We start from the raw sequence: 121,896 nt of genomic DNA on the forward strand, positions 1-121,896 counted from the left end.
AAGTATTAGATAAATGAAAATCAAGTGCATTTCTATAACCATCTAATAGAAATTGTACTTTTAGAAGAGATATTATTTATAATAAAATAAATAATATGATATTCCTAGGAATAAATCTAACAAAAGATGGGCCACACCTCTACGGAGGAATATTATAAAACTTTATTAAGAGATATTAAAGAATACTAAAATAAATACAGGGCTATACTATGTTCAGAGACTGCAAGACTCTCATGAATAAAATATCACCTCCTCAAATTGATCTATAAATCCAATGCAATCCCACTCAACAGATTAATTATTAAGTCTTTAAAAGGGGAGGTGCCTAGGTGGCTCAGTCGGTTAAGCATCCCACTCTTGATTTCGGCTTAGGTCATGATCTCATGGTTGTGAGATGGAGCCCCGCTTGAGTTCTGCGCTGAGTGTGGAGCCTGTTTAAGATTCCCTCTCTCGGGGCGCCTGGGTGGCGCAGTCGGTTAAGCGTCCGACTTCAGCCAGGTCACGATCTCGCGGTCCGTGAGTTCGAGCCCCGCGTCAGGCTCTGGGCCGATGGCTCGGAGCCTGGAGCCTGTTTCCGATTCTGTGTCTCCCTCTCTCTCTGCCCCTCCCCCGTTCATGCTCTGTCTCTCTCTGTCCCAAAAATAAATAAAAAATGTTAAAAAAAAAAAAAAAGATTCCCTCTCTCTCTCTCACTCTCTCTCTGCCCTCCCTCGCTCACACGCACTCTCTATCTCTCTCATACATACGTACATACATAAATACATGGAAAGAAGTTCTGACACATACATGGATGAACCTTGAAGACTTTCGAGATGAAAATGAAGACGAAACTTGAATGCTAAATTAAGTCAGTCGGTCACAAAAGGACAAATACCGTATGATTCCACTTACATGGGGAACCTACAGTAGTCAAATTCCTAGAGAAAGAATGATGGTTCCCAGGAGCTGAGGGGAGAGGGGACTGGGGAATGGATTTGTGTTTAATGGGTACAGAGTTTCACCGGGAAGATGGAAAAGTTCCACAGATGGATGATGGTCAGTGATGGCTGCACAACAGTGTGAATGTACCTAATGCAACTGAAGTGTACACTTACAAATGGCCAAAATGGTAAGTGTTCTGTAGATTTTACCCCAATGAAACATGGTTAACACAAAATTCCAGAGAATACTCATCTCTGGGATGAAAATAGGAGATGCAATTGGAGAGGTACACACATGAGTCTTCTGGGACGTGATAATGTGCTTCCTCACCCTGGTAATAGATTCACAAGTGTTGATTTTATTGTTGTTGTTGTCTTTAATTTTTTTTTTTTAATGTTTATTTCTGAGAGAGAGAGAGGGAGTGCAAGTGGGGGCGGGAACAGAAAGAGAGAGAGACACAGAATCCGAAGCAGGCTCCGGGCTCCGAGCTGTTAGCACAGAGCTCAACATGGGACTCAAACTCACGAACAGTGAGATTATGACCTGAGCCGAAGTTAGACACTCAACCGACTGAACCACCCAGGTGCCCCTTATTTTTGGTTTTTTTAAGTAAACATAGATTTTCATGCATGATTTTGTATGCATGCCATATTTCTCTTAAAATTTTAAACACATATTGGGGCGCCTGAGTGGCTCAGTCGGTTAAGCATCTGACTTCGCCTCAGGTCATGATCTCGTGATGCGTGAGTTCGAGCCCCGTGTCGGGCTCTGGGCTGACAGCTCAGAGCCTGGAGCTGCTTCAGATTCTGTGTCTCCCTCTCTCTGCCCCTCCGCTGCTTGCACTCTGTCTCTCGCATTGTCTCAAAAGTAAATAAACATTTTTAAAAAACCTTAAACACCTATAAACACAGATAGCAAAACAATAATGAAAAGCAAGGGAAGTTATAGACACAAATGCAGGATAATGGTTACCTCTGGGGGGAGAGGGAAGGAAGGCGATCTGGAAGGGGACCCCAGGGAACTTCAGAGGTCATGCTGATTTTTGTTTTTTACAACTGGGTAGTGGGATACACGTGGGTGTCCCTCACATCATGATTATTTACTCCTTACATATATTTTGCAAATATTCATTTTTATTTATTCAAATAGTTAATAAGTGTAATTTGTAAAGAAAACCCTAATATATGTGTATATTTTTTTAACTTGTGGCTTTATTGTAAATCTGGCTTGTGTCAAACACTGAGGCCAGCTACTTGATCGAACTACTTGTCCCGGTTACTTCTTTCCTAATACCTTAGTGGTGCCCTGGGATGACCACAGTGGTCTGAAAAAGTGCTTGTGATGTAATAAACAGACAACCTCAGTACATAACAAACTATCACTCTCCTGTATGCTGGTGGTTAAAAGGAGAGCGTGCCCTCCTTTGGGGCATATTAAAGGCTTACTGAAGATCCTCCAGTCCCTTACAGGGTAGAAATTGGGCCACCATGTCCCTTGGCTGCATTCAGCCCATTAGCTCTCTCTGCCTTTTTCCCCAACATCAACAACAACAAAAAAACAACACATAAAATACAACCACGTAAAAGATCTTGTCACAGTTGACAAAGGAAACATTTTTCTAGGATGAAGTACCAACAATCTCTATTATATCAGAAAGTGAGTAGGGTTGGGGTGCCTGGCTGGCTCAGTCAGTTGGGTGTCCGACTTCGGCTCAGGTCATGATCTCAAGGTTCGTGAGTTCGAGCCCCATGTCGGGCTCTGTGCTGACAGCTCAGAGCCTGGAGCCTGCTTCAGATTCTGTGTCTCCTCTCTCTGCCCCTCCCCTGCTCATGCTCTTTCTCTCTCTCTCTCTCTCTCTCTCTCTCTCTCTCAAAAATAAATATCAAAAATAAATAAGCATTAAAAATTTTTAAAAAAAAAAGTGAGTAGGGCTTATGGTGGGGGGGGGGGGCGGGGCAGAGGGCCATCTTGGGCCCTCACAGTCACAAAAGACCTCAAACTTAGATCTTTGACCTCATCTATAATGAGATCGCAATACAATCACAAAGACACACACACACACACACAAACTGAGGGTTGATGGAGTAAGGTGGGTGGGAGATGGGTTAGATGGGTGATGGGAATCAAGGAGGGCACTTGTGATGAGTACTGGGTGTTGTACGTAAGCGATGAGCCACTAAATTCTGCTCCTGAAACCAATATTGCTCTGTATGTCAACTAACTAGAATTTAAATTAAAAAATTTTTAAAAGACACACAAAAAAGATGAAAACATTTGTTATGCAGTTTTAAGTATATGTCTCAATAGCAGACCACACTTCCCTAAGAGTGAATGGTTGTTGTAAGTCCTATTGTTATCTTGTGACTGCATGGGAGTTTGGGTTTGTTTGGTTTTTTTAAATTTTTTTTAACATTTATTCCTTTTCTGAGACACAGAGAGAGACTGTGTGAGCGGGGGAAAGACAGAGAGAGAGAGGGAGACACAGAATCCAAAGCAGGCTCCAGGTTCTGAGCTGTCAGCACAGAGCACAACACAGAGCTTGAACTCACAAACTGTGAGATCATGACCTGAACCAAAGTCGGACGCTTAACCGACTGAGCCACCCAGGTGTCCCCTGCACTGTAGTTTTTGTTTGGAATTCTAATTTATTAAATGTAAATATTTAAAAATTTTAGCATAACTTTTATAACACTGCTTTGGCATTTCTTCATTTTGTAATAAACTAGCAGCCTTTAAAACTTAGGGTCGCCAAACTAAAAGGCAATCAACGGAATGGGAGAAGATATTTGCAAACGACATATCAGATAAAAGGTTAGTATCCAACATCTATAAAGAACTTATCAAACTCAACACCCAAAAAACAATCCAGTGAAGAAATGGGCAAAATACATAAATAGACATTTCTCTAAAGAAGACATCCAGATGTCCAACCAATACATGAAAAAATGCTCAACACCACTCATCATCAGGGAAATACAAATCAAAACCACAATGAGATATCACCTCACACCTGTCAAAATGGCTAACATTAACAACTCAGGCAACAACAGATATTGGCAAGGACGTGGAGAAAGAGGATCCCTTTTGCACTGCTGGTGGGAATGCAAACTGGTGCAACCACTCTGAAAAACAGTATGGAGGTTTCTCAAAAAATTAAAAATAGAACTACCCTACGACCCAGCAATTGCACTACTAGGTATTTATCCAAGGGATACAGGTATGATGTTTTGAAGGGGCACGTGCACCCCAATGTTTATAGCAGCACTATTAACAATAGCCAGGGGCGCCTGGGTGGCTCAGTCGGTTAAGCGTCTGACTTCGGCTCAGGTCATGATCTCACAGTCCGTGGGTTCGAGCCCCGCGTCGGGCTCTGTGCTGACAGCTCAGAGCCTGGAGCATATTTCAGATTCTGTGTCTCCCTCATTCTCTGACCCTCCCCTGTTCATGTTCTCTCTCTCTCTGTCTCAAAAATAAATAAATGTTAAAAAATTAAAAAAAAAAAAAAAACAATAGCCAAAGTATGGAAAGAGTCCAAATGTCCATCGATGGATGAATGGATAAAGATGTGGTGTATATATACAATGGAGTATTACTCGGCAATCAAAAAAAATGAAATCTTGCCATTTGCAACTATGTGGATGGAACTAAAAGGTATTATGCTAAGTGAAATTAGTCAGAGAAAGGCAAAAATCATATGACTTCACTCATATGAGGACTTTAAGAGACAAAACAGATGAACATAAGGGAAGGGAAACAAAAATAATATAAAAACAGGGAGGGGGACAAAACAGAAGACACTCATAAATATGGAGAACAAAGAGAGGGTTACTGGAGGGGTTGTGGGAGGGGGATGGGCTAAATGGGTAAGGGGCACTAAGGAATCTACTCCTGAAATCATCGTCGCACTATATGCTAACTAACTTGGATGTAAATTTAAAAATAAATACATTATTAAAACAAATAAACAAAAGCCACCTTAGGGTTGCCAGATTTAGCAAGGAAAAATATAGAACACCCAGCTAAATTTTAACTTCAGATAAATAACAAGTAATTTTTTTGTATGTAGCATGCAAAATCAGGGACATATTTACACTAAAAGAGTGTTTATTATTTATCTGAAATTGAAATGTTACTGGGCGCCCTGTATTTTATCTGGCAGCTCTGGGAATGAAGTGCCCAGGCTTTCCATCTCTGTGTACCCTGGAGTGGATGGGAAAAGGAAGTAACATTCATTCATTGAGTGTCAGCTATGTATAAGCCAAGTGCATTATAAGTGTGATCTCATTTAAACCTTGCCACAGTCTATGGGGGTACATATTATTCCATTTTACAAGTAAACACAGAGCTTGAGTAATTTTTTCCAGGTGAGACAGCAGACATGAGATGGGTGAAGAATGAAATTCAGGTTTGCTTCTCCAGTCTGTACCTTTTCCCTCTCAGTGCACTTTCTACCAGAAAGCTTTTAGCTGTCTTGCTGGATCTGTCGGTTAAGCGTCCAACTCTTGATTTCCACTCAGGTCATGATCTCACAGTTGGTGAATTTCAGCCCCACATCAGGCTCTGTACTGACAGTGTGGAACCTGCTTGGGATTCTCTCTCTCTCTCTCTCTCTCTCTCTCTGTCTCAAAAATAAATAAATAAGCTTAAGAAAAGAGAGTTCTCTGGCCATTTGTAATGATACGGATGGAGCTAGACAGTATAAGGCTAAATAAAGTAAGTCAGACAGAGAAAGACAAATACCATATGCTTTCACTCATATGTGGAATTTAAGAAACAAAACAAACAAGCAAAGGAACGAAATGAGAGAGTCAAAGCAAGAAACAGACTTTTAGTTATAGAGAACAATCTAATGGTTACCAGAGGAGAAGTGGGTGATGGAAATTAAGCAGTGCACTTGTGATGAGCACAGGGTGATGTATGGAACTGTTGAATTACTATATTATACACCCAAAACTAAAATAACACTGTAGGTTAGCTGACTGCGATTAAAATAAAAACTAAAATAAAAACTAAAACACACACACACGAAAGAGAGAGAGAGAGAGAGAGTTCTGGAAATACCCCCAAAGCTTTTTAAATTATAACTTAAATTTCATGTGAAATATAATATTTTGCCATATCTAATTAAATTTGTTTGCATGGGCTGGAGTATAATTATAAATGAAATCTGCACAGCCTGACATGTTTCAAGGAAGTATAATGCAGAGTTTTGCCTTCAGAAGGTCAGATAATCTCTCTGGAGCTCAGTTTCCTCGTCTGTGAGAAGAAGGTGTTTTGTGACTAAAGTGTTTTCCAGTTCTCTACCTTTGGGATTTCCAGGCCTCGTTCCAGAAAACATATTAAAATCTTATACAGCTCTCTGTTGCCACCTGCCGGAAAAAATTACAGCATCCATTTCGGCTTGAAATGAACTCTGTCTAGTATCCAGCCAGTACCCTTGATACTGGGGCTTGTTTACTTAGTAATTTCAGTCAATTAAAGAGAATTATGGTTTTCTGAGTTTTCCCAGTTTCAGTGTTTTTAATTTGTAAAACATTCCAAATGAGTCAAGCCTGAACTTTGACCATCTGGAAATTAATTTTTTAGCAGGTTTTCCCACAGGAACGTTTTTTTTTTAATACTTGTCCAGTGTTTTGCAATGAATGACTGCCCTGCCAAATCTACTCATGGAATTTTTTTCTAATAATTGCTGTTAGTTAAAAAAAAAAAAATAGTGCCATTAGTCTTGCACTCATGAGGTCTGATAACAAGTATTTAATAGAACAGAAAAACTATTTTTCTTAAAATATCTTTTAACGATTTTTGAAAGATTTAAGAAGACAAAGATACAGTGTTCATCTACTTTCCCATAAGCACACACAGCCTGGAATACTGTACATATTTTTAAAAATCTGACTGCTTAACATCTATAGTCTAGTTTTTCTTTTAATTTTTTTAATGGTTATTTATTTTTGAGAGAGAGAGAAAGAGAGACAGCACAAGTGGGTAAGGGGCAAAGAGAATCTGAAGCAGGCTCCAGGCTCCGAGCTGTCAGCACAGAGCCCGACATGGGGCTTGAACCCATGAACCATGAGATCATGACCTGAGCCGAAGTCAGATGTTTAACTGGCTGAGCCACCCAGGCGCCCCATATAGTCTAGTTTTTTTAACTAGAAAAAATTTTTCTAAATTAAAGGCTAAGTTGTATGTTAACTATCCTGGAATTAAAATTTTAAAACTTTAAAAAAAAATAAAGGTTCAGTGCCGTCCTTAAAATCTTTTTACATATAGACCTGATTTTTTTAGAGCCGTTTAGGGTTCCCAGCAAAATTGAGTGAAGTTACAGAAGTTTTCCATATGGCCGTGCACACCCCCGACAACACATACAGCCTCCCCCCACATCAACATCCTGTACCAGAGTGGTACATTTGTTAAAACTGATGAAGCTGTATAGATATATCATTGTCACCCAAAGTCCACAGTTTACCTGAGGGTTTACTCTTGTTGTACATTCCATAGGTTTTAACAAATGCATAATGATATGTATCTACCATTATGGTATCATACGTACAAAATATTTTCAGTACCCTAAAAATCCTCCACATTATGGCTATTCAGTCCTCCCTCCTCTCCAGCCCCTGGCAATCCCTGGTCTTTTTACTGACTCCATAGTTTTGCCTTTTCCACATGTCATGTATTTGGAATTATATGCTATGCTGCTTTTCCAGACCAGCTTCTTTTATTTAGTAATATGCATTTAAGGTTTCTCCGTGTCTTTTCATGGTTTGATAGCTCATTTCTTTTTAGCACTGAATAATATTCCATTGACTGGATGTACCACAGTTTGTTTTTCTGTTCACCTACTAAAAGACATCTGGATTGCTTGCAAGTTTTGGCAGCTATGAACAAAGCTGCTATAAACGTCCGTGTGCAGGTTTTTGTGTGACATAAGCTTTCAACTCCTTTGGGTAAATACCAAGGAGCATGATTCCTGGATCATATGGTAAGAATATGTTCAGTTTTGTAAGAAATCACCAAACTGCTTTCCAAAGTGGCTATACCATTTTGCATTCCCACCAGCAATAAATCACAGTTCCCATGGCTCCACGTACTCACCAGAGTTGGTGAGAATTTTGGTGTTGTCAGAATTTTGGATTTTGGCCATTCTAATAGGTGTGGACTGGGATTGTTGTTTAAATTTGCAATTCCTTGATGACAATATGATGATGTCGAGCATCTTTTCATATGCTTATTTGTGACTTGTCTATCTTCTTTGGTGAGATATCTGTTCGGGTCTTTTGCCCATTGTTTAATTGGGTTGCTAATTTTCTTTTTTTTTTTTTAATGTTTTTTTTTTTTAATTTTTTTTTTTAACGTTTATTTATTTTTGAGACAGAGAGAGACAGAGCATGAACGGGGGAGGGTCAGAGAGAGGGAGACACAGAATCTGAAACAGGCTCCAGGTTCTGAGCCGTCAGCGCAGAGCCCGACGCGGGGCTCGAACCCACGGACAGTGAGATCGTGACCTGAGCCGAAGTCGGACACTTAGCCGACTGAGCCACCCAGGCGCCCCAATGTTTATTTATTTTTGAGACAGAGAGAGACAGAGCGGGGGAGGGGCAGAGAAACAGACACAGAATCTGAAACAGGCTCCAGGCTCTGAGCTGTCAGCTCAGAGCCCGACGTGGGGCTCGAACTCACGGACCACGAGATCATGACCGACTGAGCCACCCAGGCGCCCCGGGTTGCTAATTTTCTTACAGTTGAGTTTTAAGACTTCTTTGTATATTTTGGATGATGGCCCTTTGTAAGCTATGTCTTTCACGCCCAGTCTGTGGCTCATCGGGCTTCATTTTTAAGACAGTTAAAATCACTTTCCAGAGTTCCCATCATAACGCTACAAGTGCAATCCAAATAATTCAATCATAAAATATAAAATATACGACTAAATTTATTGCCAGATGGGGTTGAGTCAGCTTCAGAGGGTGGGAGCCAACAGCCAGTCCCTTCATATCTGAATCCACATTATCACAGGATTTTGTTGTATAGCTGCCAGGAGCTTGATGTAATCTGAAGGGCAATAAAATCAGAGTCCCACTCCTTTCTAAAAACTAACCTTGGGGTAGGGCTTCTTTTGAAAGGAGAACAGGAAGAGATTTTGGGAAAAAGAGGTAATGCCCACTCACTTCTGCTTCCTGACAGAACTATCGACAGGCCTAGATATTTGAATACATTTATTTATCACCCATCTTTCACCTTGTGATGATACTCATTAAAACACATCCAAAATTACTTTCCAACCCACCTCCACCTCTTTTCATTTATGATACAGTAATATACAACAGTGTATCCTATTACCATTTTTTCTAATAATACAAATAATACAGGCTCGATACAGAAAGCTTGGAAAACCCAGAAATGCGCAAAAGAAACAGAAGTTACTTAAATCTTCCTTAATATTGCCACGCAAACATAACTACTGCCAACATGTTAATGGTGCCATTCCTTCCAATATTTTATATACGTATATATATATTTCCCTTCAAAACTACTATAACACTGTGTGTATTACTTCATAGTTGATTTGGTAACATACACTTTTCCAGGCAAAATGTGACATGGCCCAAATGTGATTACTCAAACTGGGTTCATGCCAGGATGCTGGAGTTGAAAACCTTGGGAAAGACGCTTACTTCCTTGGACCTTGGTGTCCTTGTCTGAAAAGTGAAGAATTTCTTGCCATTCGCCTGCCAAAGCCTATTTGGGGATGAAATTTTATCACTATGCTACATCCTGAGGACTCTATGTAACAGCCCCTACTTCCACAAACCCTTAGTTTATACAGAGTTTTATTTTTTGTTAGTGTATATTTTTAACTGCCTTATGCAAATCGTTTGAATCTGTCTTATTATTTCTGCTGGCAATTTTTGTGAGCCGGCTGACTAGTCTTTACAGATAAAGAGTAAAAATAAAATACCCATCTTTTTAATAAAAAAAGGAGAACAAAAGAGAAGCTAAAAAAAAATCCATCATTGGGCTTTACTCTTAGTATGTAAAGAAATAAATGCACAAAAGTACAGGATGAACATCACTGTATTTCAATTCGATGCAATTCAGACAATTATGACTTAGTAAGAAAAAAAAGTAAGAAACTTAGGAACCAAAATAAAGGAACATCAGTAGAATGCAACAACTATCTCAGAAGGATGGAATAGGGTTTTGGAAACTCTAAGGAAATCCAACTAGAAAGGAAATTACTTTGTCTAAAGAAGGGAAGTTAGAGGTGACTTTAATTACATTCAATTTCATAAAAGACATAAGCCAATTGTGTGTCTTCTTTATCAAGAACCAACAGGAAATTGGTTTAAGCTGTTGGTAGATTAATTAATACATTAAAAACTGTCGATAAAGGGCTGGAAAAGACGGTAAAATGTACCAAAAATGGAAAACGTGCTAACCTTTTGTACAGAGACTGCTGTTTACAGCCTGATATCTATCCTTCCCTTCTTATATATTTTATTTTTCAGTGGGGCACAAGGCCCTATGAAATATTTTCTAGTTAAGAGTGACCATGTTACTAACTTCTGGTCAAATCCATGTCAAGGAAAGTGTCTTTACAGGGCCAGAGAGAAGTCTCTTCTTCCTCCTCCTTTCTCCCGGCAGGCTGAAATGTGAATATGATGCTTTGAGTTCAAGCCACTATCTTGGGCCATGAGATGGAATCCACAGGGTGAGCATGTAAAGCAAGAAGATAGAAGGAGCCTGGATTCCAGATGATGGCGAAGCTGCCACATCGGCCCAGATTGCTTATCTCTAGACTTTATTTATGTGAGAAAAACAAATTCCTATCTTGTTTAAGCTGCAATGGTTGAGAGTTCTCTATCAGTTGCAGCCTCTCCTAATTTTAAGTGATAGACTTTTTTTTTTTTTTTAACTTTACTGTTAAGTAATCTGTAGTTGCACGCTCTACTGACAGAGCCAGCCAGGCACCCCTTAAATGATCTACTCTTAAAAGTAGAAGTTAACTTTAAAAAGTGTATCCTAAGATGAATATACAAAGTGCTCCCTGCAGCATTCAGTAGCAAAAAATTGAAAACAATGTAGTGACTCTAATTAAACAAATTTGTACGATATATATCTTTATAGTGAAATACTATGTAACTAGTAAGAAGAAGAATATAGATTTATATTTTTGACCAGGAAAGATACCATCAGGAAGGAAATGTACTGAAGTGTTATCAGTAGTAATCATCAAGTAGAAAGGTGAGGTTGATTTTGGAGTGGGGGATGGGGTGGGGGAAGAGGTGGAACTTGTGTACATTTTTACATTTTTTTGCAGTGATCATTGATTTCTTGTAGGAATTTTGAGTTATTATTTCGTTTTTTAATTTGAGAGAGAGAGAGAGAGAGAGGGAACGCAAGCAGGGTAGAGGGGCAGAGGGAGTGAGAATCTTTAGCATGGTCCACGCTCAGCATGGAGCTGGACACGGGGCTCGATCCCATGACCTTGGGATTGTGACCGGAGCCGAAATCAAGAGTTGGACACTAAACTGACTGAGCCACCCAGGCGCCCTGAATTCATATTTTTAAGAAGAAAACCTGTGTATTGCTTCAGCTTAAAATATCTGTGGAATTTCCTTCCCTAAAGTTTTTACAGAATGTTACAGATAACCAGCTTTTTTGGAATAATTTAGGCCAGCTCTCTCTCCTCTTACTCTGAAAGTCAGGAATGAAGATAGAATTTTATCACACGGCATCCCATAAAGGGAATGGGAGTGCCTGGGTGGCTCACTCTGTTGAGCGTCCGGCTTCGGCTCAGGTCATGATCTCAAGGTTGGTGGACTGGAGCCTCACATCAGGCTGTGTGCTAGCAACACAGACCCTGCTTCAGATCCTCTGTCCCCTTTTGTCTCTGCCCATCCTCCGCTCATGCTCTCTCTTAAAAATGAAAGAAAAAAAAAACATTCAAAACTGTAAAGGGAATGATATTCAAGACTTTCATGACATACAATAACGGTTAGGTGCTCATTTTCTTAAATAAAAATAATTGCAATAGATCTCCCTGCCCACACGTGGCATATCTGGGAGTCAATGTATATTTGGATCCTTGCAAAATTCTGAGTATCGAGTAAAACGACACCAGCATCACCTAGGTTTGGGTGGGTGTATGTGTATGTATGGGGATGTAGCAGGAGCACAGAGAGAAATACCACGGGAAGTAACTCATCTCTAAGTTGAGACCATTGTTAATGCTTTCAAAGAGCTCAAAGAATAACAGGATAACTTAGACCAATACATAATTAACTACGATTCAAGGCAGAATGAAGTGCCTATAGAACAGTACCAGAATGAAGAAGGTTCAAAAGAGGAAAAACATTTCTCATTATAGGGATTTTTAAAGGTTTAAGACTCTTAGAGGAAATAGCCTGTGAAATGGGCTAAGTCAGTATATGTTGAACTTGACTATGGATTTTGTTAAAATGCCGATTCTGATTCAGTAGGCTGGATGCAGGGTCTGAGATTCTGCATTTCTAACAAACTCCCAGGTCATGCATACTGTTGGTCCTGGGACTCCTCTTCCAGAAGCAATGGTCTAAAGTCTATCTTAGGATGTCCAAAGATAGAGCTGGAAGAGAGAGATTTCCAAGCAGAGAAATCAGCATGAATGACACTACCAGGGTGACAGCAATGGGGTCGGTGGTGGGGAGTTTGGGAAGTTTTCTGGAGACATAAAATTCAGCCACATTGAGGCAGGTCTTGAAGGCTAGCTTGAGAAGCTTGGACTTAATTAGAGGCAACAAGGATCCATTGAAGGCTTTGGGGCAAGGGAATGATATAATCAGTAATTAAAATACTCATATATATCCCAGTGAATAAAACAAGCTTAATAAATCTATAAATATTTGAAGTTAGTTAATTTGGAGTCCATGAGCAAACACACATTCATGTTCCCCTGCTCTTTATGAATACAAAATTAAGTGCAGGACCTTGGAAGGAGTCTATGCAAGTAGGAAGTCCTGAAGTTTAAATTTCACTTGGCTCATGGTGGATCCATTTCTATATCTGTTGTTCTTCCATATGTGAAGGAAGAGGTATAAGGCATCTCAAAGAGTTTACAGTGTCATTTAGGAGGGAAAGCATACCTATTGAAGAAACAAGCTTCATGCAAGGAGGAAGATTTTTTTTAAAGTTTGTTTCTTTATAAATAATTTCTACACCCAACATGGGGCTGAAACTCACAACACCTGAGATCAAAAGTTGCATGCTACCGACTGAGCCAGCGAGACACCCAGGGAAATCATTTTTGATGGACGTTTCAACACAAAAAATCTGCTAAAGGAGACACTTCCCCCATCCATTCTTCCCTCCCCCCTCATCCCCACAGGAGTAGCAGGTTTGTCTTCTTGGGAAGGAACAGAATACATGCTGGTCCAGGTCAGGTGCTTGTGACCTTGAGCCATGGAAGGCAGAAACTATACTTCCCTTGCAGTTAACATGGGGCTTGGCAGAAAAGTAGGCATGGATCAAATGTAACAAATGAACGAACAAGTTGAGGGAAATAGATTATAGAGGACACTGAAGAAATGGCAGAGATTTGAGTTTGATGTGGCTGGCAAGGCAAAGTCACTGTACATTCTTGAGATGGGAAATGACAAACGGACCCAAAGTTCTTCGACCTCAACTGGATTGCCAATCCAATGGACACTGGTAGTACTCATCTAACAGACACCCTGCAGCACTCAGCACTACTGACCGCTCCTCACTCTTGAAGCACTCTATTTCAAGCCTCCAGGACTCCATTCTCTCTCCTGGTTTTCTTCAGCTAACTCTACTGGATGCTCCTTCTCAAATTCCTCTAAGAACTTGTCCTACTTTCCCCAATCTCTGAATGTCCATCAACGTGTATCTCCAGCCCAGAGTTTTTCTTCCAACCTCCAGATTTGCAAATTCAACTACTTTCTTGATATCTCGATTTGGATGTCTCCTAGACACATCAAATTTACCATCTGCAAAATTAAACTCTTAATTTTCTGCTTGGAACGCTCCTCCTCACTTGCAGATCTCAGCAACTGGGATTAACATCCACCCACTCATTAAACACCAGAAGCCTGGGAATCATTCTGTATTGTCTTCCTTTCTCTCCCACCAATTTCTTTTTTTTTTTTTTTTTAATTTATTTTTGGGACAGAGAGAGACAGAGCATGAACGGGGGAGGGGCAGAGAGAGAGGGAGACACAGAATCGGAAACAGGCTCCAGGCTCCGAGCCATCAGCCCAGAGCCTGACGCGGGGCTCGAACTCACGGACCGCGAGATCGTGACCTGGCTGAAGTCGGACGCTTAACCGACTGCGCCACCCAGGCGCCCCCTTTTTTTTTTTTTTTTTTTTTTTTTTTTATTTATTTTTGGGACAGAGAGAGACAGAGCATGAACGGGGGAGGGGCAGAGAGAGAGAGACACAGAATCGGAAACATCCCACCAATTTCTAATCCGTCAGCAAATTCAGTTACTTCTACCCCCAAAATATATCTCTAACCTATCTCTCCAGGCCACCCCTCTAGTCAGGCATCAACATCCCAACAGATCTCCTCTCTTCTGCTTCTACCGGCCTCATTCATTTTCCACAGAAAAGCCAGAGCAATTTTTCAATGATGTAAAGCAGATTATATCACTTTCTGCTTAAAACTCCTCCGTGACTTCCCATGACACTTTGAATAAAAGGTAAACTGCTATCACTCAGGATCTATCCTGAGTAGTGTCTATCCATTAGACACTACTGGCCAACTGCCTAAGGGCTGAGATCTTCATGGACCTATAAAAACTGTTCGGGGGGTTAGGGGGGCGGTGGTTAGTGGGGAAGAACTAACTCCAAAAAACTACAGTCAAAATTAATAAATGTTCGTGACTTCATAATATAACAATATGCAAGGGGCGCCTGGGTGGCGCAGTCGGTTAAGCGTCCGACTTCAGCCAGGTCACGATCTCGCGGTCCGTGAGTTCGAGCCCCGCGTCAGGCTCTGGGCTGATGGCTCGGAGCCTGGAGCCTGTTTCCGATTCTGTGTCTCCCTCTCTCTCTGCCCCTCCCCCGTTCATGCTCTGTCTCTCTCTGTCCCAAAAATAAATTAAAAATGTTGAAAAAAAAAAAATATAACAATATGCCAACTAATGTTAAATATAAAGTCAATCTTTATGTAGTCATTTATGTATTTTATTTCAGTGAAGGATGTGGGCTATAAGAGGAGTAGGTCCCCTACAGGGCTTCTAAAATAAGCTTCTTTTAAGGCCTTTATGTAAGGTTCTACACACCCCCATCTGTGCTTACCTCTCCATGGTCTCCATGATGCTACTCTCCTATTTGCTCACTAAACTCAGCCAGGCAGCGTGACAAATTCCTGCAATGTACCAAAATCTTTCTTGCTTTTCCCTTTGCCCCCCATCCCTTTGCCTGACTGGCTCCTTCTCCTCCACTAGTTCTCAAAGTATAACCTCCTCAAAGGGACCTTCCTGACCAATCCATCTAAAGTAGGCAGCCCCCCCCCCCCATACCACCTTGCCTTATTTCCTCCATAACACTGTTTATGTGATCTTTCCCATTAAACTAGTAAGTTCCAGTAAGGCAGGAAAACGTATGTGTCTTGTTCTCTGTTGTATCCCTACGGCCTACTCCAGTAACTGGCCCAGAGTAGGCTTTAATAAATAGCTATTGAATGAATGAATAAATGAATGTAAACTTCATTTTCAAAGGAAGAGGGGCAAGCTAGTAAGATCTGTCTTGGACTCCATCTTGGGAGGCTGGAGGCACAAATCCTCCTTTGATTCTAGGCACCCAGATAGATTTAAAAAGGAATGTTTGGAGGTTTCTTCCAACAGAAGTTTTGATCAAAGCTCTTGTAACTTACCCTACTGGGGTGGGGGCAATGGGAACAAAAATGGGCTCAGAACTAGGCTGAAGGGAAAGGAAGTGGTTTGGAGGAGATGCGTGGCGGGCCAGGTTGGGGCTCTTCGTTTGCACCCTCCCCTCCCCCAGATTCTAACGGCTCCACCCCTTCCTGTCTTCAGCTTGGAGCAAAGGGTGGCTTTGGCCTCCTTTCGGGCTCCGTGGACTACATCCTCGTAAATTATTCATGAAGTGGGAGGGCACTATGCCTGCCGGAGCTTTTACTATTCATGAGGAGGCGGAGTCTCCTTCCCGCGGGGGCTCCTGAGAGGGTTCTAAAATATTCATGAGGGAGGAGGGGCTTCTTGCTATTCGTGAGGGGGCGGGGCTTCCTTCCCGCTGGGGCTCCTGGGAGGATTCTAAAATATTCTTGAGGCGACAGGGGCGCCTGGGAGGCGGGAACGCAACTCCGGAGCCGACCGGAGCTGAACCCGTCGTCTACCCGGCGGGAAAACCTTGAGGAGATACTTTTTTTTTTAAACATTAAGAAATTTGAGGATGGTGGGGCAGACCAACTAAATCCCATTTGCCTGTGATTCCTTAGCCGGAAAACTGTCAAAATCTGTGGTAAAAAGAGATTTTTTCCCCCCAGTACTTACTTGGGATGGTTTCATCTTCTCGTGGACTGAAGGGGGTAAAAAATGCATCGCCATGTGGTTTGACTCTTCTGTCGGCCAGTTTCTCCTTTATGGCCTCCCTGGTTTACCTCTCTGAGGTGTTTGGAGCCAATGCCCCTGCAGATGTGGCGGGTCTCTTCTAGGGTTTGTTAGGTTAAAACAAAACAGAAATCGCGGCGAATTGCTGTGGGACGGTTTTCTCCGAAAGCGGGGGCGGGGGGGAAATTCAGCCAAGAAGGCGCTCAAAGCCTCTCGCAGTCCAAAACGAGCGGGCTGGAACAGAGGCGTCGAAACATTTTATTACTATTATTTCGGGCAGTGATTCTCATTCTCTTGAGGGATACGGGGGGTGGGGTTGGGGGGGGGAACCGGAAGTAGTTTGGATTACACCTTTAGGATTTTCTGGAAAGCCCGCTTCCCCGCCCTCCCCCTGCCCCAGAAGCCTCCAGGTCTGAGTGAGGAGAAGCAAGGAATTGTAAGGGGAGACTTCGGTTTTGAAAGAATGGGCCCACTGCGTTTTAATCCTCAGAGGTTTAAGTACACACGCTCGGTGGTTGACTCAGAGTCAACCACTGGGTCTCAGGTGTTCGGCGAGGCCCTGAAGAGCCCGCAGGCCCCACCCAAGTCCCACTTGACACGTTCCTCAGGGGCAGGACAAGTCCTAGGCCAGGTTTAGAATTTTAGAAATCGCATACTGTGAGAAGTGAAAAACAACCTCGCGGATTAAATAAATGAAGATTCTTCCATTTGGTGGATTTGCATGCAGCCTTTAAAATATCTATACTTGTAGAAGTATCTGTTGGTATGGAAGGAAATTAGTTTCACTTACAATTGCAATTGAAAAAAAAACCCAGATTACAAAATAATATGAACGGTGATCCCTGTTTTGTTAGGAACATACATACATATATAATATATATGTGTATGTATATATATAATATATATGTGTGTATATATATATTATATGTGTATATGTAATATATATGTATATAATATATATATTATATATGTATATGTATTATATATGTGTGTATATTATATGTGTATATGTATTATATATGTATATATTATATATGTGTATATATAACACATATACATAATATATATAATGTATGTGTTATATGTTATACATATGTTATTAAATATATAATTCTGGGATGATATAAACAAAAGTGTTTATAAGTGAATTTAATGGTCTTTTTGTTTTGCTGTATTTTGTAAACTTTAGACAATACAGTATGTTACTTCTGTAATTTTAACGAGTATTTTGAAATCTCTTCTAATTTCAATGCTCGTGGAATGCTAAAGCAAGGTGCTATGGTATGTTTTTAAAGGAGGGCCTCAGTATGCTTTTCACTAAGAACTACACTTATTGGCCATGTTTTCAAATGTAACTGATTTTAAGTTGCTATAAGTAACCTCTTAGAGGAATACGTAACAATGTGATTTTGGCAATTTTGTGACAAAAGGAGGAAATGCATTTGGTCAGATGTATTTGTAACTCTGATGAAATGTCTCAGTCGTTACTTCAGAGACAGAGAGCCTTAGATTGGAGTTGTAGTTATGCATCTGTACATATACCTGTGTGTGTATATACAAAAGACTGTGTTTTCTGAGAGCAGTAGTGACACAAAGTCACTGCATGTTATGAATATTTTTTTTTTAAATAATGTTCTCGGTGTAAGTAAATTATAGAAGAAATGCTCATTTTTGAAATCAAGTTGTATAGGCCCTTCCTAAACCTTATAAGTAACTAACATTAACCAAAAGTGGAATTAAGAGGAAAATCATTGCTCATTTATTTTTTCTAGTCTTATTAATTTTACAAGACTTTAATTTTACTGCTTATTTGTGTTAAACACTACCTAATTGGTAATAGTAATGCAATCTTCTTAATCTGTTAGAGCTGGTAACTTTTAAAAGCTCTAAACTTAGACTTTCTTTTTTTTTTTTTTAAGTTTATTTATTTTCAGAGAGAGAGAGCGAGTGGGGGGAGAGGTAGGGAGGGGGGGAGAGAGACAGAATCCCCAGCAGGCCCCACACTGTTAGCGTAGAGCCCAATGCAGGGCTTGAACTCACGAAGTGAGAGATTATAACCTGAGCTGAAACCAAGACTTCATTGGACATTTAACCAACTAAGCCACCCAGGTGCCCCTAAAATTTCTATTTCTTCTCTCTTTATTTTTACTATTTCCAACAAAAGAAAATGTTAGTACTCAGTTTTAAAAACATTGAAAGACTTTACTACAAAATTTTAAAGCTACATTGATATTTTGATTTCTTTTTAGAATGTAAAGATTGAGGGGCGCCTGGGTGGCGCAGTCGGTTAAGCGTCCGACTTCAGCCAGGTCACGATCTTGCGGTCCGTGAGTTCGAGCCCCGCGTCAGGCTCTGGGCTGATGGCTCGGAGCCTGGAGCCTGTTTCCAATTCTGTGTCTCCCTCTCTCTCTGCCCCTCCCCCGTTCGTGCTCTGTCTCTCTCTGTCCCAAAAATAAATAAAAAATGTTGAAAAAAATTAAAAAAAAAAAAGAATGTAAAGATTGTGAAAGCAACATACTAACGGACAGATATTGAATTTTTTGAATTTGTTATATTGGTTTTTTGTGTCAGATCTTTTACTTTTTCAAATTTTTGCATATTTCTTTTCTTAGACTATATCTTACCCAAATACGTGTTTCTTATTCTACTAAAATTCTTTATCTAGAATATTTGGCTAAGGGGGAAAAGATTTTTAAACATTTCATATCGTGTGAAATGAATAAATAGACTCTACTGGGGGGAACTCCATAAATTGGATATTATATTAAAATGTTTGTAAATAGAGGGGCGCCTGGCTGACTCACTTGGTAGAGCATGTAACTCTTGATCTCGTGGTCATGAGTTCAAGCCCCACAATGGGAGTAGAGATCACTTAAGGAAAAAAAAAAGATTTGTAAATAGACAGCTATTGCCCATCAAAGTGTCAAATTCATTTTAAAAGAACAGCTCTTCATTGCTATAATCTCCTTTCTTCTTTGTCTCTTATATTTTATTTTTCTAACCAGGATCAATTCATGAGATAAGAAAGAGGATGGCATCTAGAATAAATACCAGTTTCACTTTGATTCCCAACCAGAAATACAGACGTAGTAATCGTCGACCCAACAGCTATTTTTCCGATACCCTTGGCTCAGAATCTCAGCCCTTATCAACACTTGGAAATTTTAAAGCCTTGCCATTGGAAATATTCCAAATAATCTTAAGATATTTGTCAGGTGAGGTCTGGGGACTATGAGTAGGTTATATAGACACTTGAATATTTTTTCCCAAGAACTAGTTTATCATCTTAGGCCCTGCTAGAATATTAATGGTATTTACATTATGTTTATTTTCTAAATTTTCATCATTGTTAGGCAAGGGGTACAATGAAGACAGTACGACACTCAAACTCTTTAAAGCATGTCTCTAAGTATAATAACATGGTAACTTGACGGTTACATCCCTAAATATTTCCAATTCATTGAGCGGTAGATTTCAAACAATTTAAAGATTATAAGTTAAGATTGTATAATAGTGCTATCCTTATAATTAAGCCATTTATATGTATGTATATATATTTCTTTTGGTAGTGAAGGATATCAGCATGCTAAGCATGGTGTCCAAAACAGTCAGCCAGCACATTATTAATTATATCTCAACCTCATCAGGAAGCAAAAGACTTTTACTACAGGATTTTCATAACCTTGAGCTGCCTAGCAAGAGACAAGACTCTGCCATACTGGAACATTACAGATCTCTAGGTAATTTATGTAATGAGAATTGTAACAAGTAAAGAACTACACTTAATTAAGGGGATTTTATTAAACAATTCTGTAAGGCCTGTGGGAAATGGGGTATTTCTTAAGATGTGCCAATTGCTATGATGCTTTTACCCTTCAGTGTGAGGACTTTCCCATAATAGTCTCTTATACTTATCTTTGAAGATGAGAGAATGCACTTTAATGTAAAGTATCAGTCCTTGTGATTTCATGTCCATACAATGTCACCTTTGTGACTTATCAGTCACTGATAAGTGATAAGTAACCTGATAAGGTGGCTTATCAGTTTAGGAAACTGATGTATTTTCTATGCTTTACTTCCTGTGTATCTAATGAGTTTTATCTCGAAACCTCTTTTCTCTTTTAACCATAATCTATAGTCCTTAGAAATGTTGTGGAAAATCACTTATTCTCTTATCAGAAACAATGTGTTTTTTAAGGTACTCTACACATTTACTAATAAATCATTATGCTATAATAAATTAACCTTATCAAAGGAAATTATAATTTCTTCCCTTGATTTATAGTTGTTTATGTCTTTCATCCTATTCATTGATTTTATTCTCTCTCAGAGTGCTGAAATAAAATTCTAATTTTGACTTGACTAGTGACACCAGTTTAATTATGAAACTACCTTGTAATTAACCAAAGTTTGGCAATAAAACCAAAAATTAATGAGATACCTGGGTGGTTCAATTGGTTAAGTGTCCCACTTCGGCTCAGGTCATGATCTCATAGTTTGTGCGTTCGAGCCCCATGTCAGGCTCTGTGCTGACAGCTCAGAGCCTGGAGCCTGCTTTGGATTCTGTGTCTCCCTCTCTCTCTGTTCCTCTCCCATTCACACTCTGTCTCTCTTTCTTTTTCTAAAAAGTAAACATTAAAAAAATAAAAAAAATTAAGATGATGTTTCAGGTTTTAAATTAAGGTATAATAGTTCAGTGATTATTATCTTTTAGTAGCCCAAGGATGCCTAGCTTTAAGATTATACACCTGTGTAAATACATAAAAGTGTATTTGATAAGTGTATTTAATAAGAGTAAATGAAAGGTATGTAATCTGATTGCAGTGTTACTGGTTTCGGTATTTATGATTAGACTTAGTAAAGCCTGTAACAGAATATAGCAATGGCTTTTTGCTACTTGTCATTGTAAATATCCTTTTCCAAACATCCTTAGTTACAGAACAAGTGGTGTGGTGAAAGAGCTTATTTTTTTGGTTTTGATCTGAAAGAATTTTTTTCTCCATGACCAAGACTTAGTCACTCAAATAAGCAAAACAGCCTTAAGATAATTATATGGATAATTCAGTGGAAAAATACAAATATGTATTGATCTTAATAGCCAGCTTTTAAAAACAGTTTTATTCACGTAATGATTTCAACCTTCCATTTAATTTTGGTGCAGACACCTGGCTTATGACTTATTCTTTAGGTAAATTTGATGTACCTACCATTTTCTCATGTTGCCATTCCTATCTGATCTGTTCTTGTTTTCAGACATCAAAATAACATTTTCAGAATTCTGTGCTCTGAAAATCATAAATTTTAATTTGCTTCTTCATACAAAACAGAGCAGATGGCCAGTGTGAAAAGAACATTACATCTGATTCTATTTTAGTGGGAAGAAATTTTAAAAGTTGGCCTCTAAAGGGTATAGCAGAGCACCTGTGTTAAAAAAAAATAAATAAGCCAGCCAGTACTGGTTTTTATGGTAAATTGCAATCCTTAAAAATAGGAGTTTTACATTAGAAAAAGCAACCAACATACAATTATAGCTTACAATTCCCCAGCTATGCTATGCCATGGAACTGGATGCCAAAACATGAAAAGAAAAAGAACTCAGCTTAAAAACCAAGCACTGAAAATGTCTTTTTATGTACAAAAATAAGAAGGGTTTATATTTCAAACTCAATTCTGGTCATGTGTTACCCAAACATAGCAACTTCTAAAAATAAATTGGATTCCCATAGATTCTACAAAATTATATAAAGCAGTTATTATATGTGTTAAAAAGTAAATGCAGAGAAGATAAAAATGGAGAAATTCATGATATTCAGATATATATTTTCCTACCATGTATCTTATTTTTAGTGTAAGGACAACATTGCCCTTATAGGAATGTTAACAGTGCATTGCCATTTTAGGAAAACAGAACACATAAAGTTACAGGAAACAAATCATACACTGTCACTGTAGTTCAAGTTACATATCTCACTGGGAAATTGAAGAGGTTTTTTTTCTTTTTTAAAATATCTGAATACAAAATTCTATACATTCTTAACATATAAGCCCCATATAAGGATATCTTTGAAGGAAGAAATGGATATTTCATCCAAACTGGATACTTTCTGTGAGTGAAAATAACTTCTAACCTCTGAAATTTTAAGTACTTAATGCTTTAAAAATTTTTTTATCTGGAGAAAGGAATACAAAATCCCTTTTTTCATCCTTCCCATGTTTTACGTTAACGACTCTTAAAACATTTCCCTTTGTGAACATGATGTTAATTTCAAGAACTATTGGAATCTGTTCTTGAGAATAAAGATAATATAAAGTTCCACTAGTGTATCTTCGTGTCTGTTATTGTATCTTTTTAAGTCTAAATAGTTTCCGTATCTGTCTTATAATATCAATTTCATAATGTTTTGTAAGATTTTATGCCACTTAGTAGACATCAGAGTTACTTGGTAAATACCATATACTCTTGCTCCCAAACTTCCTCTTCAGAACCATGTCAGCTCACAGTCTACTGTGATATACCATACTTGACTTTCAGGAAATGTTATGCTGTGCTTTATAGGTACTCTTAAATTAATTGCATTGTTATCTTTTTTTTTTTTTTTTTCATGTGTCTCTTTACTTTCTCAGGTCTGCTGTTTAAAAGATGTACATTGCTGCTACCCACAAGGGAAAGACTAAAGTACATTCACAGGATACTGGCAGAAGTAAGATCACACTTCTTAATTAGTTCATAATCTTGGTTTCCAGTAAAGATATTTTAATGAATGTCTTACACTCATTTTAGATCCATCTTCAATTAGTAGAATTTCATAAGTTAGTACTAAAAACTGATTGATGATGATCTAATACCAAATATCCAGAGATTATAAACCACCAAAATGCAGTAGTCTTTCATTTATCATATAACAATGTTTTAAATATTTGTTTGTTTGTTTGTTTCGAGAGGGAGAGAGAGAGAATGAGCAGGGGAGAGAGGCAGAGGGAGAGAGAGGTCCCAAGCAGGCTCTGCACTGTCAGCGCAAAGCCTGATGTGGGGCTCAGTCCCACGAACCATGAGATCATGACCTGAGCCAAAATCAAGACTCAGATGCTTAATCAACTGAGCTACCCAGGCACCCCATAAAATAATATTTTTACATAACTAAGAACATCATTCAAGTTTGTTAAGCTTATCAGAGTATAAACGTATTTTTACCCTACATGAGAATCCTGAGGATGTTTTAAAGTGGTGATTTATGTATTTTATTAAAATGAAATCATTTCTTACTGTTTAAATTTTCAAAAAATAGGAAAGTGTTTTTAATATTAAAATAATAAAACTTTTATGATAATTTATGACTTGGAAATATGTATCAGTGTGTTTAGGCATAATCTCTGTATAAGCTTTTGAATTTCATTATACAAACTCAAATATACATCCAATGCTGCGGTTCAGTTCTACACTCAATAGTATGCAAACTATTTCTGATGCATCAGCTTTTTTCATGTTGGCATTTGCATGAAGTTCAGATCTATATTATTGCAGCAGCTTCTCAGATGATCTTTCTGCCATCTATTTCTTCACTTCCTAGGACATTCTGTATGTTGAATCAAGACATTCTTCCTAAAGTATCCCTTTCATCAAGTTAATTTTCTTGCTTAAAAATCTTTTGGTGGTTACTCAATTTCGGCAAGATAAAGTCCAAAGTCCATATTTAGGGTTCTCCCTGATGATGCAACCTTACTTCTACTACATTGAGCCCAATTAAGCATGTCATATCTTTATTTCCATATAAACCTTTTTATCCTACCTCTATAAAATTTTGTCTTTATCATTTCCCTCACCTGTCTTTTCCATTCATTATATTTGCATCTTACTCTAAGACAGTGCTTTTTTCACATCCTTCAAAAGCTGTTTTGATCAAATTTATCTTGTTTCTGCTTTCACAATATCTGATACAGTGTATATTTGGTCATTTTAACATTTATATGTATTCTAACCTGAATTATCAAAATAATTTCATGTGCATGTATTTTATTCTAAATAAATTATGAACTTGAAGATGGACTCTGTTTATACTTCTTTTGAGATCCCACCTATATAACACAATGCTAATTAGTTATTTAGTGTTTTAATTATTTTCAATACTGAAAAACTCCTGCATATTTCCATTAAATTTGAATGTCCAATCATTGTACAGTTCCATTGAAAAAGAGGAATTAAGGGGCGCCTGGGTGGCGCAGTCGGTTAAGCGTCCGACTTCAGCCAGGTCACGATCTCGCGGTCCGTGAGTTCGAGCCCCGCGTCAGGCTCTGGGCTGATGGCTCGGAGCCTGGAGCCTGTTTCCAATTCTGTGTCTCCCTCTCTCTCTGCCCCTCCCCCGTTCATGCTCTGTCTCTCTCTGTCCCAAAAATAAATAAAAAAAAAAAAAAAAAAAAAAAAAAAAGAGGAATTAATAGTTGTTTCTTTACAGGTTTCCTGTTTTAAATTCAATGGCTGTGCAGCCCCTATCCAATGTTTAGGATTACCATGTTATGGCATGTTTTTGCAGGTACATTTTTAAAATTTATTTTTTATAGGTACATTTCATGAAAGAAGAAGAAAAGGAATGCTTTTCGAAATGTTAACAAGTAGAGCATGTAATCTAGCTTTCTGTAGGTTAATAAAAATAATCTAGAAGAGAACAAAATATAAAGATCTGAGGATGTGTTAATCTAATAGTGTGCCACCTCAGATTTTTTCCTTGAATTTCTCAATGGTAAGAACATTTAATATTTATTTGCTCCATACCAATATCCTTGACATTTCCAGCCAATTGTAAAGACTAGTAATCTTGTGGGGTGGAGTGTGCATGCGTGTGTGTGTGTGTGTGTGTGTGTGTGTGTGTGTGTAATGAAGTTTTAGTCTTGAGCTAGTTATTTAAAATGTGATTTTAGGGGTGCCTGGGTGGCTCAGTCGGTTAAGTGTCAGACTTCGGTTCAGATGATCTCGCAGTTTGTGAATTTGAGCCCTGCATCAGCTCTGTGCTGACAGCTCAGAGCCTGGAGCCTGCTTTGGATTCTGTGTTTCCTTCTCTCTCTGCCCCTCCCCCACTTGCACCCTGTCTCTCTCTCTCTCTCTCTCAAAAATAAATAAACATTTTTAAAAATGTGATTTTAGAAGTGAAAAAAATTGTAACTTTGGGAGATGATAGATGTGTTAATTATTGTAATTATTTTGCAATATATACATATATAAAATCACTACACGGTACACCTTTGACCTACACAATGTTAATGTCAATTATATCTCAATTAAGTTGATAAAAAAAAGAAATAAAACTACATGATTTTAAAAGTTTTTGACAGGGGCGCCTGGGTGGCTCAGTCGGCTAAGTGTCCGACTTCAGCTCAGGCCATGATCTCGCGGTTTGTGAGTTCGAGCCCCGCGTCGGGCTCTGTGCTGACAGCTCAGAGCCTGGAGCCTGTTTCAGATTCTGTGTCTCCCTCTCTCTGACCCTCCCCCGTTCATGCTCTGTCTCTCCCTGTCTCAAAAATAAATAAAACGTTAAAAAATTAAAAAAAAAAAATAAAAGTTTTTGACTAATCTTTTATTATAAACAAAGAAGATAACAATACTATTATTTAACGTTATTCAATATTAATGATATATTATTAATCTATTACATTGTTTTAAGTAGTTTAAATGTACAGTTTATCCTTGAACAACACAGGTTTGAACTGTCCAGGTCTACTTATAGACAGATGTTTTTCAATAAATCAGTATAGTACTATAAATGTATTACCTCTTTCTTATTTTCTTTTTCTTTTTGAGAGAGAGAGAGAGAGAGATCAGAGGAGGGGTAGAGAGAGAGGGAAACAGAGGATCTGAAGCAGGCCTTGCACTGTCAGCAGAGAGCCTGTGTGGGGCTCAAACTCAAGAACCCTGAGATTGTGACCTGAGCCAAAGTTGGATGCTTAACCGACTGAGCCACCCAGGCACCCCTTTATGATTTTCTGAATAACGTTTTTTTTCTCACTTCATTGTAAAAATACAGTATACAATACATATAACATACAAAATATATGTCAATTGACTATGTTATTGGTAAGGCTTGTGATCAACAGTAGACTATTAGTAGTTAAGTTTTGGGAGAACCAAAATCTATATGTGGATTTTCGACTGTGAGGGGGTGTCAGTGCCCCAACCCCTGCCTTGTTCAAAGATCAGCTGTAATAACTTATTTAAAACTTAAACGACCTTACAATGTTTATAACAATCTTGCTCTATATCCCAGCCTCCCAGCCACCATCTGCCTGCCCAGATTCCAGGGGCCTAGTTCCTCTTACTATCCCTCTTTTAAGATAGACTTTTGCTTTGGGAGAGGGGGTGGGGATAGGTAATATAAACACATATATGCAGATAAAATTCAAAAGGTACAAAATTGTATAAAGTGAAAAGTAAATCTCCCAACAAGGCCTGTCCCTTATCTACCAAGTTCCCTTCAACAGAAGTAACCGTTGTTAGCAGTTTCTTCTACGTCCTTCCAGAGAAAATGAGATTAATTTTTAAACTACTAAAATCCAGTTCAACTATTTTAAGAAAAATTTGTATGAGTAGTCAACCTTTTGAGAATCTAACTGTAGTGGTATACCGTTTGAATTTCCTTTTCATATATGTATAACTTTACATTATGGTTTGTTCAATGATAATTATTGAACTCTGTCCTAATAAAAATGTTTGCTTGTTCACATCAAAATGTCATTAATAAATAGTCATAACTGTCATATTAAAATGAAATCATTATCACTTGTATGTAATATCATAAATGATAACTAGAGGAGATTAAAGGGATTCTGCTGAAGTCTAAAACTAAACAACAGTATGTTGTGAGTCAGATAGCTAATGCTGTGTTCTAGGGTTTTGGCTTTGTTATTTTACTCATACTGTCAGAGTTCAGGATTCAGTACCATTTGAAAGTTCTCTGAAAGGATACTCCCTTTACAACCAAAAAGAAACTGGATTTTGGAGCATTTCTAGGATTTGTTTATATAAATTTTCTTATTAAATATTCCATAGTGGATAAAAATTACACATCACCTCAATCATATGATACAGCTATTATGTTCATAAGGCAGTAGTGACTTACATTTTGATTTGATGGTCTGAACATCTACAATATTTCCTTTATTTTATTATTCTCAGACCTTAACAGCAGGTTGGGATGAACTCGAGTGCCATCGTGTGTATAACTTCTTATGTGAGCTGACTGATCTCTCCCGGAAGATGCAGACTGTTGTCTGCAGCAAACCAGGTAAAAAAACTACAATTAATCAGTATTATTACAGATATTAAAATAGGGGGAAAAAAGGAGGGCACCTTGCCTGAGAGGCTCAGTCAGCCTAGCGTCCAACATCGGCTCAGGTCATGATCTCATGGATCATGAGTTCAATCTCATGGATCATGTGCTGACAGCTCAGAGCCTGGAGTCAGCTTCAGATTCTGTGTCTCCCTGCCCCTCCATGCCCCTCCACCGACCTCCCCCCACCCACTCGTGCCCTGTCTCTCAAAAATGAATAAACGTTAAAAAATTTTTTTAAATAGGAAAAAAAAGAGCAGAGTTCAAAAATGTATTTAAAAGTAAATCATGACAGGGGCACCTGGTTGGCTCAGTCGGTTAAGCCTCCAACTCTTGACTTCAGCTCAGGTCATGCTCTCAGGGTTCATGAGTTTGAGCCCCGTATCAAGCTCTGCACTGACAGAGCAAAGCCTGTTTGGGATATTGTCTCCCTCTCTGCCCCTCCCCTACTTGCTCGCTATCTCTCTCTCCAAATAAATAAAAATAAACTTAAAAAAGTAAATCATGACATCCATATGTAGTAAAAGGACAAAGAAATGTAAGGGAATGATAAACACTGAATTAAACTGTGAAGCAAATATGGCATGTGATTAGAGAAAGAAGTACTCAGGGCTTAATTGTATTGATATTTTATTCCTTAGGTCTGGATGGAGGATACAAAGGTGTTTGTTATAGCATTATTTAAACCTTTGTGTATATATATGAAATATTTCATATTTTTAAAATTATGGAATCCTACAATCTAGCAATATCACTGGGAGACACTCCCACAGTGTGCATAAGGAGACATGTATAAGAATGAACATTCTTATACAGTATGGAACCATGAAAAACTGCAAACAATCTAAATGCCCATTGTCAGGTGAATGGATAAATAAATAAAGTATTCATACAATGAAATCCATTAGTAGTTAAAATGTATTAATGAGTAGTTAAAATGTATGGATAAATCTTAAAATATAATTTGAGAAAAAGGTAACCAAAGGATATTTTCAATATAATACTATTTATATACAAATTAAAAACATGTAAAATAATTCTATATATTCTTTATGGTAACATACATGTATTAAAAAGTGTAAGAACAGGAGTGCCTGGTGGCTCAGTCAGTTAGGCCTCTGACTTTGGCTCAGGTCTTGATCTCACGGTTTGTGGGTTCAAGCCCCGTGTCAGGCTCTGTGCTAACAGCTCAGAGCCTGGAGCCTGCTTCAGATTCTGTGTCTCCTTCTCTCTCTGCTCCTCCCCCATTCGCACTCTATCTCTGTCTCTCTCCCCCCTCAAAAATAAACGTTAAAAAAAATTTTTTTTTTTAAGTATAAGAACAGGGGCGCCTGGGTGGCTCAGTCAGTTAAGCATCCAACTTCAGCTTAGTTCATGATCTCACAGTTCGTGAGTTCGAGCCCGGCATCGGGCTCTGTGCTAACAGCTCAGAGCCTGGAGCCTGCTTCAGATTCTGTGTCTCCCTCTCTCTCTGCCTCTCCCCTGCTTTCATTCTGTCTCTCTATCAAAAATAAATAAACGTTTAAAAAATGTAAAAAAAGAAAAGTATAAGAACATAGTTGGGAAATGTGATAATTAAGTTTGAGTGTCCACATGGCTAGGCCACAGTACCCAGATATTTGGTCAAACATTATTCTAGACATTTCTCTGAAATTATTTCTTAGATGAAATTAACATTTAAGCAGTAGACTTTGTTGTTTTTTTATTTATTTATTTATTTATTTATTTATTTTTTAATATATGAAATTTACTGTCAAATTGGTTTCCATACAACACCCAGTGCTCATCCCAAAAGGTGCCCTCCTCAATACCCATCACCCACCCTGCCCTCCCTCCCACCCCCCATCAACCCTCAGTTTGTTCTCAGTTTTTAACAGTCTCTTATGCTTTGGCTCTCTCCCACTCTAACCTCTTTTTTTTTTTTTTTTTTTTCCCTTCCCCTCCCCCATGGGTTTCTGTTACGTTTCTCAGGATCCACATAAGAGTGAAACCATATGGTATCTGTCTTTCTCTGTATGGCTTATTTCACTTAGCATCACACTCTCCAGTTCCATCCACGTTGCTACAAAAGGCCATATTTCATTTTTTCTCATTGCCACGTAGTATTCCATTGTGTATATAAACCACAATTTCTTTATCCATTCATCAGTTGATGGACATTTAGGCTCTTTCCATAATTTGGCTATTGTTGAGAGTGCTGCTATAAACATTGGGGTACAAGTGCCCCTATGCATCAGTACTCCTGTATCCCTTGGATAAATTCCTAGCAGTGCTATTGCTGGGTCATAGGGTAGGTCTATTTTTAATTTTCTGAGGAACCTCCACACTAAGCAGTAGACTTTGAATAAACAGATTACCCTCATCTATCACTTGAAGGCCTTAGTAGAAAAAGACTGACCTTCCCAAGCAAGATAAAATTCTGCCAGCAGACTGCCTTTGGACTTGAACTGCAACTATTCTCTGTTCTCTAGTCTGCCAGCATATCCTGCCGATTTTGGATTGCCAAACCTCAACAATCTCATGAGCCAGTTTCTCAGAATAAATTCTTCTCTGTGTATATATACACACCCTGTTTGTTTTATTTTTCCGGAGAATGTTGACTAGGTACAAGAGGGTCAAAACCCAAATTCAAGATGGTGATCACCTCTGAGGATAAAGGGCAAGGGGATTGGGAGTGATATACAAGGAGCTGTAACTGTACCTATAATGTTTTATTTATTTTAAAAATCTGAAGCAAATATAGCAAAAAGTAAAGCTTTAACAAAGCTACGTGATTGGTACACAGTATTTTTGTAGTATCTCTGCTTTTTCTGACAGTTTGAGATATTTCATTATGACACAAATTATGGATCAAAAAAGCAGATTAGAAGCCCAATGAAACAATAACAAAATTAATTTATCATGTCCCTTCCTTGATCAAAAACTTTCACTGGCTCCCTAATGTCTTCAAAATAAAGTCCAAACTTTTTATACTGGCCTTTACATTCTAATCCCACCCCACTTTTGCAAACTTATTCCCCACTATTCTCTGTATTTGTTTGACATAGAGTAGGCTTCTCACTCTACTCACTGTGTCTCACACATCTCTTAAACATTTCCACTTCATATCTTTTATTCATTCTCTTTTTTTTTTTCTGAAATACCATCTCTCCTCCTTTTTTTAAATGTTTTTATTTCTGAGACAGAGAGACAGAGCATGAGTGGAGGAGGGGCAGAGAGAGAGGGAGACACAGAATCTGAAGCAGACTCCAGGCTCTGAGCTGTCAGCACAGAGCCCAACGTGGGGCTCGAACCCATGGACTGTGAGATCATGACCTGAGCTGAAGTCAGACGCTCAGCCAACTGAGCCACCCAGGCGCCCCTCTCCTCATTTTTTAAGACCCAACTTACCTGACTTTCCTCTGTAAAGCCTTTCCTGATCCCCAGGCCTTCAGTGATCTCTGACACCTACACATCTATATTACGTGGCTTAACACATTAGGAAGTACATACTTCATACGGCCTTAGATCGTTGGTAGACTTTCCACTTATACTTGTCTTATCTATAAGTAAATAGATCATAAATTGTATAAAAATGTAAAATGGTGCCACCACTATGGAAGACAAGCTTGACCATTCCTCAAAAAGCTAAACATAGATTTATCATATGACCAAGCAATTCCACTCCTAGGTATTGAAAGCTGGGACTTGGAAAGATACATGTATGCCAATGTTCACCACAGCATTATTCACAAAATCCAAAAAGTGGGAACAACCCAAGTGTTGAACAGATGAATGGATAAACAAAATGTGGTATATTCATACAATGGAATATTTTTCAACCATAAGAGGAAATGAAGTCTTGATCCATGCTAAAATGGATGAACTTAGAAAGCATGCTAAGTGAAATAAGTCAGACACAAAAGGACAGATTTTGTGATTCCACTTAAATGAGGTACCTTAAACAGGCAAATTCATAAAAACAGAAAGCAGATTAGAGGTTATTAGGAACTGGGGGCAGAGGGAAATTGGAGCTATTGCTTAAATGGTTATAGAGTTTGTTTGAGGTGATAAAGAGTTCTGGAAATAAACAGTTATGATGGTGGAACAATATTGTGAATGTAATTGAGGCCATTGTATTATACACTTTAAAATGGTTAAGATGGCAAACACTATGTTATATATATTTATATACATATAAATAAATATATATATTTACCACAATTTTTAAAAATTAATAACATAATAGATTTTTAAAGTTTATTTAAGTAACCTCTACACTCAACATAGGTTACAAACCCATGACCCCAAGATCAAGAGTCTCATGCTCTTCCGACTAGCCAGGCACCCCAATAATATGATAGATTATAAACTATTGAATTATATACTTTAAATGGGTGAATTATATGGTATGTAAATTATATATATTTCAATAAGTCTGTTTATTTTTTTTTTTAATTTTTTTTTTTTTAACATTTATTTATTTATTTATTTATTTATTTTTTTAATTTTTTTTTTAACGTTTATTTATTTTTGAGACAGAGAGACAGAGCATGAATGGGGGAGGGTCAGAGAGAGAGGGAGACACAGAATCGGAAGCAGGCTCCAGGCTCCGAGCCATCAGCCCAGAGCCCGACGCGGGGCTCGAACTCACGGACCGCGAGATCGTGACCTGGCTGAAGTCGGATGCTTAACCGACTGCGCCACCCAGGCGCCCCAACATTTATTTATTTTTGAGACAGAGAGAGACAGAGCATGAACGGGGGAGGGTCAGAGAGAGAGGGAGACACAGAATCTGAAACAGGCTCCAGGCTCTGAGCAGTCAGCACAGAGCCCGACGCGGGGCTCGAACCCACATACCGCGAGATCGTGACCTGAGCCGAAGTTGGACGCTTAACCGACTGAGCCACCCAGGCGCCCCTCAATAAGTCTGTTTAAAAAACAAACAGAAGATTCCACTTCATACCCACCAGAATGGCTAGAATCAAAAAGTCAAATAATAACAAATGTTGGCGAGAATGTGGAAAAATTGGAACCTCATACATTGCTGTTTGGGATGTAACATGGTACAGCCATTTTGGAAAAAGCAGTCTGGCAGTTCCTCAAATGATTAAACGTAGCGTTTCTAGATGACCCAGAAATTCCACTCCTAGGTATTTCCCAAGAGAAATGAAAACATATGTCCACACAGAAACTGGTACACAAATGTTATAATAGCCGAAAGGTAGAAACAACCCAAATGTCCATCAATGGGTGAATGGATAAACAAAATGAGGTATATCTATGCAATGGAATATTATTTGGCAAAAAAAAAAAAAAAATGAAGGAAGTACTGATAGATGCCATAACATGGATGAACCTTAAAAACATGCCAGGTATTGTAGTTATGAACACTTAAAGTTACTTGCTTTATATATTGCTGTAATAAAAATGTGCTTTTAAAAAAAAAACATGCTAAGTGAAAGAAGCCAGTTACAAAGACCACATACTATATGATTTCATTCATATGAAAGTCCAGAAAGAGGAAGGCTTTAGAGACAGAGGGTTGATTATTGTTGCTTAAGGCTAGGGGTGGTAAATAATGGGGGGGGGGGGGTGATAGCTAAAAGAACAGGATTTCTTTTTGAGGTGATGAAAGATTCTAAAATTGGCTTGGTGCTGGCTGTACATATCTGTGAATATACTAAAAGCCACTCAATTGTATGGTGTGTAAAGTATATCTCAATAAAATTGTTTAAAAAATAGTCCCTTGGGGCACCTGGGTGGCTCATTCTGTTAGGCGTCCCACTTCAGCTCAGGTCATGATCTCACGGTCCATGAGTTCGAGCCCCGCGTCGGGCTCTGTGCCGACAGCTCGGAGCCTGGAGCCTGCTTCGGATTCTGTGTCTCCCTCTCTCTCTGCCCCTCCCGTGCTCATGCTCTGTCTCTTTCTGTCTCAAAAATAAATAAAAACATTAAAAAAATTTTTTTAATAAATAAATAAATAATAGTCCCTTGATAATCTAAAATTTTTACAGAGGAAAATGAAATAGCACTTTCAGTACAAAGCATGTTACAAATGTCTATCACTGACCTGTCCAATATGCACATCAGCCTTTCTAGGAAGAATGGTTTACAATTCTTTTGTCTTCATAGGAAGTGCTCGAAAACTAGAGTTAAGGATCAGACTGTTCTGTAGGAGCGTCCTGCTTGATCACTGGATACATCAAAGTGATTCTGCTTTTTGGTTGACGCGTATATTAAAACCATGGCCAATGGTGAATCAGGCAAGATTATTATATATCATCTTTGGACCAATATCTCCTCAAGATGGTGAGCATCCATTTTTCAGGAATGTATGTTACAAAACTGGTTAATTACTTTTACTTTAGGAAGCATATCTTTTTGTACCTGCTCAGTTTCATCATTCCTATTGACTATACTGTGTTTCATGATTTCATAGATGTACACTACATTGGCTTATGCATAACTTAAGACTGCAGGCCATTACCAAATATATTCCAATCATCTTTGGTATACCTAAAAATCACTACTTTTTATTTCTAAACATTACCTTAACTCAAGATTATGTTTGCTGCTGGAGGGGACTCATAATGCCTGTAAAGCACAGTAGTCGTTGAAATTGATGTTTTGGGTGCATAATATGATTATTTGAAATTTTGCCTTTCTAGTTAAGTTTTGCTTAGGTTAACGTTAATATTAGCGTGCAGTTCTTTGTCTCACATTGTCTCTGTCAGGAAGTAACTAGTTTAAAGTACACTGAATAGGAACAGGAAGCCAATCTGGGATAAAATTTTGTTCTGTGTAATTCACAAAGCAAATTGGTCATAGATAAATAATCAAAAACTGACTGGATTACTGTGTTTTGGTATAAATGTTTGAAAGATACTCAGATACAGCATGCTCTCCTTTGAGAAGGACATCAATAGATTTGACATGATTTTACTAAGATTACATCATTTACTACAATTTCTGTTACAGGAATAGCATTATCTTTGAACTAGAAGCACTATTCTGCTTGGCGAAACTACCTTTACTTCATTTAGCTATTGTTCCTATGCTTCATCACGTCATCCAGAGACATTCAAACTTAGACTGTTATCAAAATTGACTTTCATTATGAAAGTTAAAATGAAAGTAGCATATATAAGCAATGGGATTCCATTATGCAATCCAATTTCCTTTCTAAACAATCCATGAAGTCTTTATCATAAATCCAACTATTCTGTCATAGCCTAGTTTTTGTTTCAATTATCTAGGACAGGTGGTTTGGCAGAAAATGATAGAAGAACCTACAGATGAATCCAGTCTGAAAGGTTTGGCTGATGCCATTAAATTACTATATGACACAGGCACGAAAGAATGGACAGCAGATGATGTTATCAGTCTTGTAGATGAACTATCAGGTAAAAATACATATTTACCACATAGAATAATAGAAATGTATTCTCAGAATATGGTTATAAAATTGTAAGGATAATTCTGTGGGTAATAAATGAATTACCTATTCGAGATCACTAAATGTTCTAAAATATTTAAAGAGTTTGACATTATGTTTGAAGAGAACGCATATCATCAATGTACTTTCCTCCACTTGCCAATACATATATTATTACCATTACTGTTTGAAAGTTTCACGAATTTAATTATAGCTCAATCATTCCCATTTTGTAAATCCTCACAAACACCCTCCTAGGCCGTGTAAGAAGAAAGCCCTCTCCTATTGGCAAGGAAAAGGAAAACAATTTTTCCCATTCTTGCAGAATTCTTCGGATTCTAAAGTTTATAAGATTTCTTTCCTTACACAGAATTAGACTATCATGCCTTTTGATCTATATGTAGGAGAAATGCTTTGACCATATTACTAGAACATTTGTAAAAGTCACCATAACTTGGCAATAATCTCTGTCTCTAGTTGAGTGCTATACAACTAAAGCATTTTTTCTGAGCTTTTCCCTTGCACTAGTTGTATTTCCAACAAGGTGATATAATATTGCATGTTCTTAATGGTGTTTACTAGAGCTATTATATAATTTTTCACTAAATAACTGTTCTCCCTCTAATAAAAGTGGTTCCCCGTGAATGGCTTCTAGAGAATAATGCACGTCTCCTAATCCTAAGTGGGAACAACATCTGTTTCACTTTCATGGCTAGTAAAGCTGTGAATGGACGGGCCATTGAATTGGCAAAGCTGATAGTCTTTTTGGCTTTGGTAAGTAAACAAGTTTTTCTCTAGCAAGTTAACATTACAGTTTACTTACTAGGGAGCTGGCCTGAAGGAACTGAAATATGTTCAAAACATTTTGAAAGAATAAGTATTTAAGCATATATTTTTTTGATACTTAAAAAAAATTTTAATATAGTAATATAATATCATATTTGGAAACATTCCTTATAGTCACTTCTCCCCACTTCATGTCTATATTGTTATTATACAACTCTGCCAAATTATATTCTTTTTTTAAAGTCCCATTTTCAAAAAGCGCTTTTTATTTCTTTTTTTAAATTTTTACTGTTATTTATTTCCTTTTGAGAGAGAGAGAGAGAGAGAGAGAGAGAGCATGATCAGGAGAGGGGCAGAGAGAAAGAGAGATACAGAATCCAAAGCAGGCTCCAGGCTCTGAGCTGTCAGCACAGAGCCCGATGCAGGGATTGAACTCGTGAACCGCGAGATCATGACCTGAGCTGAAGCTAGTCACTCAACCGCCCGAGCCACTCAGGCACCCCTAAAAAAGCACTTTTTATGATTTGCTTCAAAATAATCAGTGGGCAGCAGGGAGAGGATGTAAAAGTAAATGATAGTAGAGAGGAGACAAGATTGGTGATTGTTGAAGCTAGGGAATGTATATTGGGGGTTCATTATACTATTATTTACACTTTGTATAGTTAAAATGTTTTTCAAAATAAAACATTAAAAATATATTTAATATGCATTCATTTAACACAAATTGAGTGTTTTACTATGGGCCATACACTGTGTAATATTCTAAGACTGTGGAAATTGGGGAGCCTGGGTGGCTTAGTTAGTTGGGCATCTGACCCTTGGTTTCAGCTCAGGTCATGATCCTGTGGTTCCTGGGATCAAAACCTGTGTCAGGCTCCACGCTGGGATTTTCTCTCTCTCTTCTCTCTCTGCCCCTCCCCTGCTTGTGTGTGCTCTCTCTGTCTCTGCTCTCTCTCGAAATAAATAAACATTAAAAAAAATACCTATTAAAAACTATGGAGATTAACAGAACAAATCTCTGACAAAAAGCGGCTTAAGGTCTTTTAAGAGGTATCAGTTTATTTATTTATAAATAAATTCAGTGTGATAAGTACAAAAATAATGTACAAATAGTAACATAGGTAACAGAGAGGAGCCAATATTGGGTGAATATAGAGCACAGACAAGGCTTCCCCAATCCCAGTAGAAATATGTTTTTAAAAATGAATAGAAGTTTGCCAGAAGATTGAAGGGGGGGCGTTGCAAATTATTCAATCATGTACCTGCACATATTACATAAAAATCTCATTGATTTAGCTACCATCACAGATGCCACCCCACCAGTGCTTCAAAAGCAGCAAGAATAGTCTTCCAGTTGACTATTATGAGGAGTAATTGAATGTAATCCATTTCTTATGAAATGGAGACCAGGATCTTTACCAACTCAACTGCTTAAAACATGAATGAAACCTCTGTGGCTCTTCTTAAAATGTGAAACTGTGAAGAAAGCTATAAATTAACTGAATTCGCAATGCAAATATTTATTTTAATAATTAAGCAGATTCCCTCAAAAGGAGAAAGAAATGGAACTGCCTGGCTATATTCAAAGGACTGTAAGCAGTTCAGTATTACTATTTCTGGAGTAAAATGTTCAGAGGAAGAGGAGGTGAGGTTAGATAGGAAGGGAGAGGCTAGGTAAGGAAGGGCTTTGTCAACCATCCTGTGGAGGTTGAACACATCCTCTAATAAGGAGCTGCTGAAAAGTTTTAGGAAGGTGAGTGACATGATCAGTTTTAAGTCTTTGGAAGTTTATTTTGGCAGCACTGTAGCAAGTGGAATGAAGAGGGAGTCACTAAGGATGACTTCCCTGCAAAACCTCTGATAAACATCTTAATTCTGATCCTTAATTTTCTCTAAATGGCGTCAGATTTGTCTTCTCTTTGTCTTCATTTGCTAACAGTGGTCATAAGCCATTGCATGTGTGGGCTAAGTCATCTCCCAGAAATGATCGCAAGCTCTTTGACGTCCAGGACTATGTTGCTTATTAATTTCATAGTGCCTGGAACAGTGCCTATTACACAGTGCACAGTCCACAAATCTTTCCTGTCAGATTTACATTATAACTAAATGTTACACTACTATATGGTTTATTTTCCTGTTGTGTGTTATTTGACTATGTGATTTAAGTTGGCCATTTAGAATGTTAGTAAATAAACCTTTGTCCTTTCAGCTACTCTTAACTATTAACATGTAATCTTTACTTTAAATGTTTTATCTTTTAAATAATAGAGAGGTAAATACTCCCTACAACTCTTATGGTAGAGAGTTGATAATACCATAGTTCTCTTGCCTATTAAAATTGCCTGTTTGTCACCCTTATTGGATTCCCGGAAAATAGAAGCCCTGTCTTAATGGCTTAACCATTGTGTCTCCAGCTCTTAGCATCTGCTCAGTAAATATTTGCTGATTGAATGAATGAGCATAAGTCTTATTTTTGATATGCTTAATAATTATTTGCAATGTTAGTTCTTACATTAATAAATAATACCCTGTGATAATCTTGAGCAAAACTTTTATTTACCTCACACTTTTTTCCCACTAAAATTGTACCATTTGAAAGCAAAGGAGAATTAAATGTAAGAGCATTTCTCACTTATAAACTCAATATGATGTTATGTGGAATAAAATCATGTGAAGTCATAAACCATTATTATTAGTACCATTTTAAAATTCTACAGTTTCCTTTACATGAAGATTTACCATAATTCTTTTTATATCTAAATCAGGTGTGTGAGAAAGAACTATACTGCATGGATTGGGCGGTTAAAATGATGCAAAAAGTCTGTAAAGTCTTTGGCACTCCGGTGGAAAGAAATAACTTTCTGCAGAGTGTGGCAAGTGCATTTGCTTGTGTTATAATGGAAATGCTGCAGTCAATTATGTCTGGTGAGTGTACATGTAGATGGTACACAGGTGTGAATAAAATGCATTCTAATCTCCACTTGAAACAGATAATTCTGTGTAGACTTTTACTTCTAAACTAAGAATAGAAGGAGCAGACATTTTTGGTTTGTTTTTCCATGAGATATATTTAGTCCCTGGTTTTGCTACTTTTTAACTCTGGTATGGATTTTAATGGAAAACATCAGGTTGAAGAGTCTGCTCCAGAAGGAACTTGTTTCAGTTTTGCACAGTAAAATGTTAACTTGCCAACTATCATAATCATAATAATATCCCATATTTTTTAGTTTCAACACATATTATTGTATAGTTTAATTAGCTAGTCAATATGATAATCAACCCTATTTTGCAGTTGAGAAAACTAAGTCTTAGCGAAATTACTTGACTTGCCCAAAGTCATATAGTTAGAGGCAGTAAAGCATGAACCAGCACCCTTTTCTTCTACTTCTTAGTCAGTACTCATATATAACTCCCTGATTTCAGTGGTTAGTGTATGACTTAGTAAAGATAACTAACTAGTCTTCTGTTACATATTATTAGGGAAAATTGGAACATCTTGTTCTGAATAAATCATATATTTAAAAATTTAACTGTGATTTTCTTTTCCCTGCTGTCCATTCCTGTGTGGCATACAGGAGACCGTGATGAAGATGACAGAAGCTTTTTGAATCTGTTCCATCTTGTGCATGCTCAGGCTAACTTCCATAAGGAGGTCTTGTATTTGACCATGAATACTCTTTCTACCTAACTACTCAGAAAGCCTTGCATTTAGAGAATACCTCACTGAACTAACAATTAGAAGAGTGCTACTTTTCCACACTCAGAGAACAGCATCCACGGGACTTTTTATCACCTAAGTAACCTAAGAACTCAAAAACCATAGAATTTTAGAGGCAACTACTTACACCATTGTTAATATAAAAATTACAGACAACCCCAAGAATGTATTGAGATTTCTCTGGAAAACAAGCTGTGCCTCCAGATTTTGATAAACCTAACACCCAACTAAATAGAGCATTAGTATCCAAGAATCTGGGGCCAACCTGTATGTGTGGATGTTTGAAGCAAGGGAAAATTCTGTTTTATAGGTAGAGATGACTCAGATTCACTAAATGGCTTGTATCTGTTCACTTTGCTTAGACTGTGTAGACATAACCTAAAATGTTTTGTGAAGATTTGTAATATGATATTTTGGAATGTATAGATATAAATCACATTTTTTACTACCTTTTGGCATATGATTACAAAGAACATATATTTTGTTCATGTTTTGCATGAGCTAACAGATCAAAAACCAAAGAAAGTGTGTGTATACATACACATGCATATATATGTATGTCTGTATATATAAATATAAATATATATATATATATATATATATATATACTTCCTTCTTTAAGACAAAAATCTATAAATAGAGGAAAGTCTATAGCCTTTTTTTTAAATAATTATTTATTTTTGAGAGAGAGACAGAGCACAAGTGGGGGAGGGGCAGAGAGAGAGGGAGACACAGAATCTGATTCAGGCCTCAGGCTCTGAGCTGTCAGCACAGAGCCCAATGCGGGGCTCCCATGAACCATGAGATCATGGCCTAAGTGGAAGTCAGACGCTCAACTGACTGAGCCACCCAGGCACCCCAATTAAATCATCTTTTATTCCTTCCTAGAGATTAGAGTAAAATGTTGCAAGTAAGGGAGAATATAAAATGAAAGAAAGCATTTATTCTACTGCCAGAACAATCTTCACAAGTAATTTGCACTTCTTCCTAAAGCTTTCCTCCCAAAGAGTAGGACTTGAAGGAAAGTGGAAGCACACATGGGTAGAGCAACCCTGGAGAGAGGGAGGTTTTCGTTCAAGTAAATGGTTTCCAAGAGGCTCCAGGACTATTTCACTCTAACTGGCATCTACCACCACTCTTACTATTAAAATAGAAACTGGGGCACCTGGGTGGCGCAGTCGGTTAAGCGTCCGACTTCAGCCAGGTCACGATCTCGCGGTCCGTGAGTTCGAGCCCCGCGTCAGGCTCTGGGCCGATGGCTCGGAGCCTGGAGCCTGTTTCCGATTCTGTGTCTCCCTCTCTCTCTGCCCCTCCCCCGTTCATGCTCTGTCTCTCTCTGTCCCAAAAATAAATTAAAAAAATGTTGAAAAAAAAAAATTTAAAAAAAAAAAATAGAAACTAATAGTGTCTCACGGGGCTGAAATCATGCTGGAGCCTTCCCGGACCTCCCATTTTCTTCTCTTTGGGTTTGATCATTTTATTTCTGCTAAAGATACACCCCTTCCCCCTGGAAAGGATGCTGGCTTAGTTTCTCTAAGCTCTTGACTTAACTCACCTCTGCAGCTGATGAAGGAAAGGAACACTAGAAAATATAGAAATTACCCATAAAAGTGGGATGTAAATTGTGAGAAATTCTCAAGTGTTTGGCAAGAGGGACTCAGAGATTTAATAGGATTGAGGAAGAGTGAAATTTTTGGAGAAAGCATAAATTGTGATAACAAGATTTTACTATAGTTCAGTAGCAAAAGCACTTTCCTTCATTTCTGGAATGTCAGAAATTAACTATCTTTCTCTGATGGATGGTCCAACTATACTTCCGTTGGTGGCCGGAATTTTTTCTCCAGAGTTTAGCATTTGCATATTCATTCAGAAACAAAGTTCTTGCTTTTATCCTGGTTTCAATTTCTTCCTCTCATTTTAAGAATTCACCCAGGGGCACCTGGGTGGCTCACTCATTTGAGTGTCTGACTTCAGATCGGGTCATGATCTCGCATTTCGTGGGTCTGAGCCCCACATCAGGTTCTCTGCTGTCAGTGCTGAGCATGCTTCGGATCCTCTGTCCCCATCACTCTCTGCCTCTCCCTCGCTCTCTCTCTCTCTCTTTCAAAAATAAATAAACATTAAATTAAAAACGGAATTCACCCACAATTAAATTAGAAAGATTAAAAGTTGGCAGATACCAGAGTACAAAATAATACCTTGATTTTAGCCTTTTCTCCCTCTCTCACTCTTTTTCCTATACACGCTTTGGAAAACCTAATCCATTTATTTATGAAAACACTGGTGATTCCAAGTTGCCAATATACCTATTAGATTATTTGGGGAGAAAAAAGGAAAATGGGGGGAAAGTAAAATTTTAAAATAAACAGTGAATATCTTTAGTATTTTACTAAATAGATGTTAAGTTTCATTCTCTTACAGAAAGAAATTTGGCATTCTGAAGTTTTCTTGAATTCCTTGAATTATCCCGTCTCCACACCAGTTATTTTCAGCACGTTTACCAAAGAAGCATGGTTTAACTTAAAACATTTTTAAAAATTTATTTAAGTATGCTCCACACCTAATGTGGGGCTTGAACTCACAACCCTGAGATCAAGAACCGCAGGCTCTACCGACTGAGCAGGTCAGGTGCCCCTTAACTTAAAACATTTTTGGAGCCAATTTTCAATCTCGTTATACACTTGAACGGACTTGACTGTTGCTATACAATGTTTTAAAAAACATCATTGTATTATCCCGGATAATTGTGAGACTATTATCTCATCCACCCCCAAAATTTGGAACATAAAGAAGTCTGATTCATTCTTTAGGTAAGTAGATAAATGAAAAGAAAGTGAAAAGAAAAAGCTTACCAATGAAAAGTAAACTGACAAGTTCTTCATTCAGTTAGTAATAGATAAGAATAACATTGAAACTAAACTTGCAATTTCCTCAATTCAGCAGCCCAGTTTTTTGCCAAATACATCTGTCATCAGGAATGAAGTGTGATATCAGATGTTAAGGTGGGAGATTAACTTGCAAAAGCACGTATTATTATCACTGGTATTGATGTTTAAGTGACGATGCAGACATTCATAGTGCTACCGAAAAAGGTGCATTTGCAAAATGAATGGCCTAACCATAACCAGGAGACTGGCCACTGCTAACTTGAGAACAGTTATAACAACGTGAGCTGCTAACAGGTCAGATCATTTATCCCACATCTTTTTCTAAATTAGAAGATTGACCTGGTCTTCTAACTCTTTTTTACCTTTTAATAGTGATTCCCTCAGTCTCCTTTGACTTTCATTTGATGCTGAGTTTTACTTCTACTAGAAGGCAAACCCAATGACACATCATTATATTTATCTTTACCATTGTTTCTAAACACACACACAACCCCATACTGACAAACTAAGGACACTTCTTTTCCTGGAAACTCATTCAAAGCTTTTATCTTGTGAGATAAATACACTGTACCTTAAGAGATCAGGGAACATCTATCTAACCTTAGCACTTTTTTTTTTCTTTTTTTTAATAATTGTGTCTCATGCTCTTTGGACCCCTTAACTTCTTTATCATATTCACAAAGCAGGCAGTAAATTACTAAATTTGGGCAGCAGTTCAGTCATTCAAGAAGTTCAGGTGGTTGCCTATCAGGCTGTTCTCCATAGCATGAACAATAGACACCTTATTTCACACTTTTCCCATCTTCTGATGACTTAGTTCTTGCTTCCAGTTCTTCTGTTATCACAAAGATTTTTATTGCCGGGATAATCATTCACCTCAAATGGAGATCAGAGCAAGCATGAGGTTTACAGGAAAAGATGCAACTGGAAGAACCATCTTATGTCAATAAAAAACAAACCTTAACCTCTTTGTGTGTTTGTCGCTCAAGAGTTAGCCTCTTTAAGTGAATGGTATCCAATTATATGATTACAGATTTCTTTGTCAGTAAGTATTGTGAAGGGTAAAAACATAAAACTGTTACGCTCTTTGGTTGCTGGACACCTTACTAGAGATGTCACTTCTTTGAATTCCACTAGCAGGTGGCAGTGAAACCTGTAAGAAATCAGGTTATGGACATATGTTTCTTCGTTGATTGAAACGTCGCTAAGATAGGAAAAATGACCTGAAAAACTATTGGATAGTCTTCTCTAGGTTAAAAAAAAAAGTGCCAAAGTACTAAGGACACATTTGATTTTCATCAAGAAAGCAAATATAATTTCAGAAACTTCCTTAAGTAACCAGAGATGTAAAAAAAGGCTTAGTGTAGCCCTTGAAAGGCTTTCTTATAAATGTGTACAAAGCTGAAAAATATCAGTGTTATTTTTAAAGTATTATATTTATGATAAAATGTCTTTGATACCTAAATATTTAATATTTGCTAAATTTTATTTAATTTGTTATTTATTCATATTAATAAAATTAAAATTAAAAACATTCTAACTTGTTCAGAGTTTTGTCATTATGTAAGTCATTGAATGTAATTCCTTTAATTTTTTTTAAACATTTATTTATTATTGAGAGACGGAGAGAGACAGAGCATGAGCAGGGGAGGGGCAGAGAGAGGGGGAGACACAGAATCCGAAGCGGGCTCCAGGCTCTGAGCTGTCAGCACAGAGCCCGACGCGGGGCTCGAACTCACAAACCACGAGATTATGGCCTGAGTTGAAGTCGGGCGCTTAACTGACTGAGCTACCCAGGCACCCCAAGTGTAATTCCTTTAAATTATTTCTTGTGGAGGAACTTATTTTTATTTAAGCTGTTAATTATAGCTCTACCATGATCAAAACAAAACATCTTAATATAATGTTGCAATAAGCTACATATCTATGTATACTTATGCTTAATACTATAGTATATAAATTAATTGGTTAAATACTTTCATTTGCTACCAAAAACTCATAAATTGAACAATAACCTATAAGTAGATCAGTATTCTACACTATTCTGCTATTTAATTCAGAGACCAAATTCCAAGCAATTGATATTCCAAATACTACAAGTATAGTTTAACATCAGTTTCAAAAAACAAAATATGTAATTAAGTATTGTGGATTGATTACTTGCAGTTTCCCATGACAACAAGATCTGTTTTTCTAAGAAAAAAGTTCTTAAGTATTTCTAGATGTGTCTGCATGTTTGAGTTTATAATGGAAGTTGTGTCAATGGCTTTTTCTGTTTCCTCTTTTATATGTGACTGGTTTTATTTTTGTTTAAAATAGATGGGAGCAAAACTAACTTAGAAGAGGCCATTCTAGGCTTAGCAAATATTTGGAGTGTGATAAGCTAAAGCATGTAATTCAAAGACAATTTTCCACTTCAGCTATGCTTAAGTACTTTTTATTAAGGGAAAATCCCTTTTTTTGAGTAATTTAACATTAAAATGGTACTTTTAAGGGATCTGAAGTCTGAATAATGCTAATTTTATTAATTTTTTGGATAATGCTAATTTTAAGCCTCTTAAAAGCAAACAAATTTTCTGAAGTTTAGTAAATTATGTCATGCCAAGTTTCAAATTCAAAAAGTTTGGACATGATTCTGTACACCCAGAATAATGAGTCTTAGGTGGCTTCAAACTTAGTAATATTTATTATTATCTTCCATTATTTAACTGTTTCCCCAAATATATCCTCTTTCTCCTGAAATAAAATACATCACTTTCCCATACAAATTTCTATTCTTTATCAAGAAAGCAGGAATTAGTGTAATGCCACATTAACTATTTTCTAAGTAATCTACATTTAGATTTATTACTGCATTGATGTGGACCAAGTGTAATACCCACTTTATAGGACAGGATTGCCTATGACAGATTTATAAAATGTACACAAAACTTTATATTATACAGGCACCTGGGTGGCTCAGTAAAACGTCTGACTCTTGATTTTGGCTCAGGTCATGATCTCACGGTTGATGGGTTTGAGCCCTGCATCGGGCACTAGCACTGACAGCATGGAGCCTGCTTGGGATTCTCTCTCTCCCTCTCTCTCTCTGCTCCTTCCCTGTGTATGCATGGATGCTCTCTCTCTCAAAAATAAATAAACATTTTTTTAAAAACCTTTATATTACAGAAGTAACTCTTTTCAGTGTTTTATTATGTATTAGGAGGCCAATATACAAATAGTTTAAATATGAAATTTAAAAAAGGTATTGAAATGATGAACCCAGTAAAGTTCTATTATAAGCTGGCATTTTCTAGCATGGATAGAGGCACAAAGTCCTAAAATTTCTTCCAAAATATAATTACTTATTTTTTGAAACCATAATATTTCACAAGCAATATGGACACTCTTTCTGTGCTTACACTGCACCCAATATCGGTGATATGTATCAGTGGGCTAGGACTGAAACTGGCTGATCGTTTTCACTGAGTTGTTTAGCCATTTCGACTATGCGTGAATACAGGCTAAAGAGCCTTGGCCTCATAAAAGACTTCAGAGTGAACCTGGCTAGAGACTAAAACTTGATTCATACCACTATAATTAACTGTGTAACTTGGACCCCCTCCCAAATACTGACGCTTGCCTTACAGTAGAAAAAAATTTTAGTGTGAGACACGAAGTTATGCCAAAGAGTCAGAGGAGTGTTTCAGTGGGAAATGTCATGTCAAGGCCTCCCCGGATAACTGAAGATCAGCCTCATCCCTGTATGTATGCTTCCTACACTAGCTTATCTGTCAGATCACCTCCTTGTGTCACATACCACCATAGAGTATATTGCACCTGTTAGCATTCCCTAAACAGCTTAGGCGAATTATCACTGATACAAGTTTGGAGTGAATAAATATTGTCATTCTCTTCTCACAATGTAGCTGGTAGTGCCCAAAAAAGAAAAAAGAGAGAGGGTTTTCCAGTTGGATTTCATTATCAAATGTCATTTAGAGAGAGCAGGAAAGCAAACTGCTGGTGAACTATTAAGAGTTTGTTCCATAGGAATTCTGCTCTCAAAGGTGTGGTTTCCAAAGCTAATGCATCCCAGGATTGAAGACGTTTAAAACGGAAAGGGAAGATTTTAAATGAAAATTTAATAATAAAATAAAAAATAAATTTGAAATAAAAAATTTACCATTAACAATTTTCTAGTCTAACCCTTTCATTTGTCAGAATAAACAAAAGCCCTGCGCGTTAAATGACTTCTCGAAGGTCACATAATTTGTTGCCAAGACAATGCTCCTGGAGTAGTGTATTTTTCTTGGCCAGAATCTTAAAATGCAAGTTTTCCATTTTTATTGGATCATATATTGTATTGCCTCAATTTTACTGCTTTTTTAAAACACGGAAATTGAACACAATATTATAAATAAAAACTATTAAGTTAATCTTTCTCCTTGTTTATTTTTAAGCCAGAAAGGAAAATCCAGTGTAGAACCATCATGATGGACTTTTCAAAGGAATGGGTACCGCAGATTTGGGGCCCAAGTCTACTCTGGGTTCCAAAATATATAGTTTCTTCGACCCTAACTGGACAAAGAAATATGTTGAAAGTCTTTTTTCCAGAAAAGGAACATTTGACAATATATAAAAAAAAAAAACACATTTATTTTGGAGCAAGAGAGAGGTTTCTCCCACATAACAAGATGAGTTATAGCTACCCTATTTCAATAATTTATAATTCAGACAGTCTCAAAGAATAATGACTATATAACCATTTCTCTCTTTAAATGAGAAGCTGGGGCTCACGTGGTATGGAGTGGAAAAAATATGATAAATCTTAAAAATTCAAATGACGAGTTCCTTCTGGCTAAAGAGTGAGACAAGGGATACTACACCACCTCAGGCTGTGCAGTCTGCAAAGACAGTGATAAACTGAATACTTCAGACATGAGGGTAGACAATGTGCTCTTGAACTATCCCCCCAGTGTGTGAGAGGGAAAGGGAAGAACATACTTTAGCATAATACGCAGTTGCATTTACACCTAGAGAGAGGCTATCAAAATGGATATGTGCGCAGTTCTCCGTGGTAACTTTCATGAGTCTGCATTTCAGCTCTGTGTCCTCAACACCTTCTATCCACAGCTCAAACGCACACAGCATCTGCCAGCCTTGCCCACGAATTCCTGACGTCCCGGCTGAGTGCCCCTCTGCCTCTGGGCTCAAAAAGCCCCTTGCTCCACAGTGGTTAGCCATATCCGGAAGGTTCTGGAAGAGGTCTGCTGGGCAGCAGGACTGCTGCTAAGAGGTCTCTGGTTGGAGTGGAGACCAGGAGCTGTGGGAAACCCAGAAACAAGGCTGAGATGGGAACAGCAAAGATACCAGCAGCCCAGTACTGGCTACGGACTAAGAAACAAATTAGGAATTCCTCCCTCCTGGCCACCAAACCCCAGAGTTGGAAAAGAATGGACATCTCCCCCAGACCCCGCTCCCAAGTACATTTCATTAGCTGCTTCACCTTCCAGAGAAAACGAGTCACTAATTAATTAATGCAATTATGGAAGCATAATTGCAAACCGCTCTGCTGACATATAAAGATGTGTTTTACCTTTAATTACCAGGAGAAGAAAGGCAACTTGGACTAGGAACACTGAACTTGAAGAAAAAAACTAGGAAAATAATAGTCCCTCCCCCGCCAAGCACACCACTCCCAACCCATTCTATCTAAAAATCCTTTGTACTGCGGGGTTTATTTTTCATTTTAAAAATCGTTCGAATTAGGTCTCAGAGAAAGAAGTTGGCATTTCTTATTCTTTTCAGGGTGGTCTGAGAAATGCTCGATCAATGCGTCTGAGGAAAAAAAAAAAAAAAAAAAAAGGCTAACAAGATCTCTTTCAATTTGGTTTTTGAATCAATACCCGAAATAACGACCAGAAGCAAAAATCCACCGGTGCGTCAGCAAAGCAGGATGCTCGGCCAGTCAGCTCCATCCTTCCCCCCCCAGCTGTTCTGAGGGTTCCCCGCCGCAGCTAGAGCAGATAGATAATGTAGGACAGAATGACCAGGCCTATGATGGCAAAGAACATCAGGATGAAAATATCCAGCATGATGGAGTCCTCGGCCGAGGAGGCCTCTGGATTCCGGGCAAATGTGAGCTGTGAGCACGGAGGTCGCAGCCAGTGGAGAGAAATGGCTCCCTCTTCCCTCCACTGCTCGGTCTTTTCCCTTCCCCCTCCCGGGGCCCCAGCCGAAGGGATGCCGGAGCTCCATCAGCAGCCTACTGCCCCCCTCCCCCCCACCCCCTCTCCCCCCACAGCCAACCAATCACAAAGCCCGGGAGCGGGTAACCAAGGCACTGCTCGATTTAGACCCAGCAGAAGCGAAGAGGCTCAATTTCTCCCCAGGAACCCAATCCCACCCCTTCATATCTAAATGGAGGCTGCATGATATGGACGGAGGAGGAGATCTGATCTCTATCCAGACGCCCTAGGAATGAATCCTCCTGACTGCCTCCCTTCTTCCTTTTTCCTCTAACACATCTGTGGCCAATTACCTCAGAAAAATAATGGTGGGGAGCTGGGTGGGCCATGGGCAGGTGGTAAGGGTCACGTCGTGGAGGGACACGGACAGAGGTCTCGGGTGAGTCTCAGTTGGCATCTCTGGGGTTGGAGCTAACGCTTGGGGGATTCCTGAACTCTGCCGGATACTGCACACGCGCTGTAGGTCATTTCAACCTCCCCACAAGCCTTTTATAGATGAGGCTCAGAGATGGTCAGGAACTGGCCTGATGTCTCATTGGAAATGGGGGAGACCAAGATTTAAAACTAGGCTTGCACACTCGGGAGTCCACGTTCTTTCCCCCCCCCCCCCCCCCGACACCTGACGGGCCCACCCTGTTCATCTGAAATGCCCCTCAGCCCTACCTGCACGGCTCAGATCACTCCATGGACAGTGTGAGCGCCAGAGATCTCTCCTCCAGCGATTCCTTGTCTCTTCGTGGTCATTACCCGCATTCTTGTTCTCTTCAGAGAGCTCAGGGCAGTGTTTCATCAAAGAGCGTCCTGGGGCGCCTGGGTGACTCCATCAGTTAAGGGTCTGACTCTTGGTTTTGGCTCAGGTCGTGATCTCAGGGTTCGTGGGTTCAAGCCCCACATCAGGCTCGGCACTGATGGCGTGGAGCCTGCTTGGAATTATCTGTCTCCCTCTCTCTTTGCCCCTCCTCTGCTCACTCTCTCTCTCTCTCTCTCAAAATAAATAAATAAACTTAAAAAAAAAAAAAAAGAGCACACTAATGAATTCCCAGGCCCCTCCCTGCAATGAGAGGGTCTAGATATACAAATTTAAGCGATGCCTTCTGAGGGGAAAGGAGAATTAATGATTTATCTTTTAAGCAGGGTGGCGGGTACTCAGTTACGTCTTGTGTTGTTTTTATTCCTTTTTATGTCTTAATGATTTCCTATTACATTAAAAAAAAAAAATTCCGTGACATCTCTGAGGCCTAGTGTCCTTGGCCCTACCCTACATAGTTCTTTTGAAGGCCCCAGGGGTGAGGGCATTAGTAACCCCCTTCCACATGTTAGGCCGCGCGGGAACTGAGGCCACTTCTAGAAGGGGGTCTGGAAACTGCGCCCATCGGCTCGTGCCCAAGAGGAAGAGCCCAGGGTCTCTGTGAGCGGGGAGCCTCTAGAGACGGCGGATTCCCTCCCAAGCCCACTGTCCCCTTGAATGAAGGTGAATGAAGCCTCCTGGGAGAGAGGGCAGCAGCTCTGCAGACAAGAGGGGGCAGGCCAACAGGAGGCGAGATCTGCCAACTCATTCCCTTCCGCCGGAAAAAACATTAGGCGGCAGCTCCTTCCCAGAGGGAGCGGGTGGCGGTACTGTCTTTAATTATCCCACCCAGCGCCTCTGACGCTCCCTACACCCTCCAGCCCTGCCTCTCTCTTACTCTCCATTCCCAAGGCTCGGGGAGAGCCCTCTCCATCTCCGCTGCTGCTAACCTGAAGCCAGAGAATGCCTTTGTTCTGGGCCCCAAGCGGGAAAGGCCCCTTTCCACAAGGCAGCTGGCAAGGCGGCATGGCGTGAAGCTGCGAGGGTCACACCCTGGGTCCTGAGACCTCTGGCCCTGCCACTAGCTGTGCAACTTCTGCCAAACCACGGCCTCCCTGGGTTCCAGTGAACCCCCATCGGTGAGGTAGACATCGTCGTGGTGATTTGGCTTGTGAATACTGCTTTGGGTTGCCAGACCACCTGATCAGATGGCTTCATCCCCTGTCGTATCCCACGGGCAGACCGCCCCTCTGCTAATCCCTCAAACAAGCGCCCAGCTCCTCCCATGTCCCAAAGCTGCCCCCGAGCTGAGCTCATGCATTAAGGCAACAGGTTTATTTGTTGAACAGCTATGTGCCTGGCCCCGGGCAGGCCCTGGGGATTTAGAGAACTTAAGTCCTGCCCTCTGAGTGCACTGGCTGGTGAGGAGACAGGTGCATAACTAAGGAAGTCAGACAGGAAGAGGGAAATACAGGAGCTCAGGGAAATTTCTGGAAATGTCACCAGGCTGGGCAGAGGAACTGGTCACTCTGTCCCTGAAGGGCAGCAGCGCTCTCAGGAGGGTGCCAGGCTAATGCCCCCAAACAGGACACGGACACACACGCACACACACTCAGCAGCAGTACCTCAGAGCCAGAGAGAAAACCAAGTCCGCAGGTAAAAATTATACTTTTATTATTTGAGTCACCAGGAGAAAGATTCACTTGTGGTCCAAGTCAAACGTTGAGAATCGTAACAGGCCAGAAAGAGTTGATCCCAAGCACAAGCCCACAAGGGAGGGGACCAAAACAGACCAAGAAAAGACAACCACCCCATATAAAAAGATGAACGGACGGCTTCACACACACACACGGATGAAATGTTTGGACAGAGGCAAATTTCACATGGTCATTTGTATCTTTTTAAATACAGGTTTGTGGGGTGGTATTTTTTTTTTCCAGCTATTAAAAAAAAAAAAAAAAAGGCCCAAAAGTGCATATGTGAGAGGAAAAAGGCAGAAATTAAGCAATAAAGTAGTTTTCCCTGGAGGGACATGAGGAAGAAAATAGGAAGCAGTGTTGACAGAATTCACTTTTCTCACCATTGGGCTTCTTACACTTTCTTATTGGTCCACTAAAGTTATATTCACATTCTAGCTTTAACGCATCTTCTTTCCTGGGATTAGATTGGCCAAAGACCTTTGTGAACTGTAAGAAAAGACCAGGGACTTGGCCCAGCCCTCGGTTCTGTGCTCTTTTAGGGATGGATGGTTCTGGAAAGGAGCAAGGACTCCCAGCAGCCCCTGGGTCCCTCAGCACCAGTGTGACAGTCCCTCTTCTCTCTGGGGGTGTGGAAAAGGTCCCCTATTTTTAGGACGGGAGGAGCCGAGGGGCCAGCAGCAAGATTCCAGTGGCTGGCCTGCCTCGCTTTGGAAGGAAAATTAGGCTGAGGGAAAACAGGCCGCCTCCTGCTCCTCCAGGCCTTCCTCCTGCCTCTCACCACGCTGCCAGCCACAGGTGCTCCAACAGGATGCACCTCTGACCTTTGGTCCCAGAATCCGCGTTGTGCTTTGAGATCACGAAGAAAGGCAACAGAGCTCCCCCATAGCGCCCTCAGCTTCCACATGGTCCGACGTAAAGACCCTCCACCCGCCTTCACCTCGGCTGGGGCCAGAGGAAAAGAGACGAGTCAAGCAGGGCTCTCCCCCAACACCAATGGTCATTTCTTTTCCACCTTCTGATATGGGGAAAATATTCCCACGTCCACCCCGCAAGCGGTGAGGACCGGATTGCTGAATTCGCCTGCAGGGTCCTCCTTCCCGAAGGAGGCAAAGATGTCAGCTGGGGAGCCTGAGTGGACTCAGGGCGAAGGCAGGAGGGGGAGGCCCAGAGGGGTGTTGAGAGAGCCCAGAGAGGAGTGAAGCCAAGCGAGGGTGGTCACAGCCACCGACAAGCGAGAGAAGGGACTTGGAAATAGCACCATTTTTCCCCTCCTCACCCCGGGGTCTGCGCTTCCAGTTTTGTAGCCCTGGGAATTTTTCCTTCTGCTTCCAGGGGGCCTTAGGTAAGCGAGGGAGAGGTCTGGTGGTGCGGGGGCTGAGCCCCCAGAGCGAGACACCCACAGTGTGGGGGACATAGGGTCGTCTGATGTTCTACTCTGCAGCCAAGGACATGGACGTGAGGGGAGAGAATATGCCTGGAGCCATGGAACCTTGCCCCCCACCCTCACCCCAGCAAGCTGCAAGCCCCAACACCAGCCCCACCGACTCCATGACCACCCCCTTACCTCTGCCCAGCACGCTGAAAAGGAGGTGGGTGGGCTTGCGCCATTTGGGGATACAAGGAAAGGAGGGGCCTTCACTCCAGAGAAGACACGGGGAACTTCTCTCTCCCACGGCCCTCCCTTCTCACCGTGGGGTCTGAGGAAACTATCAGGCGGAGACGGCCCCACGCACCCTCGCGTAAGCCCAGAGACTCCCGCCGGCCGGGACCCTGGCTGCTTCGGTCACACGAGCCTGTCACGGATATAGACGCGCTCCTTCCCCCACATGCTGAGTCCTGGAGACACAGAAGGTCCCGTGGCTGTGTGCAGCTCCAGCGTGCTTGGGGTTGGACCAAGGAGGGGAGGCCGTGGGAGGCCTGAGACATCCTCCCGTGGGGAGTAGGGAGGAATGGCCCACCTAACCCAGAGCCTGGGGGCCCGGCATGGCAGGCCAAGAGGCCCGAGGCTTCCTTGCCTCATGGTTCAGGAGCTACCAGGGTGTCTGCAGACGAGGGGTGGGAGGAGGAAAAAGGGCTGTGGGAGAGAACACCCTGTTCCCTTCCCTCCTGCAACTGTCCCTAAAAGTAAGAAAGGCGAGCACTTGACCCAAGCCATGCTTCCTGGGGAGCTCCTTGCCCGCACCAGGGCTGCGTGGGCAGGAGAGCAAAATCACAGTGTGAGAAGGAACACGTGTGGGGAGGGACGAATGAATCCCAAAGCAGGAACTCGACCCTCCTTCGTGGTCCTTGAGAGTGGGAGTGGGTGCTGGGGGGCCCCTCCGAGGGCCAGTCGCCCCGTCTCGGAGAAGCAGAGGCTAAGCCCATCCCAGGGGCAAGAGGGTATGGAGCCCCGTCCCCTGGGAGTCCTGGAAAGTTTGGGTGTGTGCGGAGGAGGGCAGGAAGGTCTGAGGGGGCAGAAAAGAGTGAAGGCAGAGGCCTGGGAGCCAACGGGTCTCTCGTTCCAGACCAGCTCCCCGGGCCTCGGCCTCCCCCCAAGAGGTCCACGCCTGTTCCATCCAGAGAGAAAACCAAGAAGTTGGTCAAGGGGAAAACCCGCCAGAGGAAGGAGCCCGCGAAAGTGGCAGAACAAGGCTTCGGTTGGCAAAAGTAGCTGGAGGAGGGTGGGAATAAAACAAGCTGTCGCAGATTTAGGGGAAAAAACAAAACAAAACAGAGACACTGAAGGGTGGGCAGGTCACGCCCAGGACAGACGCGATGCCATGGAACGTACTGAAGACGGGTGGGGGCAGGGCAGCACCCAGGGGAGGGGCTCAGATGGCCTCCACGTAGTTGGCCGGCAGCATCCCCGTGTCGCCGGTGCGCTCCACGGTCCCATACATCCAGCCATCGTCGATCTGCTGCACGTTGATGATGGTGTCCCCGTCCTGGAAGGAGACTTCGTCCTCGTCGGCGGCGCTGTAGTCATACACAGCGCGGTACCGCTTCTGCGGGGGTGGGGACACAGTCAGGCCAGGGCCTGGCTCCCTTCTTTGTAAACCCTACAGGACCCAGCGCAGAGTCCAGCCCAGCAGCGAACCAGGGGCTGGGAGACAGGGGAGGCCTGGGCTCTGCTATGCATTTTCTCACCCCTGTGTTTCCCTGTCACCCTTCTCACAATCATCTGGCATCTACCAAGGGCTGGGTGCAGGACACAGACTGAAGTTGCCACAGCTCTACCCCACCTCTTGGAACAGGAATGCAATAGGTCCAATGAATACGATGCTCGGTAGCATTTCAAAGACGTATTCTGGGGGAAAAAATCTGCACTTGACACAAGAATTTCCACCCTCCAACCTCAGCCAAAATGCTATGCGTAAGCCCCTGAAAAATGCCCAGTGAATCTGCAATCCAACCGCCGTGTGGGAGGCAGGCGAGACTCTAACGTCCTCTGATCCTCACTGCCCTTTACATCGACTGGTCTCCGGGGGTCACCTCAGCCTTCGTGGTCCCCCAGGCCAGGCCCTGGGATCTGTGGGCCGACCGGTCCGGGATGGAGGAGCCCCCTCAACCTCCCACATCTGCCCCCACGGGTCCACTCCACTAGGACCACGGCTCAGGCTTTCTATTTCTGGCCTCCAATCTGCCCCCTCCAATTGTTCACCCACTGTGATCTCAGGGGGAACTTCCCAAAGCGCAAACCTGATCACGTCATTCTCTGGCTTAAAATCCTTCAGAGGTGTCCCGCTTTCTTTTTTTTCTTTTTAATGTTTATTTATTTTTGAGAGAGAGAGAGACAGAGTGCAAGCAGGGGAGGGGCAGAGAGAGGGAGACACAGAATCTGAAGCAGGCTCCAGGCTCTGAGCTGTCAGCACAGAGCCCAACGCGGGGCTCGGGAACTCACAGACCGCAAGATCGTCACCTGAGCCAAAGTCGGATGTTTAACCGACTGAGCCACCCAGGTGCCCCTGTGTCCTACTTTCTTTAGACGAAATTTCTTTTTCTTTTTTTCTTTTTCTTTCTCTCTTTCTTTCTTTCTTTCTCTCTAATTTTAGAGATGGCGTGTGCTCACAATGGGGGGTGGGAGAGGGGCAGAAAGAGAGGGAGGGAGAGAATCCTAAGCAGGCTCCACGCTCAGCACAGAGCCTGACACAGGGCTCGATCTCATGACCCTGGGATGATGACCTGAGCCAAAATCAAGAGTTGTATGCTCAACTGACTGAGCTACCCAGGTGCCCCTCTTTTTGTTGTGTGTGTTTTTTTTTAAAGATTTTATTTTTAAGTAATCTCTACGTCTAACGTGGGACTCGAACTTACAACCCCGAGATCAAGAGTTGCATGCTCTACCAACCGAGCCAGCCGGGTACCCCTAGCACCAAAGTTCAAACTGTCTTTCAAGCCACAGAAACCAGCTCCATCAGCCCCAAAGGCTGTGAGATAAGTGGTCACACCCCCCCCCCCCCCAGAAGTGACCTTGGTCTCTTATCACCAAGTCTGTCTCTATCTCTTGGGTTGATGCCAGCTATGCCTGCTTCCCACAACAGCCTCCTCACCCACCTCCCTGCCTCCACCCTCAACCTCTTACTGCCTCTTCTCACACAGCTGCCGGAGCGATCCTTTAACAACATAAACCAAGGGGCGCCTGGGTGGCTCTGTCGGTTGAGCACCCGACTTCGGCTTAGGCCATGATCTTGCAGTTTGTGAGTTCGAGCCCCTCGCTGGGCTCTGTGCTGACAGCTCAGAGCCTGGAGCCTGCTTCCGATTCTGTGTTTCCCCCTCTCTCTGCCCCTCCCCTGCTCATGCTCTGTCCTCTCTCTGTCTCTTGATGATAAACGTGAAAGAAAGAAAAAAATTAAAAACATAAACCAAAACCTGTCACTCTGCGTAGCTCACTAATTGCAAAGGCCTTCCTGTGGCCTACAAGTCCCTGCATGATCTGACCTTATCTCCTACCCTCTTCTCCTCTAATCGCCTTGGCCTTCTTGCTGGCCCCAGGGCCTTTGCAGTTGCTAGTCTCCCTGAATCGTTCACCCTTTCATCATCCTGAGGACTTTGCTGCTTTCCTTCCCATCACCCTGCTGTCTTTTTCCTCACAACACGTGCCACCATCCGACCTTATATATATACCCTCTTATTTTACTGCCTCGTTTGCCTCCCTGACTGGAATGTAAGCACCAAGACTGCAGGAACGTGGTCTTTTAGTCAGGGCCAAATCCCTCATGTCCAAGATAGGTTTCGCAAGTATTTGAAGGACCGGCTGGTCTATCTGGAATCTAATCCCACAGACGGCTTCTCGGTCCTGCCCGGTACCCTACGCAGCACGGACACTCCCTTGTTTACTTCCTCGTACCCAGGGCATAAGGCTCCAGGAGGACATGTATCTCAGGGCTATTTTACCTCTCTAGGTATTGTCTCTCTTGCTCCAACATGAGCAGCTTCGAGCTCCCAGGAATCCAGCACAGAGGGGCTGAGCTCAGCCAGGAGCTCGGTGGTATGAGTGGCTCAGCAGCCCCCTCGATGGGATAAGGATCAGGACTTACAGACGGGGCACTTCGACTCGAAGGACTGGGAAGCCTGATCCTGCCCTACTTCCTACTCTTTACTCGTCGTTTACTTGGCAGTATCGATGAGGGCCCGCTCTGTGCCTGGCTCACGGTAGCTGAACCCAAGGAACACTGCCCTGCCCCCACAGAGCTTCACATTCAGCAGGGGAGGCACACAGAAGTTAACACACAGAACGGTTCTGAGTTGGGAAAAGTGTTCTGAAGGGCACCAGGGGGAGTGATAGAGATGTCAGGGGAGATCCAGCTGACATGGGGGGCTGGGGAGGGCCCCTCAGAGGCAGGGGCAAGCTGAGATCCGAAGGACATGCGGGTGGGTCATCCTCATGAAGGGTGGGGAGCGTGGCCTAGGTCTGGAAGGCCCCAAACAGAAAGGCACTTTGTGTGCTCCTGGGCAGCCGGAGTTAGGAAACCGGGCAGGGAGAGGTAACTTGCGCAAGGTACACCCAGAGCTCGAACGCAGGGCCCCAATCCCAGCCCAGGGCTGAGTCCGCTAAGCACACTTCCTTGATCAGAGGCTGAGGTCCCTATCGCCTGCAGATGACGACAGGAGCTGGGATCAAAGGTCAGGGAAAGCCAGGCCTCCTGGGTGGGGTTTCTAAGGAGAATCGCTGAGCAATGTCCACCTGCCCATCCACCTCTGGCCTCCTCAGGCTTCCCGGGCCCCATCCAACCTCCCAGCTCCAGGACCTCTCCCTCTGGCCAGAGCTACTCACCCCGCCCCCGCCTGGGGCACAGCGCGGTACGGACACCGGGGCTGCAGGCTCCTTGTAGCCACCATAAGACTGTCCCACCTGCTGCTGCTGGGGCTGCTGGTAAACTGGAAGATGGGGGGGGGGGGGGGGGGGAGACGGGGCTCAGAAACTGTCTTGCCAAACGCAGTCCCTCCCGGATTCCCCTGCCTTCCCCCACGAAGCCCCTATCGTGCATTTCCACTCCCCCCCCCAACCTGGCTCGGCCCCCACTCCTCAAAGGCTTGTGTGTCAGTGTTGCATATTCTAGAGCAGGGGCTGTGTCTCTACCAACATGCTGGGGAGCCAGCATAGACCCTGACCCCGGTGCTCGATGCCCATGGTGGGATGGATCTGAGGGTGTGCGTGAACAGGTGCCTGTGTGTGCACGGAGACCAGGCTTCTCTCCGACCTCCTCCCCATCCCACAGCCGGCCCGGTCGCAGGTCCTCTGCCCCACAGGCCTCAGGCTCACCCGGGGCGCTGGTGGGGATGTGGTGGGGCGGCTGCTGCTGCTCCTGGGGCCGCCGGTAGCTGCTGTCCTGGGAATCTCGGCGCTCAGGCTCCAGGCCCTCGCCCCCGCTGGGGCCCATGCGGCTCTTCTCAAACTCCTCGTGGTATTTTATCTGCAGCGGGAGAAAGTGCCGGGTGAAGGACTCACAGCAAACCAACCAAAGCTCCCTGCCACTTCAGATCTCCCAGGAGAGGAGAGACTCCCCGAGGGCTACAGGCAGAGAGAGCCAGGTCCTTGCGGGAGGCACGCCAGCTGTGTGCCCTTGGATAAGCTGCTTAACCTTGCTGGGCCTCAGGTTCCACCTCTGTAAGAGAGGGCATCGGTGTCTACCTCCGGTGTTGCTGCAGGGTGACAACTCCTGTTCCCTGACTACCTGCCGGGCGCCAGGCTCTGTGCTACGGGTGATGCACCATGGGCTCGTTTTAACTTGTCAGCACCTACGAGGGGGGATGTGACGGTCCCCAGTTAACGCACAAGAAGGAAACCAAGGCACTGACGAGCTGAGTGAGTTGTCCAAGATCACGCAGACTCCAGGGCCTATGCTCTTCAGCGTTAGGTAATTCTGCCTCTGTGGGCGTGACCTCACCGGGCTCTGTTGAGGATCCCAGGCTGCAGGACAAGAAATGCAGGGAGGAAGGGAGGAGAGCAAAGCCTGCCCTGTTATCTGGGGCAGAAGGAACTAGTGATTCTGTGCCCCAAGGCCTGATAGGAGCTGTCCCAGCCCGGGGCAGTCCCTTCTGGCCGTCCTCTGGAAAGGCAGCAGGGCCTCACTTAGGGGTTTGGGTCAGGACGGGCCCTGGCCCTTCCCATCATGCCCCGGGGGGGGGACTCACACCCAAATGGCAAAATGGGCTGAGCCCATTCCTCAGGGGGAGGCAGCCAGTCTTGGCCGGACTGAAAACCCCTGGGTTCCCTCAACTCCCACCCAGAAGGGCACCCAGGGGTGAAGTTCTCAGACACAGGGCCAGCGCCCTGCTCTTGGATTCCTAAGACAAGAGCAAAAGGCAAGTGTCCCCGAGCCCCACTCCCTCAGTGACCCCTGTCCACTGGTGGGGAGGGGGATAAGCAGAGGGGCCAGCCCTCCTGAGGCCTTTAGGCACGCAAGGCAACTGCCCTTCCGACTTTTGTCCTGGGGGGTTAGAAAGGTCAGCTTCCTGTGTTTACTTTCTGTGAAGGAAAAGATGCCTGACCCCAGGAGCCAGTGACCAGGGAAGGGGAAGTGCATGTGTGGAAGAGGACAGAGGCCTGTGCTGGGGGCGTGTTTCCACAAGTAGCTGGTAGAATCGACCTTGCTCCTGACACAGCCACTACAAGAGTCAATACTGATAACATGAGGGCCAGCTGCCCCAGGTGGATGGAGGCGTGGCGAGCCCGAACACAAAGGAACCCTCCCCAGCACCCATGCACATATCACCTGCTACTGTTAATATTAATAACCTTCGCATCTGCTCAGCGATTCACACTGAGTGCATAAAGCCTCTCTGCACATGATCTCCCTCGGCCCTGGGGATAGTCCCCCTGAAAAAAGAAGCTGGGCAGGTACACTTTAATTCCCATTTTACAGAAGAGGAAAATGTGCTCAGAAGTTAAATGCCTTCCCAAGACAGAGCTTTCATTACTCAATAAGGGACAAAGGGACACAGGGACAAAGTCACAGCTACACGGGTCCTTTCCTGAGGGCAGGCATGGAGCAGGGTGACCACAGGCCCAAGTCTGCCCTTCTTCCCAGGCCATGTCTTCTTGTTCTGGAATAACTATGAGTAAGCATGCCTTTCCCTTGCGACAGGGATGACGAGCAGAAGGTCCCCCTAACTTTGAGGGAAGGAGAGGCAGCATGGCAGGGATAAGTGGCCTGAGAAAAGCAGCGTACAGTCCCTCTGTCTGGGCCACCTGGGCCACTACTCCCCACTTCCTCTCCCTCCGTTCCCCCAGCAAGTGAGAAACTTCTGTCATTGCTCTGCCAACCCACCGAATGATGGGAGAAGCAAATTGGCAGGTTAAAGGGTGTTCGCACATCCGAAAGGGAAAGAAACATTTTCCAGACTCTGGGGGTCTGGCTGGTCCCTGCTCCACATGTGGCAAAGTTCTGACCTTCTAAAAGCCCCGAAGGAAGGGCCACCACAAGCCCAGAGCTGTCAGCAGATCCCCGGCTTAAGAACTGTTGTGGGCCACCGTGGAAGGACACCCTGTTCTGTGCCCAGAAGATCCAAGTGCACGTGGGTTGAGGGGCCCAGGCCCCTGCTAGCCAGGACTCTGGGGTGACCAGCTGGGGGTCCCTTCCAAAGCTACAGAAACCCATTTTCTCTGCTAGCTGACGTTCTGTGTTCTGAGCCCCTGCTCTCCTCACGCTGGTGGAAAACCAAGGTCTGACTCCCCACGATGCTGCCACATGATTCTACGTCATGGTCAACAGGGGAACATAGGCTCTGAATGGAATCAGCAACTCAGCAGCCAGGGTGCATTTTTTATAACGTCTCCCACTTGCTGAGGGCCTGTTTTGTGCCCTTACATGGATTACTCATTTCCTTTTCTCAGCCAGCCCTACAACTATGTAGCACCCTCACCCCCATTTTATAGGTGGGGAAACTGACGCTCGGAGGTGGGTAACTGGTGGGTTATCGGAATCCAGCTCTAACATCACACCCTTGCTTCTCAACTACCGTGCAATATTGTTCCCGATTACAGACTAATAACATTTTGTTTTTAAAACAAACGTAAATCTTTGGGATGCCTGGGTGGCTCAGTCGGTTGAGCGTCTGATTCTTGATTTCAGCTCAGGTCCTGATCCCAGGGTTGTGGGATCGAGCCCCGCATCGGGCTCTGTACTGAGCATAGAGCCTGCTTGAGATTCTCTCTCTCTCCCTCTCCCCAGCCTGTGCTCTCTCTCTCTCTCTGTCTCTCTCTAAAATAAAATAAAATAAAATAAGATAAGATAATATAAAATAAAATAAAATAAAATAAAATTGGGGCACCTGGGTGGCTCAGTCAGTTAAGCATCTGACTTTGGCTCAGGTCATGACCTCATGGTTCATGGGTTCAAGCCCCACGTTGGGCTCTGCACTCACAGCTCAGAGCCTGGAGCCTGCTTCAGATTCTGTGTCCCCCCCTCTCTCTGCCCTTCCCTTGCTCATGCTCTGTCTCTGTCTCTCAAAAATACATAGACATTAAAAAAAATTTTTTTTAATAAATAAGTAAAACAAATGTAAATCTGTTTACCTTCATTAGTTATCAGAGAAAGGCAAGTTAAAATCGCAGTGAAATACCATGATATACAATCAAAATGGCTAAAATGAGTAAGTCTAAGGACGTAGAGCTGTGGAGACTCTCTCATCACTGCTGGCGGGAGGGTAAGTCAGTACAGCTACTTGAAAAATAGACGAGCATTACTTGGTAAGGTGAAGGGTCGTAAACTCTAAGACCCAGCAATTCCACTCCACGCAAACACCAGCATCAATCAAATGCTGGTATAAGCATTAAACGGAACACTACCCAGCGATGAAAAAGAGTGAACTATAGCTACACGCAAATATGTAGCTGAATTTTTTTTTTTTTTTAGTGTTTTGTTTATTTTTGAGAGACAGCAAGCAAGTGTGCACAAGTGGGAGAGGGGCAGAGAGAGGGAGACAGAGGATCTGAAGCAGGCTCCGCGCTGATAGCAGAGGGCCCGATGCGGGGCTCAAACTCACGAACCATGAGATCGTGACCTGAGCCAAAGTCAGACGCTCAACCGACTGAGCCACCCAGGCGCCCTGTGCCTGAATCTTTGAAATTTCGGGTCCTGTCGACCAAAGGAAGAAAGACACAAAAAGAATACCTACTAGATGTTCAAAGTCAGGAAAACCAAAACTATAGTGTTTAGAAATGCATGGTTCCATATTAAACTTATAAAGAAAAGAACAGCACATGTTTTCAAAAATTACCCCAGAGGGTTGTCCCACAAGCCTGCCTCCAGGTCATTTGACCCTGGGGATGGAATTTTTGTTTGACTTCACCATTTACTACTGATTATACCCAGATTCTAAAGACTGAAGCTAACTTACAGAATATGCACTGCCAGCTATTATTTTTTTTAATGTTTATTTATTTTGAGAGAAAGAGAGAGCGAGCAGAGAAGGGGCAGAGAGAGAGGGAGAGAGAACCGCAAGCAGGCTCTCCCCACTGTCAGCTCAGAGCCCGATGTGGGGCTCGACCCCACGAACTGTGAGATCCTGACGTGAGCCGAAACCAAGAGCTGGATGCTTAACTGAGTGAGCCACCCAGGTGCCCAGCCCTGCTGATTATTTTTAACTAATAGAAAGGCAAAGCATTTCTGCCCCTGGCAAAGATATTCCCAGAGTTTATGGTTTTATGGTCCTGTAGAACGTTAACCAGTTCTACAGATACTGGCAGGGCATGGACCAGCTCTGTATCTAACTGTATCCAGCACTTTCTTTCACCGAGGAGGCATCACCTCTGCCTTCCTGCCCTCCAGCATAATTAACTGAAATATATGATAGGTGCTCACTGCAGGAGAATTATGTTTTTAACACTTTGAAAACTTGTAAGAGGAGTTCAGTAATATTGTTTCTTGACTGATCAGTACACACAGAGGTTTGCTGCATGTGTTACCGGGTGTTACATTTCACAGAAAAAAGAAAAGAATTGTATACAGAAAATCAATACGTAAGTAGATACATAGGCAAATACAAGCAGAGCTTCTCTACTAGGCAGGGGCTCCCAGAAAAAGGGTGTCCACGACGAAAATTCCCCAGTCCCTTACAACCGTTAGAGCTCATGACCAAAGGCCAGGATTCCAGAAGGATACACTGCGTCCCAGAGGCCATCCCTGGCCTCTCAACGCTTTTGATGCCTTTCATGAAGACACAATCACCCCAGAAGTATAACTTACCAGCACCTTGCCTCAAAAGTTTTCACACATTGTCAGTACCCACAATGGCCCAATTTTTCAACCAAGCTTTCCTCTTTGCCTCTTCTTTAGCCACAAGGTGGAAAGGAGACAGGTCTGCCTTTACAGAAATGAGAATAACATTGACAACACTGATCTGATGGATGACAGACCACACACGTCCAAAGTGTTGAAACACCACCGGGGGAGACCAGCCACTTTTTCAAAATGCTCTTGCTTGTAAATCCTCTAATCTGGAGCATATTCCTCCAGGGAGGCAAATCTCATCTCTTTGCAAGATGCTCTGACCTCCCTGGAAACAGCTAACCTGGGAAGTGAGTGACAAACTATACACAGGATGCTATTTTGGATACAAAACAAAAGGTGTGGCTCTAAACACTATCTTTTCCCAAAACTCTTCTGGAGGTTGGGACAATTGAACAATGGCTCTAAGCATAGCTTCAAGTTCCCTTAGAGTTCGGGAGGCGGCCAGGCCTGACACCCTCTGACGAGGGCTTGGTGAAGTTTTTTCAGTGTTTTTGTTTTTATGTTTATTCTTTAAGGGGAGAGAGACAGAATGCAAGCAGGGGCGGTGCAGAGACAGAGGGAGACAGAGGACCTGAAGTGGGATCTGCACTGACAGCAGAGAGCCCAATGCGGGGCTTGAACTCACCAACTGTGAGATCATGACCTGAGCCGAAGTCGGACACTTAACCGACTGGGCTACCCAGGTGCCCCGAGTCTGCATTTTTAATAAACCTTTCCACGTGATTGTAGCATAGGTGTTTGGAGGCCCACATTTGACAGACTCTAACTGCATTCACCAAAACCAAGCGTCTTCCAGGTTCGTGGTCACACCTCAGAGGTCCCAGCTAAAGCTGCAAAAGCAGAATCGGGTCAGGTTCAAGTCACCTCCCCCAACTCAGAGCAGAGGACAATTAACTAATTGCAGCCCTGTGGTTAACGAAAAGATAGTTATCTCCTTAGGTGTAGGTGTCCTGGCCACAGTGAGTTCTGTTACCAGGGCTCCTCAGATATTAACACCTCCAATAACTGGGTAGGGAATACTCTGGAAGCCTTCCAGAGAGGGAGGCAGAGATGACTGGGCTTGCTCGTCTTCTGCCCTCTAAAAGCCACAGGCTGGAAGCAATGAGGGGATGTGCTGGGGAGCTGGGGTTGTGGAGGACAGCACGTGTCCTCGCAGTGGAAAGCCACAGAAGCTGGGGAGTCAGGATGCCAGCTTTGTGAGCCATTCCAGGTTTTCCCCATTGCCCAAGGCTTTGCCCCCTCCCTCCCACTTGCCATGTGGAGAGTTGGAAGGCATAGACCTTCTTTAACCCTCTTTACCCTCCAGACGGTCTGGGCAGCATCAGCAGGGAAGCTCTAGGGTGTGCGGCCAGGCCCTGGCTTATAAAGAAGCAACTGAAACAGGCTTTATTTATGTGTGTATTCCAGGGGAGGGGTGGCGGTGGTGGTGGTGTGGATTAGAGCCCTCCCAGCCCAAAGGAAGCGCTCCACTTCCTCAAACCACAAATTTCAAACTGCAGGGCAACAGCCTCGTGGCAAAACCCGCTCTGTTACCCGTTCAGTTAAGTCTGCAACGAGCATCTTTACAAAATAAAATAAAACAGAAGATATCTGAACGCTCTCCAAGTAGTAAGGATTCTTTCACATAAGTCTTGACTTGCTTTTCCCTCTAAATAAACAAGCGTGCCCGTTTGGGGCGTCGCTATGTGAAATGTTATTTCGTAGCGTAGGTTGCAAAGTTTGAAAGCCATGGGCTTGGGCGTGATGGGTGCTCCCAGGGTAGGTTCTGGCTCTGAAATCCACCGGAGCCGCTATGGAGCCCTTTCCCAGCATAGCCCCATCAAGAAGGCCGGGGGGAGGAAGGGGGAGGCCTGTGGAGGCCGGGGATGAGCGCCAGGTGGACCACCTGGCACCCAGGCCCTCAGCCCAGAGGGACACTGGGCAACCTGTTGACCCCTCCCTGTTCTAGACATAAAGACAACTGTTTGCCGAGGCGTCCATTCGTAGGACCTCCCAGACGAGGCTGGCCCACACTGCAACTCTGTGCCCCAGGACCCTGTGCATGGGTCCGCAGCCCATGTTCTGTGCTTGTGGCTCAAAGCAGCGCTCCGCCCCCACATACCCAAAACCCCCCAGGCAGCCTCCCCACAAAGGCAGAGCTGCACTGGCTGCTGGCCGCTGGCTCTACCAAGCAGGAAACCAATGCCTATCCCCTGGCCACAGGTGTCATGGGCCCATCGATCTACCACCCACTCTCTATACCCAGTCCTGCCCTAGCCACACACGGCTGACCATCCCCAGCCCAGGAGGGCCAGGCCAGGGGGTACGGGGCCAGCCAGCAAAGCCAGCTGGGGTTTTTACACAGGAAGGAAGAGCAGGCTGAGGTGGGGGAGGAGGCCGAGGGAGGGCGGAAATGACTGCAATGTCAGCACCCAGAGACAGACGAGGGGGAGGCTGGCCCCTCCCCACCCCTGCCACCCAGTTATGACTTCTGTGCTTAGACAAAACAGTCAGTCTGGACCCTGACACCCACCATAGCCAGGAGGGGAAAGGAAACAGAGGAAAAACTTCAGAGAGGGTGGGGAGTGATGTAGCACATAGGCCCATCCTGTCCACGTACCCCCAGAAGTATGGTGCTTTCAAGGCAGACATGCTCTGTGGGCAGAGGGCAGAACAGGGGAATACGGGTGCACAGAAAAAAAGGCCTCTGGGAACCTCACACCCCTTCTTCCCTCTGCTCAAGCGCCTGCCACCCAGGCACACCCAGAAGGGCCGGGGAACAGCGGCGAACTGGCCTCGTTCATGCCTGCCAGACCAGCAGGGAGGGGAGGAGCGGGGAGGGCAGCAGGTCAGTGCAGGTTCCACGGCGGGCAGGGGAGCATACGTTACTGATCTGGTCCTGGGTCTTCTTGATTCTCTGGAGTTCCGGTGTATCTGCCACCACACTGAAGCCTTTGCCCTTGTTCTTCTCAAACTCCTCCTTGTAGCGCACCTGGAGGACCAAGGAGGGGAAAGGGATTCGAGTGAAGGCAGGGGCAGCAGAGAGGGCCCCAGCCTGTGGCCACCTTTGAGGCGGCAACCGGCCAGGAGAGAGATCCCGACCAGAAATCCCCCTGCAGCGACATCTATCACCCACCCCCAAACGCAAAGCAGAAGCCTTAGCCAAGAAGTGTTAGGCCGCTAACAATAACCCGTTAACACGTATTCAGTGCATTCCGAGCACCAAGTGCTTTACGTGAATTCTCTCATGTGAGTCTTACCGTGTTCTATTATTGGCTCCATCTTACAGATAAAGAAACTGAGCCAGAGCTAGGCGAAGTCCCCTGCCAAGGTCACACAACTTGGCAATAAATGTCCAGAGCCACCATGGTGCAAACTCTCATCTGCCGGACTCCTGACCCTTCACCGCTAGCCTATCCTGCCTGCAAGCTATAGGAAGAAGGTTCTTTCCAGAGCTCCAAAGACGGCCCCAGCCAGGATGTGGCCCTACCCACTGAGAGCCCGGAGGAGTGTTTAAGCGACCAGCTGAATGAAGGCTGTGCCAAGGGACAGAGTTAGCACCCAGAGAGAAGGGCAGTGAGACAGCCACTCGAAGACTCCATCAATGCGTCTTTGACAGGCCTGGCGGCTTCCTGGAGACTGCCAGGCCCGCTTCTAAGGTCAATGCCACATGAGGGGATGAAATTGGCGGGGGACAGACAGGACTTCACAACAGGCTTCCTACCACCCCACCACTGCCTTCTTCTCCTGAGAAATCCACAGAAATTCAAGTATAGAGGGGCTCAAGTCGGACGTACGAAAGGACTTCCTGAACACTAATAGAATTGAAATATGAAAAATATCTTGTTTTCTCCTGGGGGGTTTGAAGCACAGAATGGAGGCTGGGAATGCCCATGGGACAGAGAACCGTTCGGCTTCCAGAGGCTTCACTGTCCCCCTCAGAAGGCAGCTGTTCCAACCCCACCAGCTGCCTGGATTTCCTCCATGGGGGCTGCTCCACTGTCCTAGAAGCAGGTCAGCCCAGGACACGAGGCCCAGGACCTCGGGAGTTTCCAGGATGGGACGTCCGGGCAGCTCCCAGGCATGGAGACATCTGGCCACAGGGTTGAGCTGCACCCTGACCCGACCGACAACACACACGTATAAATCTGTGGCCACATCTGTCAGTTCCTCTGCACACCCCCCAGGGGTCAGAGGTCCTTGTCCACTGTCTGGAGCCCAGCTTACCCATCCATGGGGTTCTTCATCCTAAAAAGGTTTCAGAAGCTCCTTCGTTCTGATCCAGACTGCAATCAAAGGCCTGGATGTGCTAGTTCCCATCAGACTGGAAGTTAATGCAGTAAATACAGGTACTGACCCACCCCCAAGGGCCCAGAACTGCCTCCAGCATCACCTCTTCCAGGGAGACCTGGAGCAGCAGGGCAACTTTTTGTGTTGGAGGTAGAGGGACCCTTTGGGAAAGGGGCATTAGGGAGGGGAAAGCATTAGAGCCAGAAAATTACAGCTCCAGATGCAGAAGCCCCAAATCCAAGGTCTCTGGCCTCGGTTTCCTCATCTGTGAAAGGGCTGTCACAGGAATCAGTTAAAATATGGAGAGGGTGGCTTCCCGTCACCGAGCATGGGCAAAGAGCCAGAGGGAGCTGGTTCTAACACGGGCGCAGTCTCCCACTTGCTAAGTGATCTCGGGCAAATGACTTAACCTCTTGAGCCTCCGTTTCCAATCTGTAAAATGGGGATAGTACCACTCATTCCAATCAATGGTACAGACTACAGACAGTGGCCCTCACACAGCAACTGCATCCTGAAGCATCCTGAAGCAAGGCAGGGCTCAATACCCACTGAGAGGGCAAGCGTGGAAGTACTCTGTCAACGTTAAAAGTGCTGAACAAGTGCCAGACCTCCATTCTCTCCTCCACTTCCTGGCCTTGTAAGGGTCAGGCCCCTAATCCAGGGGAATAATTGCCATGGCGACACTACAATGACATCAGCTAGTTCCCAAGCTCAGGAACTGCCTCTCCCTCCCTGCTGGGGAAGGAGAATTCATTTCACTCCTGGCACAGGCAGCCAGATAGGGCGGGGCTGGGGTGGAATGGGGGCTGAGAAAGGATGGAGGGAGGTCTGGGCTCGGCACCTCTTTGCTGTATGTCACTAGGTAAGTCAGTCTCCCTCTCTGGAATCCCCTGAGCCGGGGGCCGGCCAGCTGATCTCTAAGAGCCCACCCAGCTTTGGAGTTTGTGACCATTTTTATGTACCTGCAGGCCTTAATTATGAAAAATCAAGGTGAGAAACATTCTCTGAGAGGCCTTTTGGTGCTGGAGTGTGTGCACAGGGAAAAGGTCGAGAGCCAGGAGTGCGGGGAGGGCCCCGCTGCCTAGAGCCCCTCTGTCCGGGTTTCCTTGTCACCCAAGCAGGAGTGTTTGCCCTCATCTTGGATGGCTCGCCAGGACGTGATGGGGGTCTCGGAGGGAAGGGACCTGCCCAAGGTCATTCAGCCTAGTTGTTGGTAGGGTCAGGGTACAACTCAGCACTGTGGGTGGATGACTCCATGCCTAGGAACTGCCTGGGCCTCCCATCCTGGAAATTCCCAAGGCGGGGCCAGATCTGATGCCCGAGCAAAGGAGGTACAAATATAAGTGTTTGTCACGAGTGGTGAGTGAGCTGAACAAACACAAAATCTCCCAACAGCATAATTTAGAACTTAACTGCGTTGCTGACGTAACATAAAAGATCATGACTTAAAAAAAAAAAAAAAAAAAAATGTTTTCTGGAAAAAAAAAAAATACAATACCGACAATTTCCACCGACTATGTGCCTACTATGTGCTGGGCGCCCATACGATGTAACCCACCCCCTTCTAACAGAAAAGAAATCAGTTTTAAAATTAGACAGACACAGATGGGGAGGAGAACTAATGGAAAAGTCAGTGCTGGAAGCAATCATGAAAAGGTCATTGTGTCTACTCCCCAGCTTCATTGTGCCCAGGCTCCATTTCCTCTCCTTTCCAGGAGAATAGTTAATAGTGAACATTTATTGAGTGCTGACTCTATGCCAGGAACTGTTCTAAATGCCTAATATATACTAATATCCTCACAATAACCTTTGGAGAAAGGTAAGCCCCATTTTACAGATGAAGACACGGAGGCTCAGGAAGGTGAAATAACTTGCCCAGGGTCACACAGCTAGTGGTGGCAGACCCAGGATTTGACCTTCAGCTGGTTTAGGTAAGAGTGACAGAAGTGGGGCGCCCGGGTGGCTCAGTCGGTTAAGCGTCCGATTTTGGCTCAGGTCACGATCTCAAGGTTTGTGAGTTCGAGCCCCACATCAGGCTCTGCACTTCCAGCTTGGAATCTGGAGCCTGCTTCAGATTCTGTGTCTTTCTCTCTCTCTCTCTCTTTCTCTCTCTGCCCCCACTTGTGCTTGCTCTCTCTCTCTCTCTCTCAAAAATAAATCTCTAAACATTAGAGTGACACCAGTATGCTGCCTCCTGTGCTGGTCACAGACCACACTCTCCTGTGCCTCAGGGCATTTCTCACTCTGTGCTGGGACTGCCCAGCACCACGGGGGTGTGAGATGGGGGAAAAAATGAAAGAGGCATTCTCTTTGCACTTCTGCAGGGCCTCAGAGGGCCACACAGACACCCCCAGCTCAACCCCACCCCAAAGATGTCGCCTCTCTGCTCAGCCTGGGGGCTGGAGGTGGGAGAGCTACCTCGGGTAGGGGATACAGCTGGGCCCCAGTCTCCCGTTCCCTGCTTCAGCCAGGCCCGGGCAGGACCACCCAGAAGGTCATTTCTGGTCAGTTCTGTGGTTACCTCCTCCGCAAGGGAGGCTCCAGGTGTCCCAGACACCCAAAGTACCACTTTGGGAACCAAACTAGAGACAGGAAAACAAATAAAGTTGAAATAACACCAGCGGCTTCCAGAGGAGAGGGCTGAGACACACGCACCCAGACCAGGAAGGGGCCCTGGAAAGACACCAACTGACACCCTGGTGGGGTGGGGCAGGGTAGGCAGAGGAGGCTCCCACTTCCCTTCCTGCCAGCCACAGACTGCTCTAGCAGGCCCTGCCCCCACAGCAGCCACAGGAGCCAGAACCTGTCACCACCCCCGGTCAGGCCCACTCATCCCTTCCAAACCCAGTGCATCGGCCAGCCCTGGACCTCCAGGCAACTGGGCTTTGCTGTCCCCATTTTACCAGGGAGGGGAAAAAAAGCTATGAGAGAAAAGTGGCCAGGCTCAGACCACAGAGCTGGGGGCGAGGTAGAAGGAAGACAGAACCAGGCTTGCAAAGAAGGCAGGCCCTACCCCCACCCGCCACCTACCCCAGTCCAGAGCCCCGACTCCGTGACTCACCCCACGTGGCAGAAGCAAGGGGAGAGCTGGGGTCAGTTCCACCCACTCCCTGCCTGCCCCCCAGCCCAGCTCTAAGGCTCTGAGTATGTCCAAAAGGCTCATGAGAATCACCAGGGCAGTCAAAATGCAGATTCCTGGGCCCTGCCCAGAACTACCAACCAGAAACCTCTTGGGTAGGGCCTAGGAATCTGTATTCCAGTACGCACATGCGTGCACGTGTCTGTGTGTGTGCGTGCATGTGTGTCCACACACTGTCTCTCTCTCTCTCTCTCTCTCTCTCTCTCTCTGTCCCCCACCACTGGTAACGGCATCCTGTGGGTCAAGAGTACCAGGCTGGGCACCACGTCAGACTACAGAATTGGTAAGAGCAAAGGGTTTGAAATCTGCTTCTGTCACTGGGCTCTGGGCAAGGGGCCTAGCCTCTCTAAACCTGTGTCCCCATCTGTAGAATGGGGACAAAGCAATCTCTCTTTCATCAGGTGGTCATAAGGATTAAATGAGGTCAGGGCCTGGCCCTCAGCGAGGACCACATGGAGAATGACCGCCATTCTCACAAGGTCCTCAGCCTGCCCGAGAGACAGGAGGAGCCCGGGAGCCCAGGAGGTGAGCAGCAGGCCAGGCCCCTGGGGAGCAGGGAGCAGAGGCAGAGGAACCTTTGGAGCCTGAGCACCAGGCGCTTCCTCCTACAGACCCCCCCCCCCTCAGGGATCTGGTTCCAGGGGCAAAAAGAGCTACAGCCGTGCTTTTGTGGGACTGACAAAGGCTGAGGGAATTAATAGGGTTTGAATTTCTCCTCCTGAGAGTAGGTGTGTGTGTGTGTGTGTGTGTGTGTGTGTGTGTGTGTGTGTCTGCCCTGGCCTCTGCCTGAGTGTGTGCACATACTCTCACACCTCTGGACCCACACCTTTCCAAAGACCTAATGTCCCCTCCCCATACCTCTTCTTCCAGGTTCCTCTGATGGGGCCCCCACCAATTGGGGATCTGACTGTCCCTCTCAAGCTGTGGGGGGAGTCCGGGTCGCCCTGGATGCTGTGGCCTACCCACCCCCCGAAGCCCCCTCCACCTCTGGCCCCAGGGGGCCTTCTACTGGATTGGGAGGCCAGGGAGGTAGCACGCGGCTGACCAAGGAGGGTCTGGCCAAAAATCTTCCCTGTGTAGACTAGGCCCAGGCCCCAGAGCTGCCTCAGCCCCTCTCCCTGCCAGCTGGACCACCCTGACCTCCTCAGCTGGCCGGGGTCTGGTATCCATACCGGCTCTCCCTTAACTACAGGTTTCACGCCAAGCAGGGTTCGCCTCTGGGCTGGCAGATGTCAGCTGCTGCTGAGGGAAAAACGAGCTTCCCCTACTTGCTCCCAGCTGCTGTGGGAAACAGGGGAGGCCTGAGCCTCAGGCCTCACCAGGGCTGTACATGGTCAAGGTCACTGTACTTGGGAGTGGAAAAACCAGAGGCCAGATCCTGCAACTTCATTTACTGGGCGTGTCAACAGGCAAAGCCTCAGTTCCCTCATCTGATATCCCCCAGAGTGGGGTCAAGGATCCATGAGGCAAAGTAACTAAAAGCACTTGCTGAACTATAAATGTTCCCAGCAGCACGAGGAACTATCGTGTTTAGTATCAAAGTGGAGACAGTGTTCCTTAGGGAGCTGGGTGGAAAACGGGAAAGAGCACAAGTCTCAGAATTAGATAAACCGGCCTTCAAAGTCAGCAGCATCCCTTCCCTCTTCCCTAAAGTAGAAGTGACCTTAGAAGCGACCTTGCCAGACGCACAGGCTGAGAACCGAGGGAGCTTCGATGCCCAGGGCATCAGAGGCTCAACAAGTTAGTGGTTCACAGTGTTATTACCCCTACTACCACTGTCTGATCTTAGCAAGCCCCTTAATATCTCTGGGGCTCTGTTTCCTCATCTTGCACCACGGGAAAAACACAGCACCTTCCTCACAGCTGCCGGGAGGAGCCAGGGAGAGAGTGCGCCCACAGCCCCAGGCAGCACAGGGCTGGTCCTCCTTCACGCGACCTACTAGGAGACAGGGCCCCAGAGAGGTCATGTTAACATCAGACAGCAGGAGCCCCACTCCGGAGGGATCAGGAGAGATCCCCCCTCTGTGGCTCAGGGGGACCTCCCAACATGTTCCTGGCCTTGGGCACCCTGCCCACTTGGCTAAGTCCCTCAGGGGGTCTCTGCAGAAGCCCCGCCCTGCCCTGCCCCCCCTTTCACAGTCCAGCCCAGGCTTGTCCCAGGAGCCCTCCCAGACCACTAGGGAGAGTGACCTGTTCAGGTCTCAGGGCTCTGGATCCTTTGCTTATTCCTCAGTGTCCCCTAAAGACCGAGTTCTCCCTGGGGCACCAATCCATCTCCCCCCTTTCCCCCCCCCCACCAATGGCACGCACCACTCCCCACAAAGCAAGTGCTCAAGAAAATCAGGCCCAAGGAGACAAAGGTAGGACAGGCCCCCAGGGCAAGGCCCCTTTCCCAGCGGCCCACTGAGGGGTGGAGGAGGTTCGGAGACATGGCCATAAAGAGCCGACTGACCTCAGGCTGGCACCAGCCTGGAGAAGTGAGTCCCTTCCTTTGGGGGGGGTGGGGGTTTGAGTGGAGAGGAGGGAGAAGGAAACAGCTTCCTGGAGGAAGTGGGCTTTAGAGGCCACACCATAGTTCCTGGAGCAGAAAGAATCAGATACCGATACCTCCCCAGCCCACTTTAGGTAGAAAGAGGAGGGGGCATGCCTTCCTCCACTCCTTTGATAAAGGCAGGAAATAAGAAGCAACTGGTGCCCGGGTGGGGGCAGGGAGACAAGGCAAGTACCAGGATTTCAGCACCCTGGCCTTGCTTCGTAACCACAGGGGGAAGGAGCCCTTGCCAAATCCAAGGGTTACAACAGCCCTCCCTCCCTGTCAGGCCGCAGGGCCAGCCCCGCCCCCTCACCTGACTCTGGAGCTCGCTCTGTTGCTTGAGGCGGAGGTTTTCCGGGGTGTCAGCCACCATGGTGAAGGACTGCTTGGGGTAGTGTCTGCAGGACAGAGAGAAAACAGAGTAGAGGTCACTCTGGAGAAGGGGCAGGAGCCTCCTGGCTTCTCAGAGACAATGACTCTCCTGGAAACTTCCTCTTCTCCGCCAGCAGCCGCTGTCCCTGCCCCAGCAGCACGAGCACGATGTGCATCACCCTTGGCTGAGGGGAGGCAAGCGCTTCTCAGATTTAGCCGGGGCGGAACTGGGAAGACAACATCAGGCCCGAGTGGCCGGCTGGCCATGGAGAACTGTCCTGAGCCAAAGGGAGGCCCTAGGGACAGTGTCTGAGGGTTTCGGATGACCCTTACTTGGGGATAATCCATGCCTTAGAATCTCGTGTGCAGGGAGGTTGAGTGGCCTGGGCCACCCAGGACGGCCCAACTAGACTGGGGAGACGATAGAGCAGAGGTCAGGACAAAGCTTTCAGCTAAAACCAGAAATGGGGACCAAGCAGAGGAAGGGCAGGAGGGGTATGGAGACAGAAGTAAAAGGGAATGGAAACAAAACAAACGAGGAAAGAAGGAAAAGAGAGAGACAGAGAGAGACAGAGAGAGAGAGAAACCAAGAAACAGACTCTTAACTATAGAGAATACTGATGGTTACCAGAGGGGAGGTGGGTGGGGGGATGGGTAAAATAGGTGATGGGGACCAAGGAGTGCACCTGTGATGAACACCAGATGATTAAAATAAGAACTTAAGAAAAAAAAAGAAGAAGTAAAGGAGAATGGGACATACATATGGGGGGGAGGTGGTGAAAGAGAGAAAATGCACACATCCAGAGTGGTGTTTCAAAGGGCCAACAAGGGCTAACTTAACTGGAGACGAGAAATCAGCTGGACTCAGAAAGTCAGCTTGAGGCCCTAAAGGGCCAGATAACACGGTAACAAAGGCTGATGTTTTCCTCGTGCCTTACTTAGTTCACCAAATCCTCACAAATGCCCTATTTTCCCACTTTGACAGAAGGGAGAACTGAGGCTCAGAGAGGTCGAACAATGTGGCCAAGGCACACAGCCAGTAAGTGGTAGCATCTAAATTTGCACCCAGTCTCCCCAGGGCCCAGCATCCTGAGCCAAACCCTCCAATTGGCAGACACGGGACAGACCGGGAACCTGTTCCCCAGAAAGAGGGCTGGCTTGGAGGTAGCTGGAACCCGGGCAGCCCTCAAAGCCAAGCCTGTAGTGACCTCCAGGATCATGCAGTCATACCTCCTCATATCCCAAAGGAGGAAATAGCGTGCTGGGACCATGCACTTAATACTTATCCATTATCATAATTAACTTCTTTATCACATTGGTTTATTGTCCTCTCTCTACTTCTCCAGGAAACAAGGGGTTTTTGGTCTCTTTTGTCCACTGATTAACCTCAAACTCCTTAGAACAGTACCTGGTATTCAACGAACATTTGTTGGATACATGAAAGTCACATCAGGCACTGAAGCTGGACGAAGACTAGAACTTGGATCTCCTACATCCCACTGGGTCATCACGAAGTCCCCCAGCAAACCAGCTAGAGGAGACGTAGCACTGAATCACTGTGGCTTGTGGGTATGTGCTGGTATGTGAAATGTCTAGGGGGCCACATGGGTCCCAACTATTTCAGGGACTAGTGAGTGGCTTCTCTGAAAAGGAGTTGAGGTCCGCTATTTTGCAGCCCTGGGTGACCACACCTCACCACAACTGTGACCACCTGCAGATCTCCGATTCACACGCTGTCCTCAGGTAAGAGACAGATTGCTTCCTTCCAGGCATGTTTCATCCCAGTGGGCTGACATGCGCCCTAGAGCCGGAAATGAGCGCCCCCCCCCCACTCCTGTGTGCTCCCCAGAGCTGGGAGGTTCTTGCTGGCACCACCCTGAGCCAGTGCTACCTGTAAACACATAATTTCCCTGTGAGCCACCACTTGTGAAGGGTAGGACTTTGGATTTGCACAACTAAACCAAGGTGAGGAGGAGTGTGTGACCAGAATGGACACAGTGCTGGACTCTGGTCCTGCCACTGACTCTCTGGGTGACTTTGGCAAATCCTTTTTGCTTCTGGGCTGGTTTCACTGTCCTGGACCTAGGTGATTCCAGCTCTGTCCCCCCACCCCCACCCCAGCCTCCACTGCCACACCTGGGTCCTGGCTCCCAGGTCACTTCAGGCCCTCAGCTCCCCCCTCGGAGGAAGGGAAGGATGAGACTGAAAAGCAAACACAGGTGCCTGCAGCTGGCAACAGAAATGGCCTGTGGATGACTATGGGGCTAAGGCTACGGCCCGGTCCCCAGGCCTGGCCCAGCTGCAGGAAGCTAGGGCCACCCACAGCTGAGGAGCTCCATTCAAAATTGCTTAGCAGTTCCAGAAAAGGGGAGGATCAACCAGGAGTCTGTTCCTAGAGACTAGAAAGATAACAGCAGGAGGGATCCAAGTAAGATCTCCAGCGGAACTGGCTAACCCTGAGGTCCTGGCAAGGAAGGCTTCAGAGATGACCCTCCCACCAGATCAGAGCCCTTCTGAAGGTGTCACGGGGTGCGGGGTATGGTGAGGAGAGCATCTGCAGGTAGAGAATCCTGTGGCAGAGAGAGGTGAGGTCTTGAAGCAAGGGCACCACGAGGAAGACATCCCAGCAGCTGTGGCCCGAAACTTGAAAGGTCAATTCTGAGATAGCACTGCTTAGCACCTGGGGGGGAAGGCTGGCAGGCTCAGCAAACACATGTGCTCTGGAGCGAATCTGCAAACCTGGGGTTTCTAATTTGCCTACATGTACAAGGTTAATTTAAAAAAAAAATTTTTTTAAGTTTATTGATTTATTTTGAGAGAGAGCAAGCGCCAGTGGGGGGAGGGAGAGAGAATCAGAAGCAGGTGCACTGTCAGCATGGAGCCCAACGTGGGGCTCAATCTCACAAACCACAAGATCGTGACCTGAACTGAAATCAAGAGTCCGCCGCTTGGGGCGTCGTGTGGGTGGCTCAGGTGGTTAAGCGTCTGACTTCAACTCAGATCAAGACCTCACAGTTCACGGGTTCAAGCCCCACATCGGGCTCTATGCTGACCGCTCAGAGCCTGGAGCCTGCTTCAGATTCTGTGTCTGTCTCTCTCTGCCCCTCCCTCGCTCATGCTGCATCTCTCTCTGTCTCTTAAACAATAATAAACGTTAAAAAAAAATTAAAAAGTGTCTCTCTCTGTCTCTTTTTTTTTTTTTAATTTTTTTTTCAACATTTTTTATTTATTTTTGGGACAGAGAGAGACAGAGCATGAACGGGGGAGGGGCAGAGAGAGAGGAAGACACAGAATCGGAAACAGGCTCCAGGCTCCGAGCCATCAGCCCAGAGCCTGACGCGGGGCTCGAACTCACGGACCGCGAGATCGTGACCTGGCTGAAGTCGGACGCTTAACCGACTGCGCCACCCAGGCGCCCCTCTCTCTGTCTCTTAAACAATAATAAACATTTAAAAAATTAAAAAAAAAAAAAAAGCTGCTTAAGGGACAGAGCCACTCAGGCACCCCCTGAATGTACAAGGTTAAAATGGAGCTCCTGTTCCAGTGGCCCAAGGACAGCCAGACACGTGCACCTGACATGCACCGCCCACCCCCCCACTGCAGTTCTGAGGCTCCTACAGCATACACGCTGTGTTGTTCCTCACACACGATGAATACATAGATGGGCCCCCTGCAGTGACGCACCTCCCGTAGCCACTGGAGCCAGAAGATCCATGCATAACAGCCCACATTCCAGGCCACATTCACACATCTCCAACAGGCCACCAGAAGGGCATCAGGAGACCCTCCCAACAGGCAGCGAGTGCCTCTGGATGGGATTGTCGGGTATTCATCACCCTCTCTTTGGAGACACCATGACCCCCAGGTTTTAGCCCCCGACAGCCAGAGCACCAATCGCATCAGAAGGGAGGGGAGACCAGCCTAGATGTTCATGCAGCTTAATCTGGCAGGAAGGGGGGACGTGGGGGAGACTTTAATCCTGCATTAGATTAACTAGATTAAAGAGGAGCTCCAGAACCTCCAATCTCTTACCCTGCCCCCCGGAGCCCCAACCCTAAGCCAGAAGAAGGCAGGCAGACATCTATTCCTCCTACTGGGTCAACCCTGTCCCCTCCCCACAGCCCCCAGCCCTGGCGAGACAACCCTCTCTTTCCCTTCCCCTGCTCACTGCGCTTCAGGTTCCCATGGCAACCCCATCCTCAGCTCCAGGCAGGAGAGCGGCAGAGCAGGAAGACAGAGAGAGTCTGTGGGGGTGGGGGAAGAGGCGCAGACAGCAAGGGTGTCCTCAGCTACGGAGTAGCTCATGAGGGCCAAAACCAGGAGGCCGTGAATGCAGGATCCTTATAGACAATGTCGGTGAGGAAGACAGGTGCCACGGGTGCGTTTCAGAAGGAAGGACGCACAAACATCGGTGCTGTGCCCTTCCCCCACCAACATGACTGCCTTCCAAGAGGGCTGCAACTGATTTGACCTCCTTCCAGAAACAATTGCTGGGAATTCTACCTTTTCCCTCCCTCTCTGTTCTCAGGTTGAAGCTACCCCCCCCTCCACCCCGCCACCACCACCCGCTACCCTCAGATCCCAGTTGGGATGAATGGAGGTGTGTGTGTGCCAGTGTGGGTGCTGAGGCAGACAAGGGGCTACCACCCCAGCTAGTGACCCTGACGGAACCCCAGCCTCATCAACAGACTGCATCACGGTTGAGGGAATGAGGGAAGAGCTGGGTGTCCCAACCCTACCTGGAGCTTGGTGCAGAGCACAGCTGCTCTTTGTCCCGTCTGTGGGCCAGCCTGAACCCAGCCCCTTGTTAACTATTCCAGGCAGTGGGCCCTCTGCCGATGCCCCTCCCCACCCTTGACAGCAGCATCAGCTGCTCTGGGGAAGAGAGAGGCATGGACACAGTCCAAGTTCACTAGGACGGGAAGCCGGGGATGGGGGGGTGGTGGGTAGGCGCAGGGAAAGGGACCTAGCATCCATGAGGGCAAGAACAGGGACCAGGAGGGTAATCAGGCAGCAGTGGGCAGCAGCCTAGACCTCCGGGAGAACTTACAGGCATACCGAGTGACTTCTTGATAGACTGTATCCTGTGCACATCGTCTCTTGAGATTTGCCACAAGGCTTTGGGTTAGAAAAGGCAGGCGTTATCATTGTGCCCATTTTACAGAAAAAGAAACCGCTGCTCAGCGTCTAGGACAAAGACCTTGCCCAGTGCACTCCCCTCCACCACAGCTGCCCGGCTATCTAGGGGGAGAGAGCCCTGGGGAAATGAAAGATGTGCTTAGCGGGGTGGGTGAAGAACAAAGTACTTTATCTTTCAAACCCAACCAGTTGCCAAGTCGGAGAGGGAGCGTCAAGAGAGACCCTGTGGGGTCTCAGTCAGAAGCCACCTCCTCCTTTAATTAAAACTTTTCCAAAGCAGGTGTCTCAAGAGTGCAGACAGTGATGCGCAGGGATGCAGGAGAAGGGTCCTCTGACTAAGGACCTCTGAGTTACCTTCCGGCTCAGGACTCTGAGGACAGGGAGGAAGGATATCGAGGCTCCTGCTACTGGTGACAGGGACAGCATATAAGGCACAGCCCCACTCCTGCTCCTGCCATTAGCTGCATTCCAGAGGCTGAGCCAGAATAGACCAGAGATCCCAAAAGCTCAGCACCCCCTTTCTATAAGCAACCTTGCCCCTTCCAGCCTTGGACCCCTTCAAAAACCACAGCTTTTTGTTCAAGGAGGAACAAAAATACATCAACAAAAGCAACAAGGAGCCTTTGGTTTTACCAAAGGAAAAAAAAAAAATAGCCCCTACATCCTGCCTCTGGAAGGAGCCGCTGATTCTCCCGCTGGGAACACTGCCCGTGGGCAGGCGGGGAGGGCTCCTTTCTAACCCAGTTTCTTACCAGTCCCCCAGGCCTGAGGGGCTGAAATGGTGGGGATAGGAAGCAACAAGGAAGCATTGTTTGACCAGAGGAAAAACACAAGCAGCCAGAAGGATCGAGGCCAGACTTGAAGAGGGACTTACCAGCCCTCAGGCTGCAAGATGCAAAATCAAAGCTGGTACCAGTCCCTGATGGCAATACATAAAGAGAAATAATTCTGCCAAGTTGGGTAAGGCATGGAAACACTGGGCCTCAGTTTCCTCATCTATAAAACGGGTTCGTTCAGAAACAAAGTGATCTCTGAGGTTCCTTGAGGCCCTGACATCTCTGGATTTAAGGCTTTGGGAATGAGTCGGGGTGGGGGCGGGGGAAGAGACTGCATTTGGCCACTGTGGCTGCCCCTTTGAACCTGCCGCCCCATCCCAAACACACATCACATACCCGCCTCTCACTCCCACTCCGGGTGCTACACCTACTTCCTGACACGTCTGATCCCGTTTTTCCCAATCAGAGGCAGGAAAGAGGGAAGTGGGAAAGCCCCAGACCCCAGTCCTAGATTTGCCCACCAATACCCCATCCCCAAGAGCAGCTGGGATTCGACACAGTCTGGTAGAATCCAGAGACGTTTTGAGCACCCAGACCCCACACTCTGAGACCTGAGGGAAGGAGCAGGACCACAGTCAAGTTGTTCTCCAGTGCCGGGGCCATCTCCAGCCTCCTCAGCCCCGCATCACACAACTCAAGGAAACTGTGAAGGATGGACCCCGAAACCTGTAGTCAGTGAAGAGGGGGAGGGGGCAACTGAGCGCCTCCCCCTTTCTTCCCTGACCCATGTCCACCTCCACACTTGATATCCCCAAACCTGGTTCCCCTGGTCTGCAACTCTGCCTCGGGTGTGCAGCCTGCACTGATTCGTGGCCCCCAAGGAGGAGGGCGCAGGCACATTTCTTCCCACCCCCACCCCACCTCTGACCTCCACACTCCCACACTATTTGCATGGAGGAAAAGGGGCAGGTTTGTGCACGCGGACAGATGAGCCCCACTTTCGGAAAATGTGGTTTACAAAACAAATAATCGAGGGTGTAAATATTCCTCTAACCCAAGGGAGCAGGCTCACTCCACCCAGACGTTTCACGAAAGAATCTGAGGAACAGTGGTTCTGGTACCACGAGCCATTGTGCAAAAGCGGAAAGGCGCACCTCCCCCTTGCCATGGCAATGCCTGGGCGGCTGTGCCTGGAAGTATGACACAGATGCAACCTATTCAGTCTGACTCCCTGGCATCTCTCCCCGGCCCCACACCAGGAGAAAGCGTATGTGTCTGGATCCGCAGCAGGCACGTGTTTAAGGGTACATTTGCGGGGGGTCCATCACGGCCCAGCAGGCTGGCTGTGATCTAGCGTGGGTTCTCTCTGCTGCCTAACCCTAAAACAAGCCTAGTGCAATGAGAGAAACAGAAGAGGCCCTTTGGCTGCTTACAGTCCCTTTCCGGAACATTTTAAAATCTCGGTCTTGAGAAGCCAACCGGGGAATGACTGACAGCCCTCTGCTCTCTCTTGACCACCCCCTGCAAGATCCTGACTCAGGGACTGGCCAGAAAGAGGCAGAACACAGAAGCCTCCCTGTACAACAAACTCATACACTCTCGCTCACTGAGCGGGGGAGGGGTCCAACTCCCTGGCAAAGGGCGGGGAGAGATCACCTGCCCCCGTGGGTCTTGAGCAGACGCTACTTCTGAGAAGGAGGGAAGCCAGGCCTGAGGTCCACAAAGCAAGGCCAGGATGGGGGTGGGGGCAAAGCTACACCCTGGCAAACCCCAAGATTCAGGAACCTGAATGTCACTGGAGGATGGGGCCAGAGGCAGAAAGCAAACAGGAAGGAATGAGAGGGGACGTGGGCACAGTGCCTGGCACGTGGCAGGTGCTCAGTACTCTTTGGTCTAGGGGCCCAGCATCCCTGGGTGGGAATGTGTAACCATGGAGAAACTGAAGCTCAGACAGGCCCTGAGGGTGCTCCCTGCAGGCCGAGCCTACTACATCTGGCTTATCCTGGAATTACCTCGTCAGGCTTGCTGGGTCCGGACCAACTGCTAGCAGACGCTGGCTGAGGGAGTGTGAGCGCCTCGGGCAGGGTGTTACTCTGCCCACTCCCAGCGGAGGTGAGACACAGCCTGAGACACAGTCGGGCCACACATCCCCCCAGAGCTTCAGCTCTCATTCAGAGTCCTCTGAGTCCTCCGAGGTAACATCCCAGCTGGGCCAAAGGTCAACTGGGCAGGGCAGAGGCTGGGGCGGTAAAGCCTGGGGAAACAGAGAGAGGCCAGTCTGCTTCTCTGGCTGGGGGCCAGGGCAGAGACAGGAGCCTCTGCCTGGGCACTGTGGAAGCAGCATCCGGGGAGAGGTGCTTCATCTTCTACCGCCCCCAGAGACCCCAACACCTCCAGGAGTCCCCACCCCCACTTACCGCAGCCTCCCCAGAAGAGGGTGAGAACAGTTAGCCTAGGACTCGGGCATCAGGCTGAGAAAACGCTGAGAAACAAGGACAAGGCTGGCTGCTGTCACCAACTCCCAATGCTCACTGAATGCTAGGCTACTAGAGTCTTAGGAAGAGACGTGGCTCAGCCAGACTTCTGCCGGGTGGGGCCGAGGCTCAGAAACTGCCCCCAAAGGAGTCTCAGGGCCCAGAATCCAGCTCCAAGTGGTCCAGCCATGAAGGGGTTACACTGCCCGGGCCTCTGGCTTTATTGAACCCCACCCCGCTCCCCAACAGAGGGAGGAAGTGGCAGAGAATCAGGGCTTGTGTGAGCCTGTAAGAATTCTAAGAATGTCCCATTTCCCTTGGGGGGTGGGAGGGGTTGGTAGGGGGGAGAGGACCAGTGGAAGCTAATAGAAGAGAGGAGGCAGCTGAAGCAAAAGCCAGGCGAGAGCTGGGATCTTCCTTCTACCCCAGGCAGCCTTCCCAGTGCCCAATCCCTCCCAGAAAGGACAATATCCAGGTTGCTTCTTGGGCTTGAGATTTTTGTCATTTAGAAATCTCTCTTCCCAGGGGCCCCTGGGTGGCTCAGTCGGTTGAGCATCCGACTTCGGCTCAGGTCGTGATCCTGTGGTTCGTGAGTCTGAGCCCCACACCGGGCTCTGTGCTGACAGCTCAGAGCCTGGAGCCTGAATCAGATTCTGTGTCTCCGTCTCTCTATGCAGCCCCCCTCCAACTCACGCTCTGTCTCAAAAATGAATAAACATTAGAAAAAAAATTTTTTTAAGAAATCTCCTTTCCCAGTCCCTGACACAGGTTGGCATATAGCAGTTGGCAGGCACCCGTGCCTGATGAATGTTCAAACCCCCAGGGATGATGAGGTTGGGGTATCAGGAGGGGACTGGGGGTGCTGTGAGGGAGAGGCAGCCTTACAAGGGTGTTTAAGCCCCCCACCCCTTTCGACAAGTCCCAGTGTTCCCTTCCTCAGCGATTCTGCCGCGAAGAGCCTCCTGACCAAAGAAATTCCTAGTCGCAAGTCAGATCCTGAATTTCTTTGAATATGGATTTTGCCGTGACTCAGTGACTTGACCTTCTGAAGCCCTCACTAGCAGGGTGGCTGGGAGGTCCTGCATATACCGTGGACCTGCACTGAGTTTACACTTGCTACATATGACGTCAAGTTGAAGGTAGAAGGCGGTGCACTCTCCGGAACTGCAAGGGATGGGAGAGGGGTGTCCTTCTGGATGGAGGACCCCACCTCTACCCGCCTCCCCGCATCAGGACAGGCTGCGGGTCCCAGTGTGAAAGGAACAGAGCCCCAGCCAACTCCACTGGAAAAGACATGAAGGTCTCCACGGCTTCCCTCACCGGCAGGAAGAGGCCTGCCCCAGGCCCAGCCACCCCTTCACGTTGCCCTCAGTTCTCAAGAGATGAACGCCAGGAAGGGCTGCTGCCAGAAGCCCCCCCAAGCCCCTCCGGCGGGGGGTAAGTAAGAGAGAGCACTGTTTCCTGAAGGACCGCGTTGGGCCCTCTCTCGCAGCAGGGTGCACTGGGAAGAACATGCTTGCCTGGCTGGGTTTCAACCAGCCTCTCGCTAGCCGTGTGATCTGGGGGAAGAATATTCCTTTCCCGAGCCTCAGTTTCCCTCCCTGTAAAATGGGCACACCAGCAGCCCTTACTTCATCCAGCCGGGGTGAGGACTAAACGCGCTGAACGCTTCTCAGGTAGAGCGTGCAAGTGCTGGGCAACATCGTGAGAACACAAGGAAGAGCTAGGGAGGGAGGCAGGACTCACGCGTTGCAGTAGGGCGTCTTCTCGTAGCCCTTGTAGTTCTTCATGTTGAGTGTCATCTTGCAGGTCTCACAGTGGAAGCATGCTTTATGCCAGAACTGGGGACAGAGGCACAGAGGGGGGACACCCATCAGACACCAGGACTTCGGGAAGGGGCACTCGGGCCCTAGGAAGGAGCCCTCCCTCCCAGGGACTGGAACACAGAATCACCCCGGGGGTGAGCCGGGGACATCTCAAGTCACAGGCTCTGGCAGCCGTTGACATTCTCCTCCCTTCCGCACTCCCCGCCCGTCAGCCATTTGAGCTGTCAGGAGCAGGAGACGGGCAGGCACTAAGGGTGAGCGTGGAAGGGGCCGGTTCTGACAGTGGCAAGCTGTCCCCAGAAGGATGGCCCCACCTCCCCGACCACTCCTGCTGCCCCCCCCCCCGCCCCCACCACCACCACCACCACCAGAAGCCTCATTGCTTATGCAAAGCTGCCCCAGGGTTGCTAAGAAGCCACAGCTGCTGAACTCAGAGGGGCAGCCCCGCAGCCTGACAGGGTCTGGAGAAGGGGAGGAGGGCCGGCCACCAGGCCCCTGGGCCGAAACCCTGGCACTCCTCACTCTCGCTCCAGGACCGCCACACATGGGCCCCTGGCGCTGCTCCAGCTCTCATACCTCCCACTTCGAAGGACCCGTGACCAGGTGGGGGGTGGGTGCCCCAAGCTCTAGCCACCACACTCATACCCTTTCTCCTTCCCTTCCCCTTCTCCCAGCCCCAGATAACTGGGACGAGAGGACCCCCACAGCCGCTCTCCCTCTGAGGCATTACAGAGCTCTGCTTGGAGGTACATCCCCCACAGTGGGCATCAAAGCTCCACCCCGACTAGCTGTGTGAACTTGGTCAGGGCGTATGCCTCCCAGCCATCTTCATGTCTGAAAAGAGTATCAGCAATAATGAGGAGCAAATGAGAAACCACCTGTAAGACACTCAGCACAGCGCTTGCCCCCTCTAAGTACTCGAATGTTAGGTGCTGGGCCCCATGACAGGTACAAACCCAGCAGAGGGGGCTCAGCAGCTCCGGGTGGAGGCTTGTGTGTGCTGGGAAGCAGGTGGGGCTTCCCTGTGCCCAACCACAGCTACAATGCGGGTAAGACTCCAGCAAAACCCAGGGACCAATCCAGGGGGGCCAGTCAAGGGGAACAGAGCCAAAGACCAGGAGGGAAGGGGGACGGATGCAACAGAAATGCTCCCATCCTGAGAAATGCTGATTCTCGGGCAAACCCACACAAAGGATATAGAAATCGCCCCCCCCCCCCCCCCCCCCGGCAGCCCAGGATCAACACCAACCTGGAGTCCAGCTTCCAGGACCCCAGAATCCGGGCTGTCTGGTGACCTGGCTGGCCCGTCTCAGCCCCATTTCCCAGCAGTCAGAGGAAGACACTCCTGACCCCTCAAAGAAGGAGGCCGGAAGCCAGGGAAGAGCCCAGGGAGACTTGCGAAGGTGCCCAGCACAGGGCTGGTTCGTAGTCATCTGTTAAGGAATCCCTCCAAGACAGGGCTTTTCAAAATGTGTTGCCCAGCCAAGGGATGTTTCTGGGACACTTTGGAAGAGGGGACAGAAAAAAGGAAGCTGAGAAGCTGGGATACCACCTCCTCGACCCTGGCCCACTTCAACCAGGGACCAGGGGATAATTTGGGGGTAATCACCTTCTAACAGGGTACTTTCCCTATCGAGGAGACTCTCCAAAGCTGGAATAGTAAATGAAGTGATAGGAGAACCACTTTTTTGGGAAGATGGCCAGCTGGAAGTCTGGAAGCAAAGGCACGGCTGGCGTAAGCTTGGCCCTCACCCCAACCTGGGCCCATCCCAGACTCCTCTCCGTACAAAAACCCAGCACATGCAACCTGGCTGGCAGACCAGAACAGGGTAGTCCCGGCCCCCACCAGCCCCCAAAGTCACAGCCCCTCTCTCTCCCCCAATGCCTGGGAGGTGCTGGCAGAGTGCCCCAGCCCTGTCACCACCCAGTCTGCTGGCCGCTGCCTGCCTAGCTGCACAGGCCCCTGCCTGGGCCTCCGCCTCCCCCCCACCCCCTCAGGGGCCTGCCAGGAAAAACATTCTCTGGAATCCGGACCATGACCCACTTTCACACACACATATGCAGGAATATGCACTGTCCTAGGACTGGGGACCTCCAACGCTGCCTCCTGATCGACTTGGGGGAGACACAAGGAAAGAGACAGCCCTACCCTAGCAGATGGCCAGGTCCCCACCCTGGAGCTGAGCCCCTGGGGAAGGGGGGCAGAGCAGACTGGCCAGGCTGGGGGTGCAGGAGGTTCCACAAGAAACCTCCTAGCTGCCTTTTGGAGGAAGGGGGCCCCCATGAAGGGATGGGGCCCATTTCCATCATTAGCTCTTCCCCCCTCACCCCAAGACCCCTTGCTCTCAGCTAACACATTAAAGGCTGGGGCAGTAGTCACCTGTTCCCTTACATGGGGCTCAGGAGCAGAATAATGAAAACAAGAGGGGACCGAGTGCCTTCAGGGTCACTACTGAACTCAGTCTCTGAGTCTGGAAAGTGGTCTCACAGAGGGGCGGGGTGGAGGTGGTGGCAGGAATGAGATGACCCAGTTCCAGGCTCCAAGCCCAGCACTGATAGCGGCTTCCTGTCACTTCCCTCCTCTCTCTAGAGGAGGGCTCCAAGGTTAAAGAAAATCCGGCAGCTCCCGCTACTGTGTCCTCTTTGGAGCGGGGCGAGGGAGGAGTGGAAGGGGGAACAGAAGATGACAAGTCACCCAACAGTCCCTGTGGGCCAAGCCTGGGCTGGGAACCCCAAGGGTACCCCAAGAGGAAAGAAACCCCATCCCTGTTTCAGTCGGGTCCAGTGAATGACACAGGGAAATAAGTCAGTACGGCCCCACCAGGACCTGTCTGCCTCCCTCCCTTGCCCCACTGGCCTTGTCCCAGAGCAAGAGCACCCCCTTTTCCCGAAGGCCCCAGATAAGAAGTTTTCACAGATGCATTCCTGAGCCTGTAGGCGGCGGGGGGCAAAGTACACCTTTGGGCGTGCAACTCTAATCCTTCCTGCTGCCCTGGGAGTCCACGGTTTCCCTAGTCACAAAACCCAGATGTCCAGTGCCAATAAGAACCCTCTCAGCCCATCTCCAGGCACCGGCAGTGCCCTCCACGCTCTCACCCACAGCTCCAAAACTACAACCCGTTCCACTGAAACCCCACTCCACAGAAAGGCAAATGGAGGCTGATGGGGGCAGAAGCAAGGTCCTCCATACTTGGTCAAGGCTTGGGCCAGCCACTCTCCCTCTGGAATCACGGTGCAGGTAGGGGAAGCGGCTGCTCACAGCTCTGGGTGAGCGGGGAGTGAGCCGCATGACCTATCTGAGCCTCCGTTTAGGGGGTTCATAATTCAGAGGAGCAATCGCATCGGTTTTGTGAAGACTGAAGCTGACACGTCGCAATAAGGAGTAGCTCCTGTGAACGGATGATCACAAAGTGATCGTGGGGTTCAGCTGGGAAAATGGGGCACCACGGCTTCATGGACCTGCCTCCTCTTCTGTGTCTAGCCCAGCCGCCTTCTGCCTTGCTGCCCCCTGGGGGTGTGGAGGGGTGGCTCAGACCACCAGAGGAGGAGAGCCCTCCCAAAGAAGCAGTCCAGAAAAAAAAAAAAAAAAAGCATTCCAGGGGAACTAGCAGCCTACCAGTCCTCTAGCCTTCCTGAATATCTCCACCTGTTTTCAGGAGCCTGGGAAAGCAAGCCAGGGGAGATTCTAGACAGTGCACAGGTCCCCGGATACAAATGCTTCCCAACAGGGTTGGGGACAAAACTCCACCCTTCTCAAAATGTAGAGGACGTGTCAAGACACAGACTCTCTTCCTCCCCAAACGTTCCTGTGGCAGTCATTCAGAGAGCCTGGCACAAAGCAGGTGCTCAATAAATATTTGTCGAATGAATGAGTGAATGAGGTCACCCCATTTCTCCCCCCAACTCTAAGCCCAGAAGTCCTCTGGGGAAGCACATTTCGACCTCCTTCCTCAAACATCGTCATCAGCAATACATATTTATTCAGCGTGCACAGCATACTGGGTACTGCAGGTTGGGGGCAGGGTGGCCATCAGAGGTGACATGGCCTTTACCCACTTAAGCCTTCGGGAGATAAGGCTCAGGGAGGAGAAAAGACTAACACTAAGGACGTGGCCTGTGCTCTGGGTCACATCGTGAGCTATGTGCCATAGGGAAATCGTAGTGAAATGAGTCTAATTTGACTCTCTCCTATAAAATGGCAGGCCTTGGGAAGTTGGTTAGCAACCACACCTATGGAACTGAATGTTCCCCCCTCCCAGGTCTCAGTCCTCTGGGCACCAGGTCCCTAGTCCAAGTGTCTGTCCTTACTGCCTGGGGAGGGTTACATGGAACAGGTCTGATACCTAAATATTCTAGGCCTCCTGCTCAGTGCAGGGGGTGAGGTCTCCCCAGGGCCACCTCCTGTAAGGAGAGCTCAAAAAAAGAGGAGGAAGGGCACCTGGGTGGCTCAGACAGTCAAGCGTCAGACTCTTGATCTCAGCTCAGGTCTTTACCCTAGAATCGTGAGTTTGAGCCCCTCACGGGGCTTTTTAAAAAAACCTCCTTCCCAGGGCAACCCCACCTGCCCCCACCTGCCTGAATGTCCTCTTCCAGCTAGGACAAGAGAACCCCCAGGGGAAGGCACTTTGTGGGATCACTACCCTCTCCCCTCTGGCACACAGCACTCTCAAAAGACTTTACGAGGGAGCTGAATGTGGGGCTGGACCGACTATCCCAGAAAGATAGGGAGGGCACAGCCTATACCACATCCCCTTCTGGGCACTTTAGTACACTGTCCCACCTCCAAGGAAATGACATCATTCATACCCATCTGACAGATGGTGAATACTGAGGCCTAGAGCCATTCATAAAGCTGGTGGGAGCAGACCTGGAACTAGGATCAAGTCTCCCAACTCCTGGCCCAATAATCCCTCCACCATACGTTGCTTCTGCCTTATACAGGTGAAAGAGCCCACAGCCTCTTCCCAGTCCATGACTATGGAGAATAAGAGAGGCACATGAAATGCAGAGGCCAAAATCCCTCCCCACCAGGGGAAGGTAAAAATCCCAGATGCAAGGACAGTCTGTTCTTTAGCTAGTGCCTCCAAGCTCAAGTCCTGCCCTCCAGAGGCTGGCATGGTCTTTGGGAAGGTCAGCACCCACATTGCTTGTGTTCATGATATAAGCCCTCCTCTCCTCCTGCCCAGCCAAGACCAGGAGAGACAGAGAAACAGCAGCAGCCCTATACACTCGATTCCCCCAAGAGCAAGTTCAAATGTATTTCAGGACCTGGGAACACAATCCCATCTCCCTGATTCAGAGGCTAAAGATCACTGAGAAAGGGTCAATCCCAAAGGGGAGGGAAGAGACCAAAAGTATCCAATGAACTATCCTTTCCCAAATAAACCCTGGCTCCAGGTGTGCAATGAAGAAGTTGGCCCCAGACTTCTGTACCCCTCTTCCATCCCATGCCCCCCAACCCCTGCCAGTTCAGACAGTTAGGAGGGAACATTTGGACTTGGAGCCAGCTTTGGGAGGTGGGCAAAAGGCATGATGAGGAGGGAGACAAAACCACAGAGGCTTCTCCTCCAGAGTGGGGAGAAGATGCAGAGGGGAGGCATCGCCTTAGTATCTTAGGGAGCTTAAAAGACCGGAACCTACCCCAAACTGCTGGAAACACCCAGTTCTACTCTCCGCCCCCCTCCAAAAGTGTAATAGCAACCAGATGAACAAGTCCAGCATGGATGGGAGAGACGACGCGTAAGGGCCCCCAGGGGACCGTGAATTTCCAGAAGGCCACCTTCCCCTCTTCCTAACACCTCCCCCTTTTCTCGGCTTCCCCTGAACTCAGCCAACCTCACCCTCCGTTGGGGAAACCTGCTTTGAAAAGTTAGCTCTTTGTTCTACAAGCCAGTCTCAGGCTCTGAGCACAATTTCAGGAGATCTCTGCAAAGCACCCCCACCCACCCTACTCCAGCACCCGACCCCGCCCCGCTCTGGCTGGGCAGCCCAGCCCCGGGAGTTGGCTTCTAATTTGAGGTGGGGGCTGGGAAGCTATAGAGGAGGTCTGCTGCTAGTCCATTAAGCGTTGAACCACCGAGGGGGGTGCAGGTCGTCCAAAAAAAGGGGTCTCACAGAGGGGCTCGGATCCTTATCCGAAGCCCAGTTCACCAGATGCAACATTCGCCGGCTGGTAGCCCCCGCCCCCCAGTCTCCAAGCCATGAAGTCCGGCCATTTGCGGCCAGAGCTGAAGGTTTCACTGGGCCCCCCAGCCTCTGCCCCGCCCCCCCCCCCGCCGCCCCCTCCCTCTCCCCCTCCCCCTCCCCCAGCGCCCCGCGCTTCCGCCTACTTGGCGCTCAGCGCGCCGGGGAGAGGGAGCGGCCGTCTCCTCTCACTCTCCCGGCCCTAGGGGGCGGGACTGCACCCCTAACCTTCCCCCACCCCGGGGCCTGGCCTCCCTACTCCTCTTCCGTCCTCCCAGCCCCAGGGCACAGAGCCCACTCTTCTCCGGTAGTGGCCCTCTGCCACGCGCGGACTCCTCGCCTTGCCGCAGATCTCCCGGTTTCCAGACTGGGGTCTGTCCCCATACCCTGTGACACCGCCCTCCTTCCCTCCTCCCGGGATCGCTGGGATGAGGCGGCAGAGACCCGGCCCTTCTCTCCTCCCCTAATCTGGAGCATTGCTCGGGGATCGCAACGACGCGTCTCCCGATCTCGGGGCTCACCTTATCCAGACAGTTCACCTTCTCCGTGGGGTACACAATCTTGCCGCACCGGGCGCAGTTGGGATTCATGGCTCCGGGAAGGGCTGGGGCGGGGACGCCCGAGCTCGCGCGCGTTCTCTTTTCCCCGGAGCGAGCTGGCGGGAGGCGGCCGCGGCTGCAACTACACAGGCAGCGACGACGGCGGCTGGAGCTAGGGAACTGGCCTCCGCCTCCGCCCTCCTTCCCCTAATAAACACAGCGGGGAGGAGGGGCTGCACCGGGGCGGGGACGCGCCGCGGGCGCGGACAGGGGCGCGCGCGGGCGGCGCGCTCCCCGGGCGACGTGGGGCTGCGCGGGGGCGGATTCCGGGGAGGGCTGCGGGGCCGGGGGCGCGCGTCTAGGTGCGTCGGAAGGGTCCCGCGTGCCCGGGCGCTCTCCAGCAAAAGGTGCCCGGAGGAGGCGCGCCCCGAGGCCAGGGGCCCTTTGGCACTGGAGACGGCGCGGAGCCGGTCTGGCTGCACATCTGGGGAGCCCGGGCAGAGAGAGGCGCGCAAATCCCTCGCACCCGTCTAGGGTGGGGCTGGAACGCTCCGGAACGCCCGACTGGATTCACCAGATTCGGGGACTTTCCTTTGTGCCCGTAGGTACCTGGTGTGAACCTGCGGACGGAACGGGAAGCCCCTGCCCCGCCCCTCAGCCTCCCTTCCCCCCCCCCCCCCCCCCACATCCTTTTCCACATTCGTAGGGCGGAACCCGTTCCTACCGCCGGGACACTGCGCCTCGCAGCCCGAGCTAGTTCTACCCTTCCCGCGCTCTGCCCTGCAGCTTTCCCGGGGTTCTCCGGGTCCGGACACCTCTGCTTTCCCCTTGGCCCCCTTTCTTCCTTCATTCCTTTCCCCTTACTCTTTCTCCCTACCCTCAGTGTAGCAGTGTCTTAGCATCCAAAAGAGCCATCTCCAAGCGCAGCAGCGGCGCGGGGGTATAGCTCAGTGGTAGAGCATTTGACTGCAGATCAAGAGGTCCCTGGTTCAAATCCGGGTGCCCCCTTCGTGGCTTTTCCTTCACTCTGTGGTAAAGTAGTTAACAAACTACTGGATCTACTCTTAACATTGGATCCTAGAGTAAAAGAAAACAGAAAGTCGAGTTTTGTAAAATGCCTTCCTCATTTTCCAACCGTTAGCAGAAAGCTTTCGCTTTTGCTTTGTACCCAGCAGAAGGAGGAGTGGATGTTCGCACAAATCAAGTACAAGAAGCTGCGCCCAAAGTGTCGGGATTTCTGGGGCGGCCGCCAGCCAGCCGCCTCACATGTGTCAGGCAGTTGGAGGCGCCAGGGTCAGGGGATTACTGACCGATTACTCCCCGATTTTGGCTTTCCGTTTCCGATGGGGGAGTTGGTCAAGAGAGGGAAACCCACAAATTAAGCCTTTCTCCAGCTTTCTTTATTAACGGTGTCATAGACCTGTTGTGTTTGCCCTTCCCAAAAGCGCTTCAAATATGTCAAAATGGCGAAGGCACACCCATAGGCTCATTTTAATTTACAAAAATAAAGTTACAACCGGATGCAAACTGATATACGATTGCAGTGACTCTCAGACTTGAGTGTGCATCAGAATTACCAGAAGAGCTTGTTAAGACACCTCCAGTTTCTGATTCTGTAGGCCTGGGGTGGGACCTCAAGAATTTGCATTTGTAACCAGTTCCTGGGTGATGATGCTGCTGGTGGTGGGGGGACTACATTTTGAGAACCACTGAACTAGTAATAGGAGGCCATCGAGTTTCACAACCTGAAGGTGGGACAGATATCTGTTATCAGATCACTGTTGGGCCACAGGGAAATAGTAAGAATTAAAGCAGCAATGGCATCCCCCTTGACTAGATTTTGCCCAAAAAAAGGAAAAATAAAGGAGAAAGGGAGAGGCATGCTGCCTGGGTCAGGGGGCAGCTGTGATATTTTAAACCCGGAATCTGGTTGTGTCATCCTTTGGAGCCCCGGGGGAATGCTGGAGTGCATTTTTCCTAATGGCTCCCATAACTGAGAAGCGTCAAGAGCCTGGACATGGAGACTGTTGTCCTGGTGCAAAGCCCAGTCCCAAGAAATACCCAGCTTTTCACCCCTTTCCTGGACACCGGGCCTCAAACTTACCACCTGTACATTGATCAGACCAAAGCTCTGCCTTTGAGCTAATGTAAAGAAAGAGAACGCCGTCTACTTTTGACCTATCTTCTCTATGCCCTGGGTCTTAAACTTCGTGACCACATAGATAAACCTTCCAAACTTGGACTCTCTTCCCCTAGTCCTCTCAATTCAGAGTATGAACTAAGCAAAATAATATTGCCCTGGCCGGGCACTCCATTGTTACCCAAAAAGAAACTATAACATTAAACCAATAGATCTTGAACAGAACAGTCTCAGGAAAATAGTTCTGCGTCTTCTTTCTACCCACAGGGATTCCACGAGTTTGGGGTACGTAGTAAGGCTTGGCAAAGTAATCCCTATTCAACTTCCGGGGTGTTGCTCTTTGTTTCTCAGGTACAAGGGACAAGTACTTGCTGGGGGAAATCAGCCAAGTAGAAGAGACAAGGATTCCAGAGTTTCAGATTCAGAGAACCCTTAGATGTCTGGGTTATACCTGACTGTGAAAAACTTAAAGGTAGCCAAGGGGGCACCCGGATTTGAACCGGGGACCTCTTGATCTGCAGTCAAATGCTCTACCACTGAGCTATACCCCCTCTGCTGGTAAGAGCTTGGTAAATTCTTTTTACTGCAATCCTAAAATTTTCATCCTGAATATTATTTGTTCAAAGTTGGTTTCTTCTTACTAGATAATACTGAAATTTTTAATAAGGAGGAGCAAAACTAAAACACCAATAGAAGACACGGCATTTTGAAAGGACGTGAACTCAGGTACCATTCTGCCTTTTCAAAATAGGCTCAATTCTGTATCCACAATCCCACCCATCTCTTTACCCAAAGAAGTCAGAAAACAACCTTTTGCAAAACCAGATAGGGAATCCTTTTCCCTGGTCTCTCTAAAAAGAATACAAACATCAGCTACCAAGACACCACTGAGAAACCTTCGCTGGCTACACTCTCTAGTGGTCGCTCCCTCTTTTAGTGGACCCAACTACCCCACTTTAGGTGCAGAACACGCTGTCTGTTCTCACGCCGAGTTTATAATTTAATGAAGGCAAACTGGACACTAGAAAGTTAAGATCTGGAAGAGGTGAAAGAGACATTTGGGCACCTGACAGTTGGCGGGCATTCTAGGCAGTGGGAATGATTACCGCAAAGGCGCCAGGACCAGAGAGGTTGGAGAGGTGGACAAGGAGAGAGCAATTCAACATAGCTGGACAGTTAGCCAGGGCCATAGAGGGCCTTATAGTCCAAGGTAAGGAGTCTGGATTTTATCCCAAATGGATGAAAAGCCAGCCTTTGGCCACTTTTGAGCGGGGATTTGAAATCATCACCCACACTGCTGTGGGGAAGATGTTTAGGGACTCAAGAACTGCATAGAGAATACGTACAATGGGATATTATTCAGCCTTTAAAAAAGAAGAAAATTTTGCAATATTTTACAACATGGGATATCATGCTAAGTGAAATAAGCCTATCATAGAAGGACAAACACTGAGTTATATGAGGTACCTAAAACAGTCAAACTCATGGAAGCAGAGAGTGGGATGGTGGTTGCCAGGGATGAGGAAAGAGACACGGGGAGTTGCTAACCAATGGGTGTAAAGTTTCAATTACACAAAATGGGTAAGTTCTAGAGACCTGCTATACAACATTGTGCCTATAGTTAACAATATTGTCTTGCACACTTAAAAATCTGTGAAGAGGGTAGATCTCATGTTAAGTGTTCTTACCACAATAAAGAAAAGGAAAAAGATGGACACAGAGAGACAGGTTAGGATTCTATTTCAGTAGTGCAGGTGAGAGATGGTGGTAGTATCTTAGATTACAACAGTGTATTTGTTTCCTATTGCTGCCATAAACAAATCACCACAAACTTATTTCCTTAAAACAACACAAATCTACTATCTTATACTTCAGGAGGTCAGAATTCCAAAATCAAATTCACAGGGCTAACCTCAGGTTGACATGCCTGTATTCTTTTGGGAGGCTTTAGCACAGAATCCGTTTCCTTGGCTTCGGCTGCTTCCAGAGGCCACCTGCATTTCTTGGCTCATGGCCCCTCCCTCCATCTTCAAAGCCAAGGTAGAACCTCTCACCCTCTGATCTCTGCTTCCATCCTTACTTCATGTTGGTAGCTTGAAATGGGCAGGTGGGAGTATTTGCGCCATGGGAATTGGCAAATGCTGTAAATCGGGTCCTTTGAAGCCAGTTGTCAGCCATTTACCAGCACAGCACTACTTCTGATTCTGATTTTCTCGAAGAAGGAAGAGGCCAGCTCTTCAGCTAAGAGGGTGAGGAGAGAGACAATATGGAAGGTCTGAGACAGGAGAAAGTGTGTGAAATAGTCATTTTGGTGAGAAAGTGAACCTAGTCAGCCAGTAGTGCAGGAATACCAGAGAGGGTATTTTGAGATTGATGAGTTGACACAGGACTCGTGAGCTCTCCTCCAACAAAATTCAGCTGCTTGGGTGCCAGTTTGGTGTAATCAATGTGAGAGTTGAGTTTAATTAGGATTGTGGTTTGGCTGGCAACTACAAACTAGGCTTATAGTGAACCAGGCGCTGTGCCAACTACTGTGGGGGAATACAAGGACGAGTGTAAAGTGATCCCTGCCCTCGAGGAACTTACAGTCTAGTTGGAGAAACAAGATCCGTACTCCAAGGGGAAAAAATTACTGGCAGTCGAGAAAGCAGATGCAGAGTAGCGGAACTGCAGACACAGGTGCTGGATAAAGAAATGAAGTCCCCGACTCTCTGGTAGTGAGAAAGAAGAAATGGACGGGCAATCACAGCTAAAGGAAGAGCTTTCCAACCTAGGGGAAACCTGTTGATGTTTGAAGAAGCAGGGGGAGAGGAAATGACTGAAGATGCTGAGAACTGAGACAATAGAAGCTCATCTGGTACAGGAGCAGAGAGGGTCAAAAGGGCAAGGGAAGCACTTCCTCTGCTGCACACAGCACTGGACTGGGGGATTCAGTGCAGCTCAGGTTGCACACAGGGAGGATGGCACTGCTCGGAAGAATCTTCCCTTGGTTCTTTGTATCACCCTGGGAAACTTGAAATCATCGGTTCAGTCAATCATAGGTACTGAACCGCTATCAATCACCAGAGAAGTCTGGTCAGTGAACACTACAATTAAGGTATAATCCCTTCATCTTTGGCAGAGGGGGGTATAGCTCAGGGGTAGAGCATTTGACTGCAGATCAAGAGGTCCCCGGTTCAAATCCGGGTGCCCCCTGCCATGTTTACTTTTAAGCCTTACTACCATCAAAATAGTAGGAAAAGGACAATGACTAACCACACAGGTATCTTGTCCATTCTGCAGAATGTCCTGGGAATACAGCAAATATAAACTACAGTGGATTTCAGGTTCTATAATACCTGAGTCAACATGCAGACAAAGGAGTTATCATACAAGCTGGTGCTGTCTGCAACCGTTCCAGGATCAGTGGATAGCAAATGGTGGCCTGGGGACTTTTTTGGGGAGTGGGGAGAGTCTCTGAGGCCCTTTCTAGCAAGAGAAAAGGTAATCGTATAATACGTTATTTACCTGTTTCTTGTTCTTTCATGAGGTTACAGTAGAGTTTTCCAGAAGTTACATGATGTGCTATCATAACAGAATAAGTGCGGGAACATAAAAATCCAAGCTGCCTTTCATTAAGCCAGCCATTAAAGGGATCTCCAGAAGAAGGTAAAGCAAAGTCACTCTTACTGTTTGGAAAAAAGTAGCTATTTTTCATTTTAAGACGTTAAGTATTTTTAAAAGGCAATGGACTTATTATTATCATAAGTGCATTAAAAAATACTTACATACATTTCACAGTTTAAATGTCTGGTGAATATCGATAGATAAAACCTATATAAACAAAAACTCTTTGGGGCCCTCAATAACTTAAGAATGTTAAGGGGTCTTCAGATGAAAATTTGAGAACCACTGCTCTGAGTAAAGAGGTGGCTCAGGGGCGAGCGTGCTGGGGTTGTGAGATGGCACAGGGAAGAGATGACATTCGAGCACAATTTTGAAGAATACGAGGATAAGGCAAGAATCCCGAAATCCTAAGCCATATGGTGTTGCTGGAGAGTGAAGTCTAAAAGGCAAGGTGATAGGAAATGAGCCCAGAGAGGAGGAAAGCCATTTCAGGAAAAGACTCCAATACTGTGCTTAAGGAGCTTGGACTTTATTGTATAAGCACTAGTGGGCCAGCAGAGGGTTTTAAGCAATGGAATCTTATGGTCAGACACTGGTGGTAGCACCTATTTAGAAGGCTAACACAGGGGAGCCTGGCTGGCTTCGTTGGTAGAGCATGTGACTCTTGATCTTGGGGTTGTGAGTTTGAGCCCCATGTTGTGAGTTTGAGCCCCATGTAGACTTTACTTAAAAAAATAAAAAGGAAAGAAAACTAATACAGGCAGAAGAGCAGATTTCCTGGGGAAATGATGGTTTCTGTTTTGGACCTGGCAGGTTTGAAGAGCCTGTGGGGTAAAAGTATCCCAATCACCAATTCCATATATTGGCTAGAGCTAAGCAGAAATGTCTGGGCTGGAGATATAGATGGGGGAAGTGATCAGCATAGAGATGACAATTGAAGCTCTCAGGATGGGCGTGATCACCCAGGGAAGTACAGGAGGAGAGAGCATAGTGACTTTGAGCCTGTGCTTTGGAATCAGCCAGGTTTGGGGTGGTATTTCAGCTCTGCTTTTCACAAGCTATGTGGTCTCGGACACATGGCTTAACCTTTTTATTTCTCAGTTTTCTCATCTGTAAAGTGAGAATAATAATACGAGGGTTATTGGGAGGATCCAAGAAGTCACATTCTAGTAAAATGCTTAACTCAATGACTAGTACTCAGTAACATTCCATAAATAGTAACTTCTATTGTTAGTAGCATCATGGAAACCATGGGTGAAGAGTGTTAAGAAGGTGGGAATGGTCACAATGTGAAATGCTGTGGAGGTCAAGTAGGATAGAGACTGAGGAGTGTCCTTGGATTTTGAAAACAAGTAGGTCATGGTGACATTTCTAGTATAATTTTTCAACATATATAATTTCTAGTATAATTTTAGTCATGTAGTGAGGACATAAGCTAGATTACAGGAGTTCAAGGAATGTGTGCATGCAAGAAATAAGGAAGTAGAGATTAATCATTCCCAGGCCTTTGGTTTTCATGGACCATTGAAATTACACACACACACACACACACACACACACACACACACACAACAGGGTGGAAAGCTGATATAGGGTTGTAAGAAATATTTTTAACACCAAAAAAGATGAAAAGAAGATAATTCCAGAATAATAGGCAGTCCTTTAAATTGAGTAAATGTAACTTTATAAGAAACACTATATATTCCAAATATTTCTAATTTTGCCGTAAGTGAATGAAAGCTCCTTTATGCAAGGATGCTGACATATGGAGATGATTGAGATCAACTTCTTCATTTGTTCAGCAACCAATCAACGTGTATTTACTGAGTGAGGCCCTATCCTAAGTGCTCGGGATATACTGTTGAACGAAAAAAGAACATGAACCCAGGTTTTATGCAACTTATAGACTAGTTATAGACTAGTTGGGGGGAGGGGCCATTCAACAAAAAATCTTCAAATGTATATTTATGAATTGTAATAAATAGTATAAAAGACATTTTAAAAATTAAAAAAAAGAGGGGGATGTCTGGGTGGCTCAGTCGGTTAAGCATCTGACTTCGGCTCAGATCCTGATCTCACGGTTTGTGAGTTTGAGCCCCACATCCAGCTCTGTGCTGACAGCTCAGAGCCTGGAGCCTGCTTCGGATTCTGTGTCTCCCTCTCTCTCTCTCTCTCTCTCTCTGCCCCTCCCCCATTCACACAGTCTCTCTCTCTCTCTTTTTTTTCTCTCTCTCTCTCTCTTAAAAATAAACATTAAAAAAAATAAAAATAGGGGCACCTGGGTGGCTCAGTCGGTTAAGCATCCGACTTCGGCCTCAGGTCACGATCTCACGGTTCGTGGGTTTGAGGCCTGCATCGGGCTCTGTGCTGACAGCTCAGAGCCTGGAGCCTGTTTCAGATTCTGTGTCTCCCTCGCTCTCTGCCCCTCCCCGACTCACGCTCTATCTCAAAAATAAACATTAAAAAAATTAAATAATAAAAATAAAATAGTATGAAAGAAAAATGCAGCATGTCAAAAGAGCTTACAACAGGGGGACCTGACCTAAGATGGGGGTCAGGGCAGATTTCCCTAAGAGACATTTAAACTGAAATCTGAACTTTAGTAGACATGATGTACATGATGAGGGTAGGCAGGGTAGAGTGTTCCAAGCATGTGTGAGACTTGTGGGTATTCAGGAGCATGGACAGTATCTGGGACTAAAATGTCAACTCTTTGGAACAAAAGCAAGCATGGTGCAAGATAAGGTTGACAAGGTAGGATGAGGCCAGGTCAGGGCCTAGTAGACCACCATATGGATTTTAACTTTGATCTAAGAGCACTAGAAACCACTGGAGGATTTTCAGGAGAGTGACATTGTAATATTTGTATTTCTGAAAAATGATTCTTGGCCATGAGTGCGTGGGTGGAAGAGGGAGAAATAGAGGTCAGAAGGTATGCTAGGAGGCTTCAAAAGTAGTTTAAGTAAGAGATGGACCATAGCAGGACTAGAGGAGATGGAAAGAAGTGGATAGACATGACAGACACTGTTTTTTAAATGTTTATTTATTTTTGAGAGAGACAGACAGAACACGAGTGGTGGAGGAGCAGGGAGACACAGAATCCGAAGTAGGCTCCAGGCTCTGAGCTGTCAGCACAGAGCCCGAAGCAGGACTCGAACCCACGAACCTCGAGATCATGCCCTGAGCCAAAGTCAGAGGCTTAACTGACTGAGCCACCCAGGCACCCCAACAGACACTTTTTTTTTAAAAAAAATTTATTTTGAGAGAGAAGAAGAGCATGAACCTGGGAAGGGAAGAGAGAGAATCCTAAGCAAGCTCCACGGAGCCCGATGGGGGGCTCAAACCCACAACTCTGAAATCAAGACCTGAGCTGAGCTCAAGACTTGGACGCTTAACCGACTGAGCCACCCAGGTGCCCCTAAGATTTATTTATTTGTTTGTTTGTTTGTTTGTTTATATTTTTTTATTTTTTAAGTAATCTCCACATCCATCATGGGGCTTGGACTCACAACCCCAAGATCAAGAGTCCCATGCTCTACACAGAGCCAGCCAAGCACCCCTACAACAGACCTTTAGAAGGCAACCTGAAAAGGACTTGGCTAAGAGCCTCAGATGGACACCTGGATGGATGGTGGTTCCATTTATCAAGAGAGACACATTTGCTAAGGAAATCATATATTCAGAAACCCATGGAATTTGGTTGAGAAGTGAAAGAGAGTGAAAAATTGGTAGCTAGAGAAGTTGGTGGGATCAACTGAAGGCATTTTAAGAGTGATAAGAGAGATTTATAAATGTACAGATTTATAGACTTCTTAATGTTGAAGTGCCCCAGAGCTTAGCTCATGGTCTTTATTTATCCTTACTTTTTTTTTTTTTTAGATTTTTAAATTTATTTATTTTGAGAGCAAGATTGTGTATGTGAGTGGGGGAGGGGCAGAGAGAGAGAGAGAGAGAGAGAGAGAGAAAATCCCAAGTAGGCTCCACACTATCAGCACAGAGCCTGATGCAGGGCTTGAACTCACGAACCATGAGATCATGACCTGAGCTGAAATCAAGAGTCAGATGCTTGACCGACTGAGCCACCAAGGCACCCCTAGATTTTTTTTATTTTGAATTAATCTCTACATCCAACATGGGGCTCGAACCTGCAACCCCAAGATCAAGAGTCGTTTGCTCCAGGTACCCCTATCCTTACTTCTTTATGATCTCATCCACTGTCATGGCTTTAGACACGGTTGACCCTTCAACAACATGGGTTTGAACTGCACTGGTCCACTTATATACGCATTTTAAAAAATATATATATTGTAGTATTGTAAATGTATTTTTTCTTCCCTATGATTTTCTTAAATTATTATTTTTTAAGTTTATTTATTTGAGGGGGAGGGGCAGAGAGAGTGGGAGAGAGAGTGAATCCCAAGCAGGCTTCACAACAGCAGCACAGAGCACAAGGTGGGGCTCGAACTCACAAACCCATGAGATCATGACCTGAACCAAAACCAAGAGTCGGCTGCTTAACTGACTGAGCCACCCAGGCACCCCTATTCCTTACTATTTCCTTAATAACATTTTATTTTCTGTCTTATATTCTAAGAACCCAGTATTCTGAATCCAGTACATACAACATACAAAATATGTGATCAATTGTTTATGCTATTGGTAAGACTTCTGGTCAAGTAGGCTAGTAGTAGTTAAGTTTTAGGGGAGTCAAAAGTTATACATGAATTTTTGAGTGCATGGAGGGGTCAGAGCCTCTAATCCCTGAATTGTTCAAGGGTCAACTGTATACCTATAAGCTAACAACTCCCGAATTTATAGATCTTTCTCTCCAGAATTCCAGGCTAATGTGTCCAACTTGTTATTTGAATTTTGTTTGGTCGTTTAATAGGCATCTAACTTAACATGTCCAAAATTGAAGTCCAGTTCTTAACCCCCAAATCTGTTCCCCCATAGTTTTCCCCAAGCCAGTTAATGGCAAGGCCATTTTCAGCTTGCTCAGACGTTTTAAGGCCTTGGAGACATTTTGATTCCTTCCTTTCTTTCATGCCCCACATTTTGTTGGCTGTACCTCCAAAACACATCCAGAACCTGACCACATTACATTACCTCAACTGCTACCACTCTAGTCCAAATCACCATCATTCTTTCCTGAGTATTGCAAGAGCTTCCCAGCACATCTCCTTACTTGTAACTTTTGTGTCCTTTCCCACAGTCTAGCTTCATTTAGAGTGATCTCAGGGACACTCATGCCTTAGGAAGCCTTCACTGGCTCATGACTATCTGTACTGCCCTTCCCTGCGAACTCCCTCACCTAAAATCTAATATCAAATAATCTTATTTGCTTTAATATCAGCTTCTCCCATGGAGCCCACACTGACCACATTGTTTCAAATTACAATTTGCCCCTCCACCCACTTCCTGATCCCTCTTACCTTGCTCTTTTACTTTTCCATGCTATGCATCATCTAACACACTATACACTGCAGTTATTGTATCTATTGTTTACTAATACCCACTGTCATTGCCACCCTAGCAGAATCATTTATCTGTTTTTTCCCCTGATGTAGTCTAATGTATGCCCATGACAGTACCTGGCATAAAGTAGGTGCTCAATTAATATTTGAATATATCAACAGAAGGAAAGAGGCCAGAATGGGGAGGTTGAAGCTATAAAAGGGGTAACTGACATACCAGGATCCCTAAAATACAAATGGGTATGGAACCAAACACACACACACACACACACACACACACACACACACACACACACCGCACACGGGATTATCTGCAGCGCTAGAATGGCTCTTCCCAATACCACATCCTTTTGGGGGAGGGGGGAGGGAACTTTCACATTTGTTTATTTTTACTCGCCATCTCTTTTTCAGCAGTTTTTTTTCAATACCACATCCTAAGGGTACCGTTTAGAGCTTTCTCGCTCGGTCCCCCACGCCCTGTGTTCTTCGGGGGCCCCTACACAGCACAGAACCTTTTAATCAATCATTTCTGAACTTCTAAGGTCCAGCGAAGCTCCCGACGCATATTACGTGCTCAAAAGAGGTTGTTGGGTAAATTTACCAATGTTTCTGTGCTCCCGACTACATTAGACTTCTTAAAAAGGAGACTCCGGACGTCACTCGCTCCAGCAGCCCTCAGCGCCGACACCGCCCACCTCGCCGCGAGAACTTAACCCTACGTCCAGCATTTATTACGTAATAAAACTGCGCCCTGAAGCGGTGGAGGGAAGAGGCGGATTGAGCAGGCTCCGGGACACGTGACGGGATTGGGCGGGGCATCAAAGTTCATATCCCAGAGTCCTTTGCACTGACTCCTTTTCCGACTCCTTGTTGAGCAAAGATGTCGAAGCGAGGTGAGTATCTGGGAGATCCTTCGCCATCTGTCGCGAGGTGGCTGCTGGTCGCGCCCGGAGCGGTGGCCACGGGCAGCTGTGGCGCTTTGCGCTCCTCCCGGGCGGAGAGGGAGAGGAGGGCCGCGAGAGAGCGCTGGAAGGGCTGCCGAAAGCGGCTGGGGGGGCCTGGCGGGTTGAGTTGGCCGGATCCGGACGGGACTCCAGACCGAACCTCGCAGGGTCGCTCTGCGCCTAGAGCTCCAGTAATGGAATTGAAGTGGGGCTGGCTTAGGCCCCATGCTGGGCGACTTGTGCGGGCTCCCGCCTTGCAAGAAGAGCTACGTGGTGCAAAAGCTGGAGCGAAGATTGGGTGGTTCAGGCCCCTTACTCTCCACGTAAAGGCGGTAATAGTGTGGAATTGGCTGTTCGCCATGAGAACGGGGTGGCACATGGGGAGGGGTAGGTGGAATCCCAGAGAGAGGGAATTTAGTCTGCCGTTTCCCAAAGCACGTGCGAATGAATTTATACCTTACGAGTGTGAGGGCAACTCCGAACCATGACTTAGACAGCGACCCCATTCCTGTGTTCCTTCCTACCCGCAGGACGTGGTGGGTCCTCCGGTGCGAAATTCCGGATTTCCCTGGGTCTTCCGGTCGGAGCCGTGATCAACTGTGCTGACAACACGGGTGAGACCTTCAGCTGCACCCTGCCAACCTCCCCCCCCCCTTTTAAAAGCACTCGTTGGGCCTTGACTAATGACCCACTGAGCCGTCAAGAAAGGGCAGAGGAAAAACACTGCTTTTGGGTGAAGCAGCAGCATGCTGTGTTGTTTTGCTTCAATCGGTGGTGTGACAAGGTATTACACCTTGGTCAGGTGGGGGGGGGGGCGACTAACTCTTTGGGAGTAAGAGGGGAGGGAGAGGCTCTGGAAATGGTGGGGTGGGGTGGGGGGAAATGTTACACTGGGAGAACTGCTTAATAAGCTCTGCAAAAAAGTCATGTTTGTTTACATTCTTTTATAGGAGCCAAAAATCTGTATATCATCTCTGTGAAGGGGATCAAAGGAAGATTGAATAGACTTCCTGCTGCTGGCGTGGGTGACATGGTGATGGCCACAGTGAAGAAAGGCAAACCAGAGCTCAGAAAGAAGGGTGAGTGGAGGTCCTGAATCCTCCTGTTGCTTGGTGGACAGGTGCCCTTTACTAGAAAATGGAAGTTACTCTTCCATTTTCAAGGCTTCTTAAAAGCTTGATTTTCTTTGAGAGGAAGTCTGAGCTATTTATCTGCAATTGAAGGTCTGCTCTTGGCTGTGTTAGAGACTGTTCTCTTCCCTATCTGGTTTTGTTGTATCTGTCGCTTTTTTTTTTTTTTTTTTTTTAATTGCTTTAAATAATCTCTGCCCAGCCTGGGGCTTGAAGTCATTACCCTGAGATCAAGAGTGACATGCGCTAGTGACTGAGCCAGCCGTGCACCCCATTGTTACATTTGTCCTTGTCCCCTTACGCCCTAAGTGTATTTGCCACACTGAAGTCAGGGCCCATCTTTTAAAAATGTAAGTCTGGGGTGCCTGGGTGGCTCAGTCAGTTAAGTGGCAGACTTCAGCTCAGGTCATGATCTCACGGTCTCTGGGTTGAGCCCAGCGTCGGGCTCTGTGCTGAGAGCCTGGAGCCTGCTTCAGATTTTGTGTCTCCCTCTCTCTCTGCCGCTCCCCTGCTTTCTCTCTCCCTGCCAGGAACTGAATAAATATTTGAAAAAACAAAAAAAGATTAAAGTGTAAGTCTTGGGGCACCTGGCTGGCTTAAATGTAAACCTTGGCTTGTCATTTCCCTACTTAAGTTCTTTCTTGGTTCCCAATACAAGCTGCGAGGAAGTACATATTTACCCTGCCATTTCCCCGCGTTCAGTGGATAGTTATAAACCACATCAGGTACCTATACCTGTAGAAACAAAAGCCCTGTCCTTGTAGAACTTAGTCCTTCTTCATGGTGCCTTCTCCAGCTCTATTGCTTTCAGGTCTTGATTTCTCCCTCCACCTTCCTTGGTGCTTCAGATCTGTTGTACTTTGTGCCTCCTGCCTGGAATACTCAAATTCAGTCATCTTTAGCTCACTTCCTTGTTAACACATCTCCCCATCGACCCCCCATCCTCCAGTAACCTAAATCCAAGTGGTATTTTTTGTGTAGCATTAGAGTTGTTTCTTCTAGTTAAGTTCAGAAGAGCAGGCAACTGTCTGGTTCATTGCTGATTTCTCAGCTACAAATGAGTATGGTGGTGTTTAGTGTGTGTGTGTGTGTGTGTGTGTGTGTGTGTGTGTGTGTAATTTAAAAAATTTCTTTTAGTATTTATTTATTTTGGGGAGACACAGTGCAAGCAGGGGAGGGAGGGGCAGAGAGAGAGAGACAGAATCTGAAGCAGGCTCCAGGCTCTGAGCTGTCAGCACAGAGCCCAACGCGGGGCTCGAACCCACGAAGTAGGGGATCATGACTTGGGCTGAAGTCAGACGCTTAACTGACTGAGCCACCTAGGCGCCCCAGTTTTTAAGTAATCTCTGCACCCAGCATGGGGCTTGAAGTCAGGATCCCAAGATCAAGAGTCACATGCCCTACCAACTGAGCCAGCCAGATGCCCCAGTAAATGTGGGGGTTGTTTGTTTTTTTGTTTTTTGATAGGCATTTAGAGTTGACCAGGTGTCAGGCAAGTTTCCTTTCCTGGAACTACTGATTTGAAAGGGAAGAATGAAAACTTGCATAAAGTGGTTGTGAGATTCAGGTAAAGCGTGTAGAGCATTTGGCCTGGGACACCTAGCACTTTGTAAGTACAGAATAACATAGTCTTCGTGTTTTGAGGCAGGTTCTTTTTATAGAGGAGATTAACTCAGGATTGTGACTTGTCAAAAGTTTGTCATGGTTGCTTCTGAATCTCTTCTGGTAGACACTAAAACGGGGAGCTGGTCATTGCTTAATCCCCACTAGGTGTAGGAGTTGGTCGAGGGGAGAAGGTTTTGGAGCACTTCTGACTTGTAATGTCTTGTCTGGTTTTAGAGCTTCTGATACTCAGTGAACTTCACTTCAGCTCTTGGAACTTTCCTCCTGTACCTGTTGAGTCTGTCTGCCCTGGAATGTTTTCCTCTTCCTGAGGAGTCTGAGCTATCACTTGAATATACAGTACAAATATGATGGGTCTTGGCCACATACTGCAGTTACTCCTGGTAAACCTGCATAAACACACATCTCTACCGCTTGGTTTTTTTAGCCTTTGGGTCAAAAATCTTAGTTCTCCTTTAATACCACTTGAGGGTTTGGTAGGCAAGGAGTACCAAGCATTGTGGTTAAACATCGATTAATCAATGTGTAAATTGAGATCTACATGTGACTGGACAGGCTTTCCTCTTAGAACACTTGCTGGGTCTGATCTGTGGCCTGGAAAGCTGTCAGAGAAGGGCAGAGCAACCCGCTTGTCACCGTTGGTGAGATGGCAGCAGTACATGTTGTTGGTCTCCATCTGATTATTGTGGGACAGACCAGAGAACGCTTCATGGTTTTAAAAACAGTTGTGAATTTCCAACTCTATCAATGTCTTACTTTGTTCTGGTTTCTGCTAAATGAATACATCCCCTCACGTTAGGCTTCCATATAGCAGAAACTTGAAATGCAGGCAGTGGAAAGGGGCAGTTTTGGAAGTCCAGAGTCTTGGATTTGTGTGGCCTTGTTCATCTGCTAGATTGGTCATTTGTGAGAATTTAAATGGTTATGAGTAGGGGTGCCTGACTGGCTCTGGGGAGAGCATACAACCCTTGATCTTGGGGTCATGAGTTCAAGCCCCATGTTGGGCATAGAGTTTACTTTTAAAAAAATGGTTTTGAGTAGATAAGGGCTCAGCAGGAGGCTCTTAGTAAATACTAGTTAACCCTCAACGTGTATTTCATTGTTAAAAACTTGGTCAGAGTCTATGTATAGAGAGAGTATTTGCCTCAAGGATAGCCAGGATCCCTGTCCTGTAAAAAATCCTGTATTTGCAGTGTCTGACCTTGAATATGGCAATGTAACTCTTATCTCTATTTTCCAAGAGGAAAACTTGAACGTCAGATTATTAAGTAAGTTGTTCAGTGACTGTCAAGGTTTGCATGCAGGTTGTGTCTGACTTTAGTTCTTTCAAGTGCAGTAGATGAAGATCTGGGAAAGTGTTCACTTTACGTGCAGGTAAGTTTTTAGAAGTTACTTAAGACCCTGGAAAACAGTTCCTCAAAAAGTTAGACCCAGTTAATTACATAGGCAATAGAAGTTAAATTAAAATTGCCCAACTTTCAGACTTCCAAGAGATGATCATTGTTAATATTTTGCCGTATGTCCTTTTTTCTTGACTTCCGTGCAAAAAATTTCTTGTTTAAATGGGACCATGACCTTCCCATTAACCCATTCTTCTTGCTTCACAGATGATTGTACTACATATGAAAAATTACAGATAGACCTAATCATTTTTAAATGATTGTGTTTTTGCCATGAGATAGATGGGTTAATTCCAAGTTTTTGCTCTATTAACATACGTATGTGCCCAGCAGTTAGGCATTTGAGATAAAGTAGAGTGTGTGGTCATGATCCGGACGTACTCAGGGAGTTCAAGGAGTGTGTGTACACGTATGCACGCTAGAAGTTGCAGGGATTCTTTGGCTAAATTCATGTGTAAATGAACTGATATTTACATAATCTAACATGGTACATATTCAGTTCCAACATAATCTTGGGGGGCAGTAATTTTTACATCTAGGTGTGTATTTTTTTTAGAAGTTTTGATCTATACTGGGGTGGAACATTGCCTAATGAGTTAATAGCTTGGCCTGTCTACTTTTTCAGGGTTTTTTTTTTGTTTGTTTTTTAACGTTTATTCATTTTTGAGAGACAGAGTATGAGCAGGGAAGGGGCAGAGAGAGAGGGAGATACAGAATCTGAAGCAGGTTCCAGGCTCTGAACTGTCAGCACAGAGCCCGACGCGGGGCTCGAACTCACGAACTGCGAGATCATGCCTGATTTGAAGTCGGGCACTCAACCGACTGAGCCACCCAGGCACCCCTCTACTTTTTCAGTTCTAAAGGGGGTCCCATTTTGTGATACTAGGATCTTAACAGTCCCCACCTGTTGGGTGAAAGCATAGAAGGTGCTTAGCAAGTTTCCTGCTGGTATGTTGCTAATTGTTCTCCTGAAAGAAGGTCCAAATTTACGCTTGAAGGAAATGCTGGCAGTTTTGACTTGGAGTAAGGTCTTTCCATAAGGGGCAATTGGTGTTTGATAAGGGGTTTGTCTCTCAGACTTGCTTTTAGGGAATGAAAAGCTAATGGCGAGTATGCATTCTGTCCAAATGGAAATGTTGGGGAACTGGGTGGGATGTAAACTGCTTTCTTGTGGTGGCACTGGGACAGGTTAAATGACTGCTACCCTTTTTTCCCTTTTAGTACATCCAGCAGTGGTAATTCGACAACGAAAGTCATACCGGAGAAAAGATGGAGTGTTCCTCTATTTTGAAGATAATGCGGGGGTCATAGTAAATAATAAAGGTGAAATGAAAGGTAAGAAAGTATCCACGTTGTTCCCTAGGTCTTTGAGATGGGACGATTTAACCTTGGGTCTGTCTAATCTTACCTGTCACCACATTCTTTTTTTATGCAGGTTCTGCTATCACTGGACCTGTTGCAAAGGAGTGTGCAGACTTGTGGCCCAGGATTGCATCCAATGCTGGCAGCATCGCATGATTATTTGCTTTATCTGTTTTAAAAAAGAAGTAAAAGTTAATGTGCTCCCAGTGTTTGCCTTCTTGTTCTCTTGTACCACGTTACTCTTCTTGACACCACCTAGCCCTTGCCTCCTTTTGTAAAATGAAATTACTTAGTGCAAACTTTCTGGGGATGTGTGTGAAACAAAGATAAACAGTGCTTGCACTTTTCAACTCTATAGACACTTACGGACTTTCCAATTTCTTCTGTAAAAATTTAGTTATTTGGGTTTGGAGTCCTTGAATCGCAGATAGTAGGTACTGTTTGATAGGAGGTTACCCCAGGTAACTGCCTTGCAATTCATTTGAGATAATGTAGAGTGAATGGTCAGATCCTAGACACACATGGAGGTCCAGGAGCGACGTGAGGAAGGACCAGATACAGGTGTATAGATGCATATTTGTGCAGTTCTGGGTTTTGGGTAAACTGGCACATAAATGACTTTATTTGTAAAATCTAACATGTATGTAACTGCCATTGGGTTTGCTTTTATGAACGATGATTAAATCATTTTAAATTACCAGGTTTTTTGCTATCAAAACATTTTGACAGGATGGCTGTATAACGTACCTGCTAAACCTTAGTTCGAGGATAAAAGGTGATGGGGGCACCTGGGTGGCACAGCCAGGTCACAAGCTCACACAGTGCCTGAGTTGGAGGCCCAGATTGCAGAGCCTGCTTGGGATTCTCTCTGTCCCTTCCCCACTCTAAACTTAAAAAAAAAAAAACTTCAAAACCTTAAAAGAAAAAATAAAGGTGATGGGATGATACCAGCACAGTGGGTGTAAATCTTGGCAAATTCTACTTGAAGGAACTGGACATTGGCTTTTGTTTTTGTTTTTAAGAGAGAATCTAAAGCAGGCTCCACATTGAGTGTGGAGCCCTACACTGGACTCAATCTCACAACCATGGCATCATGACCTGAGCTAAAATAGAGTTGGATATTCAACCAACTGAGCCACCCAGGTGCCCCTGTAACTTTTCTTTCTAAACCATGAGAAGATTTATGTGATGTTTCAAGGCCTGAGGAAAAATGACCTTTTGGCAGGTTTGGGTCAATAGTGTGGCCTAAAGATGTTGGAATAGGCTTTTTAGATTGAGCTTTGTGTTCATGCATCTTATTTTCAGATTAACAGTATTCTGGAAATACCCAGCCTTAAGTGTTCTCTTGTAAGGCTAGAGATGAGAGGATGTAAGGACCCCAGCACATACTCAGTAAGATTACCCTTTTGTCATGGAATGTATTAAAGTAGTGGTCCTCAACCTGAGGAGTTAAAAAGACATGTACAGGCAATATCACAGGCCAATTAAGTCAGATTATAGAGGTAGGACCCAGGCCTCAGTACCTTTTAAAGATTCCCCAGGAGATTCCAAGGTGCAGCAGCCAAGATTGAGATCTGGTGCTGTCTAGACTGAGCCTATCTTGTTTGAGAAATACGTTCAGAAGTTTAAAACAGACCTGTCTTCCTCCTGCCCCCTATCCTCCAGCCTGGTGAGATTGAAGTCTTTGACATGACGTGAGATGTAAAATTAATCCTTTTTATCCTGTTGTGTGAACTCTACATGTGAAATTTCTCACCTTCAAATAGGAGTGAGGGCTGGGTCTCTTCCCTTCCTTGTCTTAGGTCTTACATGTTCTGCCTGGGTCCATTTCAAGTTGTAACAGAGTAGACTCAAACTATAGACATTAACCTATAGTTTCAGGTTTCTAGGAATTTGCCTTTCATGGTATAGAAACCTTAGCTATGCTGAGTATTGCCAGAATTAGTGGTTTTCTGCGTATAGATAACAAGCAACCTTTTCTAATACACGTGCCTTCATATAGTGACTATAAAAGACTTCTGATCCTGTTGTCTCGTGTAGGATAATAGCATCTCAGAGTTGGGTGTGAGGAGTAGTTTGATGGTTAAACCATCTGTGCAAGGGCTTCAAGGGGAATAGTTGAAGAAGGAAATAAAAATCACCTGTAGTCACAACAACTAGAGGAAATCATTGTTTATGGTTTGCTATATCCTGTCACATACACAAAAAAAATTAGCCAGGGGATAATGTGTCAACCTGCTGGTTTCTTGTGGTTTTTTTTTTTGTTTTGTTTTGTTTTGTTTAAGCTGGAGGAGGAATACTAGCTGATGGAAATAATTGGGTTGGGTGGGGAGAAGTGCTTTAAGAGGACTTCCTGGAAGTCAGGAGACCTGAATTCTGGCTCTGGATCCACCACTAAGTGGGTGTAGGGAATATCCCAATGTTTCTTGAGCTTCAATTCCCACTTGTGTAAAATGAGAGTCGGAAGTAGATGCTATCCGAACTTTCTGATCATTCTGGGTACAAACAAGCTTCCCAAGGAGAAGGAGTTTGGGAAATGTATATAGGGGGGCGGGGCCCAGTTGCGTTCACACTGCCCACGTTCTGTAATCCCCCTCTTCAATATCCAACTCCTCTTGCGTGGTCTCCTGTTGGTCATCCTGCACCTCACGGCCACGCAAGCAACTTCCCTCACAGCCCTAGGAGCCTACCCTATTAGATGGGGCCATAGGGTTTGTGTCGCAGGAGTCTTTGACACGTCACAATGCGCAGGGGAGCCCCTACCTAGGGCCCTCAATTCCCACCAGAAAGGCCCTCGGAGGCTGTAGTGGTTGGGATGTCGCGCGTGTGCGAGTGTCCTCTGCGGCTGGAAAAGGGCTTCATCTTGGATGGTGTGGCCGTGAGCACCATGGCCCGCACCTATGAGCGCCTGAGGCCCAAGGTCTGGTCGGCGATTCCGCCCTACAACGCTCAGCAGGACTACCACGCCCGCCGATACTTCCGGAGCCGCGTGGTTCCGCCAGTGCTGCGCCGGACTGAACAGGTTATTTATAAGAGTGCCCCGGAAGATCCCACTGTCTGCCCCCACAGAGCTCGACCCTGTGGCGGGGCGTTTTACCCCTCGGGCGGGCCCTCCCACCCCCTCGGTTTTCTTACTGAACCCCCGGAACTGGCGCAGGCGGATGACAGGTATTGAGTTCACTGGGCTCACAAAATCACTTTCCATCCCTGAATTTGAGAATGTTCCCATTTTGGGTTTCTGCAAGCCTTAGCGAACGGGCCTGGAACCTGGCCTCTCCCAAACAGATCGGTGTCATTGTCCCTTTTGACGTCATGGACCCGACCTTGGGGTGATCTCGCACCACAGATTCTCTAAGCGCGCGAAAATCCTTGTGACCTCAGCGAACACCTGCCAGGCGGGGCGCCCTCCATCGGTGACGTCATAGTTGCCGAGGAGCCCCCTCGATGGGACTTTCTGTGAGCAGGCAGGAAGGAAGCTTCCCGAACCTCTGCTACCTCACTCTCCCCAGCCCTTTCCCCTCGTGGATGTTGCCCCTTCTCAGCAGAGTCCTACCCGGGATCAAAGATCCTGACGCTATTTGCTGATGGCTTCAACACCTTTGCCTCCAATATTTCTGTCTCCATATGTCACAGTGGTATGGGTAGGGGAGAGGAGGGCTTAGCGGGGGTTATTCTGGGAACAAATCTTGGGTTTTTTGTGTGTGATCTCAGTGTTTGTGTCTGCGTGTCTGCGTGTATATCGCATGCATATGGACACATCTGTATGTGGCATGCTTGAGAGTGTACGTGTAATTACTCATGTGATTTTTATGACAGAACCAGAGTCTAGGAGGAAAAAGGAGAAAAACTTGAGTACTTAAAAGCTTGAAAATAATATGGTGTGCACACTTTTTAAATTTTCCATTTGTAAGTACTTAACCATCACAACTGTTTGTAGTAGGTATTACTTCATTTGCATAGAGATAATGGGGGTTTGGGGCTCCTGGGTGGCTCAGTGGGTTAAGCCTCTGACTTTGGCTCAGGCTCAGGTCATGATCTCACAGTTCGTGGGTTCAAGCCCCACTTTGGGCTTTGTGCTGACAGCTTAGAGCCTGGAGCCTGCTTCAGATTCTGTTTACCTCTCTCTCTGCCCCTCCCCTGCTCGCATGTGCTCTCTCTCTCCCTCTCCCTCTCTCTCAGAAATAAATAAACATTAAAAAAAAAAAAAGATAATGGGGATTTTTGTTTATTTTTTTGTTTTGTTTTTAAGTAAACCCTGCCCTCAATGTGGGGCTTGAACTTACACACCCAACATCAAGAATGGCATGCTCTACAGACTGAGCCAGCCAGGCTTCCCCAAATAATGTATGTTTGTTTGTTTATATTTTGAGAGAGAAGTGTGCAAGTGAGCGAGGGGCAGAGAGAGAGAGGGGGAGTGGGGCTCACAGAAGTGGGGCTCACCCGAAGCAGAGCTTGAGCTCACCCGATGTGGGACTTGAACTCACAAACCGTGAGATCATGACCTGAGCTAAAATCAGATGCTTAACAACTAAGCCACCAAGTTGCCCTAATAATGCATATTTTTAAAGTAAATTAAGTAACTTTTACTATGCCAGGCCCTTTGTTGGAACTATCTCACTTAAATCTCTCAGCAACCCTCCTTAAAGCCAGGAGGAAATTGAGGTCCAGAAAAGCTGTGTCATTGGCCCAGGGTCACACAGCTTGTTAGTGGCAGAGCTGGACTGGAACCAGTCTGTCTGGCAACAGACAGCCCTTAACTGCCCAGCTATGCTGCCTCTCCCTGAGAGATAATAGGTCAATACATATATTTATATTTAATCTGTCTGGCCCAGTTACCCCTGGCTTTGACCTCTTCTCTCTCCCCGAAATAAGCCCAAAGGGAGTTTGCGTGTGCACCTCTCAGCATGGTGGCTGACAGTCTTTGTTTTCTCCCTCACTTTCAGGATCTCGGGGGCACAGGCAGGGATGGCTGGATAGTGGATTATTTCCACATCTTCGGGCAAGGACAGAGATACCTGAACCGGAGAAACTGGGCAGGGGCAGGCAAGTGCCACCTGGCTTTCCAGCCTCACCATGGACCCACTTGGAAGAGTGATGTGCATTCCCCCAGTTCAGAGAGAGAAACCGGGCCACAGAGAGCCCTGTTTTCAGGGGAAGAGGCCCAAGGACTGCATCCTCCGGCTTTTCTTCTCATGCATGAGCAGATGGTGTCACTGTGCTCCTTATATTTAGTGATTGAGTGCCTACTGTATGTCAGATGCTTTCTGCCCTCAGGCTATCCCTGTGCTACAGCCGGGGAAACGGAAGTTTAGGGTGGTAAAGTGATTGGCCAAGAAGGGCTTAGCTGGGATCAGAGTTCCACTCTTTCCAACTCTAAAACCCATGTTCCCCTCACTGCTCCCGGCCTGAACAGGCTGTGTCCTGCTCCTTTTCCGAGCCCAACTTAGCAACAAGAAAGGAAGGGTTGAGAGCTGTTTTTCTGACAGTGTGAACCCTCCTCCCACCCAACCCCATCGCCCTTTCACCACACTCTAGTCACATGATCCTATGCACCATTTGGCCAAAGTGAGCTCATCCATTTTCTCCACATGGGTCAGAAGCAAGGGTGAAATGTTTTCAGTCTTCCTGGGAGCAAGGCAAGTTCAGCCAAGCCCAGAATCTTCTGGCCCCTCCTGTGCTAGCACATACCATTCACGCTCCTCCTGTATACTACTCGTGGTATGTGGTTTGGTTTCTAGAAAGCTGTCTCCTTGACTTCATCAACCCTTGGCTTTTAATCAAGACCCTTGAGACACTCCAGGATTGAGGTTTTAGCTGGGACATGGGGAGCATGTTCTATACCAGCCCTGGGACGGCGGGGGCGGGAGGGGGGGAAGCAAGCGGGGGGGCGGGGGATGGCTGAATGCAGGCTCAGTCTTCTCTCTGTGCCCCCAAGGGCATTCCCTCCAGCAGGTGACAGGGCATGATAACTACAATGCTGATCTGAAAATGATCAACGGGTTCAATGGTCGGTATGGCTATCGCAGGAACACCCCAGACCTCCGCCAGCGCCCATCGGTCTTTGGAGAGGTCACCCGATTCCCTCTCTTCTGACAGCATCTCTTCCCTTCCCACCCCTTGACCTGAATAGAAGACAGATGTTTAGATGATCTCTCAATTCTATTTTTATATAAACAGTGATGTTATTGTGCCTCCAAGTGTGCTGTTTCTTTCCCAAGTTTGGGACCGGGGCCAGCTAGTTTCTTCACCTTCTGCTTCTCTAGCCTTTGGAGAGGAGGTGGGAGGAGAGAGGCCATCCTCAGGCCTGTGCCCTTACGCTCCATGCCCACGAGTGCCAGGCTTGAAAGGAGGCCTCAGTTCTCCCCTGCCCATGTAAGAAGAAACTGCACTGCTCACCGAGCCCTCCACAAAGCTCTGCCCCAGGCAGCAGCAGGGCCCTGGGTCAGACACTGGCTACCGATTTTCCATCAAGAACTGAGCCAAAAGGGATTCGGCCAAAGGGATTGTCATTGGTTGCCCTGAGAAGGGTTTCCTGATTTTCCTGAGAGTCATCCCATCCAAAATAACTGACATCTTCCTTCTCCTTTCTACCCTCAGTCCATCAAGAGTCAGGGCATGAACAAGGGGATATCTGGGGGTGTTTTTTAGCCTCTGGATTCTGATCTGGTAATTCTGACACAGTGCTTGTGGGCACTTTCTCTGCTGGTGCTCTATCAGTTTCCTTTTCAGCTAGTTTCCAGGATGTCATTTTTCAAGTGTCCCCACCCAGTTTACTGGTGACCAAGAGAAACGCCACAGCAGATGATGGATACAAAAGAAGGTGGAGCTTTAGAACACAAAGCCTGCCAGAGCTCTGGTGTGGGTGGAACCTGGTGGTATTGAGTCACCTTAAGTGGACAAGGAAGAAAAGAATAATAGGTCATGGGGGTATAGCTCAGGGGTAGAGCATTTGACTGCAGATCAAGAGGTCCCCGGTTCAAATCCGGGTGCCCCCTTCCTCCTCCCTTTTGTAATTCCATTAAATGGAAGTCAGTAAGGGCACCATACCTCTTAACCCCCAGCCAGAGTGTCTAGAGAGGACAAAGAATTGTCAATGCATTCTTTGACTGAAACACTACTAATCTCCCCAGATTCCAAAGGATACTTAGCTGAGACCCCTGGATGACCTTGTTGGGCTTCAATTAAGACAAAGTCCCCTGGGGCGCCTGGGTGGCTCAGTCGGTTAAGCGTCCACCTTCAGCTCAGGTCATGATCTCACACTCTGTGAGTTCGAGCCCCGTGTCAGGCTCTGAGCTGAGCCTGGAGCCTGCTTTGGATTCTGTGTCGCCCTCTCTCTCTATCCCTCCCCTGCTCATGCTCTGTCTCTCTCTATCTCAAAAGTAAATAAAAACATTAAAAAATAAAATAAAGACAAAGTCCCCTAAGGAAACTCTGAATCTAAAATTAGGTATGAGAGCTGTGAACACAAATGTAGCAATCTGAGGGATGAGAGTACAGGTAAAGAGGATCATACAACATGTGTTTTTGAGAGCTTAAGCCAGTGCATGTAAGGCAGCTGTGAATTAAAAGATGAAACAGGGCCCCTGCCATCAGGGAGTTTTATGTCTGCTGGAAGTTGACATATTCATACACAGCTGTCAGAGGAAGACATCAGGTTGTATCTCAAGGAAGAAACATCTTTTAAAAATACCTACCCACCTTTTCTAGACATAACTTCCAAGTGAAGCTTTCCTACAATTTGAGGGGATATTTCTGCCTAATCCGAAGAGTTTATTATGGACATGTTTCTGACACCACAATCCCTTCTAGATAGTTCAGGGCACTTTCCTCTTAGTAGTTTATTGTGCCAGTCAGAGTTCTTGGCATGGAATAGATACCCACTCTGGTCACTGAAAGGAGAAAAGGAGTCTACTAGAGGCAGGGGGGACTCATGGTGTTAATGGAAGTTTGGAGAACCTAACTCACAAAGCATTAACTATGAAGGGCAGCAGAGGAGGGAAATCCAGCTCTGGTCTCCTCTCTCAGGAAGTGTCCACTGCTGATGTCACCAATTCAGGGCACTTATCACCAAGTCGTGGTATGGTTCCAGCTGGACCTGCATCTCCAGGATACTTCCTCAAGCTTCAAGATGCCAAGTGCAGGGCGCCCGGGTGGCTCAGTCGGTTAGTCGTCTGACTTTGACTCAGGTCATGGTCCCAAGGTTTGTGGGTTTGAGCCCCGCGTCAGGCTCTGTGCTGACAGCTCAGAGCCTGGACCCTGTTTCGGATTCTGTGTCTCCCTCTCTCTCTTTCTGCCCCTCCCCTGCTCACACTCTATCTATCAAAAGATTTGATTGGTTGAGTCATGGTCTGACGTGTGTGCAGTTTTCCGCCAGGAAGGGAAGGAGGTAGTATTGCCTCATCAAGTTTGACAGTGCGAGATAGTCCCCCTGAATTGGAGGGGTGTTTGGTGCAAAAATGGATGTATCGCCACTTTCCCTTCCTTGAAGAAACAATTGTAAGGAAAGAGCGTGAAAATTCACTGGTTTATAGTTCTAGTGGTCAAGAATTTGCTCTCTCACACCCCTTGATTTCCCATTTGCTAAAGTTAGGTCAAAAACATTTTTTTAATGTTTATTTTGAGAGAGAGAGCAAGAGCAGGGAGGGGGAGAGAGAGAGGGAGAGAGAAAATCTCAAGCAGGCTCTGCACCGTTAGTGATCTCAAGAACCGTGAAATCATGACCTGAGCTGAAATCAAGGGTCAGATGCTTATCCAACTGAGCCACTCAGGCGCCCCTGAAGAGGCATTTCATAAAGGAAGAGATGCAAATGGTGGATAAACCCATGAAAACGTGTTCAACATGACGAGTCATCAGATAAATGCAAATCAAAATCATATTGTGACACCATACATGCATCAGAATGACTAAAATGAAAAAGGCTGGTAACATCAGACGCCGACTCTTACTTGGTGGGAATGTCAAATAGTATGCCATTTTGGGGAAAGATCTGGCAGTTGGTACAAAACTGAAATGTACTGACCTTCTGGCCCAGCAATTCCATTCCTAGAATTTTACTCGGGATAAATGAAAACATACTTACAAAAAGACCTATATAGGAATGTTCATAGAGACATTTTTCATAATAGGCAGAACTAAAAACAGACTAGGGTCCACCAATAGGAAGGTGATTTTTTTTAAATCTGTGGTTTATTCATACAAGGAAATACTACTCATCCATAACAAGGAATGAATTACTGATTCAAGATGGATGAATCTCACCAACATAATGCTGATAAAAAACCTTACAGAAAAGATTGTATGTTGTATTATTCCAATTATATGAAATTCTAGAACAGACACAATTAATCTATGGTGAAAACAAATCAAAAGAGTGGTTGCCTCTTGGGTGGGGGTGGGAAAGAGATTAGCCAGGAAGGGGAATGAGGGGAATTTTACGGGGATGATGTTAATGTTCCATTTGTTTCTTTCTTTCTTTTTTTAAGTACACTCCATTCCCATCATGGGGCTTGAACTCATGACCCTGAGATTCTGAGTCACATGTTCTACCAAATGAGCCAGCCAGGCACCCCACTGTTCCATTTCTTGATTGGGGTTTGGGTTACACTGGTGTATGTATCTGTCAGACTTAGTGAATGGACACTTAAGATTTATACATTTCATTTTACGTCACTTTAACATGAAATGAAAAACACTGTAAACAAATATGAACTCTAGTTAATGATATGCATGCTGAAGTAGTTAGGAGGAAGTGTATTGTCTGCAATTTATTTTGATTTTTTTATTATTTTGATATATATAAGTATATAAGTTATATATATTTATATGTAATAATTAAATTAATATACTTATTATATTTTTATATTATTTGTATCTATAGGTTACATATGTTTATATCATATATATAATTTTTGTATATAATATATTTATCATATATAATTATATATTTATATATTTTATTTAAATTTATATTTATACATTTATATTTTATTTAATATATTTTTATATAATATATTTATATATTTATATTTTATATTTTTAGTTTTTACACATTATATTTATACATTTATATTTTATTTAATATATTTTTATATAATATATATTTATATATTTATTTATATATTTATATTTTGTATTTTTATTTTTTACACATTAATTCTTATTTATATTAACTATATAAATCAACACAATAAATTATATATATTAAAATATAAATATATATTATATATAGAGAGAAAGAAATGTGATCAAGCCAGTATAGTAATATAGTAAAGTGTTCACTGTGTTCACTGTAGAATGTAGGTGGTGAGTTTATAGATGTTCCGTGTAAAAGTCGTTCACCTGTGTTGAATGTTTGAAATTTTTCATAATGAAATGTTGGGGACTGTTTTTGAAAAGGTGAAGCAATATAAGTAAAAGTATTAAATAAATGTCATTGCTATATGAACATGACAAAAATCATGACCGTGGTACTTTTGAATGACCGAAGTAGGTGAGCAGAGCATTACTTCATTTAATACACACAGCAACCTTATGAGGTAGGTTAGGTACTAGTAAAATCATTGTTTTGGTTATGGGGAAACTGAGGCTCAGAAAAGTTTCCCGACTTGCAATGTGGCATGCCAGCATCCCAGCCCAAGTGTGTTTTGACTCCAGAGCTCATTATGTTTTGCTGCTTGTGCAAAAATTTATTTCTCTGTGTTAATACATTACTTTGTACATTTCTCAATTGTAGCCTTTGTTATACTATAGTGATGTCAGGTGTTTAGATGTCTGTCACCTCCTCCACACCATGAGCCCCTTCAGGGCAGAAACAGTTTCCATCTTTGTAGCTTCCATACAAAAGTATAGTGCTAACTAGCCTATCATCATCTCTCCCTTAAGGTGCTGATGGATGAAGGAAGGAAGAAAAGAAAGAAATGCTTCCTAACTTCGATGATGTTTTGGCTAACTTACCCCCAAAGTTCCCTCTCCCACCACTTTCTGCAAAGATCTATGCTTAACCAGACCACTTGATCAGAGCCTATCTGTGTTCACCTTGGTCAACAGCTGTGGGGCTATTTATGATTACTTGACAGGGCTGGTTGCCACAAGCCCCAAAGAAGCAAAAGTTGGAGCATCTGTCCTCTGGAATAGCTGAGGAGTAGCAAAGACCTGACTTTACCTCAGGAAGAGAATTTGTCAGTTTGCAGACTATGGCTATAATACAATTTGTCCAGTGTCTGACATCTATTGAATGGAGGGATGGATGGAAGGATGGATGGATGGATGGATGGATGGATGGATGGATGAATGATGAGTAGCTGGATGAAAAGGCAACACAAGTCAGCCACGGTGATTAATTTCTTGATCAGTGATGTCTTGCCTTTCCTTATTGGGGAAGCATCTCTGTATCACGATGTTTGTAAACAACCTTCACATTTCCTGGTTTCAGACAAGACTATATTTTTCCTTGAAAACTAACTTTATTCTAAAAACATTTTCAAATTTTAGTGTGCATCTGAATCACACGAAGAACCTGTTAGAATCCGGGGATTCGACCCTTTGGGAAGTCTGATTCAGTGATTCAGGGGTAGGGCCCAGGGTTCTGTAGGGTTGAATAAGACCTTCAGGGCAATCCATTATGGGTAGTCCCCAGGTCACAATTTGGAAAACACTGGTGAAAAGAAATTATTTCCTGCAATTTCAGTTCTCTCTCCCTCAAATATAGGGAGTCTTGTATTAAAATATTCTCCACCACAAAACTATGGCACCATTGGCTTTTAGAAGCATCCTTGTCCTAATCTCTCATGTCAATCAGAGTCCTTGAAAAGAACTTCTGCAGATGTTAGTAACATGATAGAATTGTTATCATCCACTGAGCATCTGCTATCTGCCAGACACTTTGTGAAATGCTTTACAAATGCTGTTTCATGTAATACAACAACTTTCACGGTAGGTGGTAGTATATTTATTATACAGATGGGGGAAAAACCCTCAGAGAGGTTATATAACTTGTCCAAAGTCACAGTAACCTACATGGCATACAAAGTCATTGCTTTTTCAAATATACAGCCCCTTTTATTAGTGTGTAATTATTTAATTTTTTAATGTTCATTTATTCTTGAGGGAGAGAGAGCCAGAGTGAGAATGGGGTAGAGAGAGGGGGAGGGCAGAGAGAGAGAGGGAGACACAGAATTCGAAACAGATTCCAGGCTCTGAGCTGTCAGCACAGACCCCGACGCGGGGCTCAAACTCAGGAGCCATGAGATCATGACCTGAGCTGAAGTCAGACGCTTAACCGACTGAGCCACCCAGGCGCCCCTATTATTGTGTAATTATTAATAACATTAATGATTACTGTTATTTCTATGAGATCATACCCTAAAAAAATATGTTGGTCAACTTTGACTCCAGACATGAGCCTTTAAGGATTCAGCAATCCATTCACTCATTCATTTAACGACACTTAATTGAGCAACTATTGTGTGCCAGAATCTGTCCCAGGCATAAAGCACACAAAGATGACCTAAAGTCTCTAGTATTATGGAACTCACATGGATACAGACAAGTATACAGGCAATTTATAAAACAGAGTGATAAGTGCTATAATTCTAATGAATCTAAACATTGATATATCCTTCAATAAAAACAAAACAGCACTGTTTCTGGAACTGGACAAGCTGACTTTAAAAGTTCACTTGGAAGAATAAAAGTGTAAGAAGAGCCAGGACATTCCAGAGAAAGAGTATTGAGGGAGAAGTAGGCATACCAGTCATTAAAAAAAAGTTACAATAATGAGGACAGTTTGGTAATAGTATATGAATAGAGGGATTAATGAAATGGAATAGAGAATCCAGAAACAAACTCAGATACAAATGGGAATACACCATATAATAAAGGGATATTTCACACCAGTGGGGAAAATACAAGATTATTCTGTAAAGCGTTGAGGCAAATGTGTAGCCAACTGGAAAGACCATACACAAAAATAAATTCCAAGTGGATCCGAGACATAAATATTTAATATAAAATTATAAAGTTACTTGGAGGAGGGGCGCTTGGGTGGCCCAGTTGATTAAGCGTTGAACTCTTGATTTCAGCTCAGTTCATGATCTCACAGTTCATGATTTTTAAAAAAAAATTTTTTTTTAACGTTTATTTATTTTGGGGACAGAGAGAGACAGAGCACGAACAGGGGAGGGGCAGAGAGAGAGGGAGACACAGAATCAGAAGCAGGCTCCAGGCTCTGAGCCATCAGCCCAGAGCCCGACGGGGGGCTCGAACTCACGAACCGCGAGATCGTGACCTGAGCTGAAGTTGGACGCTTAACCAACTGAGCCACCCAGGTGCCCCTCACAGTTCATGATTTTGAGCTCCATGTTGGGCTCTGTGCTGACAGTGAGCAACCTGCTTAGGATTCTCTCTCTCTCTGCCCCTCTCCTGCTTGCTCCTCTCTCTCTCAAAATAAATAAACTTAAAAAAGAAGGTACTTGAAGGAAACATGAGATAAAATCACTCTGATTGAGGAGGGTATAAGGTATTTTTTATTGTATTGACTTTTGCATCTTTTAAAATGTATTTATAATGCATTAGCTATTTAAAATATGTTAAGAGTGTTTGGCCAGGGAGATAAAAGTTTTCCTGCCAGAAAACAGTGAATAAAGGGTAGGAAGTCTTATGAGGCTGGAGAGGTTAAGAAGGGACAGATCATGAAGGGCCTAGATATGTTAAAAACATGGACTTTAGGGGCACCTGGAGGTCTCAGTCGGTTGAGTGTTCTGACTCTTGATTTCTGCTCAGGTCATGATCCCAGGGTCATGGAATTGAGCCCTGGCTGGACTCCACACTGAATGTGGAACCTGCTTAAGATTCTTTCTCCCTCTCTCTCTTCCATTTGCTCTCTTTCTCCCTCTAAAAACAAACAAACAAACAAACAAACAAAC

At 45.5% G+C, this 121,896-nt stretch overlaps 4 protein-coding genes, 2 long non-coding RNA genes and 5 other non-coding genes across 12 annotated transcripts; 7 read left to right on the forward strand and 4 right to left on the reverse strand.

Annotated features, from left to right (window-relative positions):
- Positions 1-16,219: 16,219 nt before the first annotated feature.
- Positions 16,220-40,178, forward strand: FBXO47 (F-box protein 47). The gene is made up of 11 exons (XM_058703912.1): positions 16,220-16,403; positions 19,498-19,707; positions 20,062-20,232; positions 23,117-23,193; positions 24,943-25,020; positions 27,654-27,762; positions 33,922-34,098; positions 35,046-35,192; positions 35,856-35,998; positions 38,776-38,935; positions 39,586-40,178. Exons 2-11 carry the CDS (start codon positions 19,524-19,526, stop codon positions 39,696-39,698), a joined length of 1,359 nt encoding a protein of 452 aa, XP_058559895.1. The 5' UTR covers positions 16,220-16,403; positions 19,498-19,523; the 3' UTR covers positions 39,699-40,178.
- A 5,101-nt stretch (positions 40,179-45,279) lies between these two features.
- On the reverse strand, positions 45,280-48,871 carry LOC131497549 (uncharacterized). Its single transcript, XR_009255007.1, has 2 exons — positions 48,502-48,871; positions 45,280-47,918 (listed from the first exon to the last, which is right to left on the reverse strand). It is a non-coding gene; the product is annotated as an uncharacterized LOC131497549 (long non-coding RNA).
- Positions 48,872-51,282: 2,411 nt separating this feature from the next.
- Positions 51,283-90,503, reverse strand: LASP1 (LIM and SH3 protein 1). Its single transcript, XM_058704725.1, has 7 exons — positions 90,277-90,503; positions 83,493-83,587; positions 73,299-73,383; positions 65,908-66,015; positions 58,073-58,223; positions 57,584-57,687; positions 51,283-54,314 (listed from the first exon to the last, which is right to left on the reverse strand). The coding sequence occupies exons 1-7, from the start codon at positions 90,343-90,345 to the stop codon at positions 54,141-54,143; spliced, it is 786 nt and encodes a 261-aa protein (XP_058560708.1). The 5' UTR covers positions 90,346-90,503; the 3' UTR covers positions 51,283-54,140.
- A 727-nt stretch (positions 90,504-91,230) lies between these two features.
- On the forward strand, positions 91,231-91,302 carry TRNAC-GCA (transfer RNA cysteine (anticodon GCA)). The gene has a single exon. It is a non-coding gene; the product is annotated as a tRNA-Cys (tRNA).
- A 1,611-nt stretch (positions 91,303-92,913) lies between these two features.
- On the reverse strand, positions 92,914-92,985 carry TRNAC-GCA (transfer RNA cysteine (anticodon GCA)). The gene has a single exon. It is a non-coding gene; the product is annotated as a tRNA-Cys (tRNA).
- Positions 92,986-95,557: 2,572 nt separating this feature from the next.
- TRNAC-GCA (transfer RNA cysteine (anticodon GCA)) lies at positions 95,558-95,629 on the forward strand. Its single transcript has one exon. It is a non-coding gene; the product is annotated as a tRNA-Cys (tRNA).
- Positions 95,630-96,553: 924 nt separating this feature from the next.
- LOC131497967 (uncharacterized) lies at positions 96,554-102,218 on the reverse strand. The gene is made up of 2 exons (XR_009255235.1): positions 102,116-102,218; positions 96,554-97,150 (listed from the first exon to the last, which is right to left on the reverse strand). It is a non-coding gene; the product is annotated as an uncharacterized LOC131497967 (long non-coding RNA).
- A 60-nt stretch (positions 102,219-102,278) lies between these two features.
- Positions 102,279-108,670, forward strand: RPL23 (ribosomal protein L23). Of its 2 annotated transcripts, none has more exons than XM_058704727.1 (5): positions 102,279-102,407; positions 102,989-103,072; positions 103,409-103,537; positions 107,833-107,946; positions 108,047-108,670. In XM_058704727.1, the coding sequence occupies exons 1-5, from the start codon at positions 102,395-102,397 to the stop codon at positions 108,127-108,129; spliced, it is 423 nt and encodes a 140-aa protein (XP_058560710.1). In that variant the 5' UTR covers positions 102,279-102,394; the 3' UTR covers positions 108,130-108,670. The 2 variants fall into 2 exon arrangements, with proteins under 2 accessions (XP_058560710.1, XP_058560711.1); XM_058704728.1 differs by lacking the exon at positions 108,047-108,670 and adding an exon at positions 104,247-104,313 and having other exon boundaries at positions 107,833-107,915.
- Positions 103,109-103,243, forward strand: LOC131498637 (small nucleolar RNA SNORA21). Its single transcript, XR_009255518.1, has one exon. It is a non-coding gene; the product is annotated as a small nucleolar RNA SNORA21 (small nucleolar RNA).
- Positions 108,671-108,807: 137 nt separating the features above from the next.
- Positions 108,808-114,165, forward strand: SPMAP1 (sperm microtubule associated protein 1). Its single transcript, XM_058704726.1, has 3 exons — positions 108,808-110,995; positions 112,917-113,016; positions 113,909-114,165. Exons 1-3 carry the CDS (start codon positions 110,789-110,791, stop codon positions 114,064-114,066), a joined length of 465 nt encoding a protein of 154 aa, XP_058560709.1. The 5' UTR covers positions 108,808-110,788; the 3' UTR covers positions 114,067-114,165.
- A 731-nt stretch (positions 114,166-114,896) lies between these two features.
- On the forward strand, positions 114,897-114,968 carry TRNAC-GCA (transfer RNA cysteine (anticodon GCA)). Its single transcript has one exon. It is a non-coding gene; the product is annotated as a tRNA-Cys (tRNA).
- Positions 114,969-121,896: the final 6,928 nt, after the last annotated feature.

The sequence above is a fragment of the Neofelis nebulosa genome, chromosome 16 (genome assembly GCF_028018385.1).
Source record: "Neofelis nebulosa isolate mNeoNeb1 chromosome 16, mNeoNeb1.pri, whole genome shotgun sequence".
Classification (NCBI taxonomy): Eukaryota; Metazoa; Chordata; class Mammalia; order Carnivora; family Felidae; genus Neofelis; species Neofelis nebulosa.

Excerpts from the sequence above, each read along its gene's own strand:
- FBXO47 (XM_058703912.1), top strand. The coding sequence starts at position 19,524 with ATGGCATCTAGAATAAATACCAGTTTCACTTTGATTCCCAACCAGAAA. Across the intron at positions 20,233-23,116 it reads GGAACATTACAGATCTCTAG|GTCTGCTGTTTAAAAGATGT; the intron begins GTAATTTATGTA and ends TTACTTTCTCAG. Across the intron at positions 35,193-35,855 it reads TCTTGTAGATGAACTATCAG|TGGTTCCCCGTGAATGGCTT; the intron begins GTAAAAATACAT and ends CTCTAATAAAAG.
- LASP1 (XM_058704725.1), bottom strand. The coding sequence starts at position 90,345 with ATGAATCCCAACTGCGCCCGGTGCGGCAAGATTGTGTACCCCACGGAG. Across the intron at positions 83,588-90,276 it reads AGGTGAACTGTCTGGATAAG|TTCTGGCATAAAGCATGCTT; the intron begins GTGAGCCCCGAG and ends CTCTGTCCCCAG. Across the intron at positions 57,688-58,072 it reads CATCCCCACCAGCGCCCCGG|TTTACCAGCAGCCCCAGCAG; the intron begins GTGAGCCTGAGG and ends CCCATCTTCCAG.
- RPL23 (XM_058704727.1), top strand. Across the intron at positions 103,073-103,408 it reads CAACTGTGCTGACAACACGG|GAGCCAAAAATCTGTATATC; the intron begins GTGAGACCTTCA and ends ATTCTTTTATAG. Across the intron at positions 107,947-108,046 it reads TAATAAAGGTGAAATGAAAG|GTTCTGCTATCACTGGACCT; the intron begins GTAAGAAAGTAT and ends TTTTTTATGCAG.
- SPMAP1 (XM_058704726.1), top strand. The coding sequence starts at position 110,789 with ATGTCGCGCGTGTGCGAGTGTCCTCTGCGGCTGGAAAAGGGCTTCATC. Across the intron at positions 110,996-112,916 it reads TGCTGCGCCGGACTGAACAG|GATCTCGGGGGCACAGGCAG; the intron begins GTTATTTATAAG and ends CCTCACTTTCAG. Across the intron at positions 113,017-113,908 it reads GAGAAACTGGGCAGGGGCAG|GGCATTCCCTCCAGCAGGTG; the intron begins GCAAGTGCCACC and ends TGTGCCCCCAAG.